This window comes from Cimex lectularius, unplaced genomic scaffold (assembly GCF_000648675.2).
Source record: "Cimex lectularius strain Harlan isolate CLEC.00 unplaced genomic scaffold, Clec_2.1 scaffold126, whole genome shotgun sequence".
Taxonomy (NCBI): Eukaryota; Metazoa; Arthropoda; class Insecta; order Hemiptera; family Cimicidae; genus Cimex; species Cimex lectularius.
Window position 1 is genome coordinate 482,273 of NW_019392705.1, and position 144,179 is coordinate 626,451.

The 144,179-nt window shown below is 35.0% G+C and overlaps 1 long non-coding RNA gene across 1 annotated transcript; it reads left to right on the forward strand.

Moving 5' to 3' along the window:
• Positions 1-44,595: 44,595 nt before the first annotated feature.
• LOC106674047 lies at positions 44,596-102,395 on the forward strand. Its single transcript, XR_001341452.2, has 5 exons — positions 44,596-44,675; positions 47,464-47,626; positions 53,125-53,308; positions 53,372-53,428; positions 102,324-102,395. It is a non-coding gene; the product is annotated as an uncharacterized LOC106674047 (long non-coding RNA).
• The last annotated feature ends 41,784 nt before the right edge of the window (positions 102,396-144,179 follow it).

A 144,179-nucleotide genomic window follows, 5' to 3' on the forward strand; every position in this document is an offset into this window, starting at 1 on the left:
AGTACTAAATATCCATGCGCTAATACATGAAGTAGCTTGGTCATTTCCGATCATTTTCATCTCCTTATTTGTGTGTCGGACGCGTTTCGTGTTCTCGCAATCTTCAGTCATAGGCTGATCAAAATCATTGGAAACGACAAAATCTGGGATTCATGACCCCGCAAATCTCAAATTACCCCACAATTTAATTTGTGGTTTACTTTCGAAGATTTCCTTCACACGGCGACTCACCGCCGTAATGGTCCCAGAGTAATTACAAATTGAATTTTTTTTTTTCAAAAAACACCGAAACCCCGGGGTTGGTATGACCTTTGTAGCAGCAAACCCCCACATAAAAACTTAAAAATTAATTGTAAAAGCGAAGCAACATCGAACATCCCAGAGGCTTTTCGGAATTTCACCTCCGAAACTCCTGGAGTTGACCTCTGTTGTTGAAACACCGGCATAAAATCTTAAAATTAATACTGAAAAAACATCGACTAAGCTGAATAAGCAGTATTGCTGAAGATGGGTGCTTCTTTGCTTGTAAAAGGATCTGTACGATTGTCTTTTAGCCATCCGTTTTGTATTACCGATATGACAAACATGTACGAGTTCCTCGCTGAAGATGGTGTAAAGTTGAAATGCATTTTAGTAAACTTAAAACCCGCGAGTTGAGTCGGACCCAAAAGGAATCCAGTGCCGGTTCAACATTGCATATGTTAAGACGATTTGCTGACATCTATTTTTGATTACGCACAAAAGACATATGATTAACCAGAAAACACAAATATCCACCAATTAAGATCACAAAATGACAAACGAACCTGACAGGCCAAAAGAGCGCGATATGGCGGACCAGGATGGTCGGACACGACCAACTTACAGGTTTATCACCCTACAGACCTCAAGAAAAAATCCCACATTATGAATATTTATTATCCCCGCTGAAGAAAGTATTGATGAACTAATCAATCTATCAATGCTTGTTTTCACAATTTGATTATAAAACATACAAAAAAAGAGCACAATAAATCGGCAGGAGGTACAGATCGCTGATTTAATATCTAAGGGCCATAAATATTTTTAATTTAATATCTTTTCATGTATGCGACATGTGTTATTTATTGATACGAATGTATTTATTTGCGTGAACGGAGGAACTTATCCCCAATTGAGAAGGTCAACATAGTCCACATAACATCTTATTATTTATCATTAACTAAAGTGCTTAAATATGATTGCTGACAATAGTTGAATAAAAATTTTTTTATATAAGGTTTTGGTTGAAATGAAAAAAATTTTCCTGACATAAAAACCTTGCATAAAAAGCTTAATTAATTGAAACAACAGCTCCCCCTGGCCACTTCATATGTAGCCGAGAATCGAATCCTGATTACACGACATTTGAAAAATGGCCCAAAGGAGAAAAATTTAGGAAGGTTGTAGATTGAGATGGGGAGTTGGTGTCCGAGTGGATCGAAGACACGATACGTGGTTAGAGCAGCGACGTATTAATCCGAAGGTCGTGGGTTCGAATCCCGCTCGTGACACTAACTTTTTCATTTCAACCAAAACCTTACATAAAAAGATTAATTAATTGAAAGAATAATTTGGTCAATAGACTACTAAATATAACTGATTTGTTAATAAAAAATTAAAAAATGAAGGATATAACACAAAATAAAGTTAATCAAATTAAAATAATCGCCCCGTCGAAATTATAACAAATTTCATTTAAATAAAATTTTTCTCAGTGTGTGGGAAATTTTTCTAACTGAACAAACAATGGAAAAATGTCTTTCATCTTTGTTTGCAACGAAAAACCGCTGTTATTTTATATATCTTATTAATACAAGTTACCCTATTGGGCCCTCCACAAATTATTTATGGGATAAATCTGATCAGTGTTAATCTTGTATTTATGACCTTTGTGATCTCGCTTTATGTCCGTTTCGCCTAGGCCTATGTGGACTATCGATCGTTTGGATATTTCATTACGGCGCGACTAGTTTTCCCTTCATTTTAAGTTGTTAATTTTAATATAAAATCACCTCTCTTCGGCACGAACCGTACTTATCTTAGGATAAAAGTCATGTATCTGATACATCTGAGATAAATAACTTACTGCTCAGGTGTGAACCCGCCCTTAGGCTGCGGTTACTATGGATGCGAATTCTGACGAGTTCGTCCGAACAAACAAATACTTGTTTCCCAATGAGCGTGTTTACTTTGGCAGCGAATTGCATGTCAGAACACGCACGATGTCGTCAGCACCATTCGAGTTTTCAAACCAGTTTCATTTTTTCGTGCGTTCTGACGTTCAATTTAGACTATTTTGGTATTTCACCATGGATATAGATGAACTGATTGGTCTGGTTTTTTTAAGAATCGGTGTTTGTGGGTTGTGAACGACAGAAAATATCACAACAGGCCTCTCTGTCAAAGTGGGAAAAAGTTTCTCAAGAAATCAACACTAGTTTAGTGGTTATAATTGACTATATTAATTATTCTAATGAATAATTCTTTTTATTTAACGTTTTTGGTTGAGGCGAAAAATTGGAGTCACGAGCAGGAATCGAACCCACGACCTTCGGCACAATACGCCGCTGCTATAACTACTTGAGCTATCGGTACTTCGATCCCCTCGGACACCAACTCATCTCAACAAGATTTCGAATTTTCTCTCCTGTTTGCCATTTTTTTAAATTTCCATTGAATTGTGACGGCTAAACGTACATGGAAAAATATGCTTTTTTTAAAAAGGGACTTGCAATATGTTTGAAACTTGCCCTTCAAGACTCTTGTGGAAAATAAGTGGTTAACATGCTCTGTTTTCCCACCACCTATCAATAATAACTTAATCAACGGACTGTCAAGAAAATAAAACTCATTAAGTTCGTTCATTTTGCTGGGAGGCAGAAACGTACTGACTATCGCGCACAATGCAACCATCTTGTTGTGAAGATGATTTCGGGCGTACTCGTCAGAACAAAATTTCGTCAGAATTCTCATCCTAGTAACTGTAGGCTTAGGCAATTTGGGCGCTTCCAGACAAGTTTATACCAAAAAGCATACGTATTTAGTGCCTTTATATCTGCCTGACTTTCGAAAGTATGTAAAACTTTCATATTCTTTATCAACTACTATGCGCAGGGCTGCATGGACCTCGGCTTGGAAGATGTTCGGACCAGTTCTAGAGATTTTGCTGGGGCGTAATTTGGTCCTTTTACGCCTAAAACTACTCTCTTACAACTTTGATCCATCAGTATACCATATTAGAGCCCCTTACTGAAAAAGTTACTTTTCTTCAAAAGAACTGTTATCTGGGACCACTAAGATGGGTCTGCTTTTGTTTGTTTACTTGCCAATGAAAATTAATGGCCGGTCAAGTTCTTTATACACCAGTTTGTACTATTGTATTACTTTCTTTTCTAGTGTTTGAAGAAAGTTGAAGTATTATTATTTAATGTGTGGTGTTTAGTGACCGTTAGTTAATGATTATTGGGAGATCGTCAGATGCGGTCTGGTATGACGTAGGTTTTAGCAAAAATAAACGTTTTTTTTATCGGGCCAACGTTTCGATCTTTATTGAGATCATCTTCAGGGCCTGGGATTTATAAACATTGTCTAAATTTCACAAATACATGTAGGATGTTTAAAAAAAAGAATTTGTACAATGCTAGAAAAAATTAGATTAAAAAAAATGAATTTATACATGCTAGAAAAATTTAGATGGTATTTTTTTTAATATAAATTCATTTTTTTTAATTTAAAGTTTTCTAGTATTGTATAAATACATTTTTTCGCATTTTAGATGGATTTGTAAAATTTAAACAATATTTATAAATCTCAGGCGCTGAAGATGATCTCAGTAAAGATAGAAACGTTAGCACGATAAAGAAAATGTTTTTTTTTAAACCTATGTCACACCAGACCGCACCTGTCGATCTCCGAACAATCATTATTATTTCAATACTTGGTCTTGATCTAAATTTATTATTACATTATTAGAATTACAAAAAAATAAAACAATAAAACGGTAAAACGTGATATGACGCTATTCAGCTGTAAACATAAATTGGGATCATTCGATCATCCCCCTGTGCAAAAATTTCATCTCGTGCGGTTCACCCCCTCGTCGGGGGAATATTCGCGGGTTATTTTTAATTTTTCCATTCGGCTCGTCCCGGGGTCGCGTAATGAAAAACATCAACAACCCTTGGTGTCCCGGGTTAAAAACGGCCATGTTGAAAGGGTACACTCGGGGCCGGCCGGTTGCATCCTATGCAGCTCGGAAGCAATATCGATCCCACGCGAGAGAATAAATCTCCTGTCACTGCACTCCAACTAATCCGGCTCTTTCTCACTTTCCATCGTTCCCCAATGACAGAAACAATACGATACTAACAGCTAACAATATTGCAGCTTACATCGTTTTACTAATAATTACTAAAAGACTTCTTGAAACAGTATTTGAGAAAAATAAAATAAAATGCATTAATTAATGTTAAATCATACTTTCAAAAACCTTTTCATGGTAAAAAATAATATACTATTGTACATATTTAAGGGTTCTCATAAATAAGTACGTTAAATTAAAGTCAATAAAATCACAAATCACGTCTATTTATCTACATCAGCTGTGCCTCAGGACTCTCACACAGGTCCATTTATCTTCATCCTCTATGTAAAATAATTGGAGATGGTTGTGAAGTATGGATGATCTAAAAATATTCTATCAAATCCCTTTCTTACCGTTTCTGTCTTCCGTCATCACCCAATACTCTATCTGATTGGTGTAGTAGCAACAATCCCTAAAACAAGTGTTATTCGATAAGTTGCCAAGAGGAGCCATCATTTTGAACTTTGGAGTTACCTTTACCTATATATCTTCCAGTAGAGGTTCAATTTAAAGGAGTCGGTCTCATTAAGACCAATATTGATCTGGTGTGCAATTATGTTGTTGTGTGTATTGTTAGTGTCTCCTTCAGTCTTAGGTTTATATTGTTCCAGGAATAGGAATCAGCCTGCCTTCGTATCAACAGGACATGCCCCATTGGTTCTCCTTCTTCCTGTCAATATTGCTCTTCCTCGTCTATAATAAGTCCACGGAGTCTGTAGTACCCAGTTAGCGGTCTTACTTTCATTTTAATCGTGACATGTCCTAGCCGTGGGTTTTTGCGATGGTCCTTTAATAAACTTGTCACGCCTCTGTCCTGCAATACGTGGTAATGGGTGTTCAAACCATTTGCGTTCCAAAAGAGTTTATCATGGGAAAGACATAACATGCTGTCAGGGTGTCACCAACGAATGTGATCAGAAAGTTGATTTATGTCAAACTATGGGTTATGAAGTAAGAAAGGAAGGTTTCTGAAAGTGATTACATTTAAGGATGGGGGAGTGGAATAAAATCCATGCAGTGGGCAGTGGTCGTCGAGTGACCTGTGCAGAACGCAAGGCCCTGTTCTTCTTTGATGTCTTGTTTGATGACATGTTCCATTTGTTCTTCTTCGTCCTTTCAATATCTGCACAGGTTTTATTCTACATTTCTGAATCAATACATATAATTCTAGTCCTAATACATCATTCTAAGCCCAAGGTTTTGTAGTTTATTGCGATGGTTCTTCGAGGATTTATTATTAATGCATTGCCGGAACTAGATTTGTGGTAATTTGGTATGCCGCAAGGGTCGATAGGTGTCTTTATCAAAATTTCGTTGTCTATTTTTCCATCCGACTCGTTCCTTTAAATGCCCTGGTACCCGAGCGCAGGTCATTTTATTGTTGTCCCCAATGTCTGGCAGGATCTCGACGCAATCCCAAACGTCTCTAGACTTTACTACCGATAATGTACATATTTGCTTAGCTTTCCGAGTAGACGGCCATGTTTCTTTGCCAATGCTCAGCCTTTTGATTTCTTTAGCACAGTGCTCAATTTCTTTAGCACAGACTCCGCCTGAAAGGCAGTGGCATTTTACCCAAGGGTTATACTACCCACACTACGTCTTAGAGCCGGTTGTATACTGGAATGGTCGGCATAAGCTGGGACCCTATTCTTCCGGTCTGCGCTATTGGACAGTTTAATTGGAAATTTTTAACAAATATGAATTTTAAGCTCATGGCATCAACAGATACCCCTAGAACTTTACGTACCCGAAGTTCCTCCCGGAATTCAACTGCTCCTTTTTATGTGAATCGGCTATTGGAGCTTGGTTTTGCGTTAGCCTGTGAATTGTGGATCTGGACTAACCCTGGATGGAAATATTAGTTGATGTCAGGTGGACGTCAGAGCAGGCGTTCTCAGTACCTTAAGAATTATCCAGACGATCCAGTCTACGAGCTTTCCTGACTCGACCAACCCAACTATCTTTACGCAATCACAGGTCTACCATTGTGCATAACCAAAAAGTCATTATTGGGCTTTCTCCCGAGCCCACAAATACATTTACACCTATCAACGTTAATTATTATTCTAAGTGTGATATCACTGTCCATTTACATCTTAAACACATTTGCAATAAGGCTTACCAATTAGTTTCACGAGCATGACCAGAGATGCCGGATCATTCCATAATGAAACAACTTGTTTTTTCAATGGAAAGAATTTTGTTGCTCACCTTATTACAATTTTACAGCCAAAGAGTAGAAAAATACAAAGTCAATGATAAAAATAATTGGCATCCCCTTTTGGGAATTGTATAAAGATCTATTTGACGTACAGAATCTTGCTTCTTTACACTCCCTACATTTTACCATAGATCTCATTTCCATTTTCCAACTCTTACACCTCTATTTATTTTAATATTTAATTTTTCATTTTCTATTACATTTCTTATCGATTTCTCTATAATTCTCTATTCTGTAATATTTTATTGGTTAATATACCTTTTTACGGCATAATCGTATTTTTATAATTTTGAATATATGTATGTATTTTGTTTAAGATTCTTATGATGGTAACATTTTGTATTATGTATTAAACATATATAGGCTCTTTACCTATATGTTAATAAATAAATAAAAAGTCAGTACTTACTTATAAAAGGTGCTTTATAAAGTAAGTACTTACTTATGAAACCTACAAAAGTTCATAAAACTTAACTTTTTTTAATGATAACTTTGTTTTTCCTTTTTTAAATTACCTCTTACATTGGTTCAAGCTTATTCCTCTAGGATAAAAGTGATAACCCCATAACTACCCCGTCTGTTTTTAAGGGTCGGAGCAACCGGGCAAAAAGTCTCTTTCCAACCCCCTTCCTCTGTTCCTAATGAGCACCGCTAATGACGCGAACAAAACTAATCCACCCCAGACCAGTTTTTAACCCTCGTGGAATCCATGGTAATAAACCTTTGAGTTTAATACGGTAACTGGAAAAATTCGGTAAATTTTTAATTCAAAAATGCAAAAAAAACCCTGAAAATTTTGTTTGTTTTTTAATTGATTCAACTGCTATTTTGGTTTGACTAAGTTTTTAGATAAATTATAGGTTTTGTGAAAAAATAATTACATTTTCTAATTTTGAAAGACGGATTTGAGAACCCCTAGCTCAGTAACTTGTGGCTAGCTTCTTGTGCTTCATTATGACCAATTTCCAGTATCCAGAAAACTCAAAATATCAGCAACACACTGTTTATTAAAGGTTGTAAACTAGACTCCTATTAAACCTAAATAAAATTGGAAATGGTTGAAGAGCGAATTGCATACTTTGATGGTACACGAAGTGCCATATTTGCCTTCTACTGAATTTAGCCTGTCCACTGGCAGATGTAATGTAACGTTTAATTTTATCGGATTCAACGTCGTAAAGCACCTCTCCGGAGGGCTTTCATCCCATAAAAATATAACACAAATGTTACGACTGTAACATTAAAACAGGCCGGCAAAATATCTCTGATGAGTTAATTCACTTCGCCTCAAATACACATGCCGTTCACTACTACTATAAATATCCTTGTTCGGTGAATTGCGTGGCATTTAGAGATCGAAGTACAAACACATTTTTCATAGAAATAAAGAAGCACGGGAAAGTATGTAAATATGTTTTAAATATGGCACAGCCTATAAAAAGTCTCCGGTGAGGTTGGGGGTGGTTACCGAAACGTCGCTAAGAATAAAACACCGCAAGCTTCTATTTTGACTTGATAAGAACAACCCACACTACAATTAATNATTCTTGGTTAAATCCATGAGAAGTAAAAGTAAAAAGAAAAATATAATAAAGATATAAAAAATTCTTTACTTTGTATTTCTATAAAATTGTTCGATAAATATAACTACATTTATTTGCTTGAGCACCGTAGACTTTACGTCGATCCCTTGATTCGATTCTTGGAGGAAAAAGGATTGTTTTATTGACTGATAAAACAATTATTGTTGTGTTCTTAATACGTGTTGGAGTGAATGTATTCATTAGCGAGAATGTGCCTCAGAGAAATATAATCGGCTTCTTCTGGTATGGTTTCACACCCGACCTTCCATATAATCTAACATTTGCACAGTTCCTGGTACGGTTTTACTGCACTACTAAAGAGGGTCACGCATGAAGTTAAAGAAGGTGTCGGGTCGGCAGAAGAGTAGTTCTCACTTATCAAGAGCACTGTTGATAGGTGGCCTCGGAGGAACTGACTCGTTGAAGGACAAAGACCCGCGTATGGGTCTGGAATGTAGGAAAGATTGCTCGATATTCCACCTAATTGAAGGGCGCGACTACTTGGCTCTATATAAAGAGCGTGTAGGAATGTCACCCTATATGAGAATCGTACTTGAGCACGTCAGTGAGTATCTGATTCCCAGGTTCCGTTTCTTGTAGGAAACAGAGTTGTTTTTATTGATTATAATATTTACATTTTATTAATATTTTTTCTATTGAAATACATTTTTTACAAAATAAACCTTGAAATAATAGACCATGGGAGTTTGACCCACGGACCCTTTTGGGCCCGAACAAGCGTATGTGAAAGGTTACTCGATGGCATATCGGACACCTATGTAGTTGAACGGGGTACTTTCTTGGCTCCACGTAGAGAGCGTGTAGGAAGCAATCTGATATGACAATCTTACTTGAGCACGGCAGAAAATATCTTGGACCCCTGCTCCGATTCTCGGTGGAAAAAATGTTGTTTTATTGTAAGTCTCTAGCCTGGGTTAGGAGTGAATGTACTTATTGACGTGAATGTGTAGTGTGAGAGGACAATGGCGGATTATTGAGTACCCATAGACCCGCAATTAGGTTAGTTATGTGTAGAGGTAATGGAGGCATTACCGGAGGAGTACTTCGCCACCCTAATTGAGTGAATGGAATGTAAATAGGAAAGAATGTATTTAAGAATGAATGAAAGCGATGTTGAACCTAGCTGTGGACAGGAATCGGAGTTCATGCTGAACTGGCAGAGCATCACTTGGGACCGTTTTCATCGAGGGTTCGTTGAATTACTCAAACGATTTTCGGCATTGCGACATCTTCAGTAAGGAGCTGAGAAAACGAACTTCACCACCGACCATTGAACGCTTTGACCCCTAGTGACATCCGACGGACTCCGACATATAAACCCTAGTCTGACAAAGTGACAGACAGTTCCTCTCTGAAGATGACGCAATTCTGAAACGCGTATGAATAATTCAACAAATGCCTATACCAGTTCTGAACGAGTTCACTGACTCGCAGACCAGGATTCATCAACTCTAAACTTTTATTTTTTCCTTTTCATTATTCTTGAAACATTTATCATAAGCTCAATATAAAAATTAAAACAGTTATCAGTGAGAAGGTTTTTTTGTAAATGATCGTGCTAATTTGTTTTGTTTACAAAACATTTTTCTGGCTATGACTTGTTCATCACACGTGAGTACTACGTGTCTGCCTTTTCTTCCTGTCCGTTTTCATTTGGATGAGCTTTATATAAAAAAAAGGGTCACGAGCGAGAGACTGAAGGATGCGCGGTGTTTGCGGTCCTGACCTTTTCCAGTTTGTTTTTGTTCATTCTGAACTTTGTTTGTATTGATTCGCGTAATTGGATCGTTTGTCGTGATCCTCGTACGGCTTAATGCGTCCTTTGAACTCGTTTGATTACTCTTGATATTATTCCACGATGTACAGAAGTGACGAAAACACACGAATTTTGAAGACTCAATAAGCCAGAACGAGTCTTACTAATTGTAAGAAGAAATAGTGTTTAATGTACTTAATACAACAAATTGCGGATTGTTTTGTTTGTTTCTGTTTTCACAAATTAACGAAAAGCAAAAATAAATTATAAAAGTATAAAGAAAGGAATTAAAGGACCGTGGTGGTCTCGAGGTTAGGGTGTATGAATCGTCTTAGCCACGCTAGCGGTCCTGGGTTCCAATCCCGGAAGGCCCAAGGTTTTTTTTAAATGAGAATAGTATAATAGAAGTATTGGAAAGTGGTTTGTTCTTATGCCTGAGACGCTTATTGGTTAGTTGGATGTTAAGCCCTCCTGAATGAAGGAATTATTAAAAAAAGGAAATACACTGACAGGAAAAAAATTCCACCCACTTGTAATATAACTTGATTTGTATATATTTTTATATATTAATCAAAGTTTCACGTTTTTTAACGTTTCAAAATTCGGTCGTTGTCTAAAAAAAGTTATAAAAATGTAAATTGCTAAGAAAAATGAAAGATAAAAAAAGGCAGACAGATAATTTGTTTTAGATTTTTAATTAAAATTTCGATATTGCATGTTTCCTCCTCTTCTCTTAATTAAATCTCGAGGACGCCTCGGCATATTTTCTACCAGCCTGAAATAATCTCTTTGCTGGAGGTTGTATTGGAGGAGCCGATTCTTCACGAAGAGTCCTTTCAAGATAGTGGAGTGTATCAGGAAGTGATGGACGCGGTCTTGTACTTCTTTTGAGGTTATCTCATAAATGTTCGATGGGGTTCAAGTCTGGAGAACGGGCTGGCCAGGGTAAGATCCTGATGTTATTCTGTTGAAGGTACGTTTGTACTATTCGAGCGACATGAGGACGTACATTATCGTGCATTGGAATAGGATTGTCGCTGATTTCATCAAGGATAGGCATTTCATTCTATGGCAGTGGCGGTTTGGTTTTTGGTAAAAAACGCAATGGGTCCGAGCAAACGGTTGTGAGCAAAACTAGTTGGGTTTGGGTTGGGCAAAAAACGCACTTGGTAGTTGTTACATATAACACTTGCGTCCTCTTCAAATCTGGGGCTGTATCGCTGGCTTACGTTTTCGAGGTATTTCAAAATGTCTTTATCTGATAAGGTAAATCTTCCCCATCTCATCCAGTCTTTCGAGCATGTCTCTACTGTTCTTTCTCAACGGATTTACGGCTACTGGAATTAAGCAATACGAATTAGACTAGTGGGTCTACAGACCAGGCAATTTCTAGTGGAGTGAAGAAGCCCAGAGGCGAGGTGGGAAACTACAGCCATCTTCGATGTAAGTGGTTCACACGTATAAGTGAATTCATTGGTAATTAAGGGCGCACCCATCATCAAACTCGTAAAGGCGTTTGTAAACTAGGGCCGGTGGGAGAAAGCATAACGCAAAAAAATGTTTCAACCATATGCCTACTGTATCTCGTTTACGGAAGTGGGTGCGCAGTTGTTTGTTTTCTTTTATCTTTCGATACCAGGCTTGACATAAATGTAATGTGCAGGCATAAATCTTGGCATCTGGGAAACATTTCATTATTGCAATACGAGCCGCTTTTCCGAAGTCCACGTGAAATTTTGAACACCTGAAGTGCAATTTGACAAGTCTCAAAGTCAAAGTCTTATCGTTCAACCAGAATGTAACGTACAAGTCTCGTTTTTCCAGGAAGAAAGGCGTAAACCACGGGAATGTGGAATCCATTCATATGAACATGTACAGTAAACATTTGGTAGAAAAGTTTGGGAGCATAAGAGAAGGTGCCATTACTTGCGTTACATTGTCGATGGTGACCATTGATGCTTTTGTTTTATCGATGCTCATCCCTATTTCCCAGCCCCTATTTGCTCATCCCTAACACATAGCCTTTCGTTGAAGATAAGTTGCCCAATAACATTGCTCATATTTGCTCGAACCCTTCGCGCTTTCGGCAACCTTCCACTTTCGATTTGCCCAATCCCATGACCCCCCTCTGGCAGAACACAGTTTCTCGAAAACGGCGTCTCGCAGTCTTTCGTAGAGAACTCCGATGGCAATAGCCGCAAACCTGATGGAACGTCTATCATCAAGTGCCACACCACGCCCAACATCCTCAGCACTATGTGACCTTTTTAAGTTTAAAAATTGAAATCAAGAAAACAAACATGAAAACTAAACAGTTTATTGCTTCAAATGAGACTGAATAAACATTTTAAATTCGGTGAAAAGTAAACATTGAAAAATCCTTTATCTTTGTTCTGGATTGAGGATTTAGAGTGTTTACCTCTAATTGATATTCCCAATTTAAAACATAGCATAAACAAATATTTATTGGTAAAAACAATGACACAAATTATGGGCAGAATCTTCTTTTATCGAGAAAATGAATAAAAACAATTGTGTGGAATTTCTTGCCAATCGGTGTATGTGGTCATCAACAAAAAAAAAAAACAATTAAAAACCATATTTACTCGATGTCAGTCCCGCTTTTGTTCTTGAGCAGTTCCATTTTTATCAATGGTAAAATGAATCAAAACATTGAAAGGAGTGCCTGCCGGAAGAGGCGATTCTGATACAAGCGTAGCTTTCCGGTCAAGAAAGCCATGATTAGCATAACTGTAGCCGGGTGGGGAAAGATAAGGAACGGAAGTCGCCGACAGATGTTGCCGACTTCCGCTGACCATCGGGGGTCAAAGGTGAGCCCCCGGCACTTCTTCCCCGGGTGAAGTGAAAAAGGGTTGCCACCCTTCCCCGCCGGGACCGGTTCGAGTTTTTAATTCCGCGTCTATTGTCCCGGGTCACACTTGGACAATGGTGGACAGGGGTCAGCACTATTGTAGTTGTGCCGGGGGAGAGGAAGCTAGTTAGGGGTAGTTGCTCTTGGAATTTACCTCCTTTTAAAATTTCAACTAGTTTTTGAACTAGGAGGCCTATTGTTGCCGGAGCACAGATGCATGGAGCCCGAACAACGGCCCGTTTTTACTTCAATTATGAAATCATCTGTACTATTCAAAATCCTTTCACGTCAAACTACTAGCGCGAAGCAGAGCCGGGAGAAATTTCAATATTATACCTCTTGTTCCAACTAGTACCCTTTATTATGTTAAAGTAAGTTTCTGAATATTTATAAACCTTTTTGATACTAGTACTAGTTCTGATGACAAAAAAATCCATTTACTATTTTCCTATAGTTTACGTTTAAAATCAAATTTCATTCTCCTATACCGCATATCCACACAAAGACATATGCATACACTCACCGTAAAAAATATTCCAATACCTATAAATCAAGATTTTTAAAGTTTTGGCTAACAACAACGTTTTGTTTACATTTATAGTAATTACAATTAATTAAGGTTTTTAGTTGAGATAAAAAAGTCATTGGCACGAGCGGGATTCGAACCCACGATCTTCGGCTAGATACGCCGATGCTCTACCACTTGAGCTATCGTAACCTCGATCCGCTCGGACACCAAAAATGGCAAAAAGGTTATTTACAGTTACAGTTATTTTAACTTTTACGTGTATTTATTTTTTAATTTTAAAAATGTCTGATGAAAAAGGTTGGCAGCTGAGACCTCCTCAATCAAGTGCCGGTTGGTGGCCCTCGGAGGTTCTGTCTCGGAGGGTTGTCCTCGATTAAGATTAGGTCATGCTAGGATGTCACAGACTCTTTTAGGCCAAAGCCCGTGTATGCAGCCAGTCAGAGAAAGGTTGCTCGAACTCCACTTAATTGAAGGTCTATGGCTCCAAATAGCCTCTGAAATGAGTTCTGGTGGTGCACGAGTATTATGGTCTCCTGCTTTCTTGAAGGAAATAGGGTTGTTTTATGGTATATATTGCTTATAGTTTTGTCTCAGTAGCGTAAGTAAAGAGTGTATGTATTTATTAGAGTGAATGTGCCGTGTGAGAGGGTCGATGGCAAAATGTGAAGTACCTAAGTTCTTGGAAGAAACAGGGTTGTTTTATGTTATATATTTCTTATAGTTTTGTCTCAGTAGCGTAAGTTGAGATTGAATGTATTTATCAGAGTGAATGTGCCGTGTGAGAGGGCCGATGGAAAAATGTCAAGGACATGCTTTCTTGGAAGAAACAGAGTAGTTTTATGGTATATATTGCTTATAGTTTTGTCTCAGTAGCGTAAGTTGAGAGTGTATGTATTTATTAGAGTGAATGTGCCGTGTGAGAGGGCCGATGGCAAAGGGTCAAATACCTCATCGACCTTCAATGAGGTTAGTTATAGGCTGGAAGAACAAGACCGAGGTCTGCCCAGGACTGCCAACAGTTGGCATCCCATGAACAATGTATTTGAAATTTTGAATTTAAAAAATCTGAAGCCATTTAAAAAAAACAATTCACTCAGTTCCTTCAACAAGCTATCGAGTAATCTACTTTTCTTCTTTCCTCTGTAGGGCTTTATACATTGCTAATAAAATAGGACGTAAAACTAATCCTTGGGGAAATCCAGGATGTACATTTCTTTAATTTTCTTTACTCTTTTAATTTTTTGTGTCATAATAAGTCACTTAAGGAGGAAATTCTAAAAATAAATAAATATATAAAATAATTGTAAGTGTTAGAACATATTTCAACCTACTACCCATTCTTATATATGTAATGTTTATATATCGTGGAACTGAGAATTCATCAGATTGCGGAAAGAAAGTATCTAACAATGGTTCCAGTCATACAATATCTTAGGCAAATTACATATTATATATAATTGTGGACATGGCTAAAAACCATCTCTGACTTATCAGAGGAAATACTAGACTTCGAAAAAACATTCACAATAATTATTAAAGAGCGAGCTGATTGGAAAAATACAACAAAGTAATAAACCTGGACCTCTTCTATGATATTGGGGTGGCTCAAAGATGGGAAATGGTGCCGGCTCACGCCAGACTGCTAGTCATGAAAACATGTGCAATGATATAAATAATAAACATCTGAAAAAGAGTAACAGTATTCATTTGGGCAGCTAGGTTCACCTAAAAACTTGTCTTTAACTGACTGTATACCCTGAAAAACGATCATTGTGAGGGTTGCTTTCTTCAATTAAAATTCGCACACACTAACTAATCACAAGCTTTGTGTAACCTTGTTGATACTATCGTATGAAAGCTCACGAAAACCAGCTCGGCTTGCTAGCTGGGAGTAACTATGGCGTTAGTCACAGTAATTTCGTAGTCACGATCACGTGTAAAGTCCAAACTCACACTTTCATGATAGAATGTTGTCAAAACACATTGATACCGGCTCGTTAGAACGTAGGTAGCTTCGTTCAAAATGTTCAATCCGTTGATCTTTTCGTATTTCTCGAAGGGTACAAATTATTTTTCTACATGTAAAAGAAAAAAATGTCATTTTGAAAACATAATTGAAAGGGATTCAGCTGGTGTTTCCATTCTTTTCTTTCGGGCCTTTTAACTATGAAATTTGGCAATTTCAACCCCCATAGCAGCAGACGATGAGATTTCGTAGACCATTTTAACTATTATCGGGAAAAACGTCAGTGAAAACAGCCTACTGTCACACTCTCATATTCTCTTATTATCGAGAGCAAGAACTTTCTTGAGAGCATACTATCTTCATGTAAACGAGGCTTAAATTACATTAAAAGCGATCCTGAAGAGGTTTAGCAGCTATGGATTTTTTTTCTTATTAGAATCAGGAAGCCAATTTTGAAGAAAATTTAAAAACTGTATAGGTCTTCTGCGCAACAAATAAGACAGTATATCGATATAATTTTTGTATTTGTCAGCTTGTATACAATTCTTGAAAGTATGTATTTCTTGGCCTGGTGAATTGCTAATAATAGTTTCAAAGTCGTGATGATGTGAATTTATTCCTCGAAAGCTCGAAGAAGGAACTGAGGGTTTTATTTATTTTATTTTTTTATTATTCGGAGGTCGTGAGATGCGGTCTGATGTGACGTAGGTTTTATAAAAACATTTTCTTTATAGTGTCAACGTTTCGATCATTATTGAGATCTTCTTCAGGCCTCAAAGTGTTTGTGTTGTTGAGCCCTGAAGATGATCTCAATAAAGATCGAAACGTAGGCACGACAAAGAAAATGTTTTTGTAAAACCTACGTCACACTAGACAGCATCTCACGATCTCCGAATAACCATTGACTAACGGTCACTAAACACCACTCATTTATTTTTTAAATTGGCCATAAACTCGAGTTTTAATACAAAATGGTATTATCAAGGGCTGAAATCATTTATATCATGACAGTACTAAACATATGTGCAAATAAGCCTAATAGTATATTAGAAGATGCCAGGAATTAGTTTTCAGCAAACCAGCTTTCTCCATTTGCTAATTTACTAATTTTCTTAAAGTTGATGACCGCAGTCTTTATTAGCTGATGGTTATCGCTTCTAGTCGTTTATAATATACATTATCGTGTAATCCCACAGTTACCAGAAGCTAACTAATCCCCAAATATTAATCTATCCTCTGGATAATAGGGAGGGATTAGCTACGCTTTCCCTCTTTTTCTTTACCCACACGCCTTCCATCTGCTCGAAGGATTTCTTTTGGTTTTTTCCCTTGAAAAATTAATCAAACGGACGCCTTGTTTGTATAAGTAAAAACATGAATCAACCCTTCATTAGACACCTGACTCCTTTGGGGATTTTTCTTATGCTCCACCCCCTCGATCACCTGTTTAAACCGAAGAAGTCCGTGTAAAAAGGTTTTTTACCCCTGACAAGGGGTGGCTTAGTCGTCGATGATACTCTTCCCCGTCCGTTAAACTCTTTGAGGGACGGGGGATAACGGACCCGGACCCTTGCGCAATAGTCTAGACTCATCCCCAACAGAAGCTCCCTCATTATTCCCATGCCCTCTTTCTTCTCGAAACCGGACGACGGGACTTTGTCAATTAATCATTTTTAACAGATTCAAATGTGACATCGACATGTAAAAATGGACATTGCACGAACATTAAATGTTAAATAAGAAACAAACGTTAAAACGTTAAAATTTTATCGAAAATATTTATTATCGTGCTGACATAAATTGGCAATTTGGCCTCTCGTCTACGTGACACTACATCACACTACACACTAGATCAAATTTTTCGGTCTCTAAACAATAGTAATCCCCTAAATAAAAGAATTCACGCTAATTGGTTAATGAAAATTTTTAAAAAATCTCTATTTTTGACTATTTTTTAACCCAATTCCATGTTCAGGCGTGTATACCCAAAAAGTAGGATTCACATATCCAAATTTTTTTCGCATAAAAATTAAATCCTAAAGAGAAATTTCAGGTTAAACTGAATAACACATGTATAAGCAGTATAATTGTAGAATGAACAACTTATAAACGAAAATCCCTATAGCAATGAGAGGGCAAATAAATTTTGGTTTCGATTTTACGACATGCTAGCGGATAATAGTGTACATTTACCCTTCTAGGGGTTCAAAAAATGAAAAACGCTCAATTCTTTCATTACTTTTCTTCGTCTTCTTCTTCTTGCCTCGGTGATGCAGTAAATATTAAGAATAAAGGAGGACTTAGAACTGCCCCTTGCGGTAATCCTGTATGTATTACTTGAGGGCCGTGTGTCTATCCACTCGAATAAATATAGTACCATTTTATAAAATATTTGTGAGATTTTATATTATTTGTGAATATTTTATAATTTTTTTGTGTAATTATTTTTGGAATTTTTTCAATTATGACATCGAACAACAGATAAAAATGAACAGAGGTGACCATTTTCGCAAAGTTAAATCTAAAAAATTAACATTTTACAGAAAATGTTTATCATCATTCTGATTCTATTTAAAAAAAATACTAAAGTATTGATTTCAATCCCTTGAGGGAATCGTTTGATTACCGGACCAAATTTGAGGAATTTCAATTTAAAAAGAAAGAAAAACCCTCAGTTCAACGCTCAAGCTTTTAAAGAAAAAAATTGAACAGCGGTGGGCAATATTATGTCTTACAAAAAGTGTTTATTACCATGCTGATTATATTTTTAAAAGTGCCAAAGTACTAATTTCAATCCCTTGGGGAAAAATTGGGCTCTTTTACATTACCATTATCTTGGTAATCCTTTGACTACCATGACCAAATTTAAAACATTTCAATTTAAAAAAGAAAGAAAAACACTCAGTTCCACCAAGCTTTTGAATAATATACATTTAAACTTGTATATATATTGAGAATAAAGTAGCACTTAGAACTGCCCCTTGGTTTAATCCCTTGTGCATTCTCGAGGGCCGAGAAAAAAATTGAACAGTGGTGATAATTTTTGCAATATTAAATTTTACGGAAATTGTTTATTATCATGCTGATTATATTTATAAAAGTACCAAAGTACTAATTTTAATCACTTATGGTGTTCAAATGGAAAATTGGTCTCCTTTACCGTTATCTTCCCCCCATGGCCATCGCAATTACCAAATTTAATGAAATCTGAACAAGAAAACGCTCAATTCCATCGTCAAGCTTTTGAGGAATATCCTCTTCATCCTTATTCACTGATGCTGTCATTTACGACATGCTAGCGGATAATAGTGTACATTTACCCTTCTAGGGGTTCAAAAAATGAAAAACACTCAATTCTTTCATTACTTTTCTTCGTCTTCTTCTTCTTGGTATAGTATTCAGAATAAAATAGGACTTAAAACATCCCTTGCCGTAATAGCTTAAGTATTTATCTAGGGCCGTTTTTCTTCTACTGGAAGACGTATAGTCTTATTTTCTTTAAGATTTGTTATAATTTGTCAAATTTTAATTTATTAATTAATAATTTAATGTTATCGCGTTATATTACCATGAGATGTCGGACAAGACAGTTTAGGCCAAATGTTTGTTCATGAATGATAAAAGACACACTTTTAGGGTCATAGTTGATATGCTGTCTTTAGCGTAAAGTCGCCCCCATTATGCTGGATTTGTAACCTCGGCTAGCCTAGATTGATTCAACATAAATAAGCCTATATTTTTTCTTGACAAAAGAATGACTAAAGACTTTAAAAATATGTAAAAGTGTACTATTTTCCAACACTTCTGGAAATACCTTAAGTCATAAACAACTGATGAGAATGTAAACTGTTGTTTTTTTAAGCATCGTCTCGCCAAATGCGAAGAAAGATCAAGTCAAAACGGTTCACACGTAATAAATGAAGCAGACGAGGCAGAAAGGGGGTCGGACAGTTGACCAGTCGCCAACCCTGAAAACCGTCACCCCTTTCAACCGGCCGGTCCCGGCCTCTGAAACAAGTTTACACAAAGAAAGAAGTACAATTTTTATCGCTCCCCCCCTTCGACGGTGGACGGGTACGAGTAGGGGTACGGGACCCGCACCTTGCCAGTACCGCGGTCAATCTCACCTGGGTAAGTACGTTTCTCCTTCTTTCCTCGGTTTCCCAAACTTGTCAGACATTCGGGGAGAAAAGAACGGCACAAACACGTAAACACTTGTTTCGATGGAAGACAATGGGGCCCTTTGTCTCCGGGCTACCTGTCCTATTAACCTCCCCTCGTGAAGAGACAATAGACGAGTCCCCCCCTTAATTAACTCACTCTCCCTTTTAATTTTATTTATTTGTTTTTCGCTACACCGTTTAATTTAACTAGAGGTATTTTTTATTGCAGGCATAAAAAAGTTTGACTTTCATTTGTGGGTAATTCATTCTGTTCAGTAATTAATGCTTCAACATTACGACATATTCGTCAATACAAATGTCCCTCCCTTTCTCCCTTAACTTTCATGTTAATTTTAATTAAAATTAATCAAATAATTTTTATTTTTAATTAGTAACTTGATAAAGAAACACAATCTCTTCAAAAAGGGTAAAAAACGTTCATGCTACCCATGCATTTGGTACAAACAACTTTTTATTTTATTTTTTCCAGCACAGTAACTTTAACTATCTTCATTAATTCTAATTGCGTTTTGTTTATAAATTTATTTCATTATAACTATTAATCAATTAACAACCATTCATTTTTTCTTCCTTTTGGAGTCGTAGATATTCCCTCCTTTAAACTTTCGTTTATAGTAAGATTCTGGAAAACTTTCTTTAATGAAGTTAAACTACAGAATGCTTCTCAGGTGTGGTATCAAAATATTGCTCAAATGTACTTTGTTACCAAAGCTTTTTCCTAGCTGCTGCAGGGCAGTTATATGTTGTTTTCTCTGTCTCCTAGTCGATATTGGTGATCTGTTAATAGTCCGTTTATTCATCATTTCCTCCAACTTTATTTATTTCAGATAACCAATTTCTTCATATCATTTAAATAAATTTAAGTTATGCTTACAATTTTGAATTTCGAAGCTGATATTAAAAGGTTAGCAAATATTAATCCATTTATGTTTTAGTGGTCAATTTACAAAGTTACTTCTTTCAGTTAATTATTCTTTTTATGTAAGGCATTGGTTGTGATAAAAAAGTAAGTGTCACGAGCGGGATTCGAACGCACGACCTTTGGCTCAAGTGGTAGAGCAGCGGCGTATTTAGCAGAAGGTCGTGGGTTCGAATCCCGCTCGTGACACTGACTTTTATATCCCAACCAAGACCTTACACAAAAAGAATAATTAATTGAAAAAGTTAACTTATATGTTCATACTTATGGTTTCAAAAATAGTGATTCTATATTCTAGAGTTTTTCTGCCGGATTGTCGATGTAGTTGGTGCAACTTGCAAAACCTTTTTACTCATTTTTCCCCGTTCTTGGAACTTGTGATTACGACGTGCTCCATCGTTAACTTTTTTTTAAAGCTTTTTTTAAGGTATACACCGTGTGTGAGGTGCAGAAGCGTATTATGTTGGAGCTTGATTTCTGTAGTGGCTTCATACCACTTTTCCGTACTATGGACGTGTGCTCACAGAATTTAACAAAACCTTTTTTTTGTAATATTAGGTCGAAAATATTAGATATCCGTGTATCTTGCAAATGGGTACTAAGAGCCAAGGAAAAACAAACCATAAATAATTTTTAAAAAAATTCTGGTGTTGTTGTACATGTATTTAAAAGTAATTATCGAAGAGCCGGTTCGGACCACTTGAAGTTTAATTTATTGTACATTCAGAGTTAGAGATTTCGATTGTGTATAAGCTTTTAAGAATTACCATTCCTGTTTTTTCCTCAAAAGTATTTAACTGAAGAAATTATCATCTTCTAAATTTGTAAAATAACCTAATTAATGTCACTTTACTGCAAATTGAAAAACAAAGTAAAAACAATATAATTCTGATGATGACCTTGAAGCCCGAAAAATCTGAAAGCTTGGCAAAGTTGGAATTTTGTCTTTATTCTACACCTTGACCATAATACTGATAATACATCAAATTAAGGTTGTTATGTAACAGTAAATAAGTTTTTTTTCTAGAATTACAAAATAATATGAATATCGTAGGATTTTGTGTTGGAAAACTGAAAAATTAATCTTACGATTAAAAGACAGATACACGCGTTGCTGTATTATTGCCATTGTGGCGTATGTTTTTTAATTATTACCTGATTTTTATCTAAATAATTTATAAGTAAGTTGATCATGTCAAATCATTTTGGTCTATGGGATGCGTTTCGGCTTCTCGCTAACTTAAGTGTCGGTTTGCCAGATAAAGGGAGTCTGCGAACCTGGGATCGATTGCAATCAAACTTTTTTTACTGATACTAGGTAAAATTTGAAACACGTGTCTGATTGTTTTAGCCGTCGAGGAAAAATTATGCGAAGTTGAAAAGTTAAAATGAGTTCAAATTCCTCACCCTCAGGTTGATTTTTTCAAATTAGAAATATTTTTTAGCAAAAACCCAATCCGATATTCTTTTTCTGTAATTGAAAAAACCCTCGAATACAAAATTTGGGTAAAACAAAAATAATTCTTGCCGATTTTTTTGTCTTAGAGGAAAGGATTGCCGCCTTTTCTTTCTTCATTTTTTTCTTTGATATAAAATAAAACGTTTAAGTATATTTTTGTTGACTTTCTCCCAGTTTTTCTTACTTTTATCGGTATAAAATCAAGACATGGTTGACGTAAGGTGAAAGAAAAAATATTTTCGTTTTTTTAAGCTTTTTACCGCATCTGATAGTGTGGAAAACGATGTGCAAAAATTTCCAAAAAATATATATTTTTTAAAAAATATTGGACAACAAGGAAGTTTGTTCTCTTAAGTTCGTTGTTCCAGTTTAAAAAAAATCCATAAATCCTTCCTTGTTTTCTATACATTATCCAAGCGTTTTTTTAACTGGAACGATGTGCAAAATTTTCCAAAAAATATATTTTTTTAGAAAGTGTTGGACTTCAAGGAAGTTTTTTCTCTGAAGTTCGTCGTTCCAGTTAAAAAAAATTCATAAATCCTTCCTTGTTTTGGTGTACTTTATCCAAGCGTGTTTTTTAACTGGAAGGATGTGCAAAATCTTCCAAAAAATATCATTTTTTAGAAAATGTTGGACATCAAGGAAGTTTTTTTCTCTGAAATTCGTCGTTCCAGTTAAAAGACAATCCATAAATCCTTCCTTGTTTTCGTGTACTTTATCCGAGGGTTTTTTAAACTGGAACGATGTGCAAGATTTTCCAAAAAATATCATTTTTTTAGAAAATGTTGGACATCAAGGAAGTTTTTTCTCTGAAGTTCGTCGTTCCATTTAACAAAAATCCATAAATTCTTCCTTGTTTTGGTGTACTTTATCCAAGCGTTTTCTTAACTGGAACGATGTGCAAAATTTTCCAAAAAATACGTTTTTTTAGAAAATGTTAAACATGAAGGAAGTCTTTTTCTTTGAAATTCGTCGTTTCAGTTTAAAAAAGTCCATAAATCCTTCCTTTTTTTCGTATACTTTATCCAAGCGATTTTTTTAAACTGGAACGATGTGCAAAATTTTCAAAAAATACATTTTTTTAGAAAATGTTGAACATGAAGGAAGTCTTTTTCTTTGAAATTCGTCGTTCCAGTTAAAAAAAATCCATAAATTCTTCCTTGTTTTGGTGTACTTTATCCAAGCGTTATGTTGTTTAATGTTTTCCTTTTTATAAAACTAACCTGATTTAATACAATCTTTTATATTATTAGATATGTAGATTTAATTTTTTTTCATAAAATGGTATATAATTAAATTGAACTACATCCACAACAAAGACAAAAACCAACAATATACCTTTCTTGGTTTATGGGTGTCTATGTGAATTCGACTTGTCTCATATTTTACGAATTTGTATCATCAAAACAAGTTTCATTTGGTGATACTACATCTTTAGCCTCATTTTAGAAGGATAGGGTTGATGGATTGATAAAATTTGTCTGGCCTGATGTCCTCCCAGTGCAAATTCCATTACAAGTAGATTTTTGGTTAAAAGTCGCGTCCTCTTTTACCAAGAAAAATTAAGCCATAACCTTGTTTTTTAACGCTTTTAAATGGTGCAGTCAATAAATTATCTGAATCAGGAGGTACTTTTTGGTTTTTCAGACATTGAAGTATAATATGCTTTGCATTTATGGAGTCTGAGAAAATCGTTGCATCGGTACCTTCGATCATTATTCAGTATATATGAAACTATATTAAATCTGATATGTAAATTCAGGGTTTGGTGAAATAACTCAAAAATTTATTTGGATAACGGTAGGTAAATAGGCAAACAGTGACCAAATGTATAAAAGTGTCTAGGTGTTTGGGTCCGGTGGGGTGGGTACAATGCCTGCCAACCGGTCTTTTATCACCTGGCCGGCCGAGGAGGGACAAGGGGGAAAAACGGCGATCCAACGACTGTCATTAAGTGGTATCATCACGTTTTTTCCTCGATAAAAAAACCCCGGCAGGTTGCCTTTTTTCAATACCTGTCGCCCACAATGGGGCTTCCGTATCGCCAATTGGCCGATCCGCCATCGCCCGACCTGCTAAATTTAATTTATCAGTTAGGAATTATGCGTCAACGACATTCCGGGACAAATAGGAATTTTTTTTTGTATATATATTATATCGCATTCTCATTAAAAAATAAGAAAAAAGCGATAACTCCGACCACAAGCGCGAAAAATTAAAATTCACGGTGGAAAAGCATATACCGTCAATTTATCCTTATCGACCGTTATGATATAATTTAAACAATATTTATATAATTTTATATTTTTTTGTTAAGTTGCCATGTGAAAAAAAAACTCATAAAAGATTTGCTACGTAAAATTAATGGCAGACTAAACCACCCTTTTCCACCAAGGACCCTCTTTATATTTGTGTTCATTTCACCAAAAGATTTGAGTCAGTGTGAATAAAATTTTATGTGCTTGCTTTTTATGTTCTTAAACAGTACTTTATTTATCCAATTCTTTTGTCATAAAAATTCTAAAAGGTCTATTTTGTAATTCTAATTATTCAATATGAAAACCGACCGATAACTTCCATAATAAAGTCCAGCTTTATGCTTGAAGACGCGATTTTTCAGTAGATACAAAAGAAATTAAACCACTCTTAATTTGCTAGTAAAATTTTCGAAAAAGTTGCACTTGCGGAGACTAAGATCGGTAAAATTCTTAGTTTAAAAAAACAACACTAAAATCCAACTCCAAAGGTAAAAAAAGAAGTTGAAGAATATGTATAAATCGGAAAGTATGCGTATGGCCCTACATTCCTTAAAAAAATAAATATCAATAAATAGTTTATAAATAAAAAAAGAAAATATTTAGAAGAAAATACGTTAAAAAATATACCCTGATCTTGATACTTCTTCCTAAGTTATAAAAGCTTACTTCAATAATTAAAATAAATCAGTATTTTTATTAGATGCAGAAAAGGCTGAAGAATTTTCAAATAAAATATTATTTTGTCTTGTCAATCTTTAAGTTACAAGTCTTGTTTCCTGACCGACCAACTAAAGATGGCGAAACGCGACTGACCAAAAGTGAATATGGACAAGACTTAAATCACAGTGACTGTAGCATTGTGTAGCTAATTATAGTCTTCAGTAATTACATTATAAAGTCGTAAAATATTTAAAAAAATGTTGAGAAATAAAAAATAAAATATGTTTCATGACATATCTTATTTTTCATGATATTTTTCTGCTATATGACTTTTTATTTTTTGTTGATATTCAGGCAAGAAATATAATTTATTGTTTATATTTATTTGAAATTGAATTGTTGAATAAATGTTATGAGTCTGCCGAGTAAGGCGGACGAGGCGGCGAATGCCGGTACGTCACAGCCTTCAGACTTAAATACCTCGATCTTCATCATCCATCGAGAACACTGTCCAAAATACCTCGGAGGAACTGATAGAAGAAGGGTCATTCTCACCCGATTAAGGATGAGGTTGACACACAGACTCTTATTTATGGTACAAAGCCCCCGGGTCGGCATGTGGAAAAAAGGTTGCTGGATGTGTTCGACATAATTGAAGGTCGTCTTGGCTCTATAAAAATTTATGGTGGTTAAAAAATTATGGTGTAAAAATTTCACGGTATTTCACTGCAGCGAGTATTTAGGTCTTCTGTTCCGATTTTTGGAGGAAACGTCTCTTTTATTGTTTATAGCACTGTAAATGTTTTGATAGTTGTCGCGTACTCCATCGGCCCTAAATTAGGTTAGTTATACAATATGTGTAGAGGTTTGTGGAGGAATATCGACTACTCAACACCCTAATTGAGTGAAAAGTATATAAATAACATATATTTAAGAGCGAATGTTTTTGGATTTTGGAGCTACATGCGTTGGGAGCTTAGTTGACTTAGCTGTCTCACCCAACCTCGGTTAGTTAATTGGTCTCACACCGGACACCCAAAATGTGCCGGTGGACCGCGAGAAGTGTACATGGATGTATGCGCATACATGTGCATATTTGAGTTATATAAATCCAAAATATTCTAATATTAATAGAAATAAATTGAACCTGTATGAGAAAACAAGGGAATCAAAGTCGCGAACCAGTAGAGAACTTAACTTTTTCAACTTGATATATTTTGTTATTTGACTTTATATATTATTTTTCTTTTGGATTTTCAGTATCTATACTTGTACGGTTTTATTATTGTATTACCATTACTTTATTTGTGTGTAGCTTATTTAAAATACTTATTAATATTTTAACCACTTACGAAAGCTTTTTTTCCGCACTTGTTCCATTACTATTGCCAATTTGTATTTATTTATTACACCTAGAATGTTCTTCTTCTTTCTTCTTGTTTTCTTTTTAATGTGCTTTACTAAATCATCAATTTTTTAAGTTCTTTAAATATATTTTACTTTAAAAAAATATGTAGTTTCATGATTAGTGCGAGTGTAGTGAATGATTTTCATATTTGTGCGTTGAAAACCACCAGAGACAAATCATTGCTTACAATAAAAATAAAGTTAACTGCAAAAACTTTTACAAAAAAGATTTTTTTACAACGGAGGTAATAATTTATTTTTACCTTGTAAATTCCGCATGCTTAAAGTATGCATCATGCATCTCTCAAGCAAAGTAATGCAAAAACATATTTAAAAATGGTTTTTGGGGTCCTCGGTGGGCGCAACGGTTTAGGTATACTCGGCCCTCATCACTAGGTAGAGGTCCCGGGTTCGAATCCAGCGGCCCTGCATTCGATCCCGACATACTTACAAATGGGCTTTTTTTTCAAAAACACCGGCACCCCGAGGGTTGATATAACCTTTGCTGTTGCGAACCCTCGTTAAAAAAAATGTTATTAACTGGGCAAATATTATTAGAAGACTACGCAATATTCCGAAAATTTTGGTCCGACTATCCTCGCTATATTGTCATGCAAGAGAAATTTCGATTTCATCATCAACAGTGTTTTGTATTAGTGTTATTTTCCCTTTTTTACGTTTGTCAACCGTAAATATTATCGGAAGACTAAGCAATATTTATTTTTTATAATTTGGTGTTTTCCATTAAATCAAAAATTAAATATATTTTGTGTTAAGCCAGAAGCATTTTGAATTTTCGTCACCATCAGGGGTTTTTATTTCTTTTCTTTTTTTGTAGCTTGGATTGGATAATTTTGGCCCGCATAACCTACCTGTTTTTCCTGTCAGAGGAATTTCGAGCCCTCGTTGCTTAAAAAAAGGTTTTTTAAGCAGTATATAATAAGTAATACTTCATGTATATTTGATATTAGATGTCTTGCAGATAATGAAAATTTTAATTTTCATAAAAAGGGCGAAGAAAGGGTGGTTTTAATTAAAAGAAAACGTTTCGAAGGTTCAATTTTCTATGGTACTGGCTTTAATTTCTAAGGTACTTTTTTAATATAGTAATTTGTCTATTATATTTCGTGGTCCGATTGGCCAAATAACTTCTATCAATTAATTAATCTTTAAGTAAGATATTGGTTGACTTCGTTACTTCGATCCATCGGACACCAACTGCCCATCTCATCTTACAACCTTTCGAATTTTCCCTCCTTTTTTTCCAATTTTCAAAATGGCACGATTTTCGCCGACATATGATGTGGCCACAAGGAACTGTTTAGTGAAGTGATACTTCATTTACTTATTAAATCCATTATATTTGGTGGTTTGATTGACCAAATTACTTCTTTCAATTAATTAATCTGTTTATGTAAGGTTTTTGTCGAAATAAGAAGTTAGTGTCACGAGCGGGATCGAAGTCACGATAGCTCAAGTGGTAGAGCAACGGCGTGTTTAACCGAAAGTCGTGGGTTCGAATCCCGCTCGTGACACTAGGTTTTTCATTTCGACCAATATCTTACATAAAGATTAATTAATTGAAATAATAATTTGTGTTAAAATCTCGGATTTTCCAGGCTCGGCATGTGGTTTTTTTCCGGCCGGTTAATTCTCCGATCGGGGGTAATTGAAATTTTGTTTATCACCGTTAGTAAACAGAATCGATCCACGATTCGTCGATGGCCCCTGGCGGTTTTCACTTTCTCCTCTTTTTTCTATCCTTCGCCCCTCGCTATCGGGGAAGGCATTAATCACTCGGATCCGACTCTTTTTCTACCGCCGCGGGCCATGAACGCTCTTAGGATATCGTGGGAGCGATACTCCCATCCAATGTTACAATTAAAAGCATCTAATGCCCTTGAGACCAAAATAATTATTGACCTATTGACATTCTACTTTTAAATGAAACCGGAATTATTATTACCTTAGTAGTGCAATAATTTGTAGCTTTCCACTTATGAGGATGAAATATCAGTCTAACGTACTTTCATTTTCTCGCTGCATTTATAGCTGATTTTCAGCTTTCATCCGGAAACATCTTTTTTTGTAATGTACCCTCTGTTTAAATCTTTCTGAAGATGTTTCTATGACCCGTCGATTAAGGCTTTTTTTACATATATATATTTTTTACACAAAATTTCCTTTTTTTTCTCGAGCTTTACAATAGGTTTATGTATTTTCAAATTCTTTGCTAGTTATCAGTCCGCCATTCCTCCTGGCGTGGCTGATCAGACCAGAGTCCCATTCAGCGAAAATTAAAAAAAGTAGATGTTATTATCTTCATTTCTAAGCTAGTATAAATATTTATTGCTTTCAAAATTACCAACTTTTTTATTATAGTTAATAAAATTTGTTGGCTAATATTAGAAAACATTCCTATGTTGTTATTTTTATTAATAAAAAAATAAATACATTACTTATTGACATATTCGCTTTATGTATTATTATTTTAATGGATTATAAAAAATTATTTATATTAGTTGTTTTTTTTTGGGGGGGGGCTTAGTTATTAAACATATCAATACAACACTCACCACTAGGGTATATGTGGAAGTTTTGAAAGTAAAACATACTTGGTTTTAATTTACTATCGGGTTGTCCGGAAAATAATGCAGGATTTTAAGTTTTCATTAAAAAAAATCTATATAAAATATTCTGTTTACGTTTACAGGATTACTCATTTGTATGAATGTCAACACTTATTAATCCTCTTCCAAATGATATTGTTTGTTTACCTCTGTAGCATTCCGCTACTTGGAAATAATTCAGTCATCCTTATAATGTCAAAGCGAGAATTTCGTACGATTTTCTTTTACGAGTTTAAACTCGGCCGAAGCGGAGCCCAAACGGCTAGAAACATTAACCAAGTCTGGGGCGAGGGTTGTGTTAATGAGTGCACTGTGCAAAGGTGGTTTAAAAAATTTCGGGAGGGAGATTTCAGCCTTGAAGATGAAGAAGGTCGTGGAAGGCCTTCCTCTCTTAATGATGATGTTCTGCGATCAGTGGTGGAAGAAAACCCCAAAACAACTGTTCGAGAACTTGCAGAGCAACTCAAAGTCAGTAAAACGACCGTCGCTGACCACCTCAAGGCGATTGGAAAAGTGAAAAAACTCGAAAATTGGGTTCCACACTCATTAAACGATCGCCAAAAAAATCAGCGCTTTGATGTTTGTGCATCACTTCTTTGTCGAAACAAAAATGACCCATTTCTGGCCAGAATTGTTACATGTGACGAAAAGTGGATTCTCTACGATAACACTAGACGTTCTGGACAGTGGCTCGACAAAGGAGAAGCTCCAAAGCCCCCAACTCATCAAAAAAAGGTAATGGTTACGGTATGGTGGGCTTCATTTGGTTTAATACACTACAGCTTCTTAAATCCTGGCGAAACCATCAATGCTGAATCATACTGTAACCAAATTAATACCATGCATCAGAAATTGGCAGTAATGAAGCCCTCTTTGGTCAATCGGAAAGGGCCCATTTTGTTGCATGACAACGCTCGACCACATGTGTCACGTGTAACGTCACAAAAATTATTGGAGCTTGGCTATGAAACTTTGCCTCACCCACCCTACTCTCCGGACCTCTCGCCTACTGACTACCATTTTTTTAGACACCTGGACCACTACTTACAACACATAATATTCAAAAATCAAACGGAACTGGAAAATGCATTTATTGACTTTATCAATTCTAAAAATTCTGAATTCTACTCAGACGGAATTAATAAGTTACCAACACGTTGGGAGAAATTATTTTGATTAAAGAACATTGCTTTAAAGTAACTAGTTTCTTTTTTTTTGTTTAATACCAAAATCCTGCATTATTTTCCGGACAACCCAATATAAGCTTGCTAAAACACAGATGATTTGATCAAGGAACGTAAGGTATTATAAATAAAAAAGTCAGGAATGATTTCATTACATGAGCAGAAACATAGTTCATAAGTAGTGTAGGTGATATTCGAAAATTCATGGCAAGCAAGAAGGAAAATGTATTGATACTAAAGTTGTGGTTGATGTATTTAGGCAAGATTTGGTACAAATTCAACATAGTTATGAATCTAAAGACTTTTACTAAGACTAAAAGGCAGCATCTCTACAGGAAACTGATATAAATGGACTTTTATATTATTATATATTCTGTTATATGTTTTCAGTTGGTTTAATTATAATGGAAAGTATGATAGAGTTGAAAAATAGTGTAACGAGCGGGACTCGAACCTACAGCATACGCGACACTAAAACTTCAACTCAGCCATACTTTGCATAATAGGTAAAATTATTGTTTTAGTTAGTTAATTAGCCTTTTTTGATAGATAGATTTGTTCATTATGTAATAGTTTGTCTGTTATGTCAGGTGTTCGTAATTGATTTTGAGAGGTGGGACAATTAGTTCGATTTTATTTTGTTTTGGTTGTAGTGTGCATATGTCTGTCTTCCTGTCTGTTCGATGTATTTCTCCTCGGCCATTTTGATCAAGTAGGTTTTGTGTTTATTTTTGTATATTGTTTGTCCTTTTTGTACGACGTTTATTCATGCTTGTCTGGTTGGTGTTTGATTGTTTTTTTTCTTTGAGGAGCTGGTGTAGTAACGTTTTCCGTCATTGCTCTAAACTATCTTATGTAATTTTTTATTCTTTATTTTATTTTTCGATTGTCTGGTGTATTTTTTCCGGATTCGAATGTTATAGCATGTATGACATTTTGATCAAGGAGGGTGGTTTTGTCAATGTTTTATATTATATTTTTGTTCATTTTTCGTCCTTTTTATACGACGTTCGTTCATGCTTGTGTGGTTGGTGTGTGATGGATTTTTCTGTGAGGCGAGTGGCGTAGTTATGTTTTCTATCACTGACCCTAAACGATCCTTTGTTATTCTGCCTTTTTTTTCGACTTCTGTCGCTATATATCTTCTCTGGATTTGCATGTTATGGCATTTATATAATTTTTTCTCAAATGGGTTCAAAATTCGATAGACCAACACAGCAAGACACGCTAAAAATAATCATTACTACTAACTACGCCTTTATACATTGTTACTATGTTGTCCGTTGACTTATCTTTTCAAAACGAATCCCATAAAAACATTTCTGGCAGAAAAAGCATACTCATAAAAAATTACTCAAAAAACCGCACCAAAAAGCTAATACGTTCTACATATGTATGCAGATTTGGCGACAGCCCGTGAAAAACGAAAATGCACACTCGCTCTGACCAAAAACTATTAAATTACGATTGGATTTTAGTTGTATCAAAACAATTCTATTGTACAAGAACTGGAAACATTGTCAATCAGCCTAGTTTTGCGACGCGTTTTTTGGCTTCGTCCGATTTGCATTTTACTATAAAAACTACAACACAAAGAAACTAGTTGGATTTTTTTTAAATTTATGTACAACGCGGTAATTTCTATTTGTTAGAGAAATTTTTGTTTTGATTTTTTTTTTAAATTCTAACACCTGATGTTTGAATGGAACCGGACCGAAGGGGAAAAAAACCCGTAGAAAACTGGTTTGGCAGGACCGGTTCAGCCAGAATTGGGGTGTTTTTTCCCCCTTATCTGCAGATTACCTCAAAATAACCCGTTAGAAAAAAAACACACACGAGAAAACAAATTAAACTAATAAAAATTGGTACTAAATCAGTCTTTCACTTTAATGTTAGGCGCCATTTTGATAATCCACCCCTGGGAGAAAAGAAAGGGTGGGTGGACAACCCCATTACTCCCAGATATGGCGGACACTTCTCATTTTTTCCTACCAAGGCTGATCGATAACTTAAAAACTACTCCATGAAATTACCGTTCTTACGACCCACTACATTATTACAATATTCTTCTGTTATTTTGCTTTATTCCTTTCTTCTTATTACTTTTAAAAAGGAAATAATTTTGAATAAATATTGAAACTTGGTTTAATCACTTATATTAAGTTCGAATAATCTATCTTTTTATAATATTATTAAGGGATTGTTTGATAAGGTGTTACAGTGAACCTGGAGTTAGGGTTCAGTTCGCCTATCCTCGCTGTTTTGATCCGTCAGACGCGTTTCGGCATTTCGCCATCTTCAGTGAAAACAAACCAGACTAAGCCAACTAGGACGATTAAAAACTACAGTACAGAAAAAAATTAGGCGTAAACTGTCAGTATTTATTAAATCCATTATGTTTAGAGGTCTGATTGGCCAAATTACTTCTTTCAATGAATTATGCTTTTTATGTAAGGTCTTGGTTGAATTGAAAAAAGTTAGTGTCACGAGTGGGAAGCGGCAGCTGAAGGTCTTGGGTTTGCAACCCGCTCGTCACACTAACTTTTTAATTTCAACCTTAAATAATAAAAATAATAATTAATTGTCAGTATTTATTTCAATGGAGGTCCCTATACTCCAGGATAAAAAGGGTTGCATAATTGTTGTATTTATTTGTTAAGACGATCATTAATGCTCACTTTTTCCTTCCATTTTCTATCATCGTAGAAAAAGGACAGAATTGACAAATAGATAACATACACACCTAACAAACCTGACAAACAAGCATAAATATCCGTAACGAAAAACATATTTGTACAATTGATTTAACAATTTTTTTTCATAATGTGAAATTAATATAGGCCCTGAAGAACTTTAAATATGTCGAAAGCTTGGTAGTAACAATTGAATTTGCTTTTTTCTTCAAGGCCTCGATCCAGTGTTCGTGAGTGAAAAATTGGTAAATATTTCTAACAGTTGAAACTGAAATATTTTTAAAATTAATAAATTCACTAATTTCGTGGTACGATTGCCAAATAAATATATTACGATTAATTAAGGTTTTTAGTTGAGATAGAAAAGTCAATGGCACGAGCGGGATTCGAACCCACGACCTTCGGTTTGATACGCCCCTACTCTACCACTTGAGCTATAGTGACTTAGATCCACTCGGACACTAAACTTTCCATCTCAACCCCACCTTTTGAATTTTCCCTTCTTTTTGCCATTTTTCAAATGTCGTGTAATCTATTTGATTTTCGGCGATAAATTTTTTGAATCGGCCGATTTGAAAGCGTTTAAACGTCTCCGACCCAATCCGTGGCTTGACCTATCACAATTTTCCTTATTATAATGGCTGAGCTAATTAAAAAGTTTAATTTTCTGATGTAACTAGTGATACTGTCCACTTATTTCGATGTCTGAGTGTCAAATCCTGTGGCCAACAATCCGCACCGTATTTTTTCTCCCAAATAGGGTTTATAACGCTGAACCAATTACAAATGAATTCCGTTTCGGTATGTCAAAGCGATCGGCTGCTAACAGCTCGGGCAAAACAGGAAAATGGATCCGGCCTGTTGAATTTTGGCCAATTTGTTATTCCGTTTTGAGCTGACCGCAGCAACAGGGCGGAAATCAAAGGCCGGTAAAGGCTAACTAATATTAACTAGGCCGATAAACGACCTCTCATATCAAAGAGTAAAAAATGTCCAGCCAATTTATTCTTAGATCAAATTCCTTTATTAAATAATTATTGTCTTTGTAATTACCATGGCGGTTTACATTTTCATGATATGGCAGTGTCGGTTTTATTGCGTACGAGAGGGTGGCCCAGAGCCTAATCAAGAATAGATAACCCCGGAAAAAGGGAAACATCTTCCGGAAGGATATCCGTGTAACTCCCCGGCCGCCCAACCACCCAACCCCTGCAATTTAAGAGAAATTGCGCGCGAGCTACGAGGGTGGGCGCTATCAATTCCAATGTTACTTCGTATTCCGAGGGGGAGGTTTAACAAGGAATAAGAGCAGGGACAAAGAAATATACACTCTTGCGCAGACAAATACCGTCTAATTGAAGTAAGAGGGGCAAGATTGTCAGAGCACCCTCTCACTCCATTCGACACCCCTTCCCGTCAATATATTCACCCCCTTTTGTAGAGGGTCGGCTTTCTTAATTCGCCGCCGAGATGTTACTCTGCCCTTTAAAGAACTATTTAAGATCCAGAGGCCTCTCTCTTTAATTAAATTATACAATATCTGGTTTTTATTAGTCCCACTTCCCATAAAAAACCTATCCGGTTCAGTTTATATTAAATATCAGCGGGTCATAAAATTGATTTTGTTCTTTTAATAAAAAGTTAGAAGTATTCCTAATGAATCCGCTTCGTTGAAAATTGTTAGAAAGCACAGTATAAAACCTCAATTTTTTAATAGACAATTAAATTTTTAAGAAAAATTAACACTGATAACAAAAATATGTTTTCAACCACTGCTGGAAATTTGAAAACAAAATTCTAAACTCTCACGAAACAAAAAACTGAATTAAGATTAACAAAATTTAATAATTATTTAATTAGGGGCATTGGTGACAACATAATTATAAATCGGCTTTTTTTTAATATGATATTTAATGGTTGGGATGAAGACACTTTTTTACAGGCAAATTGTTGTTCTTAATATTGTTTTTAAACAATTAAAAATAAATTAATTATACTGGACTTCCAAACGTTAGATTTGTCTTCACCCAGTTTGTTACTTTCAGAGAATGAAAACTAGGGTCAAGTTATAACATTTTTCTTTATTTTCCTCGTGGGTATTTGGCATCCTAATTTAAATTTGTCACGGTATTTACAAAATGAATAATTAATTAGTGTGGACTTTAAAACATTCGCATTGCCTTCACGTCATTTTTCCTTATAGATAATAGAAACCAGGGTCAAGTTGATAATATTTTTTCTATATTTTTTCATTGCAGTTATTTGGCCCAAATGCCTATTTGTTATTGTATTTCAACAATAATAATTAATTACTTAATGTGGACAAACGTTTGATTTGTTCTCGGCTGGATTTTACTTTCAAAGAATGAAAACCAGCGTCAAGATTATAACATTTTTATTTATTTTTCCTTGTGGGGTATTTGGCGCCCAAATTTAAATTGGTCTCGGCATTTAAATAAAATGAATAATTAATTATTTAATGTGGACGTTCAAACGTTTCATTTGTTCTCAGCTGGATTTTACTTTCAGAGAATGAAAATCACTGTCAAATTTATAACATTTTTCTTTATTTTTCCTTGTGGGTATTTGGTGCTCAAATTTAAATTTATCACGGTATTTTTTTTGCTTTTAGAGAATGAAAACCAGGATCAAGACTATAATCATCTTTTCCATATTTTTCCTTGTGGGTATTAGTCGTCCGCCCAAAGTCGATTCGCCATTATATGTAACTTAATAATTAATTACTGAGAATTTCATGGCGTTTGATTTTCTTCATTTAGATTTTTTTTACTTCCATAGGGAAAAAACTAGTATCACTTATACATCCTTTTTTCCTTCGTTTTTTCCTTGGACCTTGTGGGCATATGACGCTCCAATGTCAATTTGCCAAGGCATTTAAAAAAATGAATAATTAATTACTTAATATGGACATTCAAAAGTTTGACTTGTTCTCAGCTGTTTTTTAACTTTTAGAGAATGAAAACCAAGGTCAAGTTTATAATATTTTTTTTTCCTTGTGGGTATTTGGCGCCCAAATGTTAATTTGTCACGGTATTTAAACAATTAATACATAACTAATCATTTTGAAATGCGGAGGTTGATTTTCCTCATCTAGATTTTTTCTTCTAGAGAAAAAAAGACAATCATTTATATAACATTTTTCCTTCGTTTTTTCTTTGTGCCTTGTGCGCATTTGACGCCCCAATGTAATTTGTCACGGTATTTTAAACAATTTATATTTAATTACTTAATATTGACATTCAAATTGGTTTGTCCTCACCTAGTTTTTACTTTTAAAGAATAGCCTATTATATAACCTTTTTTAACTTCATTTTTTCCTTGTGGGTGTTTGACATCTCGACCGAGGTCGATTTGTCATTTAAAAAATTAATAATTAATTTCTTAGTGTGGACTTGAACTTCTAAACGCTTTCTTTTTCTGATTTTTTAAGATTTCACGACTTTGCTTTAAATAAACTAGCTATAAATACTTCAAAAGTAAAGGGCTTTCCACAAATCCGTTCAAACCATTGAAAACTACGTTAAATTTCCAATAAGATAAATACTAAACTTGTACACATTGATGAAATAAACGCTTTAGTAGCCAGAACATTTAAAAATATTTTTTTTCAAAAATTTTAACCAGTAAATTTCAGAAAGCGTCTCCATTTAATTTCCTTTTTAGAGATGTAATAATGAAAATAATAATAGAATAAGAATAAAAAAATATAAAAAACTCAAGGAAATTTGAATGAATGAAGTAAAAACGTTTTGAATCTTAAAACTCCTTTATTCCGGGGAATAATAATAGAATAATCCTTTAATCAAATTCACTAGTTTCGTGGTCCGCTTGACCAATTTATATCTTTCAATTAATTAAGGTTTTTAGTTGAGATAAAAAAGTCAGTGTCACAAGTGGGATTCGAACCCACGACCTTCGGCCTGATACGCCGCTACTGCACCACTTGAGCTATCGTAGCGTACCAAGCCGAAGGTCGTGGATTCGAATCCCGCTCTTGACACTGACTTTTTTATCTCAACTAAAAACCTTTAATCAAAGTTGCAGTCGTGTTGGTAAATAAGTAAACACTTGCACTATTTCGGTTTCGAACCAAAATTTAAAAAAAAATTCGTGAAATCTTAAAAAATCAGAAAAGGTGGAATAACTGCGAAACAAAAAAACAACAAAAAAAAACATTTGACTTTTTGGTTTCATTTTGAATGTAGAATTTACTGTCAAAGTTTGTAACACGAATAGCCGAACACCCTCCGTAAATAATAGTTATTATTCTTTGTAAAAACTATACTAGTATAAATAACTTTTTTAATTCATATGATCAATTTGTACTTGCAATCGGTTATGCCACTTGGCAAGCCTAACTTTCGAAGAGTTCAGGTATTGTAAAAGCTTTTGTTATGTTGTGTTAGGTCGGTACAATTTCACCGACGAGGTTTTCAGCTGTTCCCAGAGGGTCATAATAAAGTTATAACAATATGAAATTCCTTTTAAGCAAAACAATCCAATTTATCGCCGGCGAAACAGCCAAGATTTGCCGCCAGGGTAAGAATTTATTGGAAAGGGACACGCTAGGGGTGACGGAGTCGTAAATTGTCAACTTTTGTGTCCGGGGCGGTGCCAGGCACAGGCTTCACGGCGCGATTCTTCCGCCGTATTTCAAGTCGGCGATAAGGCGGCCGACACGAAAAAACCATTAGTTTATTAATCAGAAATTTATTTCAGCCCACTTCCCTCCCAACTGTTCTTCGGGGGACCGATATCTCTCGTTAATGCTCTCGGTAAATGAAATGATCTCCCATTGCGATAATTAATCTCGTGTCCTATACTTTCTGGCATGCAAAACGATCGCTAATTTAATTTTACAAAAATATCAAACGACAAAACAAACGTTCGGGTATTTTTAAATTAATACGTTACAAAATAGGTCGCATTATTCAATTGAATTGCCCCAGTTTACTACAAAGTCAATATTCATATGAAAAAATTAATAATTTCGCTAATGAAAATAAATAAATTATGAGATTCCGTCTAAAATTCAGGGGAGATGAAAATATTTTTGAACTAATACAATAGTTAAAAATTAACGAAATATCGTGATACAATCGATGCTTGCTTACCTCTGACTTTTTCATTTGTATATTTTTGCAATTTATGAACATAAAAGAAGCACAGGTGAACCACTGAAGATGACCGAATGCCGAAACGCGTCTGACCGACCATAATTTGGTTTTGTGTGCAAGTAATCTGATTTTTCATTTTTTTCCCTCTTTTATAAAAATTAAAAATTTTGTAAAATGTAGTAGTAAACCGATACTTGAATACCCCTAATTTCAGTGTTACGAATATCTGATGATTTAATACAGCCAAACACGTTTATATTAACCCTTTATGGCCTAATGTTATCTTAGTGCAAGACGACCTTTCCTAATTTCGTTAAAAGGTTAGCGGAAAATCCCGTGAGTTTCGTTATAGAGAATTTAGATTAGCGCCAAATAAATCAGTGTTGCCAATACACAGGCGGAAACAGAGTCGGAACAACACTGTGCCCACCCTACTCCTCCCGCTTTTCTTCTAACCTTAAACAAAATTACTAATATTGGCATTGCTCTGAAGCAATTTTGGGCAACAAAGGTTAAATTATAAACGGGACGTGAAAAATTTAGTGTTTGGCAAATTTAACAATTCAGTACAAGATGTAGTGGTTGAGTGAAGAGTATTGGGGATAGATACACAGAATAAACATTAAAGGGAAAACACCCCATCTGTCCTAAACTCATAGGTTTAGCTTTACCAAATGTGCTAAATATGGCGTTACTCTGAGTTGGGCAAGAATGAATTATGGTATAATGCACCTCACAAGAATAAAAGAGAACAACCTCACCCCTCATCACAGAAATATGGCAGAGAGGATGAAATTGTGTCTCTAAACGACCGATGATTTATTACGATCAAATAAACAAAATTATAGACAATACAATTTTTGAGTGAAGTCCCACGGTGTAGATGTTAAGGAAGAATATCCAATGACCATAATCCTATGGTTTGTATAGGATGTCCTCCTAATCCATGACCTGTACGGACATTATATAAAGATCTTTGTAAAACATAGGAGATACTTTAGAAATCGATCTATAGATTAGAATACTCTTGAACATCTTGAATATTAGTAACCACTACAGATAACAGATATCACACTTGCACCAAATTTGCATGGGTCACGACCAATAACTCCTCCATCAACTTTAAATCGATTCTTTACAGTTTTCAGTTATTAAAAAAATCGAAAGGTGATTCCATGCAAAGAGCACGCTAGCGTTAGTGGACATAGTGATTAGGAATCGGAGTATGCTTATGACATAGATATTACTTCATTACAGTTTCTTAGCTTTAGACGTTCCTTTCAAACTAAATCAGTACCCTCTCATTTAACAGATAGAACCTTCAAAAGTAAGGAAATAAATTTTCAGAGGCAAAACATATCCAAGCCGGGATCATTCTTGGTCATAATCTATATATTTATACAGATGACTATCCTGACAACCTAAGAGGATCATACAGCAATTTTATGTCTGAACTCCAGTCCTACCAAACCACTAATATCCTGGAGTCCTGGAGAATTCATGAATGAATGAGAAAAATTCACCTCATCCAAGAATGGTACCTATTGCAGAAAATGAAACCGAACGAGGACAGATCTGTTCAAATCACACGCCCACATCTTCTGTTGATCTGTTTAGGCAGTAGATTGACGTGGAACCCAGGCAAGAATTAAACAAACGACATAAGAAGTAAAGAGCAAACTAGAGATGTAGATCTCCACCAAGCATTATAACGAAAAGGCCTCCACTCCATACGTTACCGCATATTTTTCATTTCACATTCATGCCAAAACCGTGAAGGCCGGAGAGAGACGTCTAGTTCCTTTTCCGAACGTTTTGGTTTGTCAGACGCGTTAAAATTTAGAGACCGAAACGCATCCGACAAACCAAAACAGCGAGTGCAGTCCAAAAGTGATCAGAAATATCACAATTATCCTACGCATCTCGATGTTTTTCAAAAATCCGAATGTGTTGGTGTGCCAGACGCGTATCGTCTTGTTGGCATCTCGTAACTTGCGCACATTATTGAGAACTAGAGAGGGCGAGAAGACAAATCATGAAAACAACGAGGGCAGGCAGTCCAAAAGTGATCAAAAATATCATAATAATTCTTCTCCATATTTTTCAAAACTCGGAAGGTTTTTGGTATGTCAGACGCGTTTCATCTTGTTGGCATCTCATAACTTGAGGGCAGTAATAAAAACTGAACACTGCGAGGGGACGAAAGGAACCAGACAGACCAAAACAATAAGTATAGGCACTCCAAAATGACCAGAATCGACTTAATTACCCAATCAGGGTTGTCCTTATTTTTCAAAACGTCCAGCCTATGTACATAAATAGACCTGTTTTTCTGTACGATTTTGAATTATAGCTGTTGATCAATTTGGTACCACCAGGATTCAACATTCGGAAAGAAATAAGAAGAAGAGGAGCTCATAGAAACCATCGAACAGAGACAACCTAGAGAGCTTTGGAAAAGAGTATATTAGGTAAAAAAAGAAAACAGGGAGCATACTGCAAAAAAGCAAAGGGTAGTATAGGATGTGAGGTGAAAAAGTAAAATGCTGAAGAAAACATGAATGACATGACAAATTAAGGAGAAAAAATGGTTAACGCACAACCAAATAGCAAACGGAACAAAGAAGAGATGGGAAAACGTCATTGATGTGATAGTTTGGAAATGAAAAAACCTACCGAACCGTGATTTATGGAAAACTATGGTAGAGGCTTATGCCCATTTGGAGCCTTGTTTCAAAGGAAGAAGATGAAGAAGAAACTAAACTATTTCAAGCTATATTTATTTGTGTATTTCAAAGATTAGAATGGTTTAAACACGTAAGGAGGTAAATAAAAATGGCGAAAAAGGCTGGTTCGTGAATTGAGAAGCACTTTCCTTCAGGTGGCATCAACCCTCTTGTGTAAGAGAGAGCGTAGGGTGGTCGATTCAAAAAGTATCGACTGGCGGCTCGCTCCCCCGGTTAAAAAAGGGTCCGGTATGAGTGTACCTCCCTTTTATTGAAAGTAAACATATTCCCTTGACAAGAGGAAGGGAGCTGGGTTTACATTTAATTGAAATACTTGCCCCCCTCGTCGCTCCTTCCGCTGGAGAAAAATCCACCCCGGGAAGAAAATGGCGTCGACCCCTCCGATTAAAAAGTGCGTCATCTGCAGCTAACTGCCTGTCCCTTTTTACTCCTCTTTCTCCGATTCCTAGCAATAACAGTAAAATTTAAGCCCATTAGGGCCCCGGGCCCGTATTTCTTCCGTACCAGCATAAGCTCCATTAAATAATTGCTTTTTGTAACCGGCCGACGTTCAGTTTCGGGTATCGAATTACAGACCGCCATATTTATACGGCGTTGTGCCCCGACCCGGGTTATTCGTTGTTTCATTGCCGATCAATCTCCATCAATCAATCCCGATCCAGCGTCAACTATGATAATTGAAACAATTTCCTACTTATCTATTTCCCATTTCCAAAATAGTCGACTTGGACTGATATTTCTGGGCTATCTCCTTTAATATTAAACAAAGCGACACTCCAAAGAGTTCATTCTTAGTAATACACCGTTGCAAAGAAAAAAATCATAGTTGACTGAATCAAACAACTTTCAGAACAGATAGACAACTCTAGCGACGTTTTCGACTTACTTAAACGCGTTTCAACTTTGAACCATCTTAATGCCTAAACTTAAATAACTATAACTTATAACTATAACTAGGCCGATAGTCTGGTTTCGAACCCGCTCGTGGCACTAATTTTACTTAATTAATCTTTATGTAGGCATTGGTTAAGATAAAAAAAGTCAGTGCCACGAGCGGGATTCGAACCCACGACCTTCAACTATATACGCCGCGACTCTACCACTTGGGCTATCGTGAGTTTGATCCACTCGGACACCAACTTCCCATCTCAACCCAACCTTTCGAATTTTCCCTCTTTTTTTATCTCAACCAATGCCTTACATAAAGATTAATTAATTGAAAGATGTTATTTGGTCAATCGGACCACGAAATCTAAGGAGATAATTTTACTTCTCAACCGTCTTTACATAAAAAAGTAAATAATGTTTAATAATAAACCGATAACAAATTAAATAATTATAAACTGGTTTAAGCTAAAAAATAATGTTTCATAGTCAAAAAATTTAACTTTCGAGGTACTCAAATTTGAAAAGTGGCCCAAATGAGGATAGGGGTCATACAAAATAAAAAGTCTCGAATTTCATATTGATGCTAGGTATCTTGTTATTGTTATTTTTTATTCAGAACTTCCTCATTTTGAAATAGAACAGATGGTTTGTTTAATGTATTGGGTTGTCCGGAAAATAATGCAGGATTTTGGTATTAAACAAAAAAAAAGAAACTAGTTACTTTAAAGCAATGTTCTTTAATCAAAATANTAATCCTGTAAACGTAAACAGAATATTTTATATAGATTTTTTTTAATGAAAACTTAAAATCCTGCATTATTTTCCGGACAACCCGATAATTAAGCAACTATTAGCTTAAGCTCGAAATACGTCAATCTCGGTGTATTGGAAATAAGAACTTTAAGTTTCTTCGTCCAGTTTTCAAGGAATGTATCATAAAAAGATTAAAAATAATAAAACCTTAGTTCAAAGTTTGTCAAAGCAAAGCCAATACAATAAGTAAATAATAAATACAAAATTTTAATCCGGGGAGAAACTACAATAATTTTTAAGCATTTGGTTGATTAAACCATCAAACCATTAAATGAAACATAAGAGTTTAAAAACGACTTATCAATCTGATGTTAATCTTTTAACTGTTCAAACCCCGGAATTTTGTGGTCATAAATAGTCATAATTTTAGTCTTCAAAATTATGTAGTGTTGCATAATGAAAATAAAACGTATCTTAATCTTTTAACTGTTCAAACTCCGGAATTTTGTGGTCATAAATAGTCATATTTTTAGTCTTCAAAGTTACAAAGTGTTGCATCGTGAAAATAAAACGGATCTTAATATTTTAACAGTTCAAACTCCGGAATTTTTTGGTCATAAATAGTTATATATTTAGTCTTCAGAATTATGTGGTCTTGCATAGTGAAAATAAAACGGATCTTAGTCTTGTAACTATTCAAACCCAAACATTTGTGGTCATAAATAGTCATATTTTTCTCAGTATAATCATAATTAGTCATAAATCTTATATCATCATAATTAGTCTTCAAAATTATGTAGTGTTGCATAGTGAAAATAAAACGGATCTTAGTCTTGTAACTGTTCAAACCCCAACATTTTGTAGTCATAAATAGTCATATTTTTAGTCTTCAAAATTATGTAGTGTTGCATAGTGAAAATAAAACGGATGTTAATCTTTTAACTGTTCAAATTCCGGAATTTTGTGGTCATAAATAGTTATATATTTAGTCTTCAGAATTATGTGGTCTTGCATAGTGAAAATAAAACGGTTCTTAGTCTTGTAACTGTTCAAACCCAAACATTTGTGGTCATAAAATGTTTATATTTTTCTCAGTATAATCATAATTAATCATAAATCTTATATCATCATAATTAGTCTTCAAAATTATGTAGTTCCATAGTGAAAATAAACCGATGTTAACCTTTTAACTGTTCAAACCCCGGAATTTTGTCGGCATAAATAGTCATATTTTTAGTCTTCAAAGTTATGTAGTGTTGCATAGTGAAAATCAAAAGGATCTTAATATTTTAACAGTTCAAACTCCGGAATTTTGTGGTCATAAATAGTTATATATTTAGTCTTCAGAAGTATGTGGTCTTGCATAGTGAAAATAAAACGGATCTTAGTCTTGTAACTATTCAAACCCAAAAATGTGTGGTCATAAATAGTCATATTTTTCTCAGTGTAATCATAATTAGTCATAAATCTTATATCATCATAATTAGTTTTCAAAATTATGTAGTGTTGCATAGTGAAAATAAAACGGATCTTAGGCTTGTAACTGTTCAAACCCCAAAATTTTGTAGTCATAAATATTGGGTTGTCCGGAAAATAATGCAGGATTTTGGTATTAAACAAAAAAAAGAAACTAGTTACTTTAAAGCAATGTTCTTTAATCAAAATAATTTCCCANCATTTGGAAGAGGATTAATAAGTGTTGACATTCATACAAATGAGTAATCCTGTAAACGTAAACAGAATATTTTATATAGATTTTTTTAAATGAAAACTTAAAATCCTGCATTATTTTCCGGACAACCCAATAGTCATATTTTTAGTCTTCAAAATTATGTGGTCTTGCATAGTGAAAATAAAACGGATCTTAATCTTTCATCTGTTCAAACTCCGGAATTTTATGGTCATAAATAGTCATATTTTTAGTCTTCAAAATTATGTAGTGTTGCATAATGAACATAAAACGGATCATAACCTTTTAACTGTTCAAACCCCGGAATTTGGTGGTCATAAATAGTCATATTTTTAGTCATCAAAATTATGTAGTGTTGCAGTGAAAATAAAACGGACATTTTATTCGGAAACTCTTGGAAGGACCGATGTTTTCGAATTGGTCTTCGCCCTGATTTTTAATATGTCATCAACAGTTTATATTTCATTTATGTAGCTAATCAGATGATTTTTGGAACCTCAAATATATAGTTTTATTTCATCTTTATTTACTTTTTAGGTTTTACGATTTTGAAAACAATGTAATCCAGCGGAAGGATTTTTTGAAATTGGCTTAAATTTGCAATTTTAGGCTAAACTTCATGTTTAGTGATCTATTAATTTAATTTTTTAGGATTGGAGTTTGAAAAACAGTCCAGGATACTTGTCGTTCACAAGAATCAAATGAGGAATTTCCGACCGGAGAAAGTAAGGTATATTGTTTTCACATTTTTTAATATTATTATGAAAAATATTCTTTTTTCAATAGAAATTATATCATTATGTTTGTAAAAAGTTGGTTTGTTTAAAATAAGTACTTTTGAAACTATCGCTAGTTCATTATTAACATTTTAAATTATAATTATAATTAGTCTTTCTATGTAAGGTCTTGGTTGAGATAAAAAGTCAGTGTCACGAACGGGATTCGAACCCACGGCCTTCGGCTCAATACACCGCTGATCTAACCACTTGAGCTATCCTCGATCCTCTCGGCACCAACTCTCCTCTCTCAGCGTACAACCATTCGAATTTTCCATCTATTTGCCATTTTCAACCAAGACCTTAAAAACAGTAACGAAAAAAGTACGTAATACACCTGAAAATTTAGTCAGGAAAAGCTAGTTATTTTTGTACATTTGTAAATCCGCCAAAACCTTGAAAGCACACGTACATTGAAGAGAAATGTGATAAGCTTGATCTGTAATCAATAGACAACTAACTGTAGATAATCCGACAGGTCGTAATTACACAATCACTATATATTAGTTAAATTTATGTAATAATTCTATTAATTTTGGTTTATTTCATCATCCGAACACAGAAGTATGTGCGCGCGTGCGTTTTACATATGAAATAGTGTGTCTGTGAGTGGAGTGAGGAAACGAGAAAGAAATTAGAAAAAACGGGAAAATAAATATTCCTTTCGTTAACATCGCCTTTCTTCCTTTATGTAAATTGAGTTTGCTCAGTGGAATTTATTATTAAAAGGAAGAAAGCCCTAGTAGAAGTGGGGGCGAGATAAGAAGAGCAAAGAAGAGGAGTCCGATAAATAATGCACCGTGATAAAGAGAGTTCTTACAGTAAAATCGGTAGAAGAGTCGGAATTTGAGAAGGCCTTTTGCGGCTAGGGAGAGATAAGAGAGATTTACAACTCATACGTGCCCCGTCCCCGTCCGAGGGGCGGCTCCACCTGGAGGCCTGGAAAAATACTTGGAACGGGAAGAAAGCGGGCCAGTAAAACTTAAACCGGAGCCCGTTTGTCAAAAGGAGGGTGAACCTGCCATCTGGGTCAACGAGTTTAAACTCCGGAAAACCCAGTTTGTTTTCAATTCGGCTCGGGGTAGAAATTTTCGATCAACTCTCGCCCACTGACAAACCGGCTCCGGTATTTCTAATTACCCTTTTTTCTCCAATTTAAACTTTTAATCCTAAAAATATACATGTATTTTTATACCTTGTTAATCTTTGTAACAATTTAAGTTATTAATTCTGAAATTAATCAAGGGATGAATAGATATACAAAACCACCTTATAGATTAGTAAAAATAGTGTGAACATTAGGCCAATAAGGTTGATTTCAATGTGTTTTCAAAATAGTTGAGATTTTCAAGAAATAGGTGAAAATAGACAGTCATCGCTATTTTGTGTTATAGCGAGTAATATAAAAAATTACTCATTTTCAGAAAATTGATGTGACCTAAAGGGAACGTTTCTTGTATTTTTGCTTTTTTCATCACCAGAGCGCAAAAAGTTGAAATGAATACACGGTCGCCTGTTTAACATACGAAAGAAAGTTGAGAATGAATGAATGAAAGATGTGGTCACAAGGACTACTTTTATATCTCAAGGGAATGTCAAATTTACTATAAAATAAAGTGATCCGACTTTTTACAGATTTACATATTATTTTAAAATCTTAACGTATAACTAAAAATTAAATAAAAAGAAACTAAAGCAAAATAATACGTTTGCGATACAATACACGATAACATGGAGAAACTTAATGCGACAAAAAAATTATATATAATTAACGTTTTAGAAGATAGATAAACAACTAATACAAACATAGATAAACAGATAGGTACGGANAGAGAGAGAGAGAGAGAGAGAGAGAGAGAGAGAGAGAGAGAGAGAGAGAGAGAGAAATAGAATGAATGAATGTGGCTTTAAATAATGTCGCAAAAATTTGGTCAAGTATCGACCATTCTTACATTCAATTTACATTTAAGGGAAAGAGAGGGCGGGAGAGAGAGATAGTGCAAGAAAGGTAAATTGAAATGCTTTATTTATAATACTCGCAGATTTAGGTCATATTGACCTTTCTTACAATCAACGAGTTTGGTTTTACAAAAATAAATAAATACGACATAAATAACCAAACAAAATGTATATGAAACATAGTTTTAGCTTTAATCAGTTTTACTAAATTTAACATTTAGTGTGTAATATACAAATATACAATAAATTGGACCTAACTTAATTGTATGAATAAAATTATATAATATAAAAGTTATATGCGGAGTGATTTCTTTTAATTTATTTTTGAATAATTTTTGGTTTTTTAGATTTTTTTTTATTTCTGAAGGTATATTGTTCATTATCATAATCCTTTTTAGTAAAAAAGAATTGCTAAGTATTTTTTATTTTTTGTTTTTAATTAACAACTGATTTAAATGTCGAATATTAATATTATGTTCATTATAAAAATGTTTATGTTTTTCATATAAATATTGTTAGGTTTTAGTGTACTAGTGAGTGTCTGAGTGATTGTGTAATATAAGCATATACAATAGACGACAGGTAATAAATAAAGTAAAATAAATAGTTATGATTTTTATTATATAAAGGGAATTTGTAATATTGATATGGGGGCCTTTTTTATCTCTCACTCTCACTCTCCCTTTCTCTCTCCCATTCAATCATTCACAAAATAAACGTTTATTTCCACGTGGATATAGGTCGATTGGCTGGTTTCACAAATAACATATTTATTCTTTTCAGAGCGGTGAAAGATGGTGCCTTTCAAGCCCTTCAAGGAAGCCGAAAAATGATAAAATGGAACGTCAGGGTTAACAGAGCGAAGCGAAAACAAACGGACCCGAAAATTAGTTTGAGGTCAACAATCAAGAAAGAAATTGAAAAGTCTTTATATTGTAATGCTTAGGTAAGATAATGGTTAACCATTTAAAACGTTCAAACAGGAATTATCTATCAAATTTAAATTTAAAAAAATGAAATAATTAAGGTTGATAATTATAATGATCTGTTTTACAAGAAGAGATTTTTTTAAGAAGTCATGACATTTTTAGATTTAATTTACAACCATTTTATCATTATGCCAAATTAATCTTTATGTGAGGTGTTGGTTGAGATAAAAAGTCATTGTCACGAGCGGGATTCGAACCTACGACCTTCGGCTCAATATGCCGTTGCACTAACCATTGATCTATCGTGACTTCACCAGCCATCGTGAAATTCAAACCCAAAACCTTGAATGGAAGTTGGTGTCCGAGTGGATCACGATAGTTCAAGTGGTAGAGCAGCAGCGTATTTAGCCGAAGGTCGTGGGTTCGAATCCCGCTCGTGACACTGACTTTTTTATTTCAACCAATACCTTACATAAAGAATAATTAATTGAAAGGTGTTATTTGGTCAATCGGACCACGAAATCTAATGAATTATGTAAAATGTAACTGTATGTTTACTAATTACTCAAAGAAACTCCTAAGAATTTATTTTTATTTACATAATTTGGTTTTTCAAATTCAATTATTGTGTATAGCATATTACCACTTGCTAGTTGAATTTCGGGTGATTCTTTATTCCTGAAGTTAAAAATGTAAACTAATCTACAACAAAGAATGAATACAGTTTTTGAATCAATAATTAATTTTTTCTAGATTCCTGACAAATGATTTAAAAATGTAAACATAACAAAGAAAATCTCTTTTGGTTAAACTTGTAAACACGGCTAGGAAAATAAGTTTACCACTTCAATATTAAACTTATGAAAAGTGATTCTAATTCAAATAGGGGATGATGATACGACTTTGTTTATTATTTGTTGGGGGGAACAATTAAGAATTTTTGGTATGTTGTGTATAACTAAATATATATTTGAAATGAATTCTTCCGAATTATAATAAGGGTAATGGGCAAAGAGGGGGGTAGTTGGGTAGGAATGCCGGATTTAGGGTCGTGTTATGAATCCGTGCTTCCGAAGAATAAAGAAGGGTTGTACGGAGGTCCTTGAAGTAATGAACATCGATCTTATGTTATTCTGGGTTTATGCAGGGGCTCAGAAAGAGGGGGTCGGAGATTCTCCCGTAATAATAGGTTTTCAATGGAATCGTATAATTAGAAGGGGCAAGGAGATATCTACTGTTTTGTCAGAAATAAAGGGCGAAAGGGTTGCTCATTATATAAAACAAACCTTTCCTCCTTTTTCCCTCGACTTTAATTTAAACCTTCACATTGTTAGGCGTTCCTGCGTGAAAAAGTTTCGGTCCAACTTGGTTTCTCCCATTAGCCTTTGTTATCGGCCCCTCTTTCTTGCCCGTTCCACCATGTTTGAACCCCGTTTCCTATATCTCCACCTCGGAACCACCCCCGTTCCAGCAACGCCCTTATCTTGTTTTTCTCAGGGCGCCACATCGCCTTTTAATACCCCGGCCCCCGGCCCTTTGCCGTCTCATCTTCTTTCCTCATACTTCACTGCCTCGCTCCTTTAATTAACGCCTTCCGACGGGGGCGGCCGGGGGTTTGAAATTGGTTCTCGTCTTACTCAGCGACTGGGAAAAATCCGATGAAAGGGCACCGCCCGCCCTCATCCTTCATCAACTTTAACAATGTTTTCTAATAATCTTTCGATATTCCTACATCCATCCCCTTTTCCATGGATTATCCCTTTAAAATGACTTCTACTCTACCTGAAATTTCTCAACACATTTTATCTAATAAAAGAAACAACGAAATTAATTTGAACATTCAACCTTTTAACTTAATCATGCACTCATTTCAACTATTTAACTTGAATTGAAATATATTATCCAATTTTCTTCAAATTTTTCTTGTCTTTAGCTATCCAACTGCATTTTCTTCTATTCAAACTGTGACTTTTTAGTCTTCTGTGAAGTTTAAAGTATTTTCGATTTTCTTTGCTTCTTTTTTAAAAGGCAGAAAAACTTAAGCTTTTTTTTAGAAACAACAAGAAAAAAGACTCGATGAAAACCTTGTCTGATAAGTACTGTTTTACTTTTTCTTTACTGATTGTTTCATTGCTTTTCACTTTTGCTTGTCTTTTCTGTTAGTATTCCATATCAATTATGGGTTTTAAGGCATCTTCGACTTTCTATGTTTACTTTTAAAAACCAAAAATCTGTAATTTATTTTAAGAAAAAACAAACGAACTTAAGGACTTTATAAAATCCATGCCTGTTGAGAATTTTTTTTTCTTGGATTGTCTTGTTTTTATCAACATTGGTTTGTCTTTCTTCGACTCTCTATGTTTAACCGTTAAAAAATTGAATTATTTTTAGAAACAACAAGAAAAAATAACTTAAACATTCGATGAAAAAAACCATGCCTAATCAGATTTTATTTATTTTTTCCTGGATAGTCCTGTTTTTATCAACAATGGCTTGTCTTTCTTCGATTCTCTATGTTTATCCGTTAAAAAAAATTGAATTAATTTTAGAAACAACAAGAAAAAAAAACTTAGGTATTCGATGAAAAAAAGCATGTCTAATCAGATTTTCTTTATTTTTTCCTGGAGAGTCCTGTTTTTTCCTCTTTTGCTCGACTTTCTCGTTAGTCTTCCACGACACGAGTTTGTAGTTATCGACCAGTTTCTGTTTATTAAAAAAAAAAAGGTTTTAGAAACAACAAGAAAAAGGAATTAGGCACTCGAAAAAAACTTGTCTGATGAGAATTTTTTTTACTTTTTCTTGTTGGATTGTCCTCTCTCTATCCAATTTTGCTTCTCTTTCTTATTAGTCTTTGACGTCATCAGTCGTGAAATTTAAATCATTCGATGTTCTATGTTTATTTTAAAAAAAATTAAATTATTGTTAGAAATAACAAGAAAAACAGGAAAAAAGAACTTAACGGTACGATGGAAAACTTGCTTGTTGAGATTTTTTACATTTTTCTTCCTTAATTGCTCTGTTTTTTTCTTTCTTTTCCAACTTACGCTTGACTTTCTTGTTAGTCTTCCACGACATAATTATGAGTTTTTAGTTATAGTCGACTTTCTGTTTATTAAAAAAAAACTTTTAGAAACAACAAGAAAAAGGAATTAGGCACTCGAAGAAAACTTGTCCGATGAGAGTTTTTTACTTTTTCTTGAAGGATTGTCCTCTCTCTATCCAATTTTGCTTCTCTTTCTTATTAGTCTTCCAGGTCATCAGTCGTGAACTTTAAAGCATACGATGTTCTATGTTTATTTTAAAAAATTAAGTAATTTTTAGAAATAACAAGAAAAACTGAAAAAAGAACTTGAGGATATGAAGACAAACTTGCTTGTTGAGATTTTTTACCTTTTCCTTCCTGGATTGCCTCTTTTTTTTACAACTTCCACGACATAATTATAAGTTTTTAGTTATCTTCGGATTTCTGTTTATTAAAAAAAAATTAGGGACTCGATGAAACCTTGTCTGATGATTTTTTTTTACTTTTTCTTGTTGGATTGCCCTTTTTCTATCAAATTTTGTTTCTCTTTCTTATGACACTTTCACGTCATCAGTCGTGAAACTTTAAGTATTCCATGTTCTATGTCTATTAAACAATTAAATTATTTTTGGAAATAACAACAAAACAGGAAAAAAGAACTTAAGGACTCGTTGAAAACATGAGTTTTTCTTCCTGGATTGCCTTTTTCTTTTTTTCAGTTTTCCTTGTCCTTTTCGTTCGATTCCACTACGTAGTTTACGTTTTAAGGTATTTTCCACTTTCTACATTTATTATTTAAAAACTAAGAAAACTTTAAGTTATTTTTAGAAATAGCAAGAAAATGAACTTAAGGAGTCGATGGTTAGGTTGCCTGACTATCTTATTTTTAATTTTTTCACCCTTAATTCTGGGATTTCTCTATTTCCGTCCACTTTTGATTATCTTTGTCTATCCTTATCCTGGAACCAGCATTCTTTTCCATTTCATCTTTGATCCTTGTAAGTTTTGCACGATACCACTTATGAGTTTTAATTTATCTACGACTATTTAGAGATCATGAGATGAGGTCTGGTGTGCTGTTAGTTTAGAAAAACATTTTCTTTATCGTGCCAACGTTTCGATCTTTATTGAGATCATCTTCAGGGCCTGGGATTTACAAACATCGTTTAAAAATATAAAAATACTTTGTAAATTATACAAACGAGAGTGTTAGTGACTCAACATGACACACAGCAGTCACCCATCTACACAGAAAACACAATTAGAATGAACACAAATACTTTGATTAAACCTAAAATTTCTATATTGTGTATATCATTTATAAATTTATAGTCATATCTTATGTCAATTTGGATGAATGCTCACTGAAGATAGGAATGGTTTTGTAAATCGATGACATACCTGGTCAAGTACGATTTTATTTGTTCTATTGTTTACCTCCTCTTTTTGCCTAATTACCTAATTACTTGGGTTCTTGCGATCTGTGCCGATTTAAGCTGCCTGTTTGGTCTACACACATCAAATGCCTTTTTCTTATTCCTATAATTAACACTTCTTTTTGGAAAACTTGAACTCTTCTTTTCCAAAGGACGTTAATTATCGTACATTGAGCTAATGAGTCACGCTAGCTTTTTTCTCTTTTCATTTTTTCCTTCTCTTTTCTTGATGTTGCTTTGTTTATAATAAACTTATTAGATTTCGTGGTCCGATTGACCAAATAACCTCTTTCAATTAATTAATTTTTACATGAGATATTGGTTGAGATAGAAAAGTCAGTGTCACGAGCGCGATTCGAACCCACAACCTTCGGCTTTGTTTATAATTATTCAGATATCGTGAGATGCGGTCGGGTGTGATGTAGGTTTCAGAAAAACATTTGTTTATAATGCTTACAAAACTTGTTTTACATTTAGGGATATTCAATGCCCCTCAATTTTATGCAAAATCTTCTGCAGATAGCTGGTAGCTTTAAGTGGAGTCGTTCGCAAAGCTCAAGTTGTTAAAAGTTTCACCTATTTCTTGCTCTAAGAAACGCAATTAAATATATAAAACCTATTCGTGGAAAAAACTTTAATTTCCTCTTCTTCATTTGTTGAGGCAGTTGACTTGAAAAAATAAATGTTAACATCCATATCATAAATCATCTGACATTTTCCATTATCAAGGTATCATGTTTTCTGTTATTGTAAGTGATATTAATATTTAAATTTTTCCTTATGAGTGAAGAATCGATTTTTCAGCTTGATTATTATATCAATATGCTATAATATCTTAAAGCATATAATAATAGCTAAGCAAACAGCAATTTTTCATATTTAAGAATAATTTAATGATTTTATTAAAAATCAAACCTATGATCTAAATTTTCCCATATAAAGTTTAAATAACATGTCAATTGAAAAAGATATTATGTAATTTGTAATATTAATTCTTAAAAATAAATTACCGAATTAATTGAAGTATAATTTATTAAATCAAAATCTTTTTATTCAGGTATTAAGTGAGAAAGGTGAGATGTGCTTGATAGCCTGGAGTCTACGGAGTGAGGTGGAAGTTATAGGCGCTGTTTGCTCAAGCGCTCGTAATTACAACAATTGTAAACCGATGAAATTCAACTCTTGAGAGAAAAGCACGAAAGAGAAGAATTTGTTTTCTTACGAGGGACTTTGGAAGAAAAGTAAGACGAAGAAATTTCACATGCGATTCTAAAAAGATAAACGTTCATTTCAATTTTCTTTAGGCGAGTTAAAGGAACAAGTTTCATCGCCAATGATGACAAAGTATTCCAAACGTTTATGTAAGTATCAAAAAATATATCATCTTTTTTTGAGTTTCAAATAAATCATTGTTTGCGTAGATTTAACAACTTTGCGGTTAAATTATCAAAAAAAAAATAGTTTACAAGTTTTACAATAATCTTTTATAGTAAAAACTGTTCTTGCGTGAATCTGTAGTTCGGTCATTTCCCATCATTCTGGTTGGACTGTTCTCGCTGATTTTGTCTGCCGGACGGCTTTTTTGCATTGGGGGATCTTTTGTCGGTTTATTGTCAATATATGTCAATAGTGAGCCATTTTGTGAATAATGAACCACTGAAGATGGCGAAACGTCTGAAAGACAGTTGATTAATTCACACTATTTCTCTTGAACTAAGAGAAGGCAGTTTTTGCTCCCTCACTCACCAATCTTAGCTTCTTTCTATTTGAATTTGGTCCTCCGGGCCATATTCAAAAAAGGAAAACATATCTCTTCCAGATACTCCCACTCTCTCTCTTTTAATTATTCCCTCACTCTTTGATCTTTCTCCTTGTCTAACAATTGCTCTCGCTCAGTTAATTGATAATTACTCTTTATGTCATAATCACTCTCTTTCTCTCTCATCGATACAATTTCTCTTGAACTAAGAGAGGGCAGGTTTTTCTTCCCTTACTCACCAATCGTAGCTTCCACTTCTTTGATTTTGGTCCTCCCGGCCGTATTAAAAAAAGGAAAAATATATCACTTCCAGTTACTCCCACTCTCCCTCTCTCTCTCTCTCTCTCTCTCTCTCTCTCTCTCTCTCTCTTTTTTTTAAGTTATCTCCTCACTCTTCAATCTTTCTCCTTGTTTAACAATTACTCTCGCTCAGTTAATTAATAATTACTCTTTATCTCATAATCACTCTCTTTCTCTCTCATTCACACAATTTCTCTTTGACTAAGAGAGGGCAGTTTTTGCTCCCTTACTCAGCAATCTTAGCTTCCGGTTCTTTGATTTTGGTCCTCCGGGCCGTATTAAAAAAAGGAAAAATATATTACTCGCAGTTACTCCCACTCTCTCTCTCTCTCTCTCTCTCTCTCTCTCTCTCTCTCTCTTTCTCTTTTAATTATTCCCTCACTCTTTAATCTTTCTCCTTGTTTAACATTTCCTCTCGCTCAGTTAATTCATAATGACTCTTTATGTCATAATCACTCTCTTTCTCTCTCATCGATACAATTTCTCTTGAACTAAGAGAGGGCAGTTTCTTGCTCTTTAACTCACCAATCTTAGCTTCTTCCTCTTTTAGGTTGGTCCTCCGGGCCGTATTAAAAAAAGGAAAAATATATCACTTCAAGTTACTCTCTCTCTCTCTCACTCACTCTCTCTCTCTCTTTCTCTTTTTTTAATTATTCCATCACTCTTTAATCTTTCTCCTTGTTTAACAATTACTCTCGCTCAGTTAATTGATAATTACTCTTTATGCCATAACCACTCTCTTTCTCTTTCTCTCTCATTCACACAATTTCTCTTTAAATAAGAGAGGGCAGTTTTTTCCTCCCTCACTCACCAATCTTAGCTTCCACTTCTTTGATTTTGGTCCTCCGGGCCGTATTAAAAAAGGAAAAATATATCACTCCCAGTTACTCCAACTCACTCTCTCTCTTTCTCTTTCTCTCTTTCTCTTTTTCTCTCTTTAACTCCTTATCTACATATTGACCTATCTATATATCAATCTATCCATAATTTCTGTTTTACCAATGAGTGTCTGTACATGCGAAATACTAAGATCGAACATTACATGGTTTTTCTCATAAATAAGTAGGGGTAGTGTTGTTAATTGTGTTATAATCCATTAAATGCTTTAACTAACTTTCTAAATTAATAGAAATAATAAAGACGTCGATTCATTTTTTGTAACTATTTCCCTTTGATAATAAATTAAAAACTGATGCCATGGGCAACTTTTTAATCGCTTTTCAAAAGCATCTAGGGTTGATAGAGATACACAGATTTTTTGTCGACATAGTCAGGTGTATGTCGAAAGCATACAACAACCGATTAACCACTCGGGCGATTAGCAAAGGAGATACATCTCCGAATGGGGTGGCCGACTTGAAAAAAAGTTGGCAAAAAAAAACAAAAGCCAAATAATTGTTATTGTGCTATGTGGGCGGATCAAACCGGTTTGATAGAAACTCAAAAGCTAGGGTTAGTTTTTTTATTCCTTTTATGAATAGGTCGGCTTTCTCTGAAGTCAATGGGCTGAAAGGGTATCAGGCTACAGGTGATAGTTGAAAAAAAATTCTTTTTGAATGTTACAAAACTAATTGTCAGACATTCAAGTCTATTAAAAAGTCTGTAAAGGGTAGTTTTTTCAACCCTATACCTAGTTCATCTCCTTCCTAAATGGAATAGGAATCGCGGTTTGAATTTTGTGTTCCGGTACGAAAAGCGAGCGCTCTTTCCATGCGTGAGCGTGCACGTAATTGCGTTTTTTTCCTCTCTAGCTCACCCTTTTCCCTTGCTGGGTTTATTTTTCGAGGGTGCGATCGGCCATGTTGTCGGTGCAAGGCTGCAGTTGCATTGGGGTTGATGCATCCCCACCAGCCGGTGATTCATCGTAGCCATGGTAAAAATATACACAAGTATCGATCCTACACTGTGCACCCATCGTCAAACTATGCTTAAAAAAAGATTTATGTAAAATGTTCAATTAAAAAAAATTCCATGTAAAAACTTAGAAAAAAAAGTTGTTAGTAAAAATTGCAATTTGAGTAAAAAAGTGAGAATAAAACTAACAATTCGATATCAAGGCGTAAATGTATCATGTGAAAATATACTTTTGGACTTTGCATTTACAATTGTAAAAGAAACTTCCATTTTTGGATTTATTGAGTGATAAAGGTTGAATGAACCACAGTTCAGAACATGTTTAACACACGTACATTTGCATATACCATCAAACATGAACAATTTTAATTTGCGTTTGATGACAACTTGATGTCGAAATAAGTGGTGGTTGATCTGCTTTAAAATCTCATCGCTTATTCCATTATGAGTTACGAAGCGTCTTTCAAACATTTTAAAAACAAATTTTCTAAAAAATGCATTTAAAAAAAATTGACCGACAAAAGTCCTACAAACATAGATATGACTGAAGATTACTCGCTCCTTATAAAAACGGATAAGTAAACATCGCTCCTCCATACGACCAAGTTCTTGGGTTAAAAATTAGATATCAATTTGAAAGAAAACCCACAGTTCCTTCGTTCAGTTTTCGATTAATACATTTCATCAATTATTATTTATAATTTACAAGAGAGTACACCGCTAGAAAGCTTATTAAGCGACGAAGTATGAAATTGGACAAGCCCTTCCGTGAATTTTACCAACGTGGTTGCAAATTTAATTTTTTGACAACTTTGAAATTTAGCAGCTCATGAAACATATAGTTCTTTTAGTCTGCTACGATGATAAGTTATAACATTTTATAACAAAAGTTAGTGGGAAAAAACATGAAATATTAAATTTTCTGCGAAAGGGTAGAAACTGGGGCTAGGGTTTTTTGTTACATTTGAGGTGTATTTGAAGAAATTCGTCGTACGAGTAGCAAACCAGCTTTTATTGGGCGATAAGTACCGAAAATTTCAGAAGGTGTTTCTACTAACCATATGTAACAAAAACCTTTCTACGAATCTCAACGGTAAAGAAGTAATTTTGAGGTTTTGGTTTTTTAATTTTTCGACTTAGATTCACTAAATTGTTTATAAACTTCAGAAATACTGACTTTAGAAAAATCTGGTTTGTGCCATCTGAAAGAATGTTAAATTTGCTGTAAGGAAACCCATTTACATTGCAGAACTAATAAAAAAATTCGACACGAAAAATTCAGAAAAAACATAAATCTTGAAATTTGCTATTTTTTGAAAATGTTGGATCGGCTACGGTTTTTTTTATTTTATATATTTGACTCCAAAATTATTGTACAACTACTTTTTTTACATTATTGCATTATTATTATTATTATTGAGAACTAGATATTAGGATATTTTTATACACTTTTATACAATCACCCAGTAACATTACTATTTCTAAGGAAACCGTACAACTCACGGTATACAGCCAATCCGGTTGACGATAACAAAGTACTATACATAAGGCGGTTGTAGATTTATTTCTTTGGCATTAAAAATATTTCTGCGTTCATTCCCGTGTTTCCTGCAGTGCATGATTATATGTTCAAGATCCTCGTATGTTCTACAGTCTTCACAGTACGGTGACGGAATTAAATTCAGTCTGTTTAGGTATCCCTTGCAGAGTCTGTGATTGGACCGTAACCTTACCATCGTTTTGCAAAAGGTCTTGTTTATATTATTTTCTTTGCTGAACCAAGGCTTTTGTCCTACTAACGGAAACATATTTTTGTAGAATATACCTTTGTTGTTTGAAAGGTATTTGGTTTGCCAATCTATCTGCTGCTGCAACCTTAATATAGCATTCAGATCTTTTCTGGGTACAGCTACATTTAGAGTGTTGTCCGTTGTGGTGGCATCTTTGGCCGTGGCTAGCCGATCTACTACATCACTATGTTTGAACCCCGTATGGCCTTTGATTCAGGTGATTACTACTTTATGCCCTTTAGCCCTGATCATTGCTGAAAGTTCAAGGATCTCGATGATAATGTAGTCCGCTATAAACAACTTTTTGTAATTACGAAGTTTTTGAACATGAAAATCTATACATATGACGATGCATACTTCATAGCTTCCGTTATAGCAATCAATTCTGCACTATATATGGATAGGTACGGTGGGAGTGAGAACTTTTCGCTGTAATTCTTTACGGGATCGTAAAATGCACACCCTACTAGTTCATTTAGGAGTGACCCGTCGGTGTATATAAGATGGCCGTCTGGAAATCTCGCAAATCGGCAACGGTTAATAAGTACGAAGTCCCGGAGCTTTGCAAATTCCCTCAAAGGATCTCCATTCAATTAGCTTCCAGTGGTAACCCCACCTTTTTGGATTGCGCTTCTGAAGGCACAAAGATTTTTCATTTTTTCGCGTTCAATTTTTCCAGGAGATCCGTCTGTTTCTGGAGTTTCGTGTCAATCCTTTAATGTTCAATTCAATCAGTTTGCTTTATTAAATTGAAAAATGGCGAAAAGGAGGGAAAATTGGAAAGGTGGGGTTGGGATGGGAAGTTGGTGTCCGAGTGGGTCGAAGTCACGATGGCTCAAGTGGTAGAGCAGCGGCGTATCTAGCCGACGCCCACGATCGTAATATATTTCAATTAATTAAGGTTAACCCCAATGGATCAAGGTCACGGTAGCTGAGGGATCAAGGTGTAGAGCTGCGGCGTATTGAACCGAAGGTCGTGGGTTCGAATCCCGCTCGTGACCCTGACTTTTTTATCTCAACTAAAATCCTTAATTAATTGTAAGTTTGCTTTATTTTATCAGCTGACAACTTTCTTAGGTTGGTTATTAAAATTATGTTCTTGTTTCCTAATGCACATCTTGCTGATATGCATTCCATTTTCGGTTACTGCAACGGTAACGCTACTGCTGCAGGGAGGAATACCACGCTGGTTTTCTACATTGAAACGTTCCAGCACATCGCACCTTCCAACGACTTCATCAAAGGCTGAGGGAAACTGGTTCTTTCATTCGAAGAACGAGGGAAGACAATCAGTGAATCGATCTAGATGAGGAAATTTTGCATTCTGTTATCGGTGCGTGAATTGAATGGAGAACTTTTGAAGGAATTTGCAAAACTCCAGGAGTTTGTAGTCATTAACAGTTACCAATCCAACATTTAAAAAAATTCAAAATTTCAACATTTTTGTTGTATTTTTTCTGAATTTTTTGTGTAGAATTTTTTCATCGATTCTGCAATGTAAATAAGTTTCCCTACAGCAAATTTAACGTTCTTTCAGTTGGCGAAAACCAGATTTTTCTACAGTAAGTAATTCTGAAGTTTATAAGCAATTTAGTGTACCCCCTGAAATTTTCCACACGCCAGTCATCCTGTATACTGATATATTATATTTATCATATTATATTCATTAAGAAAACTATGAATGATATTTACTTGAAACGAATTAGCAATTAGTTTACACATCAACGATGCAAATTTGAATTTTTCAAATGAGGGGACGCGTTCGCTCAGGTTAAGTCAAGGAGAACGGAGGGCGAATGAATATTTATAACGGGTGTTCTTCCATTATGGAACGCGAGAATAAGGAAATTTATCGATCCTCATGGACTTGGGCTATCTAAGGGGATGGGAACGTTGTGGCCACCCTTATAAAGCCATATCGGAGGGTAGTAGATCTCCACTGTATAAATCGGCATGTCCTACGAAGAAACCTTTTTTTTTAGTTTTTAATATTTCGAGTGACCTAGGGAAAAACTACAACGGTTTCTCGGTTCGAAAATGTTTTCGCCCCGATGGGAATTGTGACAGGGGCGGTTTAATATATTCTAAACGGATCAGCGAAATTCGCAGGAGGAAGTGACGCCTCCCCCCGAAACAAATTGCGAATTGCAACTTTTATTGATTTGAAATGCAGCAGCAGATGCACTCAACTATTCCGATGAAACGTCCACCCCGCGCGGATAATCATTCTTCAAACAGGGCGCCCTTTCATTTTCGTTTTCAACCCCCCGCCACTCGAAACTCCATGTGCATTGTATTTGCTTTTCCTATCGCGGAAAAATTTAACTTTTTTTCTAAATATTTTCACACATATAATTACCGTTACAAGGAGTTTACAATGCGTAATTAATCTTATATATAAAAAATTGCATCAATATTTTATAATACTACTACTTACTATAAGCATATAAGGAACCTGGTATCTATCAACATTTTTTATTGGTATCAACCTTAGAAACATAGACGAAATATATTAACAGAAAAAGAGAGCTAGAAAAGACAAGGAGGGAGAAATACATAGAATAATGTGAGAAAACAGGAACTGGAATGACAAAAGAAAATTTTTTATTTGCCCGAATCGTTGTGTAAAATGCTGCGAAATGAGTAGGACGATGAAAGAGAGAGAGAGAGAGAGAGAGAGAGAGAGAGAGAGAGAGAGAGAGAGAGAGAGAGAGAGTGTGAGCGGGAGGGAGAGAGAGAGAGAGTGAGAAACCAACAAGATATTGAAAGACGGGATGAATAAATGAATAAATATATAGATAAACAGATACATAGATAGACAGATGGGTAGATGGACAAAGATAAGACAGGGAGAGAAGGACAGAAAGTCAGACAAGCGGACAAAACCGAGAGAGAGTGAAACACACACACACACAGAAAGAGAGAGAGAGAGAGAGAGAGAGTGAGTGAGAGAGAGAAAGGGAGAGAGAGAAAGTGAGTAAGAGAGAGAGAGAGAGAAGAGAGAGAGAGAGAGAGAGAGAGAGAGAATGAAGAAATGGGTAGAGATAGATGGATATGAATATAGATGGAGTGGGTGTAAGAGGGAAGAAGATAGAGAAAAAGGAGAAAAAAAGAGAGAGATAAAAAGGTAGAGAAAAAAGTGATAGGTAGATAGATAGACATAGAAAGAGAAAATGATTGATAGATGGATAGCTAGATAGATAAATAGATGGATAGATCGATAAATAGATCGATAGATAGATAGATGGATAGATATATAGATAGATGGATAGATGGATAGATCGATAGATAGATGGATAGATAGATAGATGGATGGATAGATAGATAGATCGATAGATGGATAGATGGATAGATAGATAAATGGATAGATAGATAGATAGATAGGGAAGGAGAGAGAGAGAGAGAGAGAGAGAGAGAGAGAGAGAGAGAGAGTGAGAGTGATAGAGATAAGAATTAGTAGCTAGAGAAATAAGAAATTCAACGGAGCAAAGTTCATTCATTTTGCAAAAACTACAAATCATGAAGGTTTTGCGTAATCGTTCAGACGTGAAACTGAAATTTTTCCTTTCACATTTTTAAATTGTTCTATATTTCCTTGTATTTTTATCGCATTCGGGGAGAGAGTCAGAAAGGAAGATCGAGAGACAAATAGACAGTCAATCCATTTAGAACTTAGAAAACCCTAGGTGGTCGAATATTTTCGAATTACCAAGTTTTGACTCTTGTCCTGCATAATTTAAGGAGAGAAAGATGGATAGACTGATAGATAAATAGATAGATTAATACATAGAGAGAGAGAGAGAGAGTGAGAGGGTGAGTGAGAGAGTGAGAGGTAAGAATTAATAGAGAATAAATAAAACGGCGCAAATTTAATTAATTTTGCAATAACTACAAATCATGTAGGTTTAGCCTAATCGTACAGCCGTGAAACTGGATCGCATCTTCCCGTGTTTTATTCATTTCTCTGTTCCATTTTCGGATCCGGAGAGAAAGTCGAAAAAGGAAGATCGATAGACAAAGAAACAGTCAGAGTATTTCGAAGTTAGAAAACTCTAGGTGGTTGAATATTTTCGAATTTCCAAGTTTTGACTCTTGTCATTAATTTGGTCGGTCTCTCTCACTCTCTCTCTCTCTCTCTCTCTCTCTCTCTTTCTTTCACTTTCTCTTTCTCTTTCACTTTCACACTCACTCAATTATCGTTTTTTTTAACTAGTGATCATTTCAGATTTAAAATTAAAAAAAGCCTATTAACCCTAGCAAGATGAACCTCACCTTTTGAATAGTTTAGCAATCCTCAACTGTGTCATACAGTCGACAGCAGTTAGATTGCCAATTTGTAATAAAATTACTGCTACAAAAATTCCCCCGGGATTTTTATGGAAACACAACCTTTCGTCGTTTAATGGCTCAATTCGTCCATGTCTCGTGTTTTCCTATCGAAATTCTTTACTTCGACGCGAAACATAGTAAATTATCACTAGGTCCAGCCCCATCAATTTGCGTTTGTAGTCGAACATTTAGTAATTAGTATTTTCCACTTAGGATTTAGAAATGGGTGGAGCCCGGGGCCTTGTTTGCCCAAATTAGTACATATGAGATAGATTGATAACTAGGCCCTGGACGAATGGCATTTTCCGCTCAGGAACCCCGCCCCCGCGTCCTGCCCAAATCTGCATCATCGTTTGGTTACAACTAGTAATTAGATTTTCAATGATTTCAACCGAAATACAAATCCCCCCTAATTGGGATTACCAATGTCACACTCTTCCTACCTCACAATCCGTGTTCGCTTCTTTCAATTATAACCAGAAAACGATATTTCAACTGAGCAATTGGCAACGTGAAACGACTATAAACTTACCAGTTTGGGACAGGGTGTAAAACTTTTAGCCGGAGTTCAATTTTTTCCTTTTATCAGAGCTACAATAACATAAAATTTTCACAGTGACTACCGACTACCGAAATATGAAAACTACAAAACTACTAGACCTACGCAACCTTCTCATAATAGATCATTCTTGATTCCATCCTTTGTTTATCTTGCTGATTTCCACAGCTACCTCACAAACCATAACATTGAGGACACCTCGGTTTCTCTTCTGATCCATATCGTATCCAGGGAACCTCCACTATCCAAGAACACTTTGACTTTGCCAAAAACTAGTGCAATAACAAAGGCTTTTCATATCTGTCTGTCTTGTTATATTCACACAGTCACAATTTGGTCAGGCTTTATTTGACAAATTTTTACCTCTTTCTCTCTCTGTCTGTCTGTCTGTCTGTCTCTCTCTCTCTCTCTCTCTCTCTCTCTCTCTCTCTCTCTTTCAAAAATGTTATGATAAGTGAAATTCCTGTACTTATTTTATTTACAATTATCCTTATTCATCACTTTATATAGCATAACCTTCATTTAATTTTAATTATCATTTTTCTGTCAAATATTTTTTTTTTATATTAATACTTTTAAAATTTCTTATGATGATTTAGTACACGTTCAGATTTTAAGTTATTGTATGATGACCGTTGATTGACCTTAAGTTGGCCTAGGGGTTATGTTTATTGTAATGTAAAGTGGATTATTTAATGTATTTTATAATTAAATTAATTAAGGTTTTTTAGTTGAGATAAAAAAGTCAGTGGCACGAGCAGGATTCGAACCCACGACCTTCGGCTCAATACGCCGCTGCTCTATCACTTGAGCAATCGTGACCTCGGACACTAACTTCCCACCTCAATCCCATCTTTTGAATTTTCCCTCCTTTTTGCCATTTTTCAATTCATGCCATTTTTTCGTATTTTATTATATAACGTTTATATTTAAATTTTAACCAACATTGGATGAAAGAGAGGATCAAGAGACCTTACTCTCCGTGGCTAAATAAAACGCTATCAATCAATCAATCTGTCTCTCCTTAAATTAAGTAGGATAAGTGGTAAAGCTTGGAAATTTTATATTCGACCAACTAGGGTGTTCTAAGTTCTAAATACTCCGACTGTCTCTTTGCTCTCGATCTTCCTTTTTCGACTCTCTCTACGAATCCGATAAAAGTAGTAGAAAACTTTAGACCAATTAAAAAATGGAAATGAGAAATGGGGAAAGACAGAGAGAAACGATCCAAATTCACGGCTGTACGATTAGGCTAAACCATCATGATTTGTCGTTATTGCAAAATTAATTAAATTTGCGCCGTTTTATTTATTCGCTACTAATTCTTACCTCTCACTCTCTCACTCACTCTCTCTCTCTCTCTCTCTTTCTTTCTTTCTTTTCCACTTTATCTCACCCTCTCTTTGTCCATCGTCCTAGTCATTGCGCAGCATTTAACACAAGGATTCTGCCAAGTAAAAAATATTCTTTTGTTATTCCATCAGTCAGCTCCTTTTTTCTCACTTTATTCTATGTATTTCTCCCTCCCTGTCTTTTTTCTCTCTCTTTTTCTGTTAATATATTACGTGAATGTTTCTAAGGTTGATACCAATAATAATTTTTGATAGATACCAGGTTCCGTATATGCTTATAGTAAGTAGCGGTATTACAAAAAATTGGTGCAATTATTTATATGTAAGATTAATTACGCATTGTAAACTCCTTGTAACGGTAATTATATCTGTGCAAAAGCAAAAGCTCTCTGTCTCTTTTATATTTCGTTCTCCATCTCTGTCTCACTCTATTTTTATCGTTTTTTTTCTCTTTCGCTCTCGTTCTTCTGTCCACTGTCGCTTTCGTTAGCTCATTCTCTCTCTCTCTCTCTCTCTCTCTCTCTCTCTCTCTTTCTTTGTTTTTTCTTTTCCACTTTATCTCACCCTCTCTTTGTCCATCGTTCTACTCATTTCGCAGCATTTTACACAACGATTCGGTCAAATAAAAAATTTTCTTTGGTCATTCCAGTTCCTGTTTTCTCACTTTATTCTATGTATTTCTCCCTCCCTGTCTTTTCTCTCTCTCTTTTTCTGTTAATATATTATGTGTATGTTTCTAAGGTTGATGCCAATAAAATTTTTTGATAGATACGAGGTTCCTTATATGCTTATAGTACTAGTAGTAGTAGTAGTAGTATTATAAAATATTAATGCAATTTTTATATGTAAGATTAATTATGCATTGTAAACTCCTTGTAACAATAATTATATCTGTGCAAAAGCAAAAGCTCTCTTTCCCTTTTATATTTCGTTCTCCATTTCTATCTCACTTTAGTTTTATCTATTTTTCTCTTTCGCTCTCGTTCTTCTGCCCACACTAGCTTTCGTTCGCTCTTCCTCTCTCTCTCACTCTCTCTCTCTCTCTTTCTCTCTCGCTCTCCTTCCCTTTTATATTTCGTTCTCTATCTCTATCTCGCTGTATTTTTAGCGTTTTCTCTCTCTCTCTATCTATCTATTTCTCTTATTACATTACATATATATGCATACATGTATGCATATATATATATATATGTGTGTGTGTGTGTATGTATATGTTATATATATAGANTATTATTATTATTAATTCATATTTGCTTATGAAATGCTATTATTCCAATTAATTATTCTTTTTATCTAAGCTTTTTGGTCTTAAGGTTCGACTTCGAATCTCGTTCGTGACTGAAATATTCATTGCAACCACAAACCTTAGATGTAAAGAATAATTAAATGAAATTATATTATTGGATTCTTAATATTACATTGTTATACCATGTGAGAGAGAGAGTGAGAGAGAAAGAGAGTGAGAGGGAGATTATTATTAACCTTTGTTATCTCGTGTTTGGCAGAGAAAGAAGGAAAAGAGGGAAAGGGAAAGACATAGAGAGGGAGAGAGGGATAGTGAGAGAGAGGTAATGTATGAAAGAGGCAGAAAGAAAGTGTGGTAGAAAAATAATGAGTTCAAGAGGAGGATAGAAAGATAAAGGAAGAAAGAAAGAAAAAATGTGAGTGGGAGGAAAAGGGAGAGTGTGACAGGGAGAGAACGAACGAAAACGAGATTGGGGAAGAGAACGAAAGCGAGAGAGAAAAACGTTAGAAATAGAGAGAGATAGTGTGATAGAACGATATATAACAGAAAAGAGGGAGGGTGATAGAGAGTGAGAACTAAGCTTCAGTAACTTTAATGTATTAATACGACCTGAGATATAATATATTAACAATGTCACATTAATGGTTGAACAAGCTAATTTCTAGTATATTTTAGATAAATAAATCGATTAATAAATTAAAATAAAATTATTCACAAAAACCAGTGAGATTCCAATGAGCGTACGATATTTTTGCAAAAACATTCCTCAAATTATCACGAATAGACTCAAAAGACAATATGAAAACGCAAAAAAATATATATACCATTTGAATTTAAAATAAAAATATTTAAAACAAGTTCTGTTTTTGACAACAGGTGTCCCTGTTGGGTTTTTGTGAGTAATTCGACAGGATTTCCATGCATTAAAACGCTTGAAGTTTTATATTGTATGAAAAGATCCTTGAGGGAGATTTAATTTAGGGTAGTAACATAAGGGGTTGATATTTGAATATACTGCTCACCCTTTTAAACCCAGGGGTAGAAATTTGTGCAAAAACCAGACTCGGCAAAAATATGTAAATATATGTAAGGTTATAATTGAAGATACGGTTAAAAATCTCTCGTCTGTTGCACAGAGGGAGAGAGGGCTAATTAAAAACGGAAGTGGGCGCGGCAGGGTGGAGGGCACTTTCATTAAAAGGCTAGGTGTGTTTGTGAAAGTGCCGAGTCAGGGGAGAGCACAATTAAAAAACAGAAGCTCTTGTAAAAGAGAAGATCCGAGGGGCATGGAATTATAAATGCATGGTGACACTTTTTCCGTGAGGGATGAAGGGCCTCGCCGAGGGGGTGAGAGAGCAATTTCACGAGGGAGCTGGAAAACAAGAAAACCTCCTCCCTACTCTCATTTTCTTCTTTGTGACGTCATTACCAAGGAAACACTCTTCCACTCTTCTACCCTCCCTCGCGTACACTTCTCTTTCTTTCTTTGCCACCCCCGCCGACGGGTTTCCCTTCTTCCATTAAAAGACCCTATCGCACAACTGAGACTCTAAATTAAAGTGCCAGAGGGCTGACACATCTCAGGGCTTACTTTTCCAATTATATTTTATCAAGGAGGACGTAATTATAATTCCCGTTCTGAATTTTATACATAATTCAGTTCTGAGACAATTCCCAGGCTTATCGAGTTACTCTTATTACAAATACGAAGAGTTACAAGAAAAGTAAATAATCTATATAAAAAATATTAAAAAAAAAAAAAAAAATAGAAGCTTTATGAAATTTATACAATATTTTGCACCTTTTCACCTATGTCGCTCCGTCAAATATCTCCCCATATTTACAGTTTGCATGTTTGTACCATCAGTTGATGAAGATTTGAAAAAACATATTTTCATGGAAAATGTGTAGAAATGAAAATTGTTTTTTTTTTTGGTGGGAAAAGTCCGTTTTCTAAAAAATCTTCTCAACGGTGTGAGTTAGAAAACTCATTTTTTGCTAAATTCTACACTATTTATTTTTTACTATCACCCGTTACTTTTTTTTTAACCCCATTGTAAATAAACCTGTATTGATTTCTTCATGAGGTTTGTGAATGTTGAGAGAATAACTCATTTCGGATCATCCTGGTCCACAAAGTTTCGCTGTTTTGGTCCGTAAAACGGCCCTTATTTTTGGATTTCGCATCGCAGAGAAATTTTCAAATTTCTGCAAGATCTTTCAAGGTTTAAATTTTTAGGTTTGTGCCGGGGTAATAGTTAATATTTGAACTGAAAGGTTCAATAGATCACTCATTCATTTTTTTTACAATTTAATGAAGATTTTGAAAAGGCATCGATTTTGATGAAAAATGTTTATCTAATGGAAATATTTTTTTATTTTTGGTGAGAAAAGTCCGTTATCTAAAAAACCATCTCAAGTGAGTTTGATATCTAATTTTTACCACATTCTATTCCATTAAATTTTTTAAAGCTCATAATAAGCCACCCTATATTATGAGATTTTTTTCTTGAGGTCTGTGGGATGAAGAACGAATAACTCAGTCATTTCGGATCATCCTGGTTCACGCATTTTCGCTGTTTTGGGCTGTAAAACGTGCCTATTTTAGGAATTCACATCGCAGTGGATTTTTCAAATTTCTGCAAAGATCTTTCAAGGTTTAAATTTTTAGGCTTCTGCGGGCGTAACAGTTAATAGTTGGACTGAAAGGGTCAATACATCACTCATTCATTCTTTTGACAATTTAATGAAAATTTTGAAAAGGCATCGATTTTGATGAAAAATTAATAGCTAATGGAAATCTGTATTTTTGTTGGTGTGTGAGAGAAGTCCGTTTTCTAAAAAATCATCTTCTCAATAGATTGAGTTAGAAAACTCAATTTTGCTACATTCTACACCATTTATTTGTTACTGTCATTTTAAACTTTTGAACCTCATCCTGGTCCCCACAAGTTCGCTGTTTTAGTATGTAAAACGTGCCTTATTTTTGGATTTCGCATCGCAGTGAAATTTTGAAATTTCTGCAAAGGTCTTTCAAGGTTTAAATTTTTAGGTTTGTGCCGGCGGAACAGACGTTGGACTGAAAGTGTCATTAGAGATCTCATTCATTCTTTTGACAATTTAAGAAAAATTGTAAAAAAGCATCGATTTTGATGAAAAATGAGTAACTAATGGAATTTTTTTTGGTGGGAGAGTCCAGTATCTAAAAAATCTTCTCAACGGAGTGAGTTATAAAAGTCAGTTTTGCTACGTTCTACACCATTTATTTTTTCCTATCATTCGTTACATTTTTTAACCTAATCCTGGTTCACACAGTTTCGCTGCTTTGGCCGAAAAAAATGTGCATATTGTAGGATTTCGCAGAACAGTGAATTTTTGAAATTTCTACAAAGATTTTTCAAGGTATAAATTTTAAGTTTGTGCCGGCGGAACACTTATCACATAGACTGAAAGTGAATAGACCTAAAGAACCTCAGACCTAAAGAAAAAAATTCCACGATATAGGGTGGCTTATTATGTGCTTTAAAAAATGTAATGGAGTAGAATGCCGTCAAACTTAGATATCTTACTCACTCCGTTGAGTAGATTTTTTTTTTTAGAAAACGTACTTTTCCTCACCAAAAAAAAAAATTAAAAAAGATTTTAAATTAGCTAAACATTTTTCATCAAATTGATGCCGTTTTTAAAATCCACTTGACCATTTTAGTCCTACTGATGACCGTTTTGCTGGCACGAACTTATCGAATTTAAAATTTAGGAGATCTTTTGAGAAATTACAAAAATGCACCACGCTGTGAGGACATCCTAAAACAAAACATGTTTTAAAGACCAAAATATCTAGACTATGTGGACCAGAATAATAAGTGACAGAATCCTTTCACATTCCTCAGACTTAAAAAAAATCTCACAACACAGGATATTTTACTATGAGCTCTGAAACTGTAATGCAGTAAAAATGAGTTTGCTCCGTTGACAAGATAGGATTAGAAAATGCAGATTAGATCATCTTCAGGGCCTGGGATTTACAAACATTGTTTACATTTAGGATGTGGAAAAGTGAATTTATACAATGCAAAATATATTTTTTATATTCAATCAAAGTACTTCTACTCACTCAAAGTGTTTGTCTTCTGTGTAATTGTGCCATTCTTGCGTGTCGTGTTGAACACGTGACACGCAAGAATGGCACAATTACACAGAAGACAAACACTTTGAGTGAGTCGAAATACTTTGATGTATTTGTTAAATGTAAACAATGTTCTCACGATTTCTGAATAATTATCGATTAACGGTCACTAATCACCACACAAATCTTCGTTAAATTGTCAGAAGACTATCTATTGGAAGGAATAAGCATAAGGTCGTTTCGAATTATCCTGGTCCATACATTTTTGCTTTTTAAAAATACAATATACACAAAATACAAAATACACTTTTGTTCAGACTCTCAGTCTCTCCGTTGGGTCCTGGCGGATCGAAGGTTCACTGCACAGACGAAAAAGTAGGAAAACTGCCCTCTAAACTCGACAAGAAGATGAAAGATGTCATCACATACCTGGGTCATGCAGGACCCACGAAAGACTTAGATTAAAAATAAAAAATTGAGTATGCGTTAGAAGACTGGCTGGATGGGTAATAGAGTCCTTCTAGATTCAGAATTCACACGGGCGAGTAGGTACCGAAATAGGGATTTTCCTACGACCCGGTGGCTTCTGACAAGGGTTGATCAACCATAATTTGTAAAAATTTCTTCATATACAAGGCAAACGCGAAAAATAATAATAAGTTGAAATTATAGACAGGAAACAAATTATAGTAGGATTATAGATTTATTCCATCTATCATTTGAAGAGTGTTGGACCTGTGTTCGGAAGGGAACAATTTATACAGGTGGAATAGAATTTATGCCATCCATTAAAAAAAGCGAGAAAAAATATTTGTGAAGGGTAGCGAAGTCATAAAACCGGCTCGATTTCTCGTCCTGGTAATCGGCAACAAATTAAAACGAAACCAGGCCAAAAAAATCCTCGGATGGATAAAAACGACGACCGTTAATCAGGTAGCCGCGGGGTGGAAAAAGGACTTTGATAAATTGCAACGGGGAAAATCCGGCGTTTTTACACCCGCGGCTTTTCAAAAATAATAGGATTGCGTCGTTTTCCGGCAGAACGGGGATTCAACGCCGCGCCACCCGCGGCTCGCCCAGGCCCAGTGAGTGTCACCCTCCGCTCAATCAATCTCACATAATTAATTACGGCGATATGAGTGACGCCGAGCCCTGCTCTTGGATCAACTCGTATTCGACATCGTTCTGAAAAAACACTGTCGCCTGAAATCCGGGATTTTGTTTTCAATAGTCCGCACTCTAATGGCATATCTCTCTCTCAATAAATTGCTTTCCAGATCGATTCCGTCCCTATTGATTTCGGTCGCAAAGCAACACTTTTAATCCTCGGGTTAACCTCTCGGAAATTAAATTTCAACGGAATGACATGAATGAATGACAGGGCGAAAACCTGTTTGCAGAGATTTTTGTTTGATCATATTTTGCTACATGACTTCAGACTGCATGCAATCTACCCAGAATAAATACGGCCCAATTCTACCCCAGAAAACATTTTTATAAACAAACCAAAGCTCATAAACAATATTTCAATTAGAATTGTGATACACGCATATTTAATTAACAATTTTATGTAGAGGTCCAGTACAGTTCTTTTAATGGATCATCCTAACACCATGATTACTAGTTGACTTCTTCAAGGACGAGTTTAAGTCGATCAATGATCTATTTTTATAGTCGATAGCTGTCAAAAATATTAACTGTTTTTAAGGGATTAATAAAGCCACTTGTGTTCTGTTCATTAAGATTTTACTTGCTTAAATATTTCCAGCGTTCGAGCCAAATATAAAAACCCATATGTGACAACTGATAATTTAGCAATATTATCAAACTGCTTCACGTCCAGTTAAAAAAATTAATAAAAAATTGAAGAATGAAATTTACATTCCGATTCTTGCCTTTATTTAGATTTTGCTATGTTTTTTCATAATACTAGATTTTTTAAAACTGTATAAACACGGTTGAATTCTACCGCCGAAAACATATTTAGAAACATAACCAAGCTCATAAAACATATTTCAATAAGAAGAGTGATACACGCATAATTAATTCAAAAAATTTATTTTGAGTCCATTACAGATGACCAAAAACCTTAGACAAAAGAATAATTAGTTGGAATAATTAATATTGTCAGTTATGATCACTAAGGAAATATGAATTAATAATAACAATNAAAAAAGACAGGGAGGGAGAAATACATAGAATAAAGTGAGAAAAAAGGAGCTGACTGATGGAATGACAAAAGAATATTTTTTATTTGACCGAATCGTTGTGTAAAATGCTGCGAAATGAGTAGGACGATGGACAAAGAGAGGGTGAGATAAAGTGGAAAAGAAAGAAACAAAGAGAGAGAGAGAGAGAATGAGCTAACGAAAGCAACAGTGGACAGAAGAACGAGAGCGAAAGAGAAAAAAAACGATAAAAATAGAGTGAGACAGAGCTGGAGAACGAAATATAAAAGAGAAAGAGAGCTTTTGCTTTTGCACAGATATAATTACCGTTACAAGGAGTTTACAATGCGTAATTAATCTTACATATAAAAAATTGCACCAATATTTTGTAATACCGCTACTTACTATAAGCATATAAGGAACCTGATATCTATCAAAAATTATTATTGGTATCAACCTTAGAAACATTCACGTAATATATTAACAGAAAAAGAGAGAGAAAAAAGATAGGGAGGGAGAAATACATAGAATAAAGTGAGAAAAAAGGAGCTGACTGATGGAATGACAAAAGAATATTTTTTACTTGGCAGAATCGTTCTGTTAAATGCTGCGCAATGACTAGGACGATGGACAAAGAGAGGGTGAGATAAAGTGGAAAAGAAAGAAAGAAAGAGAGAGAGTGAGTGAGAGAGTGAGAGGTAAGAAGTAGTAGCGAATAAATAAAACGGCGCAAATTTAATTAATTTTGCAATAACGACAAATCATGATGGTTTAGCCTAATCATACAACCGTGAATTTGGATCGTTTCTCTCTGTCTTTCCCCATTTCTCATTTCCATTTTTTAATTGGTCTAAAGTTTTCTACTACTTTTATCGGATTCGTAGAGAGAGTCGAAAAAGGAAGATCGAGAGCAAAGAGACAGTCGGAGTATTTAGGACTTAGAACACCCTAGTTGGTCGAATATAAAATTTCAAAGCTTTGCCTCTTATCCTACTTAATTTAAGGAGAGATAGATTGATTGATTGATAGCGTTTTATTTAGCCACGGAGAGTAAGGTCTCTTGATCCTCTCTTTCATCCAATGAGGGTTATAATTTAAATATAAACGTTATGTCATAAAATACGATAAAAATGGCATGAAATCAAAAATGTCAAAAAGGAGGGAAAATTAAAAGGAGGGATTGAGGTGGGAAGTTAGTGCACGAGTGGATCGAGCTCACGATAGCTCAAGTGGTAGAGTACACCGGCGTATCAAGCCGAAGGTCGTGAGTTCGAATCCCGTCAGTGTCACAACTTTTTTATCTCAACTTAAAACCTTAATTAATGGAATGTTATTAATTGGTCAAGCGGACCACGAAAAATAGTGAATGTATGAATACGGTTGACTTCTACCCCAGAAAACATTTTTCCAAACATAAAACATATTTCTATTAGAAGTATGATACAAGCATAATTAATTAAAACATTTATTTCGAGATCTTGTACAGTTCTTGTAATTGATCATTCTAGCATGATTACTAGTTGACTTCTTGCAGGTCGAGGCTAAGTCAATCAAAAATGATCGATTTTTATAGTCGATAGCTGTCAAAAATATTAACTGTTTTAATGAATTAATAAAGCCTCTCGAGTTTTGTTCGTTAAGATTTAATTTGCTTAAATATTTCCAGCGAAGCAGCTAAATATTAAAACCCATATGTGAAAACTGATAATTTAGCCATATTATCAAACTGCTTCCTGTCCAGTTTAAAAAAATCATAAAAAATTGAAAAATGATATTTACAATCGGATCCTTCACTTTATTTAGGTTTCGGTATATGTTTTTTCAAAATGCTCGATTTTTTTGTAAACTGTATAAATACGGTTGAATTCTACCGCCGATAACATATTTAGAAACATAACCAAGCTCATAAAACATATTTTAATAAGAAGTGTGATACACGCATAATTAATTCAAAAAATTTATTTTGAGATCCATTACAGTTGACTACAGTTGACTTTCAGTACAGTTCCGGGTCGAGGTTAAGTCGATCAAAAATGATCGATTGTTCTAGTCGATAGCTGTCAAAAATATTAACTGATTTTAAGGAATTAATAAAACCACTTAAGTTCTGTTCATTAAGATTTAACTTGTATAACTATTTCCAGCTAATAAAACCGATATCTGATAAGTAATTATTCAGCTGTATTATCAAACTACTTCATTTCCAAATATAACAAAAATACGAAAATAATAATAAAATGAGACACACAATTTACATTCAAATTCTTGCATACATTTAGGTTTTACTGAAAAAATCGAGTGTTGCATAACACTACATTTTTTTAAACTCTATAAATACGGTTGAATTCTTCCCTTGAAAACATTTTTATAAACATAACAGAGCTCATAACACATATTTCGATTAGACGTATGATGCAAGCATAATTAATTTTAAAAAATATTTCCAGATTTAGTACAGTTCTTGTAATTGGTCATCCTAGTACTATGAATAGTGGTTGACTTCTTCCTGGTTGAGTTAAGTCGATTAAAAATGATCGATTGTTCTAGTCGATAGCTGTCAAAAATGTTAACTGTTTCAATGAAGTAATAAAGCCTCTCAAGTTTTGTTCGTTAAGATTTAACTTACTTAAATATTTCGAGCGTTTGAGCCAATTATTAAAACCCATATGTGATAACTAATTATTGAGCTTTATTTTCAAACTGTTTCATGTCCAAATAAAGGACAAAAGACAAAAATAATAATAAATTGAGATACACAAGTTATATTCAAATTGTTGCCTAAACTTTGGTTTTACTGTAAAAATCGAGAGATTTTGCATAACACTAGATTTTTTTTGAAAACTGCATAAATACCGTTCGTTAAGAATTCTACCCCACAACACATTTTTTATAAACATAGCAGAGCTCATAAAACATATTTCGCTTAGAAGTATGATACAAGCATAATTAATTAAAAAATTTATTTCAAAATCTAGTACAGTTCTTGCAATTGATCATCCTAGTACTATGATTAGTAGTTGACTTCTTCCTGGTTAAGTCGATTAAAAATGATCGATTGTTCTAGGCGATAGCTGTCAAAAATGTTAACTGTTTCAATGAAGTAATAAAGCCTCTCAAGTTTTGTTCGTTAAGATTTAACTTACTTAAATATTTCGAGCGTTTGAGCCAAATATTAAAACCCATATGTGATAACTAATTATTGAGCTTTATTTTCAAACTGGTTCATGTCCAGTTAAAAAAAATTTCATAAAAAATTGAAAAATGAAATTTATATTCGGATTCTTGCCTTTATTTAGGTTTCGCTATATGTTTTTTCATTATGCTCGATTTTTTTTTAAACCGCCGAAAACATATTTAGAAACATAACCAAGCTCATAAAACATGTTTTAATAAGAAGTGTGATACACGCATAATTAATTCAAAAAATTTATTTTGAGATCCATTGCAGTTGACTTCAGTTGACTTCCAGTACAGTTCCGGGTCGAGGTTAAGTCGATAAAAAATTCAGCAGTATTATTAAACTGCTTTTTGTCCAAATAAATAAAACAAAAACAAAATTCATAAGAAATTGAAACATGAAATTTACATTCGAATTTTTGCCTATATTTAGGTTTTATTATAAAAATCGAGTGTTTTTGCATAACACTAGATTTTTTTAAACTGTGTAAATACGGTTGAATTCCCCAGAAAACATTTTTATTAACATAACTGAGCACATAGAACATATTTCTATTAGAAGTATGATAAAAGCATAATTAATTAAAAAAATTATTTCGAGATCTAGTAAAGTTCTTGTAATTGATCATCCTAGTACTATGATTACTAGTTGACTTCTTCCTGGTCGAGGTTATGTCGATCAAAAATGATCGATAGTTATAGTCGATAGCTGTCAAAAATATTAACTGTTTTAATCAATAAAAAAGCATCTTGAGTTTTGTTCGCTGATTTAACCAAATAAAGAAAAAAAAGACAAAATTGAGACATAAAATTTACATTCAAATTCTTGCCTTTATTTAGGTTTTTCTGTATGTTTTTACAATAGATTTTTTAAATTTTATTAATCGTATATTAGCCGGAGGACACATCCGATGATTGATGTTCTCCCTGCAGTCTTTCTATTTCAGTAGGAAACAAAATAATTTCTAATAATTTTAATGCAATTTATAATAAAAGTAAAATACAAATGCTATGGAAAGTAAGTACTACAAAATTGGCAATATCTCTATTCATTTTTGAGCAGTTTATTTTTGTATGCAGCTTTAAAACTTTTCTATCGTCAAAATAATTACTTGCCAGTCATTATTTTTTTAACGTAAAATTGAAAAATCAATCGTTGGAAAACTGGTTGTAATTTGATTAAAAAATAGTTTTGTATGTTATGAACAGCCAATGGTAATGGTTGTGTTGTAATTGAAAGAGAATATACGATAATTAATTTTTTTTAAAACGTCTTGTGCATGGAGCCCTTTTTAATTCGAGTTGTAAAATGAAAGACTGGGATTTAGCAGAAAGACAATATGGAGTCGGCCTAATCCACCCTCGCCATAATCAAACATACCAAGAGGGCATATTTGAATTTAAGGAGGGTCGGCTGGGTAAAAACCTGCTTATTTCGTTAAACGTCGGGGGCTTATTCGAGGTGGGCCGGGGTTGCGGATGGGCGATAAGGCGGTGCGTGCCCCCGGCTGATAGTACGGCCCAGTTTCACCTACACGGCGCGCTATCCGCCTCAAAATCGGCAATCATTCCCACTCGTACATGGGCACGCCTCCCTTATCAAGCAAACAACTAGGCCTCTATCTTCCCCGATACTCCTCTCACGGGAAAACGGCAGTAAAAATAACAATTAACTTTATCTTACACCCGGCCACGGTCGTAATCGGCTTCTCCTAAGGAAGAGTGTCCTTCCGGCGAAGACTGCAGAAACGCACTTTTACTCATCATTTCCTTCTTCTTTAACTTGGGGGAGGAGGAATAAATTTGAAAAATTCGTTATTTATTTTATTGCAAATGACTCAAAACTGAACAGTCAAAAGTACAAAAAACACACGTAGAATTTCATAATTTTAAAGGGTAACATCAAATAAAAAGAATACAGCTAGATAATAACTGCAATACGTAACAATAAAACGTAGCCAAGAAAAATAATCCGACAAAAACAAAAAAATAAATAAACAAATATAAAAATTAACAAGGCTCAGTGAATCATTTAATGTTCGTAAAATCTTTTTTTCGAAAACTGTCATGAATCAGAGAAAGGGTTCTCGAATTCTACATATCGATTAATATGATGAACTATGCGAGAAAGACTAGATTCCGACCCATAATTTGTCCTATGTCCGGGACTAGCTCAGGGGGGCGGAGTCGGCCATGGAGGACCCTAAAACCAATGCAGGACAAAATCTGCAGAAAATCTCGTCTAGGCTTCTCCTGAGGAAAAGTGTCCTTCCGCGGAATACTGCAGACCCAAAACTGAACAGTCAAAAGTACAACAAACACACGTAAAATTTCAAAATTTAAAAGCTTAACATCAGATAAAAAGAATTCGTGTAGGTAATAACTACAATACCTATCAGTAAAACGTGGTCAAGAAAAAAGAAACCAACAAAAAAAGTACAAAATACAAAACAAGAAAATAAATAAACAAATATAAAAATAAACAAGGCTCAATGAATCATTTAATGTTCGCAACTAAAACTTGATTTTTTGCTAAAATTTGATGCAGAAACCTAGGAAATTGATGTATTTATATGAGGTTTTATTTGTCAACTAATTACATATTTATAGGAATGAATATATATTGGAAAAATTGATAAACTCCAAATTTAACCCCTTTTATCGAAAAATCTAGCTCTTTGTATAAATGAGAAAACTATTTACGGTTATATTTGACTAAAAAAAATTAAATTGTCCAATTTACAAAATCCATTTATATAAAGACGTACAATGATGCCTGTACAAATTTAGACAAACTTGCTTTTTTGCTCAAATTTGATGCAGAAAACTAGGAAATTGATGTGTTTAATTTTACTTATGAAGCACTAAAATTGAGGCTTTATTTGTCAACTAATTATATATTTTTATGAATGAAATACATATTGGAAAAAATGCTAAACTCAAAATTTAACCCTTTTTAACGAAAATAAATGAGAAAACCATTTATGGTTATATTTGTCTTTGAATAAGCACAGGCAATAAAACTAAGGCCGTCTATTACGAAAGAAATAAAATTGTTTGTAAATGAGCAAGAAATATGTTCTGTTTGTACTCTGTTCGAAGAGAACTGGGAACATGTTTAAAAAAAAAATTAAATTGTCCAATTTACAAATCTCAAAGATCAAGATTTATTCAAAGAAATACAACGGTACTTTTGTAAATTTAGACAAACTTGATTTTTTGCTAAAATTTGAAGCAGAAAACTAGGCAATTGATAAGTTTAATTTTTTTTATGAAGCACTAAAATTGAGGCTTTTTTTTCCAACTAATTATATATTTACAAGAAAGAATATATATTGGAAAAAGTGCTAAACTCAAAATTAACCCCCATTTATTCAAAAATCTACCCCTTTGTATAAATGAGACAACTGTTTACGGTTATATTTGTCTATGAATAAGCACAGGCAATAAAACTAAGGCCGTCTATTACGAAAAAAATAAAATTGTTTTTTAATGAGATCAACTACGTAATTGATTGGCAATAAATATGTTCTGTTTGTAATCTGTTCGAAGAGAACTGGGAACATGTTTTTTATAATTAAATTGTCCAATTTATAAAACTCAAAGATCCGTTTATATAAAGAAGCCCAATGACGCCTGATAAATTTTGACAAACTTGATTTTTGGCTAAAATTTGATACAGAAAACTAGGAAATTGATGTGTTTAATTTTATTTATGAAGCACTAAAATTGAGACTTTATTTGTCAACTAATTATATATTCACATGAATGAATATAGGTTGGAAAAAGTAATAAACTCCAAATTTAACCCCTTTTATCGATAATCTAGCTCTTTGTATAAATGAGAAAATTATTTACGGTTAGATTTGTCTGTAAATAAGCAAACGAATGAAACTAAGGATGTCTGGTACTAAAGCAAAAAAAAGTTTTTAAATGAGCTCAGATACGTAATTGACACCTAGTCAATATGCTATTTTTGTAATCTGTTCGAGGAGAACTTGGAACATGTTTTTTTTTTTTTTTTACATTAAACTGTCCAATTTACAAAGATCCGTTTATATGAAGGAGTACAATGACGCATGATAAATTTAGACAAAATTGATTTTTTGCTAAAATTTGATGCAGAAAACTCGTAAATTGATGTGTTTAATTTTATTTATGAAGCACTAAAATTGAGGTTATATTTTTCAACTAATTATATATTTATATGAATGAATATATATTGGAAAAAGTAATAATTAAAAGCTTAACATCAGATAAAAAGAATTCGTGTAGGTAATAACTACAATACCTATCAGTAAAACGTGGTCAAGAAAAAAGAAGCCAACAAAAAAAGTACAAAATACAAAACAAGAAAATAAATAAACAAATATAAAAATAAACAAGGCTCAATGAATCATTTAATGCTCGTAACTAAAACTTGATTTTTTGCTAAAATTTGGTGCCGAAAACTAAGAAATTGATGTGTTTAATTTTATTTATGAAGCACTAAAATTGAGGCTATATTTATAAATAAAACTAAAGAAAAAAATGTTTGTAAATGAGCTTAAATACGTAATTGACACATAGTCAATATCTATGTTTGTAATCTGTTCGAAGAGAACTTGGAAAATGTTTTTCTAATTAAACTGTCCAATTTACAAAGATCTTAGATCCGTTTATTTAAATAAATACAATGATACTTGTGTAAATTTAGACAATCTTGATTTCTTGCTAAAATTTGAAGCCTTAAACAAGGCAATTCTTGTGTTTTATTTAATTTATGAAGAACTAAAATTGAGGCCTTCTTTGTCAATGAATGATATTTTTATATGAACGAATATATTTTTACATCATGAATTTATTTTAAGTTTAGCAGGATGTATTTAGGTTTTTTTATATTTAGCATGTATTCCAACTTTCTTGGCATAAGTTAATCTTTATTATTTAAGAAGAGTGAATATTTATTTTTAGTTAGTTGGAATATGCTGTGTTAAAATGCTATGTTAATTTAAGTTGGATTATATCCTTAAGAACGTATATCCTTATTAAATTCGCTAGGTTTAATGGTCCACTTGACAAATTAATATATTTGAATTAATTAAGGTTAAGATAGATCAACCTCAATGGATCAAGGTCACGGTAGCTCAACTTGTAGAGCAGCGGCGTATCGAGCCGAAGCTCGTCGGTTCGAATCCCGTTCGTGACACTGACTTTTTTATCTCAACTAAAAACCTTAATTAATTGAAGTATATCCTTATTTTGCAATTTGGTTTCCCCCCGTGATAGCTATTGCTGACTTACAGTATGATTCTATTATCTATCTATAAATGACTATTGTTCTTACCTTTAAAGTTTGCCTGACTAGTTTGAAAACGTCAAATCGCTGATGTATCCTCAGGGTTGACGTATCGGATCGGTGGAAATTGGATCTGAGGGTGATCGGGAACGATCATGCGTGACGCCTTCTAAACAAACGGGCTGTCTCAGGAAAAATGACTAGCTCCGTCTCAAAGGAATTTCCAGATGGCGAGCATAGGGTGCCGGGGGGGCACGCCCGATTTGTTCCTTCTCAGCCCGCTTCAAGGGCAAAAATAAAGGGCTGAGCTCCGCCCCGGCCCCTCGCCCTTTTCTTCTTCCTCATTAAGCCCTTCAGATCTCGAGTGTGAGCCTTTCTCACCTAAGGGCATTCTTGGCGGATCTTGGGGCTCGGGGATTCTTTGCTTTATTTACGCACCCCGAGCCGTTTCCTTCCACGCCTACCAAACTCCCTTATGAAGATAATAAGCAAATTAACCATCTTCCACAACGTTTATTACCAAGAAAGTATTGAACGACGTCTCTAAAAAGCGAGAGGAAGTTGAATTTTCTGGTATGATTTCAAGAGCCGCGCTCAAGCTGAAAAAGTTAAGAACATAAAAAACAATTATTTCCTTACAATACACAAATAAATTAAATAAAATAGGCTGAAAATTAAACTAATTTGATGATAATGTCTCGTATAACTAATAATTCCACTATTTCATATCACTTCGTTAGTTTATCTCGATTGCTAAGACAGGAAGCTAGGTCAAGAACATTTGGATAATGGGAAAAATCCAGATGGACTACCTAAGGGGTCAATTTTGGGTCCTATCCTTGTTTGGATGAGTTTAACATAATTTCCCTTCTATTTTTTGATTGGGTTTTTTTTTATAAAACCGCTCGACACATAAATTTGTATCTTTCGTCTAGTTTTCCATAAGATAATAAATTTTGATCTAACCCGCCAGGATTGCCGGTTACGATAGTTTTCAGAATTTTCTAACATATGTTCTGAGATTGAGTGTATTTATTGCCTTAAATTCATTAAATTTCGTGGTCCGATTGGCCGAATAACTTTTTTAAATTAATTAATCTTTATGTAAGGTATTGGTTGAGATAAAAAAGTCAGTGTCACGAACGGGATTCGAACCCAAGACCATCGGCTGAATACGCCGCTGATCTACCACCTGAGCTATCGTGAGTATTTTTGGAAGTCTAGAGAAGATCAAAGTCACGATAGCTCAAGTGGTAGAGCAGCGGCATATTTAGCAAAAGGTCGTGGGTTCAAATCCCGCTCGCGACACTGACTTTTTATCTCAACCAAAACTTCACTTAAAGATTAATTAATTGAAAATAAATGACAAAATTTACAATTTCAAACTTAATTGTGTGTGGACGTGGTGATGTAATGTAAAAAAATAATACCTAATGACTACACTCAATAAAAAAACACAAAAGGAAATAAAAATTCAACGTTTTGGTTGTATGCCAATTGGTTGTTCGCTATGTTTATTGTCTCTTTTTTATGTTATTTGTTTGACTTTTATGTTGGGATTTAAAAGTTTTTTCTTTTGTCTTTGTTTAGTGTAGATATTATTTCTATTGTTTTCTTCTTTGGTTGTTCCCTGTGTTTATTAACTCTTTTTTGTTCGTTTTGTTCCTTTTTGTGTTTTTTTATTAAGTTGAACTTCTGTATTGTTGTTCTTTTCTTTGTTTTGTCTGTGTTTAGTGTACATATTTCGTCCAATTCAACAATTGCGTCAATTCCAACAAATTCAACGTTTTAGTTGTATGTCAACTGGTTGTTCGCTATGTTTATTGTCTCTTTTTTATGTGTTCTGTTTGACGTTTTTGTTAGGTTTTACTTCTTTTCTTTAGTCTCTATTTAGTGTAGATATTATTTCTACTGTTTTCTTCTTTTGTTGTTTGCTATGTTTATTAACATTTATCGTTTGTTCTTTTCTTTGTTTTGTCTCTGTTTAGTGTACATATTTCGTCCACTTATTCTGCTATTTATCGTTGCTTTTTTATGTGTTTTCTATCGTGACCTTGGAAAATTCAAAAGGTGGGGTTGAAATTAGTATCCGAGAGTATCGAAGTCACGATAGCTCAAGTGGTAGAGCAGCGGTGTATTTAGCCGAAGGTCGTGGGTTCGAATCCCGCTCGTGACACCGACTTTTTATGTCAACCAATGTCTTACATAAAAATTAATTAATTGAAAAAATTTATTGAATTATTTAAGTTACATACTGGTGTAGTGGGAAAGGGACGATGCTGGCCTAAAAAAATTGGAGGATGTATAAATGAGGTACGTTGGATGGCATTGAAAATTTGGTCAACTAGATATCAACATCTTATCAATAAATGTCTAATTAGAGAATTAAATAAAGAGTTGATTTATAAGCAAAAGCGAACCGTCTGTTAAACACTTTTCCCATGCAAACCGTTATTTTTCCCGGTGAAATAACGAGAGATACTTTTTACGATTACAACGGCCTGTGTTTAGCACTTTGCGCTTAACCGCAAGTTTTTCACGTTCCGCTTGTGAAATAATGGGCTGAGATAAAACACGTTCGCCCCTCCCCCACCCAATCCGGCGTGTTTATAAAACAGTTTTGGGAAGAAAATTGCGGTTTGATTTATTTTTCGAAACTTTTCCTACGGGCACGTTTATCAAAAAAGGGGTTAAACGCATTTACCTCCCCGGTTGCAGACGCGATGGAAGAATTTATGAAGCGGAATTCGATCTGAGGAGAACGAGCGGAGAAAAGTAGGAACAAAAAATTTGCTTAATTGATGTATGGCGTTTCACTGTTTTAAATGGATGGTTAGAAAAACCGGTCCCTCATCCCTGTTCATATTCCATAGGGTTTCCCCTTTCATCACTCAACACAAAAACTGTAAGAGTGTATGATCATTTTTATTTATTTATTTATATAGACGTGGAAGAAGCCCATTTACAATGATACAACATCCTTAACAAATCTATAGTTTTAAAAGAACGCATATGTACGCATATATATAGTTTATATATAAGTATCTTTTTTAGGCAAACACTCAATTATTAAACGTTAAAAAAGTGAAACTTATTAATATATAAAAATATATGTACAAATCAAGTTGTATTACAAGTATGTAGAATTTTTTGCCTGGCAATGAAAAAAATATATATATATATATATATATATTTATTTTATATATATTTTTTTTTCTTTTCTTTTTTTTCACTGCCAGGCAAAAAATTCTACACACTTGTAATATGACTTGATTTGTACATATATTTTTATATATTAATAAGTTTCACTTATTTTAACGTTTAATAATTGAGTGTTTGCCTAAAAAAAGTTTAAAAAATGTAAAAGGAAAAGGAAAACTACATTTTTTTAAATAAATAAAAAGTGCGTGGTGATTAGTGACCGTTAGTCGATGATTATTCGGAAATCGTGAGATGCGGTCTGGTGTGATGTAGATTTTAGAAAAACATTTTCTTTATCGTGCCAACGTTTCGATCTTTATTGAGATCATCTTCAGGGCCTGGGATTTACAAACTTTGTTTAAATCTAACTAATACATGTAGGATGTGGAATTTGATTGAATATAAACAATATATTTTTTTGCATTGTATAAATTCACTTTTTTCCACAAGAAGGCGAAATATATCGTCGCAAGCTCGGCGTTGTTGTTAAAATAAGGAATTTTTTCTTACGACAACCCTAATCCTAAGTAACTAAAAAACACGTGAAAATGTTTTCAAACAAAAACCAAAAAAATTAAATTAGACATATTAATCTTAAAAATTCCAATGTTAAATAAAACACCATTATCTCAACAAATAAATAGATTTGTATTTATTTTTTTATGTTTACAAATAACAATTACATTTTGGATGTGGAAAAGTGAATTTATACAATGCAAAATATATNATATATATTGCATTGTATAAATTCACTTTTCCACATTAAAAATGTAATTGTTATATGTAAACAATGTTTATAAATCCCAGGCCTGAAGATGATCTCAATAACGATCGAAACGGTATCACGATAAAGAAAATGTTTTTCTGAAACCTACATCACACCAGACCGCATCTCACGATTTCTAAATAAATATCGATTAGCGGTCACTAATCACCACACATATTTTTCATATCCAATCAATTCTACGCAAAAAACAAACACTTTGAGTGAGTTATCAGACACTCAGTTACATTGATTGAATATAAAAAATATTTTTTTGCATTGTATAAATTCACTTTTTTTCACATTCTACATGTATTTATTGAATAATCGTAAATAAAAAGACGGACAGGTAAAATTTGTTTTAGATTTTTAATTAATATTTCAATATGGCGTATTTCCTACACTGGCTTTAATTACATCTCGAAGACGCCTCGGCATCTTTCTACCAGTCTGGGAATGACTCTTGTCTAGAGTTCCCATTCTTCATGATGAGTCCTTTCAAAAGATTGTGGAGTGTATCAGGAAGTGATGGACGTCCTGTTATTCGTCTTTTGAGGTTATTCCATAACTGTTCGATACGGGACAAGTCTGGAGAACGGGCTGGCCAGGATAAGACCCTGATGTTCTACTGTTGAAGGTTTGCACTATGTGAGCGACATGTGGACGGGCATTATCGTGCATTAGAATAGTCACTGATTTCGTTGAGGCAAGTCATGATATTCCAAAATTTCAACCACAAATTACAACCAATTCTGTGCGATTCTCTAGTGAATTTCCCGCCTACACCATCACTGACCTACGTTGAAAAGGTTGGCTTTGGGAAAAATGACAGGTTTCTACCTTTCATGTCACCTTCTCCACACTCTTTCACGTCCATCTGGAGATCATCGAGCAAATCTACACTCATCTGTAAAAAGTACAGCAGATCAATCGTCCAAACGCCAATGGCTGTTTTCTCGAGCAAATGCGAGCCCTGCAACTATGGGTGTTCTGTGTTGTTAGTGACCGTTAATCGATAATTATTCAGAAATCAATTAATAAACAATTAATATTTGGAGATCGTGAGGTGCGGTCTGGTGTGATATAGGTTTCAGAAAAACATTTTCTTTATCGGGCCAACGTTTCGATCTTTATTGAGATCATCTTCAGGGCTAAAAGTGTTTGTCTTCTGTGTAATTGTGGGGAGAGGGGCCCTCTCAACACGACACGCAAGAAAGGCACAATTACACAGAAGTGTGTGTGCCTTTCTTGCGTGTCGTGTTGAGAGGGCCCCTCTCCCCACAATTACACAGAAGACAAACACTTTGAACCCTGAAGATGATCTCAATAAAGATCGAAAAGTTGGCACGATAAAGAAAATGTTTTTCTGAAACATCACACCAGACCGCATCTCACGATTTCTGAATAATTATGTTATACTACAGCTGGCCTGTGTTGTGGATATGATTCTCCATAATTTTAATATAAAAAAGCATGAGGTGATGGTACTTATCGTCGTGAAGAAATCATTTGTCTGTGTTTGGCTCACAAGTCTCATATTTAAACTCATATCATATCAATTTCTTAACTAACTAACAAATTTAATTAGTAATTACTTAATCAACATGAAATTTTATCCAGTCTTTAACAACCAAGACCTATAAAAACATAATTAATTGAAAGTAGTAACTTGGTCAATTGACCACTAAAACGTAAAAGCATGTTGTGCAAAAGTATGTTAAGTCCTGATCTGTTAGTTGATTTGTTGTGTACAGCATGTACTTGCATATTCCTATTTACTTACTTATTGAATTCATGTCTGTAGTGTTTAATAATTTTGTTATTTTGTATAATGCTTGGAGTTTTTTAAATATATTATCCCCCTAAAGTGTTTTAAGCGTAATATATATTTTAAGATAAAATGCTTCTTAAATTTGGAGCAGACAGGGTAAAAAAAGCGCAAAATTTCCAACTGAATACCAATATGGAAACAAATACTGTAAATCAAATTTTTATGCAAAAAATGTATACATACATACACATCTCCGCAGCGTAAAACATGTATTTTTCGATTGTTCCGTCTTCCCTGAAATCGTGAAATTTGTAAAAGATGCGGCCTCGGGGTACTGTGAAAATTCACATAAATACTCCACCTCGAGCGAGTACGTTTGATAATCGTCAAAATATAAGGAATTCCGCGTGCGTAGTCAGATGTTTAGCGGAGTTGGGAACGGGACGTGGGCAGTGTGATAAGCAGTGCGGCTAAGCATTCGGTCGGCGAAGCCCCTCCTTGTACAACTTGGGCAACTTAGGAAGAATTAAAACTTGCTTCTGCGTTACACACCCCTCGGATTAATCTACGGTCAGGCGAACCTCTGTTTATTCATGCCCTTCTGAAAAGGGGGCAAAAAAATCAATTTCCTTAGACGGCCTCACCTTTGAAAAAAGCCGAGCAAAAAGTGAGAAGTTATAATTAATTTGTCCAGTACCTGGTGAGCACATGTGCAGTTTCGCCCCAGGACCGGTTGTGATTCGGAGGGAACTTTTTTCCAGCCACAAGTTGTAACACGTTACACATCACGCCGTCCACGGTATAACAAGTTGTTGTGACAAAAAGTCAGCCCGGCCGAGGTTCGTTATAAGTTTTTCTTCCGGTCCCCGGCCTGGGTTTTCTCGTTTCAATTAACCAACTTAATACCGGGAGGGGGTTGTTTTTGCGTCTGATAGGGGCACCGTCGGGTTTTTACCCTCGTTTTAACTTCGTCCACCTGTTCTCGTATAATTTCTGACCGACCGAAGGAAAACACTTTCCCCGCAGGTCCTAACAACTAACGAATCCTGTTGAAAGCGTATTTTGTTACTTACCTAAATAAAGAGTTGCGTTCTCTTTAATTTATTTTTTCTTATTGAGTTGCATATGCTATTTCTCTGGACATTGGGACAAAGTAAGTCCAAAAAAGCTTTATTCCAGGGCAACGAGTTCAAAGTTTGCACCACAATTGTAATTCCCCTTTTTACAATAATCAATTTTTTACCTTATCTTTCTTCTAATACCTTCTTGTAATTTGAGTGAAATTCAATTTTAAAAAGCTTTTTTTTAATTTCCATTAGTTGGTAGATATGATGAAGGTGGGGTGAGATTCACTTTTTGTAAATGATGGTTCTACTCACAGATTTATTATTTATTTTTTGTATTTTATTTACTTATTATTTTATTTATTGTAACTTATCTTTTATTTCATAATAAATCTGTGAGTAGAACCATTATTTCCATTATTTAGCCAATCATTCACCATCATTTACCTAATTATTCACCCCACTTACGTTATTACGCCAATTTTGCCTAATCATGTCAATTCTTTATTATGTGAAAATTATTATTATTTTATTTATTTATTTTTTTGATTGGGGCTTCCGAGGTCTAGGTCATTTCAGCCCCCAACTATTCTATTTAACCTTTCAAACAGTACATGCATACAAATAAATACAATAAAAAAACCCAATTTCCTCTAAAAAGCGAAACAGGGGGCCCAGAAACTCACTGCAGTGCATTTTCAGATTTGATGGCATGCCGACACGCTCCCTGTAGGGAGCCAAGGCATGACATGTTTCCAGTATGTGGGACACATCGACCAACCTTTCTCTGCATAAGGGGACCTGCGCGAGCTTTGGCCCAAGAACAGTTGCCCGTGTGTCAACCGCGTATGGCCTATTCTTAATCGTGTAAGGACGATTCCTTGTTTCCGGCTCAGGTTCTCGGGGGGCCATCTACGAATCGTGCTCTTGACGCGCAAAAGCCTCTCGGACGACCCGGCCCACTGACGCTGCCATCTTTCTGTTATCATGTTCTTTACTGTTAGCGTAGCGTCAGAGGGCCTGGTCGCGATGGTTCTGTGAAAATTATTATTAAAGTTATTACAATAGGTAGGTTATAAAACAAACCAGGTGATATACAGCAAAAATAAAATAAAAACTGGAGAAACTTAATAAAAACTAAACTTTAAATTACAAAGTTAAACTTTACCTAACTCATTTATTTAAGTTAAATAATTAACAGATAATAACGCAGTTGAAAATGATATCATAAATTATAAATAGCACTCATTTGCATCTGGGTCAACTTACTCTAAATCTGGATCAATTTCACATTCATTGTACGTTATGAAATTTCTGTAGAAGTCGTGAAAAATGTGGTAATTGACTAATTTAATTAAGGTAAATAATTATCAGATATTAATCCAGTTGAAAATGAATGTCATTAATTATTAATGACCTCATTTACATTTATTGGTCTAATTGACCATATTAATCATTTCAATTAATTATTATTTTTATGTAACGTCTTGGTAGAGATGAAAAAGTCAATGACTTCTTCATCTCAACCAAGACCTTGCATAAAAAGAATAATTAATTGAAATTAATGTTGACATTCATTGTCATCTGTGTTATCTTGCTCTAAATCTGAATCAAGTGCATATTCATTGTTCGTTTTTAAATTTCTCCGGAAGTCGTAAAAAATGGGGTCATTAACTAATTTAATTAAGTTAAGTAATTATCAGATAATAATCCAGATGAAAATGAATGTCATTAATTATTAACGACATTCTTTTTCATCTTGATCAATTTACTCTAAATCAGGATCGAGTACACATTCATTGTTCGTTTTTAAATTTCTGCAGAAGTCGTGAAAAATGGGGTCATTAACAAATTTAATTAAGTTATGTAATTATCAGATAATAATCCAGATGAAAATGAATGTCATTAATTATTAACGACATTCTTTTTCATCTTGATCAATTTACTCTAAATTAGGATCGAGTGCACATTCATTGTTCGTTTTTAAATTTCTCCGTTTTTGATTTTTCTCTTATCAAAGCTGATAGGAAGTGCACAATATTGGAAACAATCGTATTTGGTTTGGAATTAAGGAATTTCCCTTTCTACGATTATTAATTTCTCTAAAATGCATATTTTTTGCAAGAGAATTTAAAAAAAATACATTTGCGACTTTTTGGAATATTGTAACCATTATATCCATTATATTTAGTGGTCTATTGACCATATTACCACTTTCTAAGTAAAAAGTTAGTGTCACGAGCGGGATTCGAACCCACAACCTTCGGCTCAATACACCGCTGCACATGAGCTATCGTTTTTTCACGATGGCTGGTGAAGACACGATAGCTCAAGTGGTTAGAGCAGCGGCGTATTGAGCCGAACGTTCATTTCAACCAAACCCTTACATAAAAAAATTAATTAATTGAAATTGTAACCATTGTCTAGGTTTCCATAAAATTTTTCCCCTTCGTTAACCTGTTTTTTTAATAATAAATGAACCTCCTGTTGTGTGAGAAAACTAAAGTCATAGAACTTTTTTAAAATTTATTTTATTTATTTATTTTTTTTTTGACTGGGGCTTCCGACATCTAGGTCATTTCAGCCCCCAACTAAGTCTATATCCTATTTACACTTTCAAACACTACGTTCATGCAAATAAATACATTCATACATATAAATATATCCATACAGTACACTCATTCCATTTGGTCGGTGGAATACATGATGTTCCTCCTATGGTTTGAGTATACCAATCTAGATTGGAGTACTTTTATAAATAATCCGCCATCGACCCCGAACACACACTCATACGCTCTCAACGTTCGTGGGGCGATGATGGTGTTATATTTCACCTTCACCGCTCGCCATTCACGCTAATAAATACATGCATTCAGAAAAAACATTGACCCACATCACATAAGACATATTACATACAATAAAAAACCCAATTTCTCCTAAAAAGCGGAACAGGGGACCCAGAAACCCGCTTCAGAGCTCGAGTACCATTTTCAGATTGGATGGCATGCCTACACGCTCCCTGTAGGGAATCAAGGCAGTTTCCAGTATGTGGGACACATTAAGCAACCTTTCTCTGCATAAGGGGTCCTGCGCGAGTTTTGGCCCAAGAGCAGGTGCCCGTGTGTCAACCGCGTATGGCCTATTCTTAATCGCGTAAGAACGATTCCTTGTTTCCTGTTTATTTCGTAAATATTTTAATAAAAAGGCCCAGATATAACAAAATTTAAACAATCCGTAAAAAGGAAAAAATAATTATAAAACATAGAAAAAGTTTTTAGAATGTTTAAATCTTCGTTAATATGAAGATCATTTATTATATTATTAATGATGAACATAAATTAAAGGAAATATTTACTTTTAAAACGTGCTTCATGGCCTCCTCCTCAATAAAGAAAAGACATTTAGGTGAAATAAACAAGGAAATGAATTTAATTAAAAGAAAATAGTCTTTAAATTTGCATTTTGTGTAAATGTAAATATAGCAGGGTTTGTCGGAAAACATCCTTACTCTTCCACTTGAATGAGGAGGGGCTCTAATACAGTCTGTGATAAATTCCTAGATTTCGTTTCGAATTATCATAAAATGTCTTTAATTTAGCTTAACAATAAATCGTAATAAAATTGAAATAAAATGTTGTTTAGTGTGGTTCGAACGGATAGTTATCAACTAGGGGAAAATTAAATATTTCAAAGAGGGAACTGGTATTTGTTTTCCTTCCGGACGCCCCTTGGCGCATTCCTCGCCATCTCTTCTATATATCTTTAATTAACTTCAAGAAACTTTATGTAGGAAAGTCGTCGCAAAGAGAGTCTAGAAAAGTTGGAGCTGTGGTGCTTAGGATAGTGGGCGGGAGGGATGGAAATACTTTAAATAATTCCTCAGAATCCAGACTTAAGGAGGGGGGTCGAAGCCGTGGGGGGAACGGAACTTCTGAAAAGTTTGGGCTGGGAGGAAGAGCCATTTCCCTTTCAAAATATAGAACTGGCAGCAAGAGAGAAAATGGAAAATCAGAAATCCCAAAGTCTCCCTCGCCGTGGGCGCGCGGGGGCTAATTACTTTTCATTATTTTCAACTGGATGGTGACAAGAGCCAATGGAAGCTGTCACTGACTCGGGATATTACCTCAAAGCCAACGGGAATTTCATTCCTTAGGTGAGGGGGCTCACTGTATCCCATATTCCGTGGAATAACCCTTCGATTAATATTTCTCGTTGATTGTCCAGTTCAATAACTATGTTACGTAGTAAGGGTGAGAGGTAAGGGTCCCACCCTGACAAGTACGAAACATGGCTTTTGAGAGTGTCAACAGACTCCTAAGAAAGGAAGTAAAACGATATCTATGGAGCAGCCACCTCAAAATTCTAAAAAAAAAGACTGTGCCAAAATGAGGGAAAAGCTCAACTTTGATTCCAAGGGACATAGACAATAGAGTCATTTGGAAGAAAGGTAGTCCAAGTTTCAAGTTACTAGGTTATAGTATACAGATGGATCAAAGATTGAACAGGGAGAAGGCATAGGGGTAAAATGGCCAAATTGCACCCTAGCGAAGCCCCTTAGACCAACCACAACGATTTTCCAAGCTGAAGTTAATGCAATACTACTATGAGCTAATACAGAAAAATATGAAAGGAGGGTATAGACTCTCAGAGAGCCAGGTAACTATAAAGGCACTAAAGTGCATATACTTTCAACTGCAAACCTGATAGTGCAAGTTGCATAATAGATCTAGGAAAATGCAACAAGGTTTCTTTAAAGTTCATGCATGAAGGTACAGAAGAAAATGAACAGGCTGACCAACTAGCCAAAAAAGGGACAACCCTGTCACCAATAGGACTAAAACCACTTCTAAGTAATCCAGAGTGTGTGCTTAAGTGGAACTGGAAAAATAACAACGAATAACAAAGAAAAACTCGAACACTGGACAAATACTCCAAAGGCTACTTTAATGTTGGTGCATGAAGGTACACAAGAAAGTGAACAGGCTGACAAACTAGCAAACAAAGGGGGCAACCCTCTCACCCATAGGAGTAGAACTACTACTGAGTAATCCAGAGAGTGTGCTTAAGTGGATTTGGAAATATAACAACGAATAACAAAGAAAAACTTCAATAATGGACAAATACTCCAAGGCAACAAGGTTACTTTAAAGTTGGTGCATGAAGGTACAGAAAAAATTAACAGGCTGACCAACTAGCCAAAACAGGGGCAACCCTCTCACCCATAGGACTAGAATCACTACTGAGTAATCCAGAGTATGTGCTTAAGTGGAACTGAAAAAGTGGTTTAATAAAGAAAAACTCGAACACTGTACTCAAAATACTACAGGTAAGCGGCAAGCTAAGAGATAAACATCTCGAAACAGAAAGCGAAAGATCTTCTCTAACTCCTCTCTCTCATCAGGCAGGATTTAAGACAAATTGTAAGCCTCTATACTGGCCACTGCCCTCTTAACTATCACCTCAAGAAGACAGGCAAAGAGGAAACATATGGGGTGGAGTGACCAGAGACATCGGAACATATCCTTTGCGAATGTTCGCACGTTTACATCCACTTCGATAGGACGTTTCTTACACCCCAGGAGATCCTCAAATAGGCACCAAGGAAAGTGCTCTCTTTTATAAGAAATAAAGGTGATTTCCAAGGTTTAGCTGTAGGTTCCACAGTAGACCTATTTAGCTCGCAATCAACCCTAAAAAAATAAAAAATATCAAGCAGTATAAATTACAAGCGAATAAATTGCTATAAATGTGCACTAACTTCCCATCTCAACCCCACCTTTTGAATTGTCCCTCCTTTTTGCCATTTTTCAAATGTCGTGTAATCGGATTGGTTTTTTGGTTGAGATATGGGAAGTTAGTGTCCGAGTGGATCGAGGTCACGATAGCTCAAGTGGTAGAGCAGCGGCGTATTAAGCCGAAGATCGTGGGTTCGAATCCAGCTCGTGCCATTGACTTTTTTATCTCAACCCAAAAACCTTAATTACTTATAAATATCGATTATTTGGTGTTTATCAGTTGCTCGTAACTGTGTATCTATCCACTCGTAGCCAAAAACCTGACCCTCATATTTTGTTGTTTATTTTAAATTATAAGAATTTTTATTGACATATTAATTCCTACATACAAGAGCTTGTCTCCTATAAATGGAGCGGATGGGGTCATAGTGTCCAGAAGGACTTCCTCATGTACCTTACTGTACAAGATCAAGAAGAAGGAGGGTCATCCCACAAGCTATTCGCGGTTGACCCACGACTTGGGCCAAAACCCATATGACACACATTCATTTTTGCTTTTCATTTTTTAAGGAATGTTTAATTTTTGCTATATCTAGGCCTTTTTTTAATGTGTGTTCAACAAGTACCTATTTGAAATGTTACAACAGTTATAATGTGGTATAATAAAGTGGTAAACCTGAGGTTTGATTACGTCTGAATTTCTAACTTGCTGGATTACGAACATAACACGGCTGGCGTAATGATACACCGAGAAACTACTGAAGAAGACCGAATGACGAGACTCGTCTGACAGACCGAACCCACCACTAAATTTTCCTATGAAAATTATATTTCAAAGTTGGTATTTTGAAAAGTTAGGCACTTAATTTTGCCAAGGGAAAAAGATGAATTACTACGTTAGCCTCGTTTCTAATTTTTTACACTGTCACCATTTTTCCCGCATTTAGCATAAAAATTTTGCGTTTTGATTCGATGTCAATAAAGAAAAGTGTAAGACACTAAAAATCGTATTAAATGAAGACGTTTTTAGGAAATTTTCCATGCACTACCGTGAGTTTTACCAAGGAGGTTGCAAATTTAGTTTGGTATTTTTTCAATTTTTTATTTTTTAACCAAAAACTGAATACTTCAAGAGCTAGATAGATTTATGACGAATAGGATAGATAGTTTAAAAAAAACATAAAATTTTGAAGGGGATAAATTATTTCAAATATTTAATTGATTTACAAATTTTTTAATTTAATTTATATAATTTATATATATTATACTTAAATTATTTCAAATATTTTTGTTTAAAAACCTTCAAAAAGTGGCTTGTAAATAAGGCAAGTACCTATTTCAAAGAAATTTGAAACCTCGTTGGTAAAATTCACGGTAGTACATGGCAAATTTCATAAAAACGTCTTCGCTTAATAAGCTTTTTAGCTCTTTAACTTTATTGAGGAACCAAAATGCAGAATTTTTATGCTAAATTGGGGAATAAACGGTGACGGTGTAAAACGGGAACAGGGTTAATGTAGTAATTCAACTTTTTGCCCTTGGCAAAATTTATTGCCTAACTTTATCATAATAAAAAAACACATAAAAAATAGAAAAATGAAACAAAACACATAAAAAAGAGACGATAAATAGCGGAATAAGTGGACGAAATATGTACACTAAACACAGACAAAACAAAGAAAAGAACAACAATACAGAAGTTCAACTTAATAAAAAACACAAAAAAAAGAAAAAGGAACAAAATGCACAAAAAAGCGTTTATAAACACAGGGAACAACCAAAGAAGAAAACAATAGAAATAGTATCTACACTAAACAAAGACAAAAGAAAAAACTTCTAAAACCCAACATAAAAGTCAAACAAAACACATAAAAAAGAGACAATAAACATAGCGAACAACCAATTGACATACAACCAAAACGTTGAATTTTTATTTCCTTTTGTGTTTTTTTTAATGAGTGTAGTCATTAGTTATTATTTTTTTACATTACATCACCACGTCCACACACAATTAAGTTTGAAATTGTAAATTTTGTCATTTATTTTCAATTAATTAATCTTTAAGTAAGGTATTGGTCGAGATAAAAAGTCAGTGTCACGAGCGGGATTTGAACCCACGACCTCCTGCTAAATATGCCGCTGCTCTACCACTTGAGCTATCGTGACTTTGATCTTCTCTGGACTTCCAAAAATACTCACGATAGCTCAGGTGGTAGAGCAGCGGCGTATTTAGCCAAAGGTCGTGGGTTCGAATCCCGCTCGTGACACTGACTTTTTTATCTCAACCAATACCTTACTTACAGATTAATTAATTGAAAAGAATTTATTTGGTCAATCGGACCACGAAACCTAATCGATTTTGTCATTTAGTAGAGTTTACCGACATTGTGACTTGATTTCAAGCCTCAAAACTGAGCCTAAATGGAAAAAAAATAATTCGTCCTTAATTTAGCATTGTGTAGATTTTTTTTACCCATATAGTACAAAACAACCGAGAACATACAAATTCCAAATGGTTTTCCGCCTCAGTTGGCAGGAGAAGAAGGCCCGACTTTCATTCGTTTGCCTTCCCGCCTACTGGGGAATGTAGCTTTTGAGAACATACTTAAACCCGGAATACGTGACGTTTGTTGGGGGTTGCAAGTCCCTCCATTAGGAATTCTTATCTTGTACATAAAACCGTGCGCGTTGCCGGCATATTTCACGCCGGCCGCCTCCCCATGAGGAACCCTCAAAGCGATACAAGGTTACGAATTCTAATTTATTTTTCTACTCGGACCCTTTTTACCGGAGGGGAAGGAATCAGATTTCTATACCGACATTTTGTAAATTACTTCATCAGGAAATACTCTTATGCATTGTTTAATATCTAAAATATCTTAATACTAAGTCGTTTATGATGTAAAATTATCCGGTCACAATCTTATCAAAGAATAGGATACTTTTCCCTTCGAAGATGCTTAAAATGGATATCACCATTTTCATCCAAACAAATCCAATATACATAAAATCTTGTTTTATAATTTGTAAAAGAAGTTAATTTTTGTATAATACACTGACAGGCTGAAAATTGTACCCAGTTGTAATATAATTTGATTTGTTGTTTTTTATATATTTACGAAAGTTTCTCATATTTTAATGTTTAATAATTGGGTCTTTGTCAAAGAACAAAAAAATTTAAATTGCTAAGGAAAATGAAAAAAAGCAAAGAAGCAGATAAAATTTGGTTTATTTTGTTTTAGAGTTTTACCTAACATTTTAAAATCGCGTATTTCCTCCTCTTGCCTTAATTACATCTCGAAGACGCCTCGGCATACTTTCTACCAGTCTGGAAATGTCTCTTTGCTGGAGATTAGCCTTCACAAAGTCCTTTCAAGATCGTGGAGTGTATGAGGAAGTGATGGACGTTCTCTTATTCCTCTTTTGAGGTTATCTCATAAATGTTCGATGCGGGTCATGTCTGGAGAACTGGCTGGCCAGGCTAAGACCCTGGTGTTATGCTGTTGAAGGTTTGTACTATGCGAGCGACATGCGGAGCATAAAATATCTCTACACATCTAAAAGACGGACGTAATCTTGCATTAGAATAGGATTGTCGCTGATTTCATCGAGGATAGGCAACACACTATATTCCAAAATTTCATCCACATAGCGAGTGGCGGTCAAAGAGCCTCCAGGAACAAAAACCAACCCTGTGCGACTGACTCTCTATTGACACCATCACTCATAGCTCTGGGAAAAATTACAAGCTTCGTACCTTTCATTTCGCATTCTCCGCACTCTTTCACGCCTATCTGGAGATCGTAGAGCAAATCTACACTTATCTGTAAAAATTACAGCAGACCAATCGTCCAAAGACCAATGGCTGTATTCTCGAGCAAATGCGAATCACCAAAAGCACATTAACCTGATATTTTAGGTACAAGATCACAAGGGAATTTCGGGTAACGAAGATGCAGAAACACTGGCCGGCGGAGGATCTCCAAGACCAAACCTTTAGATATTCTTGGGATAACAAAAAAACGTAGTATCCTCCATCACAGAATGGATCCAAAAAAGTCAAAAGAGGAGTGGATAAAATCTATAAGATACTAGACACAGTACGCCTATGTTAAAAGAACCTTCACCAAGACTGGTAAACTCACTGCTGCAATTAATAAATAGGGATAACTCAGAGGAATGATTTGGCTATATACCATGGCAACTGAGAAAGCATGTCGGTACATCACATGGTTACATTCATTAACAAACCCATTTTTAGGTTATGTGTCTTCAAATGCGAAATAATCGCTCAAGAAAGAGCCTGGGAAAGAAAACTCAGGGAAAAGAATTGTAGCAGCGAGAGTACTACAAGACCTAGTACTTCTTAGGGGAAGAGTCGACTGAAGAAAAGAACTTACAAACAGTAAGCCAGTTGAAGTTCTTGAGGAATAAAAAACTCTTCAAAAAACAAAAACTTACTGGTTTATAATTACTCAGCTTAATACTCAGCTCAATCGTCACTAAATCAGCCAATCTATTTACCCAGATACCAAAACTCTCTACACCGTAATATAAATTTTACATTGGAAATTAACAAAGATGGTTGTTTGAACTTTTCAGACATAAAATTGTCCATAATGAACAACCTAATAGAAATAGATGTATATAGAAAACCCACAACTACAGACACTATGATACCAGTGGATTCTTCCCACCCATGGTCCCAAAAGGCTGGTGGTCTCATTTGGCTCATAAACCGTATGTTAAAACTTCCATTAACACCTGCTAACTACAAAAAAGAATTAGAAACTATTAAAACATTAGCAAAAAAACAACGGGCATAAAGAAATATTTATTGATATGTTGCTAGTTAAATAGGACAAAGCGGTAGAGAAATAAAAACGAGAGTAAAAGAACACTTGTCTAAATCGAGCAAATTTTCGGAATTTAAGGACTATCTAAAAGAAACAAAATATAATTTCAATTCAAATTTAAGTACAAGAGTGTTACATAGTTTCGACAAAGGAAAAGAACTAGATTGGTTTGAGAAATTTGAAATTAAAAAAATTATAATTGAACATGGTGATAAATGCATTAATAATATAACATATTTTGATCTACCTCCCATTTTGAATATTTACATAAATAATATCAAACGTCCAAATAATTAAACTAATTATTTTAATTGTTATTATTTTTATAATAATTTAATAATATTAAGTATTTACTATTATAATATTTATTCGTGTTTTAATTTCCACGTTTCGCACGTTCAAATCGAGCGCCATTAAAAAAAATCAGCTGCTAATTGGGATGTCGCGTTGGCGGAGGTATCAGCGGGTTCACTCTGGCAATTCATGTCGAGACACGTCTTTGTAGAAATCCTTCAACCTGATGATGAGCTAAAGGGCTCGAAATCAGGAGCGTTGCAGTACAACTTACTGTGAGTAGGAACTATCTTTTTAAAAAGGATTAGATACCAGAACTGGTCCGTCGCTTGTTTCGTCTATCCGGCCAGCTTTCGACATTTACCTTTTTTTGCAGTGGGGCTTCGGCTAAATGATGGAGTGATAAGTTCGAGAAATATCGCAGGACTTGGCGTGCTTTGATTTTGTAGATCCATCTCAAATTACACATTATCTTTTTCTCAGGGAGTTAAGTAAAAAAAAAAAATGTTTTGTTACATTAATCTTTTTTTTGTTGATTAAACAGCGCTAGCTTATAAATTAGTAAGTCGATTTTAAAATATAGTGACTTCAATAATAATGATGTTCAGGCTGTGGTTAGGGGCATTATCCCTTGGCTCCATTACAAAGTATACTTGGTTAAAACTTGATGTGTCTCCCTGCGAGGACCAAGGTGTTCTTGGAAGTATCAACGAAAGTGGGTGGCGAAACTCGTGGGGGGCTAAGTACCCCCTGGCCATAATCCTCAATGGTCCTCTATCTTACCGAAATGAATACTTAAAAAGATGTCGCCCTCCCAACTTCGCCCGGGGATGGGGCGACATTAGTTTTTATCCCCCTTATCGGGGAAGCCAGCAACCCCAAGCCCCCACCCGGCGGGCTAATTCCAACTCAAATTGAAATATGAATTTTAAAATGGTCTCAAAAGTACAGTTCGGGGCTGTAGAGGCGACCCGGCAACTTCATCCGGACTTTTCAATAATAAACAGCACACCTCGCGCACTCAAGGGGCTTTAAATATGCAAAAAGGACATTTTATATTTACTTTCATAACATTGGACTTTATCGAGGAGGCTCAAAAACCATGGAAATGGACAGGATAACTGGAAATTTACAGAATAAAACGCGAAGCCTTGCTTGAACTTATTTTTGAAAACTTCTTATAGACACCTTCATTACTGAAGGCAAACTTATTAAACAGAAAGCGTAAATTTTATATCGCATCTCACTTCACGCGGCAAATTAAGAAACTGCCTTTGGCATCTTTGTCAAAGGAAGGTAAAATTAAATCTAACATCAAACGCATATCATCATTAACGTGAAAATTTAAAATATAATTTTGACAAAATGTTAGACTTTCGATCTAGCTAATGTAAAAAACATTAACTTTTAAACAATTGGTCGTCTATCTTTCTCAATAATAAAGTTTGAGACTTAAAAACCTATGATTTTATTTAATTTTGACTAGGCATGGACACTATACAAAACTTAATTCACTACTTTCGTGGTCCGCTTGACCAATTAATACATGACAATTAATTAAGGTTATTTAGTTGAGATGAAAAAAAGTTAATGGCACGAGAGGGATTCGAACCCACGACCTTCGGCTAGATACGCCGCTGCTCTACCACCTGAGCTATCGTGACCTCGATCCACTCGGACATCAATTCCCCATCTCAACCCCACCTTACGAGTTTTCCCTCCTTTTGCCATTTTTCAAATGTCGTGTAATCGGATTGGATTCTCATTGCGTGCCAGTAACTATCCAAAACATTCCGACAAAAAAAAAATTATCACGAAAATCTGTAGAAATCATCAAATGTCTCACACTAGGTTTCTTTCCCCCCTCCTGTTTGGAAAATTTCTAAAGTTATTCTCATTCTGAAGCTTGCCAAATTATACACTCAAACAGCTACAGTCATATTCGACTGTTTACCACTTTAAGTTTCGAAAGTATACTGTTAGCTAGTGGTCAACAGTCATTTGGCAGTCCATCAGATCATCCAATATTAGCAGCTGTAACCTGGGCCGATAAACAAGTAACTAAAAGAAAAGAACTCACAAAAATACAGAGAGTTGCATGCATTTGCATAACGGGAGCAATGAGAACATGTCCCCCCCAAAAAAAAGTATTGGGATAAATCCCTTTATACCACATGGTAACGAGGACAACACAGAAAACCATAATTATTATTATCACAGAGAAACCTCCAACAGGAATAAAACTAAAATGCAACAAAATAATGAAAGACCATCCGATCCTCATGGCTCCAAGATATGACATGAATAGTATGTTTGAATTTAATCAAAACTTCCAAATAAATCTAGGTACCAAAAAAGAACGAGAGGGAAACACCTTCTTTAAGAATGGCACCAACCTTTGGTACACAGATCTAGAACACAAGATGGTACAGGGGCAGGAGTTCGGTCCTGGAACCAAATGCTCAGAACCCATGGGAAAATACACCATCTTCCAAGCTGAGATTCACGCAATCGAGAGATGTACCCAACTCAATTTGAAAAAGGGTACAAAAACAAGAACACATGTCAGATAGTCAAGCAGCCATCAATGCACTAACCTCAAATATCATTAGTTCAAAGATGGTGCTGAACTGCAAAACAAAATTAAACATATTAGGTTCGCAGAACAAAGTCAGCCTCTGCTGGGTCCCATGACACATGGGAGTAGAAGGCAATGAGAAAGTGGACACCCTTGCAAGGAGCTGCTACACCGCTGACAGGACCTGAACCCTTCTCTGACATAGGAACCCACTCTATCAATGAGTATCTAAGACAGAAGGACAAAAAAGAACATGAAGGAACAATGGAATTCACTTATTGGGCACAGGCAATCCAAGAATCTCCTAAAAAATTTCGGAAGAAAAGAAATTACAGAATGTGTCAAAGGAAGCAGGAACAAACTGCGAATCCTAATAGGATTTTTAAGAGGACACTGCAAGCTAAATGGACACTTAAAGAAGATTTGAATAATCCAAGACGGCAGATGCAGATTCTGCAAAGAAGTAGAGGAGACACCAACACACCTATTAAGAAACTGCGCTGCTACACTTGCCCGCAGGAGGAACTGTTTTGGGATGTACAATGTGAACATAGAAGTGTTTCAAGCTATTAATCAAGTTTCTTGATGATATAGGACATACCGATGTGCTTTAGACAGAGGGGCAGGGTAGTTCTTAAATGGCGCAGTATATTTCACCCCGAATATTACATCTACATCTACATTAGCAGTTCAGGTTCTAACATAAGCACACTGCTTTAGTTTTGATGGGCATCCAAGTTTAGCCTGCTAGAGTCATCAACACTTCAGCTTTCCCTCATTAAAATAATCCACTTATATTTATATAATACTAAATTTCGAGTCTAACTTGATTTAAAATTGCCTCGAAGTTTCTGCTGGTGTCCAACAAGGATTTATAATAAGACCTGTTCTTTCTTTATCATTTTTAATAATAAATTTTAATGACAAGACTTAAATATTGCAGACAGGCTTGTAAGCCGATGACCAGAAAGATGACATCTACACTGTAGACTAGATAGTCAGCAGACTTATAAAGTATATGTAAGTGGTGCCATGTGGACTTCGGGGGTCGAGTCTTCGGTCTGCTACTGTTAACTACCTTGGGGTAATTAACAAACGTTCGCCCCCCCCCATGTAAGGGATAGAGTGAAAAAAGCAAAACTATAATTCTTGACTTGTTACGATTACGCATGGATTTTAAACTGCCCCCAGAACACGAACTCCTCCTCAGTATAAAGTACTGGTCAGACCGATTGTATGCTTGCCCCTCATGGGGGTTGACGTCTCGATCGAACATCGCCAAGCTACAAATTACTCAAAATAGGTTTTTACTGTTAGTACCGGAGTTCAAATTGGAGACTATGACTTAAACTGGGACGTTACGACGTTCATGGGAGAGTGAAGAACTTTTAGAAGAAGAATTTTAAACCTCGGGGAGCTTCTGGATTTTCCGTGTTTTTCCTCTTAAATTTCTTCTGTTTGTTTAAATACACTCTTTTTAAAATAATAAATTCGAAGTAGGCGTTTACAGTGCAAACTGGCATGGTGTACTGATCCCGAGGTTCTAGGTTCGATTCCCATTCGGAAACATAAATATATTTATTTTATTTTTCATCGCTTTATTTATACGTGTAGACATGTTGAACATGTATCGAGATTTAATTTTATGGAATGGATCGTTTAATTGGTCTCAAAATTACGAATAAATTGCCAATTGTGTATCCGTTACGACGTTCATTTCCAAAGTTGTGTCTCAAAATATGCCAAGATCGCTTTTCCGGTGTTGTTCTACGGCCGGATCGTGCCTTGCGTCTGATTATATCTGATTAATGTCCGGGCTGGTGGGCGCGAATTTGCTAAATTGGATCGCCGGAGCGAAATCGTGCCATTTGCTTAACTAATGATCCGATGTGGGTCCGTCTTGTGATGTTTATTTGGCCGGCGCACTTCGCACTAACTGGGCCCCCTCTTAGGCGGCGTATACTCGATTAGATCCTTCCACTACTTATTAACGTCCTGTTTATACATATATGTATTAAAAGTTTAAAAATTCTTAATATAATTTTTTCTGTTACAGAAAACTCTGGCGGCCGACGAAAACACTCTTCCTCCAAAGTCTACCAATCCAATTTTAATGCCCAAAAACAAGGAAATTCCAATTGGTATAAATAAAAAAAAAAAAAAATTTTTTGGCGAATTTCTCAATGTTGAAAAACCCACTTATTTGAAAAGAAAAATTCTAAATCCACAAATAATTCACCTATTCTTTTAGTTTTGCAACTATTTCTTCCCACCAAATCCTCCACTCCATCAATCAAATTCAACATCAGCCACCTCTAAATAAAAAACGTTGATTTTGATCTTATCATAACAACCATCAACCAAAATCTTCCTTAAAAAAAGCTATAATCTTCTATTCCGTCAAATTAACACTTTTTCACAAAATTAACCCTGTTTAACTTCAAATTAACCATTTTTAAAATGAAATTATCCCATTTTAATTATAAAATTAGCAAGTTTTAAATTCAAATGAACTCTTAGTACTTTCCAAATAACCCTATTTTTTGAAACATTAAATAAACATAAGGAACCATCTTTTAAAAAGGATTGAACTCCACACTCACCCCATCATTTATAATTTCTAACATAAGAAATTGTAGCTTAAGTTTCTCCCCATCACCCAGGTAGGCGACTTGATTGGCCTTGGTCTTAATGATTTTTTGTAGCAAGTACTTTTCATCATTTGGTCAATTTTTATGTTAGTTTTAAGTATAGCATTTTTCCGTCACATTGACTATTTTTACCTTCAAATTAACCCTTTTTAAAATCAAATTATCAAATTATAACTATAAAATTAATACGTTTTAATTTCAAATGAAACTCTTTTTCCTTCGAAAATAACCCTTTTTTAAAGCATTAAAAAACGTAGGAATTTAGCTTAACTTTTTTCCAATTACCCAGGTAGGCGACCTTCTTGGCCTTGGTCTTGATGCTTTTTTTTTCTAGCAGGCACTTTTCATCATTTGGTCGGTTTTTATGTTAGTTTTTACATATACCTTTTTTTCGTCAAATTAACCTTTTTAAATTCAAAATTTACACTTTATCATCATATTAACACTTTTTAACATGAAATTACTTTTTTAAAATCAAAGTAATCTATTTTAACTATAAAATTAACTCGAAATAAATCCAAATTAACTCTTTTTAATTTCAAAATAACCCTTTTTTTAAGCATTAAATGAACGTAGGAATTGTAGCTTAACTATTTCCCCATCACCGAGGTAGGCGACCTTATTGGCCTTGGTCTTGTTTTATTTTTTTTTTTATTTTTTAATTTTTTTTTTCTAGCAGGCACTTTTCGTCATTTGGTCGGTTTTTATGTTAGATTTTACATATCGCTTTTTTCCTCAAATTAACCTTTTTAATTGAAAATTGACTTTTCACTAATTTAACATATTTTTACCTTCAAATTAACCCTTTTTAAAATCAAATTATCCAATTTTAACTATAAAATTAACACGTTTTAAAGTCAAATGATTTTTTTTAACTTTCCAAATAACCCTTTTTTAAAGCATTAAATAAACGTAAGAATTGTAGCACTTCAGCCCACTATCTAAGTACCCTAGTCTTTCTGATTTTTTTTTCTATAACCCTTTCGTCATTTGGTCGTTATTTTTAGTCATATTTTGCAAACCTTTTGGATGTAGCTTTTCTAAATAAAATTAAACATTTTCTTCAAGAAATGCATTCTTATTAATTTCGAATAACATTTTTTAAGTTAAAATTAACATATATTAAATTCAAAATAACTCTTTTTAATTTCCAAATAACCCTTTTTTAAGAATTAAAACACAATAGTAATTGTAGCTTAACTTTTCCTCAATCACCCAGATAAGCGACTTTCTTGGCCTTGGTCTTGTTGATTTTTTTCTAGTAGGCAGTCGTTTGGTCGGTTTTAATGTTAGTTTTTATATATAGCTTTTCCGTCAAATTAACCTTTTTAAATTCAAAATTGACAATTTTTCACCATATTAACCTATTTTATACTTTTTTTAATCAAACCCATTTTAACTATAAAATTATCACTTCATATTCGTGTTAACCATTTTCCCTATCAAATAAACTCTTTCTGATTTCTAGACAACTATTTTTAAGTCCAAAATAACCATTTTTAACTACCAATTAACCAATAACACGTTTTAAATTCGAATTAACTCTTTATAATTTTAAAATAACCATTTTTTACATCAAATTAATCTTTTTTAGCTATAAAATTAACACGTTTAAATTTGAAATAAACTCTTTTTGATTCACAAATAATCTGTTTTTTAAAGCATTAAATAAATTTAGGGATTGTATATGGTTTAACTTTTCTGAATGCCGCATGTCCGCCTAGCCTTGCTGATTTTGCCGTTCGTCATTCCGTTGGGTTTTATGTTGTTAAACGTTTCCTTCAAATTAACTCTTTCTAATTTCCAAATAACCATTTGTAATTTCAAATGAACCCTTTTTACCTCCAAAAGGGACACGTTTTAAATTCAACACAATTTATTATTCAATTAATTAAGGTTTTTAAATATAGCAAAAAGGAGGGAAAATTCAAAAGGTGGGGTTGAGATGGGAAGTTGGTGTCCGAGTGGATCGAGGTCACGATAGCTCAAGTGGTAGAGCAGCGGCGTATCTAGCCATAGGTCGTGGGTTCGAATCTCACTCGTGACACAGTCTTTTTTATCTCAACTAAAAACCTTAATTAATTTAAGATTGTATTGGTCAAGCAGATCACGAAACTAGTGAATTTAACAATTTATTATCTAAAGCCATGCTGATTTTTTCTATCGGGCACCTTTCACCATTTGGTTGGTTTGTATGTGAGTTTTCCAAACTTTTTTTTGTCAAATTAACCTTTTTCAATTCAAAATTAACCCTTGTTTACACCAAATTAACTTTTGAAACTTACTTAAATTTAGAATTAACCCTTATTGAGTTTATGTTAATTTCTTTTAATTTAAAATGAATACTTTAACTTAAAATTAATTCTATTTGAGAGTTTACCACTTATAACATCACATTAACTATTTTTAATTTTAAGTAAGCCTTGAAAAAGGCATAGGAATTATAGCCTATCGTTCCCTAGAACACTTAGGTCGGCCTAGTCTTCCTGATTCGAATAATCCAGTTTCTCCAGTCCTAAATCTCTGGAACCAATGACTAAGCCCCCACTTCTTTTCGAACTTTACTATCCACATAGACCTCCAAATACCATTTGTGCCCCCGAACCCTTTTAAAGTTGAAACAGACGCCTCCTTAAATATCATAACCCTCATCCGAACACCTTTTATCTTTTATGCGAATCATTCTGTCAATTCTAGCTTTTTTTTTTATCGCGTATTGCAATTTGCCATTTTTTCAAAAAGTTTGTCACAATATCTACACAAAATACGCCTTTTTTTAGAAAGTTTAAATTCCAATTTCGTTCGTTGATATTATATTAATTAAATATATTCACATATGTAATTCAGTATAGTTTTAAATTTTATTACGAAATTCTTTTGTTATTAATAAATTACATAAAGCAATTCCAAGACAAAGAAATCATGCAGGCACAAAATTTTAGTTTCTGTTATTCAAAGAATTTAATTAACTATATTTAAAACGTATTTAGAGCGAGTACGAGTATACACGAATCTTTCATTGTATATAATAAAATAAGAAAAACAATGGTTCGAATTAATTGAAATTTCAATTGAAATGTGAAAATATAATAGTTTTCACCAAATTACAGGTTTTGGCTAGTTTCAATTGTACAATTCTGTCGTACAAAATGTACAAAGTTCATAAAAAGCCTGTTTAAAAGGGGTTTTTATATATTTTATCTTAATTTTTTAGATGTTTGGTTTAAGTAAGTTCCTCAGCCTGACCTTCAAGTCAATCACGATGATCGCAGCAAGAAGCACGGCCGCTTGGTAGGACGGTACTTCTTTTGATGATTTTTAGTGCCATTTGACGCTGGACACTTCTAAATTTATTAATTGTAATAATATCTTATCATAACTTTGGGATAATTGAATTATGACTTAAAAGTCCGGCAAGATGTTAGGAGCTGTTATAACTTCTCCCGGTCGTAGGCCTGTTTTTAGGCAAATAAATTTTATACGGAGTAAAAAGTTGTGCGACATTCTTGAAACCCGTTTCGGAGGGTGGAGGAGAGTTCATCAGAAAATTTAATGAGAATTAAGGGTTGAGACCACCCCTCGGCGGGGAAGACAATGGCAGCGTTGCGCGGCGGGGGATGGCGAAGAAAGAAAAGGAGGGGGTGCCATTATCTTGCCGATTCTTCCCCTTACAGTAAAACTTTAGGGGAGCATGACGAAGAAAAGTGAAGGGGCGCGAGGGTGGTTCCATTAAAAAGTTTCCTCCGGGGAAAGAGAAAGAGGGTGGCCTCGCTCAGAGAGGGGGAGTAATGAAAGTTGCGAGCAAAGAGAGCCGCCCCTATTCTTTACCCCCTGCCTCCAAGGAAAACTTTAATTTTCTCTCCTTCGCCTCCTTCACCCTCTCTTTTTAATTTTCCATAACTCACACTCGGGACGGCCATTTTGCAATTTCTTACCTCGCAATAAACTCACCCTCTATTTCTCTGCCTCTTACTTTTGCTCCGAGGAGGCTGTAAAAGTAAAATGAGATACATTAATTATTCCTGGGAAGGAGCTCCCCTTCACTTCTGTTCCTCGCCCTCTTTCCAAGGCCCAAAGAATGAATAAACGTCTCCACTCCATCCACTCCCCAAACGAAAGAGCCTGTAATTAGATGGAGCTCGGCCACCCCTTTCACATCGATTTCTCCCACGCCACTCTCTTATATAATTCTTCATCCTCGGCACCCGAATTCCCTCTCGATATCGATAACACAGGCCAGGTGAATGTTTCCAATACAATCAAAAATGACAAACACAAAAGAAAAACGCGTGTGAGAGACTGATTGTTCATTTTCACCTTATTTTGGCTATTGATCAGGGAATATAATTATTAACTTTCTTTCACGGTATAAAACTTGATATATTCGAAAATATTTTTTATACATTGCACAATGAGTACATCTTGCACTCTACAACATCAAAATAACACAGACCTGTAGATAATATTGAAGATAAAAGACTATTCGAATCAATACAATAATCAAGCGTTTCATACAATTTCAAAAACAACGGGTATTTTCTTTGTACCAAGATTTCACAATAATAATAATAATAATAATAAATTATCTTTATGCCAATTAATATGGTCAATTATGACCACTAAGCAAAAACTTGAGAACGGCAGCGAGTATTTGGGTCTCCTGGTTCTGATTCTTGGGGAAGAAACGGGGTTGATCTATTGTATATAGTAATAGTTGTGTATACCAAGCTTGTATTGAGAGTGAATGTATTTATTAGAGTGAATAGGTGATGTGATAGGGTTGATGGCGGAATATCGAATACCCCATCGATCCTCAATAAGGTTAGGCTTGTAATATGTGTAAAGTTGTGTTGAGAGTGAATGTATTTATTAGCGCGAATGTGTGATGTGTGAAGATCGATGGCGGAATATGGAATACTCCATCACTCTAATTGAATGAATGGTAAATAAATATAAGTGAATGTATTTAAGAATGAAAATTTGGAACGGCATGCGTTGGGTGCTGAATTGACCTAGCTGTTGACAGCACCTGAGAAAATCGGTACGGATAATCCAGGGTAAAAGGGGGAAGTAAGCAACTAAGTTTCGTAATGAATTAAAGAAAGGGTTAATTTGTTGTTAAACGGTTAATTTGGAATTGAAAAAAAAAATATTTTGACGTAAAAAGCTACACGAACGCTAACATAAAACCGACCAAATGACGAAAGGTGCCAGATAGACAAAATCAGCATGAATAAACTGGCCAGGGTGATTGGTGAAAAGTAAGCGACTAAATTTTTATTATTATTAACAAGAGTTAATTTGAAATTAAAAAATTAACATGAAATTGAAAAAAAGTTAATTTGACATTAAAAAGTGCTAATTTGGAATTAATAAAGATTAATTTGGTTCAAAACATGGTCAATTTGGAATTTAAAAAGGTTACTTTGACGGAAAAAAGCTATATACAGGGTGTCGGCAACTATAAACTTTGCCATTAGATTCTACATTCAAAATAGAGCGAAAAAGTCCTGATTATCTATGGTCCGAATCTCAACAGTATCGGAGTTATTCCACTTTTTTTGATTTTTTAAGATTTCACGACCTTGCTTCAGATAACAATGATAACTCCAAAACTAAAAGGTTTTGGACAAATCCATTGATACCATTGAAAACTACGTTAAATTTTCAATAAGATATTATCAGTAGTAAACTTGTAAACCTTGGTGAAATAAGCGTTTTAGTAACCAGAATATTGAAAAATATATAGTTTTTCAAGTTGAAAAACTTACTATGGTGATTCTAAACTAAACTAATTAAGAAAAAAAAACATTTAAGCAATTCATTCAAAATTTCCTTAAGTTTTTATTTATTTTTTATTATTATTAACCTTTTCACCTTACCAATCCGTCAACCACGGTTTTTCCTTTCATTCATCAATTTATTCATCTGTGAAAAAGTAGTTAAAATAGCAATTAAACTAAAATTTCAACTAAAAAGAATATCAACTGATGTACGTTTTTTGAAATTTATATATATATATANTATAACACCCTGTACTCTAAAAAGCTACACGAATGAACTAACAAAATCCGACCAAATGAAGAAATGAGCCTGCTTGAAAAAAAATCATCAAGACCAAGGCCAAAACGTTTGCCAACCTGTGTGATTGGGAGAAAGCTAAGCTACAATTACTGCTTAAAAAAGGGTTATTTGGAAATTAAAAAGAGTTGATTTGAATTTAAAACGAGTTAATTGTATAGTTAAAATGGGTTTGATTTAATAAAAGTAATTTGATGTTAAAAAAGATTAATAAGGTGGAAAAGTGTCAATTTTGAATTTAATAAGGTTAATTGGACGGATAATAGCTATGCATACATAAAAACTAACATAAAAACCGACCAAATCACGAAAACTTCCTGCTAGAAAAAAATCCAAGGCCAAGAAATTCGCCGATCTGGGTGATTGGAGAAAAGTTAAGCCTCAATTACTATTGTTTTTTAATTCATAACAAAAAAGTATTTGGGAATTAAAAAGAGTTAATTTGAATTTAAAACGTGTTAATTTTATTGTTAAAATGGGTTTGTTTTTAAAAAAGTAATTTGATGTTAAAAAAGGTTAATATGGTGAAAACGTGTCAATTTTGAATTTAATAAGGTTAATTTGACGGAAAAAAATCTACATTTAAAAACTAATATAAAAACCGAATACATGACGAGCTACAATACCTAATTTTTTATGCTTTCAAAAGTGGTTATTTGGAAATTAAAAAAGTTACTTTGAATTTAAAAAATGTAAATTTTAAATTAAAAGTGTTAATTTAAAATTAAAAAATAACAATTTCAAGTTAAAATAGGTTAATTTTAAATGAAAAAATGGTAATTTGTAGTTTAGAAAGTTAATCTGGTGTCAGAAAGAGTTAATTTGGCAGAAAAAATCTATATTGAAAAACTAACATACAAACCGACCAAATGACGAAAGGGTGAATGACCAACCAAATGACCAAAGGACGAATCACCAGAGTATTTGGAGGAAACTGGACCTATTTTTCCACAAACTAAAGAAATAGAGAGCTGAACTTCGTACTGAACAGTTCTTTCTCAAATAATTAGACAAATGAAAGTATTTTGGAGTACAAAAATCTGCAAAGAAAGCCTTTCCCCGTATTAGAAACGAGAGTTTATAAGAAAGGTTTAGTCTGCAGTTCTATGCTTTTTGGTGGTATTTAACCTATTTTAAAGTATAAAAAAAAAACTTTGCTAAACGACGATCTCAAAGAACCGCAAATCTGTTCCTATCTGTTGCTGGATCCGTGTTGACTGTTCAACCGTCGTTCCGTTTACATAGGACAAACAAAACAAACAAGTAGTGTACGCACCCCCCCCCCTAACTCAGAAAACAACAATAAATAGACCGTGTGTAGTTCTCAAATCCGGACAACTTCAATATTTTGTCTAGAGTCAGGTAAAAAAAGGGGAAAATTTTTCTTCACCGTTTTATCGTTTGGTTCAGTCATAACTACGTGTCAATAACAGGTTGAGGTTGAATGAGGCGCAAAGTCTAACACTCAATAGAAGAATAAATAAGAAAACAGAAATGTGCTTTTGATGATGATTAGCGTGGTTAAAGAGTCATTGAGTTGGGAAAACTGCAGGGCTTGGGAATTGAAGCCGTTAATTCTGCGGTGAAAGCGGCCACAGCACGACCGTCACATTGACCGCTACACAGTTGTTCCACCGATAACCCAACTGTTCCATGAGAATATGCGCCCATGCTGGTTAGTGGATTATGATTGACCATGGCCGAATAAGAACGATTTTTTTGTTTGCAAAAAAATTAGCTTGATAAGAAATATCAGAGATTTTAATCATGTCCTGCTCGTTCTTCTGCAGATGTTTCTCCTATATTGTGATTGCTTGCCACATGTATCAAAAAGTAATAAAACGTTCACTTATTATATACGTAATAAAAATTCTTCTTCTTTATTACCTTTTTACTCTTCGTCAACGTCAGTGGTTTGTTTGTGTTCTAATCCTTTTTGTATCTTTTTCGGACTGGGAAAATTCAATTAGTACACCACAGAAAATTTACTTTTGATGCTTAATCATTCCTGATCATTTTAGCTTGCTGATTATCACGGATTTAGAATATCGGAAGCATCTTGAATTTTTGTCGCCTCCATAGGTTTGTATGTGTGCTTTTTTAAAATTGTTCGTGGGGGGGGGCGTCGGTGGCCGCAACGATTTGGACGTTGACACAGGGCTCATCAATGTAAGGTAAAGAACCCGGGTTCGAATCCAACGGCCCGACATAAAAATGGGCTTCAAAAACACCGGCACCCTAAGGGTTGATATAACCTCTGCTGTTGCGAACCCTCGTAAAAAAATGTTAGTCATTGGGCAAATATAGAAGACTACGCAATATTCCGAAAATTTTGGTCCGCCTATCCTCGCTATATTGTCACGCAAGAGAAATTTCGATTTCATCATCACCAATGTTTTGTATTTGTGTTATTTTCCCTTTTTTACGTTTGTCAACTGGTAAATATCGGAAGACTAAGCAATATTTACTTTTATAATTTGGTGTTTTCCATTAAACTAAAACAGTAAAAATCAAAAATTTAATATATTGTAAGTGTTAAGCCAGGAGCATTTTGAAGTTTGGTCACCATCAGTGGTTTTTATTTCTTTTCTTTTTTTGTAGCTTGGATTGGATAATTTTGATCCGCATAACCTACTGTTTTTCCAATCGTAAGAATTTTGATTTCCTCATCGCCAGTGGTTTGTTTGTATTTGTGTTATTTTCCCTTTTTTACGGTTGTCAATTGGTAAATATTATCGGAAGACTACGCAATCTATTTGCTTTTATTATTTGGTATTTGCCAAACATTTTCGTCTGCCCATCATCGCTGTTTTGGCCCATCAGGCGCGTTTCCACTTCTTGTCATCATCAGTGGTTTGTCTTTGTGTTGTTTTATCGCGTTGTTTACATTTGTGACTGCTCGTAAATACTGTCAGAAAGCTTCAAAATATTCGCTTTTCTTCGTGGCCCTTTTTAATAATTTTGACTTTTCGTCATCATCAGTGATTTGTCTGTGTGTTATTTTGTTATTTCTTTAAGTTCGTGTGTGGGGAGATACTATTAGAATGATTCAAAATATTTGCCTTTGTTCTTGATCGTTTTCGATCATTTCCGATTATAATATGTCATATTTGATTTGGTCAGTCCGGCGGATTTCGACTTTTCATCATTATCATCATCATTAGTGGTAGATCTGCGTGTTATTATGTTATTTCTTTAAGTTCTTGGCTGGGTAGATACTGTCAGAAGGCTTCAAAATTTTAGCTTTTGACTGCTAAGCGCCTTTCGACTTTTCGTCATCATCAGTGGCTGGATTGTATGTTATTATTTCTTTACGTTCATGGCCGGGTACATACTGTCAGAAAACTTCAACATATTTGTTTTGGTTTTAGGCCCTTTTTGATCATTTCCGATTATAATATGTCATATTTGTTTTGGGCAGTCAGGCGGGTTTCGACTTTTCATAATCATCAACATCATCAGTGATAGATCAGTGTGTTATTATTTTATTTCTTTAAGTTCATGGCTAGGTGAATACTGTCAGAAAATTTCATGATATTTATTTTGGTTTTTGGCCCTTTTCGATCATTTTCGTTTGTATGTCCTATTTGTTTCGGGCATTTAGGCGCGTTTCGATTTTTCATCATCATCATCAGTGGTACATCTGTGTGCTATTATGTTATTTCTTTACGTTCGTGGCTAGGTAGATACTGTCAGAAGGCTTCAAAATGTTCGATTTTCTTCGTGGTCCTTTTCAATCATTTTGACTGTCAAGCGCTTTTCGACTTTTCGTCATCATCAGTGGCTCGTTTGTGCGTTATTATTTCTTTATGTTCTTGGCCGGGTACATACTGTCAGAAATTCTCAACATATTTGTTTTGGTTTTTGGCCCTTTTCGATCATTTTCGTTTGTATATAATATTTGATTTGGACAGTCAGGCGCGTTTCGGCATTTCATAATCATCGTCAGTGGTAGGTCTGTATGTTATTTTGTTGTTTCTTTACTTTCATGGCTGGATAGATACTAACCGAAACCTTCAAAATATTTTCTTTTGTTTTTTTTTCCTTTTGATGTCTGATTTGGGCTGTCAGAGGCGTTATGACTTATCGTCATCATCAGTTGTTTGTCTTTGTGCTATGTAGTCTTTTTTCCTTTTTGATTAAAGGTTATATGAACTGATTTTCGCTGTTTTAGCTTGATTCTCATATTTTTGAATGTCATATTTGTTTTAGGCAGTCAGACGCGGTTCGACTTTTCGTCATCATCATTAGTGGTTGTATGTATTTTATTTTGTTGATTCTTTAATTTCGTGGCCGGGTAGATACTAACAGAAAGCTTCAAAATATTTTCTTTTGTTTTTGTTCCTTTTCGATGTCGGATTTGAGCTGTCAGATGCGTTTCGACTTTTCGTGATCATCACTTGTTTGTCTTTGTGCTATGTAGTCTTTTTTCCTTTTTGACTAAAGGTTATATGAACTGATTTACGCTGTTTTAGCTTGATTCCCCAATTTTTTGCCCATTCGTTTATCTTATGCTTTTTGATGGATTTTGGTTGAATGGTTGATGGTCGGTCTAAGTGATATCATGATTGTGTCATCTGCAAACGTTGCAATTTTTACTCCATCTACTTTCGGAAAATCGCTTGTGTATAACAAGTAAAGCAGAGGACCTAATATGCTACCTTGGGGCACTACTGCATTTATTGTTTTTAATTTTTACAATTGATCTTCTTGTTTGACTCTGTAATGTCTGTCAGGTAGGAACATATCTACGTACTGCTTTGGTTGCATCCCTTTTATTTTATAGATGAGTCCTTCATGCCAGACCTTGTCAAAAGCTTCTTCCGACATTCGAAGTAGAAAAATTGAAACGTAAAATAGATTTAATTTTAATTTCGACTGTTTTAATTTAATTTAATGTTCTGAAGCTGTTGAAAATGTGGGTTTTCCTGTAGTGCCGGTCGAGCGTGCATGGGGTGATGTAGAGTGTGTATTAAGGGATGGTCTCAGTTTTTAAGGGCGCAATATAAACCTGTAAGAGTCTTCAAGTTTGTAAAGTCGTGAAAAGAGACGGTGGGGGGGACTTGTAATTCTAAGTTATGACCCAGGGCACAAGATTGCCTCTAACACCTTCAACCTTTCCGTGGGGGGGCTCAACATTAAACTCAGTAAACTTATTTAAATCTCGGGGCGGGTGGAAACTTTTATGAAATATTGCCCCACGGCTGGATTTACACCACGAGCAGGGCTCACCTTTATGACTTTACTTCCAGTGTCGGCTTTCAGCCTGCTTTCCAATTCAAACCCTTCTCCTTTAAACGGTAATTACTGTGTGTGCTGTAGGAGACTCTCCTAAGACCTACATGCCGGCCATTCTAACAAATACCCGACTTAAAATTGGGATAACTTGCGTAAATCGATGTTAACATCTGATGTATCAACTAAAACCAATATACCGAGGAAGAAATTTTTTGAAAAATTAATATCAGATTCACTTATGACACATACCTCCAGATGTGATACCTAAACCAAAAAACAAAAAAATCACCTCGTCTTGATTTGATAAAAGCTGAAGTTCCCAAGAAAAGCCTTCTTATTTCTGACTTCTTTACTTCACGATATATTAAGAACTACACATTTTTCCATACAATAGAAATATGCTATCTCTTGATCATCTGTAACAACACTTTTACTGTTATCAATAATGTTTTATCTCAACCAATACCTTTCTTAAAGATTAATTAATTGTAATATATTAATTGGTCAAGCGGACCACGAAATTAGTGAATTTAATGAATTTAAATGAAGTATACTTCACTAAACCTCTCAGTGGCCATTTCAATTGTCGCCGAGAATCCAATCCGATTACACGACATTTGAAAAATGGCAAAAAGGAGGGAAATTTCAAAAGGTAGGGTTGAGATGGTAAGTTAGTGTCCGAGTGGATCGAGGTCAGGATAGCTGAAGTGGTAGAACAGCGGCGTATTAGCCGAAGGTCATGGGTTCGAATCCCGTTCGTGACACTGATTTTTTTATCTCAACCAATACCTTAAAAAAGATTAATTAAATGAAAGATTTGGTCAATCACGAAATCTAATGGGTTATCAATAATATTAATTTAATCCGTATTTGCTTAGTGGTCATAATTGATAAAAAAAAATTCCGATTGATTATTCTTTTTATCTAAGGTTTTTGTTTGAGATGAGAAATTAGCGTCACGAGCAAGATTCGAACCCACGACCTTCGGCTCAATACGCCGCTGCTCTAACCACTTGAGCTATCGCGACTTCGATCGGACACAAACTCATCTCAACCTACAACCAAAAAGTGGGAAAATTCCTCTTTTTCCCATTTTTCAAATGTCATAACATAAATACTGTTGAAATACAAAAAAAAAAAGCATTTACTTTTTCTGCTTATCTGCGTTAGAAAATCGACTTAAAAAGAGAAATCTGTTATCTTGACCAATATTATATTATTATACGATGTATAATTTAGAAAATTGATCATTTTTGTTATTGTACTTTCATTTATTGTACTAAATTCTGTTCTACATGTTATTTCTATAAGAACAAATAATAATTCAAAAAATCCATTTTATGTTTAGTGATTATTCGGAAATAGTGAGATGCGGTCTGGTGTGACGTAGGTTTCAGAAAAACATTTTCTTTATCGTGCTAACGTTTCGATCTTTATTGAGATCATCTTCAGGGCCTGGGATTTACAAACATTGTTTAAATTTAACAAATACATTTAGGATGTGGAAAAGTGAATTTATACAATGCAAAAAAATATTTTTTTATATTCAACCAAACGGTCACTGATCACCACACATTTATGTTTAGTGGTCTAATTGACCAAATTACTTATTTTAATTAATTCTTCTTTTTATATAAGGTCTTGGTTCAGGTGAATGTTTGAAAAATGGCAAAACGAGGGGAAAAGTCGAAAGGTTGTAGGTTGAGATGAGGTGTTGGTATCCGAGAGCAGCGGCGTATTGAGCCGAAGGTCTTGGGTTCGAATCCCACTCGTGCCACTAATTTTTCGTCTCAACCAAAAACCTTGGATAAAAAGAATAATTATTGTGAATAAGTAATATGGTCAATTATGACCACTAAATAAATATGTATTAATTTTATAATTAAAGAAATAATTACTTCACTAATAGCTCCCCATGGCCAATTCATAAGTCGCTGATAATTTAATCATGATTACAGGACATTTGGAAATATGGCAAAAGAGGGAAAATTTGGAAGGATTTAGGTTTAGATGAGGAGTTGGTGTCCGAGTGGATCGAAGTCACGATAGCTCAAGTGGTAGGGCAGAGGCGTATTGAGCGGAAGGTCTTGGGTTCGAATCGCACTCGTGCCACTAATTTTTCGTCTCAACCAAAAACCTTAGTTAAAAAAAATAATTATTGGGAATAAGTAAAATGGTCAATTATGACCACTAAATAAATATGTATAAATTTTATAATTAAAAAAGTAATTACTTTACTAATAGCTCCCCATGGCCAATTCATAAGTCGCTGTTAATTGAATCATGATTACAGGACATTTGAAAATATGGCAAAAGAGGGAAAATTTGGAAGGGTTTAGGTTTAGATGAGGAGTTGGTGTCCGAGAGGATCGAAATCACGATAGCTCAAGTCGCAGAGCAGAGGCGTATTTAGCCGAAGGTCGTATGTTCGAATCCAGTTCGTGACGCCAACATTTTCATCTCGACCAAAAACCTTAGATAAAAAGAATCACTAATTGTAATAATAATGTGAATCGTAAAATTTAATTTGTCATCGTTCAATAAACCTAAGCTTCTTCTCAAAGAATAGAAAAAATAAGATATTTCTCGAGAAAACGCCACAATCAAGACACCAACCGTTTAAATTTAAATAAGCCGAATTGGAACCTAAAATTGTGCTTGAAATGCGCATATGGTAAATGATTCTTCTTGCGCTTGTAAATGACTGTCTTGTTCTAAGGGGGGTCCGTTTTTGCCCCTTTGTCTGTCACTTTTGTAAATTATTTATATCACAATTAAAGTTGTCCATGCGTGGCTGGGATTGAACATCAAATATGGATGGGAAGGTCTAACATCTTCCCTTTCATTATTCACTTGTTTTCTCTCGTTTTCATCTCCATGCTGTATTCATAATCCTTTTTTCTTTTTTCAGAATTTCCCGGGGTTCTTTTAACCTCGACGGGAAGGTGTTTCTTTTTGCGTTTAACGCGCAAAACCGGATTGAGAAGTACTGTTGTTTTTATATTATTCACAGGAAACCAAAACAATGCCTCATTTGGAAACGTTCCTCATTTAAAATGGTTCTGTTTTCTGCACAATAGCCCTTCAACACCCTCAGGTGAAACGAGTGACAATGGAAAACGCCCGGAAGAAAAGGCACGGCGTTTCCATTTGAGACGGTTCGTGAACCTTCTGCTGAATAAACGTTTTTAAACGGTTAAGGAAAAAGTTTACCAACGGGCTATTTCGAGGCGCGCTAGTTGTATGCAAATGGGCCGAGTTTGGGACCAGGAAAGTCAGAAAGATAGTCTATTAGAATGCAAAGGAAAGCCAAAGCTTATAGACCTTCCACATTCTCGGGTACACCTCACGAAACTTAGCTCATTTTCAAACTTTTCCCCATCGAAGTGGCGCCCATTTTCTTTCCAACCCGGCCAACTTTCACCTAATACAATGTCTAAAAGAATAGAGTCTGCTCTTTTAGAAGAGGCATTTAATCCAACTTTTTAAAATCAGGTAAGAATATGAGGTTTCTTCGCATCGAGTGGAAGTTGATATGTGAAGTATTTTTTTATGTTTTTCGCATGAGGACCGACCAGACTTCCTAAAAAAACATGCCCAGGCATAGATGAGTTGGAAACGCGTTGAGGAAGAGGAAAGCCAGGTCAGACCTCTTCTTCAGTGACTTCCGATTGTTGGAAAAAGTCGAATGACCGGTTTTTTTCCGTATCGCTACGTTGAATGGGGCTCAGGATGAATGGCGGGGGTGAGTTGAATGAAGTGGGATGTGTGTAACCCAGATAGTAAGTGATGCCAGGAAGGGCGCCGGGGGGTGGAACCGCAAGCCCGGCTTTGCAGAGGTGGGGTCGTGATCCAAGATGTTTAAACAGCGCCACCCACTACCGCCACAAACACACTACACACCCCTAACATACATATATTTCACACTCAAGTGATAACAAGTCAAACACGTGTCTGGAACAGGCTACGTCCGACACCTCGCTAATACCCCTCGACGAGTTTACACCTTAAACATATATTGTATATTCAGTCCATTTCCTCCAAATAGATCACAACTCAACAGAGTTTATGCCTTGCCTTGTATGGCAGCTCTCTGACCACTCGAATTTAACAGAGGACCTCGATATTCCATGTACAAGAAATCGACTTGTAGAAAAGGCAAATACACAATCAAACTGGATTAGAGATAGGTCTTAAAATTATTTATTTGTAATAAAGTTGATGATTATTCGGAAATCGTGAGATGCGGTCTGGTGTGACGTAGGTTAAAAAAAAACATTTTCTTCACCAAGGCAACGTTTGAGCCCAGAAGATGATCTCAATAAAGATCGAAACGTGTAGTGATTAGTGACCGTTAATCGATAATTATTAGGAAATCGTGAGATGCGGTCTGGTATGACGAAGGTTTTAGAAAAACATTTTCTTTATCATGCCAACGTTTGAGCCCAGAAGATGATCTCAATAAAGATCAAAACGTGTAGTGATTAGTGACCGTTAGTCGATGATTATTAGGAAATCGTGAGATGCGGTCTGGTGTGATGTAGGTTTTAGAAAAACATTTTCTTTATCGTGCCATCGTTTCGGTCTTTATTGAGATCATCTTCAGGGCTCAAAGTATTTGTTTTCTTCTTAATTTGCGTAATTTGTTTTCTGTGTGTCATGTTGAGAGTGCCGACACACAATGGCACAATTACGCAGAAAACAAACACTTTGAGCCCTGAAGATGATCACAGTAAAGTTCGAAACATTGGCACGATAAAGAAAATATTTTTCTAAAACGTACGTCACACCAGACCGCACCTCACGATCTCCAAATAATAATAAAGTAGGTGTCAAGTAACTATAAACTCAACCATTTATAAACCAAAAATGCCATCACTCAAAACTGATATCATATTTGTTCAGTAGTTGCATGGTAAAAAACTTCTCTTTTTTTATCAACCATCGTTTTAATTCGTCCCATTGGTGCTCATGTCAAGAGAATTTTTTCTATTTGTCTTGATGATGATGATGAAGATCAGAGAGGTTTATTCTCCCCAGGCATTGCAGCTCTCTGGTTTTCTCTAGGTATAACTTTTTGCAGCAGTGATTCCTGAAAAAGACTTGTCAATATTCTGATCAACAAGATCCTCAGTTACCATATTTTCAGCCGTTTCTGTAAACAATTTCCAGTTGGTTTTTTGAAATTTCATTTAAACTGAGGAGTTACTTTGTGGGTTTTAATATGTTCACTGACATTACCTTACGTCCGAAACCACTTCCTGGGTACAGAGAATGTCTTATAGTTGAAGAAATGGCAGTATGACCCGGAGCCACAACAGGGTGAGCCCCGCCGTAGGCCATTAAAGTTGAGCTTATGGAATTATTTTCAATAAATTGCACTGGGTTGTTAGACATAAAATCTTCTACAGTTTTCCCTGTGGCGCAGGCATCCCTACAACCCCCAAGGGTAGGGCATTTAAATCGCCCATAAGGACGCAGTGATACCATACATCTTTGAGTCAACTGTGATTAGGTCGATTTTTTGTTGGGTTGTATGTTACTCCATGTTCCATACTTTCACTCCTACCATCTCCATCTTATCCACAAATGTTCATTACTTTCATTTCTTTGAAACGAACAGTTATTGAGTTTTTGGCAGCTATAATATTCTTGACGCCAACACTCTAGCCCTCTTTACAAAATCCATTCAATTGAAAAAATTGCTGATTATAGGTTGAAGCGCCAGCTTCGACTATGGCATAAAATCTATGTCTTTACATAACATACCTAAATTCTGAGAACTTATCACTAGTAAGACCATCCCCATTTTAAAACAGAGTTCGCAGTAGGATGTCGTCAAGCTCTGAGAAAGACCATTTGTATGGTCATTTGAGTGCATTGACCTATTCATGTAGTCGCGTTTAAAGTTTGGGCTGTACCTCTTAGGCGACTAGAGCCAGTTGTTTAGCGTTATCCAGGGGGCACCACGAGGAGGTAATCGACATCACCGCCCCATTACGTTATCAACCTGTGGTATCATCATTATATTTGCCCATGATAGTAAATATTTTCACAGATGCCAGTGACAGGTGTCATATCACTCCTCTGAGTCTGGCCCTTTCCAATTGCAGCAGTGAGTTTTTCAGTCTTGGTGAGGGTTGTTTTTTCTAGCGCCACTAGAGTTTATCCACTTCTCTTTTTGTTTTATTTGGATTCATTCTGAGTAGTTGTCTCTCGGCAACTTTTCGTTTAATTATTTTCTATAGTCACTGCAGTATTACCGATTAATTTTTAGAAGATGTGAGATGTTATCAAGATATGTAATACACTGCGCACTTTGGGAACTATTTCATCCCCGTTATCTTCATGTAACACCGGTGAGACCATACTCTTGCCAAAACGCTTCCTCCTGCAGGCAAATGTGCAGCACTGAGTTAGAGTACGTGTGTTGGTGCCTCATCCGCTTCTTTGAAGTCTGCACGTCATGGGGTTATAGGCATCTCTAACCTTCTTCAGATACCCATTAAGTCCGCGGTATCCTGCCATGATTCGCAATTTTTTCATGCTTCCATTGGTGCATTCTTTCTTTCCTTTTAACATTTGCTAGAAGGTTCTGGGATTGTTTATATACAATGAGTGACTTTATCCTCAATTTCATTTTTTCTTTTTATCAGAGATCTATGATTCCTTATGCCACAGAATGGTTCAGGGATCATCAGCGGCATAGCAGCGCCTTCGCTTACCGGGGCGTACCCCACATGTCCTAGGACCCAGCAATGTGTGATATCACATTGCATACTCAATATATTTAGTTTAGTTGTGCCATTCTTCTAAACTTGATGCTTTGATGGCAGCTTGGTATCTGAAATGATAGCAATATTCTAGGTTTAGTTCTCTTTGTTCAAATTGAACAGTGTATATATCTCACATGCAAGGACATCAGGTTGGAAGCTACTGGTGTATTTTTCCATGAGGTCTGAGTATTTGGCTCCAATATCGATCACTCCTGACCCCGTACCTTTCTGCCTTCTAGGTTCGACAGAGTACCAGCAGATTATTTTTTAGTAAATCTTTTTAGCCTTCGATAATTTTAGGTTTTCCCACACTAGATGAACTCATGCGAGCCCACTGTATACTTTTTCCTTTATAATTTTTCAGGAGAAATTGCATTGCCTATCATTTTGGTCTACCTATCCGAATTGGGGTTAGGTCATTTACGATCATTTTGATTCCCATAAATATTGTTTAAATTATACAATTGCATGTACAATATTTATAAATCCCAGGCCGTCAAGATGATATCAATAAAGATCGAAACGTTGTGCACGATAAAGAAAATGTTTTTCTAAACCTACGTTACACCAGACCGCATCTCACGATTTCCGAATTATCATTTTGTTTAATATTTAATTGACTTGATTGTATTTTCATACAAAATCTTTTTACACTTTTATATTTTACAGCTCCAAATCATCTCTAATCTTCTCGAATCATATGTAACCTCATCTAACCATTGTAGATCAACTTTTACTGCTCCAGACCATCCATAACCTTCTCGAATCATATATAACCTCATCTAACCATTGTAGATCAACTTTTACAGCTCCAGATCATCCATAACCTTCTCGAATCATATATAACCTCATCTAACCATTGTAAATCAACTTTTACTGCTCCAGACCATCCATAACCTTCTAGAATCATGTATAACCTCATCTAACCATTATAGATCAACTTTTACAGCTCCAGACCATCCATAACCTTCTCGAATCATGTATAACCTCATCTAACCATTGTAGATCAACTTTTACAGCTCCAGACCATCCAAAACCTTCTCGAATCATATGTAACCTCATCCAACCATTGTACTCCAACTTTTACAGATCCAAACCATCCTTAATCTTCTCGAATCATCAAAAATCTCCTCTAAGCTAACAACATATTTGTAATTTGGTCAATTCTGATCATTTTCGACCGTCTAACTTGCTGTTTTGTACCGACACATAAAAATGATGTGACAGAATCAGACGAACACACCGAAGTGGCGAAATGCCAAAACGTGACTGACAGACCTACCGAGCGAGTGTTGTCAGATCAAAATGATCAGGAATGATCGAATTACACATTCTACTTTTTTTAAATAACATTAACCGCATATTCATTTTATTGAATACAGTGACTTTTGAGGATTCGTGAATATTCTCATAAATTTTTCGTTTCTCAAGAAAGACACATCAACACAGAAAACAAACACTTTGATCTCTGAAGATGATCTCAATAAAGTTCGAAACATTGGCACGACAAAGAAAATCTTTTTCTAAAACCTACGTCACACCAGACCGCACCTCACGATCTCCAAATAATAATAAAGTAGGTGTCAAGTAACTATAAACTCAACCATTTATAAACCAAAAATGCTATCACTCAAAACTGATCTCCAAATAATCATTGGCTAACGGTCAATAAACACCACACATTTTGTTTAATGTCTAAATCGTCCGATAGTGTTTTAATATAAAATCTTTTTAAAGCAAAAATTAGGCAAAAGGTAAAAAAACATGTCCATACGTCACAATCTTACAAAAACAGCAGAATACAATTTCACGCTTCATCACAATTTCATACAAAATACATATATGACACCACAAGAATAGCACCACAGTTTATGTGAATATGAAATACATGGTTCAAACTTTATATTTACATCTGTATTTTTTCCAATCAATATGCGTTTTGTAATTTTCCCAGGCACTGAAGAGGACCCGAATAAAGATCGAAACGTCGGAAAAATATGAAAAAGGTGTTTTTCTAAACTACCTCATTCTTGACAATTCCTCTCGATTCCAACAAATTATATATATATAAAGTGCATCCAATTGGTTTTTTTCCGCGGCTTAATCAATAATTGACTCTACGGATGTATCCATTCTCCAGTAGAACATCACAATTTCTTCCTCATCATTTGAACTACTCATTACACCCCTCTTTAACCCTACTGGCAAAACACAGGAAGACTGAAAAAAAATCGACCCGTGAATGGATATCCTCAGGTTTATTTCGAGCCGAATTTGCGTTGCGGTCGCATAGCGTTCAAGTTGCGTGGACCGCAAGTCTCTCCGTTTATGGAGGGCCTTAGAGTGTAAAGGCTGGATACGTCTTGAGCGCAGTAAATCCGAAAGTAACGTTGAAACGGTTGTAAAAGGCTAAGGAGAAACGAGGGGTCGGTAATTTCTCTTATTTAACGCCCCCGCACCCTTCGGCCCTTTCCTTTTGCTTTTCGCTCTCTCGGCGAGAAAATATTTCACAATAACGTCGACTCGCCGGGGGCGGGGGCTCAGGAGAAACTCACTCAACTGTGAGATGGCGAGAAAGGAGAGGGGGACTTCAAATTACGCCTTAATACAAAACTTTATGAAAGCAAATTTCTTGAAAGGAGGGGTCTCTTCTATAAATAATGATTACCAGATGTTAAACCCCGGCCCCCGCCGTCGCCACCCCCGGCCCGACCGCCGAGTTCGGCGAGGGCTGAGAGTTTAAATTGCGGAGTTTCGCCCAGAGAGGGAAATATAATATTTTCCCCGGTCTGTTTTCTTTCTCTCCTCAGCCCACCCCTCGCACTTCACCGAGATAGAGAGAAAGGGAGGAAAGAACGAGCGCCATAATTCTCTGTCAAAACTCTCTCTCGCTCTCCTTCTCACTCTCTCACTCACGCCCTTTCCTTCCTCGCTCGCTCTTTCTCTCTCTTTCTCCTGGAAAAGGGGGCGCTCTCTTCTAGAACGAATCGGTTCAATACTTGGCCCCACCCCCCGCGCACCCTATTCCTTCTTAATAACGCCGTCGCTTAAAAACAAAGATGGACGCTAGAGAGTCGTCTCGCCCTCACTCGATATTCACCCCCGACCACCCCGGCCTACGCCGCCTCCGAGGCCCGCTACCCTCCATCTTCCTCCTCGGCCCATTAATCCCATCACCTTCCGCAGTCCTCGACTTACATCCTTTTCTCACCAAAACCCTACGTTTTTCTTTAATCCTATATAATCGTAAATCGAAGTATATGAAGAAAATCAGGTGACGTCGCTCAGTGGAGCAAAAACGGAAACAAATCGATTTCCTAAAAATTTTTATAATGCAATTCACTTTTCTTACAGTACTTGACCCAAAGAATAAAACTGTTATAATGGTTTGAAGTGTGTGGTGATTAGTGACCGTTAATCGATATTTATTTAGAAATCGTGAGAAGCGGTCTGGTGTGATGTAGGTTTCAGAAAAATATTTTCTTTATCGTGCCAACGTTTCGATCTATATTGAGGTCATCTTCAGGGCCAGGGATTTACAAACATTGTTTACATATTAAAATTACATTTTGGATGTGGAAAAGTGATTGTATAAATTCACTTTTCCACATCCAAATTGTAATTGTAATATGTAAATAATGTTTGTAAATCCCAGGCCCTGAAGATGATCTCAATAAAGATCGAAACGTTGGCACGATAAAGAAAATGTTTTTCTGAAACCTACATCACACCAGACCGCATCTCACGATTTCTAAATAAATGGTTTGAAGGTTAAAAAATGTATCAAAACCAGTAACCACTGCTGAAACCTGAAAATAATAAATTTTGCAAGATGTTCGTTGTGTGGTTCGTTGTAATAACTTATTCACCCTAATTTCCTTTGATGTACACAGCCAAGTACATGATAAAGACAAATTAATCTTTACATAAAGTATTGGTTGAAATAAAAAAGTCCGTGTCACGAGCGGGATTCGAACCCACGACTTGAAAAAAGGCAAAAAGGAGGGAAAATTCGAAAGGTGGGTTTATATGAACGACAACCAGCAGATATGGTTGATATTAGGACGTAAACTACTGTCGAAATGAAAAACCAGCTCGACAATTTTGAAATTTGAAATAAAACAAGAAATATATATAATTATGTAACATGATAAAATAGAATAAAAGTTAAACGTCTTTGCATTTTGGCTATCAATTTTCTAGGTGGGAAAAAGAAGAAAGAAGTCAACAGGCGCAAAAGTACAAGGTAATTTGTTACAATGGCCAAATTCGAAGGGTCAGAATCTGCCTAATGTTATAAAGAAATATATATTAAAAAAGTCTGTAAAAACCATATTCATCAAAATCACAAATTGAACATTTAAAAAAAAAGTGGAAAACCTGTATGAGTTCTTGAACCCATAATTTGTCGAAACTCCTAAAAAATTAAAAACAAATTCACTAGTTTTCGTGGTCCGCTTGCCCAATTAACATCTTTCAATTAATTAAGGGTTTTAGTTGAGATAAAAAAGTCAGTGTCACGAGTGGGATTCGAACCCACGGCGAATTCCACTCGTGACATTAACTTTTCCATTTCAACGAAAACCTTACATAAAAAGATGAATTAATTGAAAGAAGTAATTTGGTCAATAGACCATTAAATATAATGGGGTTGTTATTAAAAATATAAGATTAAACTTGCACATAAAAATTTTAGGTTGGTGCTATAAGCGTGAAAATTTGGTCGTATTTTTTAATCAGAATGCGTGCGATTCGGCAAAAAATACCTTACGAAAATACCAATTTCGGCGACAAATGAAATGGCGACTGAGACACTCTCTTGAAGTCGGACATTTGTCGCCGAGAATCAAATAGATTACACGACATTCGAAAAATGGCAAAAAGGAGGGAAAATTCAAAGGTGGGTTGAGATGGGAAGTTATTGTCCGAGTGGATCGAGATCACGATAGTTCAACTGGTAGAGCAGCGGCGTATCTAGCCGAAGGTCATGGGTTCGAATCCCGCTCGTGACATTGACTTTTTTATCTTAACAAATACCTAAAGATTATTTAAATAAAAGAGGTTATTTGGTCAATCTGACTACGAAATGTAATGAGTTTAATAAAGACAAATATTCAAAGATTGGATGTAGTCAGGTGGATAGTTGAGGGAAAACCAGCAATATTTATTAGAATTTTTTTAGACGAAAAAGCTTCGTTTTTCTTTGCCTTGCCACCAGTATTTTTCTCTTTTATACACGCTATCGCAGCGGTTTTCAGCTTATCTGATTGCAGCACTGTTTTAAATAGAGCTATTTAGCTTAAAATAGAATAAATTTAGCCACTTTCTGTTTAATTGAAGGATCGTGCCTTAACTCGTATTGTTTTCTTTCTGTAGAATCCGAATCAGATATAAAATATATTCTATTATGAAACATTTTCTTTATTAAAAAGTTAAGTGATCATAAACTTTCGATTTATTGAGGACGAAGTGCAAAAAGTTGTTGACTCGTGTGGACCTACTACAGTTATTCAAACTCGAATCACTTTTTACTCAATGGAGCCTCTCAATTCTAGATAATTTAAATTTAAAATAATATAATGATAATTTAAAATAAATTAATTTTAATGGACACACAAAATTTTAATAATTTCATTTAAAAAAGCCAGTTGCCTGCTTTAACAGAAATAGTAAAAACAATAAAAAAGAAGACCGTTGGGAAGCTCTTCAGTTCAGCTTTTATTTTAAAAGCTATTTCATTATTTTTAGTGAGAAATTTATTGAGAAAAACGGGCGCAGGTTTCATTTTGTTTATCTCAAAACCAAATTTTTGATGATTTACTTGTAAAAAAAACAAATTAATGCCTTTTTTCATTATTATATTTGTAATCAGCGTCAAATTTAATAATAATAATAATCGTACTTGCTTCATTATTAAATAACATTATTTAAACAAAATGAAAACTTTTCGTTATTAAGGTTTTTAGTTGAGATAAAAAAGTCAGTGTCACGAGCAGGATTCGAACCCACGATCTTCGGCCAGATACGCCGCTGCTCTAACACTTGAGCTATCGTGACCTCGATTAATTGGTCAAGCGGACCAGGAAACTAGTGAACTTTTCGTTATATTAACGAACAAAAGCATTGTGAACATGGATCGTCCGATCCGCTTCGTTAAATTTTCTATAATGATAGAAGTTTTCAGAATTTGTTCTTATCTTCTTTACTCTTCGTATCTCGATAGTCAGTGATTAATTGTGAAAGAGTCCATCTCAGACGATATGCCCGAATATTACACTTCCACAATTTTGGACGGTTTGCTATTATCCAATCGATTCGAGAACAATTTCGTTGAATTCAGCGTATAAAAAAATCATAAAACAATACCCATGATGATTGTCGGTCATATTAGTTCCATTTTGGACGATTTGCTGTGATCGATCGATTCTAAAAAAAGTTTCATTGGATTCAGCGAACCAAAAACCTAAACGTGCAAAATCTTTGGTGTTAAATAAATTTTTTCCACTTTTTTTGTGTTTTGGCCCCACTGTTAGTCGTTGCATTTGACAAATAATTGCCATGTTAAAATATTTTTTTAATTGAATGTCTTAATACTTTATATAAGTTTAGACGAAAATATTTCCAAACCTGGGACCATCGAGACGAAAATGTTTTTGTGCTTACATCATGACCTAAATTTTCTATTTTTTGATTTTTTTTCAGTTTATGTATCAACATTGGACTTTAAATCTGTTTTCAATCAATGCCCCTTTGAAATTCACAATTAATTGCCATGTTAAAGTATTTTTTTAATTGATTGTCTTAGTACTTTATATAAGTTTGGTCCAAAATATTTCCAAACCTGTGAAGGTTTGGGAATTTTCAAAAGGTAGGGTTGAGATGGGAAGTTAGTGTCCGAGTGGATCGAGGTCACGATAGCTCAAGTGGTAGAGCAGCGGCGTATCTAGCCGAAGATCGTGGGTTCGAATCCCGCTCTTGACACTGACTTTTTTATCTCAACTAAAAACCTTAATTAATTGAAATATATTAATTGCTCAAGCGGACCACGAAACTAGTGAATTTGTGGATAAAGCGGAAGCAAAACTTCTGTTTTATGTGCATGCACTTTATAAGGTGAGTGAAAACAAGAGTTGAAACTTCAATGTATGATGAAAATAACAAAGCGTATTCTTCCATCTGTCTAAATATTTTTTGACGAATCCAATAATCTTGACAATTTCCCCTGAACGACCCTTACTCGCGGGGTCAGCTCCTTCTAATGAAAGCAATTGTACCGGGACGACTGATTGTCAGTTTATTGTACTTGAAAAAAAATGACATCACGCTGATATGTATTTTAAGTTTTAAGGAAAATATAAACAATAAAGGTATAAAAAATACCATAATTATATAGATCGGAGGTAGCGCTTTGGTCCGCTTATGCTTCGGTCATCATGATGAATATCATCAAGGCTTGAAGGCAAATAATTGTAGTCATTTAAAAGGCAAATGCAGAGATATCGGAGCCGAGGGCGGCCGCAAGTTCGGAAAGGGAACAATAATTTTCCAAGTTTGAGCCCTTGACAACAAGAAACAGTAAAAAGAGAGAGATAGTGTCTGCTGCGTTCTAAAGAAACGTCATCCTGACGTGTGTGACCGACGTGTCAGGTTCATTCCGTGGACCCTTTTGAATCGGCCTCCGTGTTAAAACATCTTTCAATTTCGAGCTATCAGTTTTATTAAAACGGACTTACGCACTCGGATGAGGCGGAGCGTGGAAACGGGCTGCCCTTTGTCGCCGGTGAGGAACAATTCCTTTTTAGAAACGACTGATAATATTGTAAGTAAATAAATGGAAAACTTGACGTTTCCTCCCCACCCGTAGAAGGGTAGAAGTTTCCCAATCCTCAATTAACTTGGACTTAAATACAAAGTGTCCCTTTTGAATACATTTATTTTATAAGAATTTACTTTGACAGAATGATAACCTAACAGAAATGATAAATGGTGGAGTGAATGTGTTGCTCAATCTTTTTAAAAAGATAGTTCCTACTCATAGCAAGTTGTATTTAACGACTGGATTTCGAGCCTACGGCTCTTCATCAGGTTAAAGGAGCTCGACAACCACGTCTCTTGACATGATTGCAACACTGCTAGTCATAACCTAACACATCATAAATTGAATAATTAACCAGCATCATTGGATTGACCAATTTCTAAGATTTGACTAAGGCCAAAACAGCTTCAAATGATTTCGGGAGATTTCAGAAATACTGGATTGAAATTTGGTCTGCCTATCTTCGTAGTGTTGGCCTATCATTTTCGGCGTTATCTTAGTTCATGTCTTTCGTAGAAAAGTCTTAGATTTTTGATTTTTTATCGTTCCCGTCGGTCCTTGACAAATGATAGATTTAGAAGAATATATAATTTTTGAGTATTATTTCGGAATTTAACGTGATCCAGTTAAAAAAGCTTGAGGTCATCGATCGGTTTAGAAGAAGCATTTTTAGGAAGAGAGAAAAGTCGACGAGGTTTGGATGAAATTGTGGGTCACGACTGACAAGGTAAGTACGACGATGATACGAACTATAGTTCATATAATATTATTATAGAAGGAATGTCCGCAGAGTTCGTATAAATAGAATCGTCCCTAGGCTGCAACCCTGGGAAACACCCACATCGTTGGAATTTACTGAAGATCGCAGCAACATGTCCGGCCCTGGAGATGTTATTAAACCTAACTACTATTAGACAGAAAAAAATAATATACCTAAACAGAACAAAAATCTAGACTGTTTATGTATAACTAAAGTTTGTGATGGACTAGTTATTAAGGAAACATAATATAAAACCAAATGCACTATTTTTCGTGGTCCGCTTGACAAATTAATATCATTCAATTAATTAAGGTTTTTAGTTGAGATAAAAAAGTCGGTGTCATGAGCGGGATTCGAACCCACGTCGTTCGGTTCAATACGCCGCTGCTCTAACCACTTGAGCTATTGTGACTTCGATCCACTCGGACACAAACCCCCCATATCAACCTACAACTTTTCGAATTTTCCCTCCTTTTTGCCATTTTTCAAATATCGTGTAATCAGGATTCGATTCTCGGCGACGAATGAAATGGCCACTTCGTTTTACCTATAAAATATTAATATTAAGTGGTCTATTGACCAAATTACTTATTTAATTCTCGCTAACACATTTTTGTTTTCAAAATGATAGAAAATAAATTACGGAAATGTTACTGACGTTTATTTTTATGATAGCATTCTGGAAAAGTCAAAAACACAAACCAAGAACAATTCAAGTAAAGTCACAGAAGGAATCAATTGTTTATTAGAAAGCACGGATTAAGTTGAAAATTACGAATTTAATTTGCCCAATATAAAGCTCGAAAAACAAGAAGCTTTGCATAATTCGGCAAGCAACCGACAAACTAACATTAAAACAGTTAAACGAAAACAACGACCTTTTAATTCCAAAAATAACTCTCTCTCATTTGAAACGGTCAAATTGACAAACGGACTGAATTTGTTTCCCTTTTTTGATTGCCGGTTCATCAAAATCGATTGGTACCAAGTCAAATTTAATTATTTAAATAAATAATATTAATAATAAAATAAATTATTTGGACTTTATACATTTTTGTTTTTTACAATTAAACTTACAGTAGACAATGGTCAATAATCCGAATCTTAAGATCTCTATGTATGTCCTTATTCCTTATGTACCCAGGTGCATTGAACACGTTACGTAAGATTTTATTTTGGAGTGTTTGTATAATTTTGATAATGCTGTGTTTGGTACAACCCCATAGTTGAATACCATATGTCCACTTTATGGTTTGTTTATATAATAATACTTCATTTTGTATAGCAATGTTGGAGCCACATCCTATCAATTAATAGTTTTCTATACCTTAAACCTATTTCTGCTCTTTTTTTCTTTACGTGTTCTTACCATTTCAGCTTGGCATCTAAGGTCATTCTCAGATATTTAGCTGTATCTCTATATGGTATAGTAGTTCCATCGATTGTAAGCGACGGAACATGGTCCACTTTTTCGTTTGTAAAGATTACATGAACTGATTTATGCTGATTTAGTTTGATTTTCCATTTTTTTCTCCATTCGTTTATCATATTACATGCATTTTGGAGGATTTTGGTTGAATGGGTGATATTCGGTCCTAGTTATATCACCGCTGTCATCTACAAACATTGCAATGTTTACTCCATTTATTTTCGGAAAATCACTGGTGTATAACAAGAAAAGCAGTAGACCTAATACGCAACCTTGTGGCACTCCTGCATTTATTGTTTTTACTTTTTACAAATGATCTTTTTGTTTAACTCTAAACAGTCTGTCAGGTAGGAACTGATAATATGGACATACTGCTTTGGTAGCATACCGTTTAGTTAATTGACGAGTCCTTCGTGCCAGACCATGTCAAAAGCTTGTGAGACATCAAGGAAGATAGCAGAACAAATTTGATTTGATTCAAGAGATTTTTCTATTACGTTACTCGGTGAATTTGGTCTATTGTTGAATGTCTTGTTCGGAATCAAAATTGGTGGTGTTGGGGGGAAGGGCTTTCGTTAATTTGAAGTGCCGATTTCCTTACCCAATATCCCACTGGTTCAATGTGGGGATTAATTTTCCAGATCTCAATTAATTTCAGAGAAGATGAATAAATTAAATATATATTGTTATTAAATTGAAGATAGTTATGCAGAATATTTAATTCTCCTTTCCCCTTTTATCTTTTGAATCAATGAAAAATACCTAAAATTTGAATAGATAACATGCACACATGTATACGAGTAAAACTATAAATAATATGGTTTTATACATATATAAAGAATATATTGTTATAATAAAATATAAAATAAATGTATTCTTACTTGATTTAAAATCATAAAACAAGATCAAATAAAATTAAAATAAACCTTTTTTCTATTGATTTGAATTGAATTTTCTATTGATCTATATATAAATTAAAATTAAACAACTTCTTGAATTACGATCATTTGACCAGATCGTGGTATTCGATTGACCAGATTGAACAAAATGAAAATTATTAAATTTTAATGAAAAGAAATGAACGAAAATTGACTTTAATAATATTACTCATGGAAAGACGTGCACGTTAACTATGAATTAATTAACTTAACGAATAAATTTGCATGCAATAAAATAATAATAATAAAATAAAGAAAACTTAAGGATGAAGTGAAATGGCGAACTAGGTATGAAAATTGATGATGTGAAGTCGCAAATGATGAAGAAGTCACAGATGATGAAGTCACAGATGCAGAAAACCAGACAACGGCGACGAAGAAAAAAATAAAGATGAGATGAAGAAGATCAAAAGAAAATACAGCCTGGTGACGTCACGGTATAAACCGTAGATTCCTCGATCTTTTCGGCGGTGGTCCCTGATGGTATAGGGATCGACGATGGGACGTAACGAAATCGATATAACAATCGATAGGCCGATATACGGAGATAGCTGTTTTGTCTTTCAAAGTTGCGCAAAGACTGCCTCTCTAAGTCTCATTCTGGATCAAGGGTCCGCGAAAACGGCTAATCCTCTCTTGTTTTTTCCGCTTAATCCGTTATGAATCGCGTAATCAACAATTATTTGAACAAAATTAAAGATTTATCCCCGATACATGTGTAAAAGAATAATGAACTTAATCCATACATACATAAATCAAACATTAAAATATATAATTAAGAGAGTGAAAACAAGGGGGAAGGAGACTAGACTTTGTAATTTACGATAAAATATAAAAGAAAAAATGCGCCTAAACAGGTGGTCAGGAATGATTTTCTGTTTTTCTACAATGGGTTTTATTCGTTTTAATAATAACTTGTCGAAGAGTTTAGACACTGTCGGTAGTAACGATGATTTGACTCGTTCGCCGGGTTTCCTGTTTTTTTATTATAATGACTTCTGCGCATTTCCAGACGCTGGGAACATATTTCCGTCTGATTGCAGTATTAAATAAGTATGTTAGTTTAACTATACTCTTTTTTGGCAATTACTTTAGTATTTCTCCAGGGATAAGGTCATATCCTGGAGTCTTTTTAGCGGGTAAATTTTTAATTTCTTGTGCTACTTCTTTAGAAGAAACTAGCTTTATATATTTGTGTTATAATTCCAGCTTTTCGCTCGTTCAAATTGAGCGCCATTAAAAGACCAGCTTCTCATTGGAAAGTCGCGTTGGCGGGGGTATCAGAGGGTTCACTTTTGCAATGTCGAGAGACGTGGTTGTAGAAATCCTTCAACCTGATGATGAGCTAAGGGCTCGAAATCCGGTTCGTCGCAAAACAACTTGTGAGTAGGAACTATCTTTTTAAAAAGGATTAAATTATGTTCTTCCAAATTTAATTTACAAACCTGGACAATTACACTGTGTGTGGTTGGTCCTAGGTTGTTTTTGTTTGGCATTGTTTTTCGTTTAGATCCCGGGCGGCTGCAAAGGTAAAATGTTTAATTATGAAGTATATTTTGCGTTTAGACGTTCTTTTTATAATTTTGTATTTGTATTTTTGTTCAATATTCGAAATTTTCTAAATTATCTGTTTTTAATAATTTCTACTTATTCGTTTATTTATCAAATGATAAAAATTTACGTGTGTGGTGATTAGTGACCGTTAGTCGATGATTATTTGGAGATAGTGAGATGCCGTCTGGTGTGACGTAGATTTCAGAAAAACATTTCTTTATCGTTCCAATGTTTCGATCTTTAGAGAATATCTTCAGAGTCTGGGATTTATAAACATTGTTTACATTTTATAAATACATGTAAGATGTAGAAAAAAGTGTTAAAGGGTGGGTTAAATTTAAACAATGTTTGTAAATCCCAGTCCTGAAGATGATCTCAATAAAGGTCGAAACGTTGGCACGATAAAGAAAATGTTTTTCTGAAACCTACATCACACCAGACCGCATGTCATGATTTCCGAATAATCATAAAAATTTACGTTCATCTTTTTGGATTTTTTAGAAAATACCACTATTGTTTTACAAATCTGAGGCTATTTTGTCGATTTGACACAGTAAAACAAACACCTTGAAACCCCCATAAAAAAAAAAAACATTTGTCATTTTAAAAACCAATAAAGCATCAAAGCAATGTTATTATAATACCCGGCATGGATCAACAGGCGTAGATGGAATGCAGGGGCTGGTCGTATAAAAAAAAATCCCCGGTCGGTTTTATTAACTCAATTAATCTCCGCTCTTTATCCCATCTGGATTAGCGAGGAAAAAATAGGATGTCGATTATAAAAAAAAAGTAGAGATTCACAAAGGGTGGTTATCCAATCGGATGAAACGGACTGTTTGCATTTTAAAAAGTAGGGGGCTTTTTTCCACCGGCGTAGGTACTTAAGCGCCGTTTAACTCCCACACTTCATCACCGCTAAACTCCCTCTCCTGTAAAACCACTTTTTTTTTCATTTACGACTTCCAAAAGGGTAATTTCATTTCCTTCTCTTTTGACATTTTAACAAGGAGTTTTTAATTACGAGCATGATATACGTTATTCAGTACGAAAACGGCAAAGCATTTCTTACCCTGGCACAATTTCGAAAAGAAACACAATGTAAAAGCGTAATTTTCTAAAAAGGTAAAAAACCCTCAGGGAAATAGAGTTAATTAACGTATATAAATTCGAATATGTTACGTTTAAACACTTTGATATTTGTGAAGCCTTGTTGGTTTGGTTAGAAAGTTACTTCGAGGGGATTTTCTCGTTTTCTCGGTCAAAATTTTCCAACAAATTTTAATTATCAAATTAATTTGTTATAGCACTGACCAATTTATTACGTTGTTTCAGTTCAATTTATCTATTTGTGTTACATTTCGAAGGAATTGATCTTTTTTAATATAATCTCTCCACAAACAAAAAAATAAACGGACCATGTGATTTTTGCACACAAAAAAATGGCCAAATTTGGAAATGCATATTTTCTCAGCCTTTCAAGTCACAGATCTGCGGTAGGTGTAATTTTTTTAGAAAATATTACGCTGAACAAGACGGGTTTTTAAATGTTTTCCTAGCTTCAGGCATTCATCAAATTTAAAAATTCGGGACCATGTTAATTTTTGCTCTTTTTAAAAAAACTTCAAATTTCCACCTTTCATTTTGCTCATTTTCTCAACACTTTTCGAATTATTCGCGATTTTTAGGCAAAAACGTGGTTTTTTACATGGTCATGGAAAAATCACTCTCGATCAAGCATACATTTTGAACCAATACATACATTTTCGCAAATTTTACGCTGTACTTCTTTCGTTCCGAGGACTTTTTCAAAAATAGTAAACAGGAAAGCGTCGATTGTTAGTTTTTCTTACTTTGACCTTTTGGGATGCGAAATGTTTCTGCTGTCGATCACCGCTTTTTTACCTCGTCAGGGAAAATTCAACTTTTCCTTCCCATTTCACAGGTGTTGTGCTGGTTTGGCTTCGAATAACGTATCGAAACATTAGTTTTATGTATGGTAGAATTGGGAGAGAGGGTGATCGCTTTTCGAGTTATTCGCGATTTTTTGCAAAAACGTGATTTTGTAGCACTCATGGAAAAACCATTCAATTTCTCTAAAATTTTCAAGAATGCATGAATTTCGAATCGTCATTTTTTCGCGAATTTTACGCTCTGCAGCCCTCATTCCGAGGAATTTTTCAAAAAAGTGAACAGGGAAGCGACAATTCTTACTTTGACCTTTCGGGATGCGAAATGCTTCTGCTGTCGATCACCGTCATTTCCCGCACAGGGACATCTTCCCTTTGGGCTCAGGCAAAGTCCGACCATCAACCCTGGTGCCTCGGGGTAATCAATGATGGAGGGAATATCCCTATTACCTTCCTTATCCTTCCTACCCTTTTCCTTTTCCCTCCCTCTCCTGCTTTGGCAGGGGATTCCTGGGTTACTTAACCCGCACCCCTCAGGCAACGGGCGCATCAGTAGGGAGTTCGTATGACCCGGGTGGACGATCAGTCCCACCTTAAAAATAATACTGAACCACGGGAGTGAAGTATCCAAGCGGCTCCACTAATTGAGGTTGGACTCGTCGTGGTTTGTAAACAAATTGTACTTTAGCTGGAGGGTACCGGCCAACCGGAGCTGGAGATGGTGCCTTCTCTATCTCTCCGGAGGTGGTGAAAGACATGGCTAAAAGGCTGTCCTGGAAACCACAAAACTGTCTTTTTCAAGGCACATGTATGGATCAACCATTTTCAGGGCACTTCTGAACTTGGTTAGCATTGCAGCACCTAGCTAGCCAAAGGTTAAGTCCATCCAAGTAAAATCTTCCTGGTGTTCTTGCGAGAACACTAGGCGTCTGAGAATTCCTCTTGGGGATAAGTCCGGACGTTGAAGATCCGCATGGGTCTCAACACCCATGAGTAAAGAAGGGAATATCTGATCAAGAACCACAATCGGAAGGTTCGGATTGCCTAGAGCATATAGCCATCGAGGAACTATGACTACGCTGACGGCGTCCCTCGAATGCGTGAGGAATGGTGGACAGGGGCGGATCCTTGTCGGTGGTCGTCTGGGCAGCCTTTACCTCACAGTCTACTGGAGGGGGTGGTTAGAGATACCACTAAAATCGAAACCGGTGCCGGAGGGCACCCGGAGGTTTCGACGCTAGCCGAGCCCATACACCCAGGGAGATAAAGTTGTCGAGTGCTTGGAGATTGGAAAGGAGACTTGACCGATGCATTTTGACCACTTTTGGGTATCCCTTTTCGCGTGGCACAATGTTAACCTACCCACTCGTAAGGGGCATGCGGGAGAAGTAAGCATGTCTTTCGACTAGTCTGTGGATTTGCGGGCTTCTACACCGAGCCTGACCGAAAAAGCAGATTTTGCGTGCGCGAAAGTGAGTCGCTAACTTGAGCTCGCTAAAGAACCTCAATGTTAAATGACATTGCGACCACAGTGGGAAACATGATCAAGAACCACATCTTAAATTTAACTTTTACCAATTTTGCCCAACACATTTTCTGCCTCTTTGGCTATCTCGATTTTATTATGTTAAGAAGTATTTTTTTTAATATACTAAGGAAAAATTGTTGTTTTTTGAGTAGAACGGCAGTGAAAGATAGTCGTCACGATGTGTTTGGCATTAATGTGCTTAGAGTTTGCAAGGCGTCGGAGGTCTAAAGTGCCGATTTAATTGAAAGGGTTGAGAACGTTGAGAGGCCGTGAGGAAGACGTTAGTTCAAGATAAACTGTATCACTCCATAAAACTACCCCCTGTTCGCCCTCTATTGAAATTGATAAATTAAATTTTCCCCAGGCGTCGTTTTAGGATAAAACCCCGAAGGTCTCCGGGTTGTTTAAAGCTTTAAAGGCGTTTCTCCTCTCTTTAACTGCAATATCAAGTTTATCTTTTCCGCGAGACAAGCGGCGTGTAGGGCCCCAAGTCGGCGATAAATCTGGTGCAGGGAGGGAGCCGCCCCGACAACGCACCCGGGGAGATACTAAAGAATATTAACTGCAATGCTAATTTAGTTTATAGTTCATTAGGCGGCATCAAAGAAGGTGGAAAGGGTGCCGGGTATCGGGTTGCAGGTTTATAAACCGTCTAAGACGCCGGGGTGGGAGACCCTTAGCTGGCGGTTGCGGGTAATGAGCACCACCCACTAATTGGTCCCTCCGACCGCAAATTACAGCCCGCGAAGCAAATTTCCATAAGGGTATACGAACGGCCCCAAAACGCGCCCTATCAGCAAAAAATCGTTTTCATTAGACAAAAACTGAAAATAACACCCCTCTTAAACACAATTGACGATTCGTCGGAGGCAAGCGTACCTCCAGCCCCAACGTCACACCCCTTCTTGAAACGACAGTTACCAAATTAAATAAAACAACCAGATTAATGGCAGCAATATAAAGTAAATTAATTATATCCCTAAAAACAGAGTTAAATTGTAAGCCATAAATTATTTAAGTAGGTTTTCAAAACTTTATGTTGCCGTTTCACTAACAGTCAGATCATGATGGCATTTCCTCTTCTATTTCTACTCTCGGTATAATATATATCTGCAACTTCAGAGCAAAACTTCCATACGTCGAATTATGCCAAAATTAAATAACTACATATTCAGTAACTATTTAAGTCCCACAGAATGTGTATGGTTTCTTAAGTCGAAACCACTTTCTTTTTATACGCAATGTGCCTTTATTGACGCATAATGGAAATCCAATAAATTGGGATGTTTTGCCCCGAGCTGCAATTGTACAATGGTTGTTGTGAAATGCGAATGTAGACAGATAGGGATGTAGAAAGAAAGAGAGTGAGAGGAGTGCGGTGGGAGAATTAAAGAAATAAATGGAGATAGATTGAAAGGGAAAAATGCAGAGAAGAAAAAGATGGATATATTGAGAAATATATAGATAGAAAGAGAGATAGATAGATAGATAGACAGATAGATAGATAGATAGATAGAGAGAGAGAGAGAGAGATAAAGTCAGAGAGACAGAGAAAGAGAGAGAGAGAAATATATAAAGAAAAAGATTAATAGAAAATTGAATGGGAGGTAAATAGAGAGATAGAGAGGGAGATAAATAGGTAGATAGAAATAAATTGCTTAATAGATAGATAGCAAAAAAAAGAAAGAAAGAGAGAGAGACTGAGAGAGAGGAATATAGCTATATAGATAACGTTTTCTTATATTCGATCTCAACAGTTAATGAAGGTGGGATAATAGGTCATAACTCACCTGAGGATGGATTAAAATAAATCCAAAACGTTGTGGATAAAAACTGGTTGTGGTTTCTTTGAGATGACCTAGCATCCCACCTTCAAGAAAGAAAAATCATAAGGCTATATAGATAGACAGATTAACTGATTGATTACAAAAATAAAGAGATAAAAGTAGAGAAAAAGAGATAAATAGACAGGTAGATTGGAGATAAGAAGCTGTATAGATAGATAGAAATAGATTGATAGATATGTAAATAGAGAGAAAAATAAAAAATATAGAGATAGGGAAAAAGATAAATAGAGAAATGCATAGAGAGAAAGGAAGGTAAATCGATAAATAGATAGAGAAATATAAGAGACGCAGGTAGAGAAAAAGATAAATAGAAAGAGGAAAAAAAGAGAGATAGAGAGGGAGATAAAGAGGTAGATAGAATTCAAATAGAATTACCTTGCTTGATAGATAGGGAAAAAGACAAAGTAGGGAAAGTAAGAGATATAGAGAGGAAGATAATTATATAGATAGATAGAGATAGATGGTTAGAAATAAAAGAGACCAATGTAGAGAGAGGGAGAAAGAGAGAGAGAGAAAGAGAGAGAGAGAAAGAGAGAGAGAGAGACAGAGATAAATAGATAGGTCGATAGGAGATAAGAAGATATATATANTATATATATATATATATATAGAGAGAGAGAGAGAGAGAGAGAGAGAGAGAGAGATAGATAGAAATAGATTGATAAATATGTTAATAGAGAGAGAGAGAAATTAAGATATAGAGGTAAAGATAAAGATAAATAGAGGAATGCATAGAGAGAAAGGGAGGTAAATAGATACATAAATAGATAGAGAAAAATAAGAGACTTAGTTAGAGAAACAGATAAATAGATAAATGGAAAGATATAGAGAGAGGAAAAAAGAGAGGTAGAGAGGTAGATAAATAGGTAGATAGAATTCAAATAGAATCAACTTGCTTGATAGAGATTAGATAGAGAGAAAGAGAAAGAGAAAGATAATGAGAGAAAGAGAAAGAGAAAGATAATGAGAGAAAGATAATTGTATAGATAGATAGAGATAGATGGTTAGAAATAAAAGAGATCAAAGTAGAGGAAGGGAGAAAGAGAGAAAAATAGATAGAAAAATATGTAGATAAGTAGATACATAGAAATAGGTATATAGATAAAATGATTGAAGATAGATGAATGGATAGATAGATAGATAGAAAGATAGATAAATTAATTGAAAGTTAGATAGATATATAGATAAATTGATTGAAATATAGATGGATAGATAGATAAATTTATATGTATAGAGAGAGAGAGAGAGAGAGAGAGAGAGAGAGAGAGAGAGAGAGAGAGAGAGAGAGAGAGAGAGAGAGTGAGAGAAAGAGATACATTAAATACAAATTATTGACGTAATAGAAATACAGATAGCATCATTTAATAATTTATATACTAATGTTTATAACACTCTATTAAAAACTAACCAAAACATATTCCTTTTTGTATATAATTAATAATAAAATTCTGAAACTAGTTCTAATTTCATGTTCATCTTCTTCCATTTATATATTCAATAAACTTGTTTTATTAAATCAAACAAGGCAAATTATGTAAGATTTGATATACTGTGTATTGGGTAAACTGCGCCCTTAGAGAACTATTGTATACTCCTTTACAATAATATAATGCCTTATAAATACTACTGTCTTATTTTAATGTCGCTTAAATTTTATATTAATAGATGGTGAGGTAAATTATCCAATTAGGAAGAAATCATTCAAAGCAAGTTAACTAAGTAAAAAAGAATATACTTCGAAATAAAAAACGAAGTCCAACAAGGAGGACCCTCATAATCTTCAACTGCATTAGGTTTTCATGAAATTTAAAATGTAGACAAAGAATTGAATTTTCCACAACCCAAGAGATGGAAAATACGATAAAAGATCAATATGATGTAGACAGAAAATAAGCAAGGAAAAACCAAACTCATGATAAATTGCAGAAGAGCAGTCATAAGACGGAATGGAAGAAAATTAATCTGGAATATGATGAGGTAATAAGGCATATGGTAAAAAAGAAGTAGACAGGAATAATAATTTGCTCATCAGGCATAGAGATGAGTATAAAAATCAGCAGGAAGGAAACAAGGAAAATACTAAATACATTCACTTGTAATGCGTCAGCTCATAAAAAAAAAGTATCTTGAGCAATTTACTTTCTTTATTTTTTTAAGTTTATTTTCTTTCTCATGGATTCAAAACCTAACCGAATATGAATTTATTCTCGGTTCTAGGGCGGCCAAGGTAGTTCGTACAGTTCAACAGCGTTCGGTGAAGAAAAAATAAATGGTCGTGAATCAAAAGTGATTTAAAAAGTTTGCATCTCGAATGAGAAATCATGATTGAAGATGATCCAAGGTCTTGTAAACCTTCTGTCTTGAATGTGGATGAATTGAAGGAAATTATGGAACATGATTTTGCATTACTTTTACTGTACATAGAAATGACGTTTTTTGACCAGATAGGACAAAAATTTATTACGGCTGTACTGTCCGAAAGGACCAGGTCTTGTTGGCGCGAAAACCGAATGCTCACCAACAAAAGGTGATGCTTTATGTTTGGTGGATTGCTTTCTTAGAATTTTCGAACTACTTTTAAGCATTATTCACGGTTGGACATAAAGTTATTTAAGACTAACGAACTTTGTGCATTTAATAAATTCAGGTTTGCATGTAGAAGTTGGCTCTATGTTGGAGGTTCGTTCAAAAGACGTAATTTGGCAACGAATTTATTCGTATTATGATTTGATATAAAATTTCTTTAATTCTCCATCATTCCATGGGCAATATTTTTTTAATTTAAGCCACACCGTCCTGTTTAGCAGTCAGTGAATCCGCCGGTTTGTAGATGGTATTGGACGATTTTGCAACCCGGTGCCGGTCTGCTTCTGAAACGGCGGCCGGACAATGGTCTGAACACTATTTGTCGACATAGTTGTCCCCTTAATGGCCGAGATAAATCAGAGATATGACGGCGGCAGCCGGACATCGGCCCAATCGGGGGATCCGTAGAAGTGGGAACCTCGAGGGGATGGCCCTCTCCCGCATCGCGTCTTCTATAAACTCATCGCACCCCCGATTACTAGCATAACACGCTTTAATCACGGATTCCCTTCCCACTATCAATTCAAACTACCCTTACAATAGTTGTAAACTGTAAATCATTAAACAATTTTTATTAAATAAAACACTGGCAGGCAAAAAATTCCAACCAATCAAATTTTTTATCATTTTCTCGATAAAAGAAAATTCTCCCCTTAATTTGTCTCATTGTTTTTACCAATAAATATTTGTTTATGCTATTTTTTAAATTAGTGGTAAACACGCTTAATCCTTAATCCAAAACAAGGATAAAGGATTTTTCAATGTTTACTTTTTACGGAATTTAAAATTTGTTCAGTCTCATTGGAATTCTGAAGCAATGAACTGTTTAGTTTTCATCTTTGTTTTCTTAATTTCAATTTTTAAACTTAAAAATGCCACTTAGTGCTGAGGATGTTGCGCGTGGTGTGGCGCTTATTGATGATGGAAGTTCCGTCAGGTATGCTATTGCCATCGGAGCTCACTGCGAAACTCTGCGAGACGCAGTTAGACGTTTTCCAACCAGCAAAATCGAAATGGCTATTCTCTATCTCAAGGAAGGGAATTAGGAGACTGATAGGTATTCTGATGGGCCACTGCCCACTGAGAAGACACCTCTCCGTAATGGGTATTCTACCAGATCCCTTTTGCCGTTTTTACGAAATAAAAGAAGAAACGGCAGGGCACTACCTCGCACAGTGGTATAGGTATGCTAGGTCCACATTTGAAATCTTTGAAGGAGCGGACATCACCAAATCACTCCCTGAGATAAAATGGTCCAAAATCTTGGGGTTTGAGAACAGGTCCAAAAGATTTATGCAGGACACGTGAGCCGACCAAGTCCCGAACCTTTCAGGGATCGTCGCCCACCCTTCATACTATACATATATATATATATATATATATATATATACGTTTTCCAGAAACTGGATCTTACCGTAGAAGGCACTGTTCTGGACGCCGTAGGGTAACAGAAACACAGGGCACAGGGTAACCGTTGTTTGACTCCTAGAATTTTTCCATACCAGCGCCTTACTGTAGTTCAAGCGATTCATCACCTCAAGGAAGTTCAAGGTATCCAAATTTCTGAACGCACTGCTTGCAGAAGATTAAGTCAGTATGGACTGATGGCTTTTCGCCCCGTAAGAGGACCAGAATTGACCAGAATAAACAGAGTTGAACGGCTCCCATTTGCTGGAGGACACAGCCATTGGTCTTTAGACTTTTGGTTTGCTGTGCTGTTTACAGATGAGGGTAGATTTGCTCGACCATCTCCAGCCTGGCGTGAAAGAGTGCGGAAAAGGCGAAATGAACGGTACGAATCTTGTAATTTTTCACCAGAGCTATGAGTGATGGTGTCAATGGAGAGTCGCACAGGGTTGGTTGTAGTTCCTGGAGGCTCTTTGACCGCCGCTCGCTATGTGGTTGAAATTTTGAAATATCATGCGTTGCCTATCCTCGATGAAATCAGCGACAATCCTATTTTAATGCACAACAAGAGGCCACATGTCGCGCGCATAGTACAACCTTCAACAGCATAACATCAGGGTCTTAGCCTAGCCCGTTCTCCAGAATTGAACCATCGAACATTCACCGGATAACCTCAAAAGACGAATAAGAGGACGTCCATCACTTCCACACTCTACGATCTTGTAAGGACTCTTCGTGAAGAATGGGCTAACCTCCAGGCTAACCATTTTGAAATGCCTCGATAACGTAAGCCGGCGATACAAGAAGAGGACGATGAATGACTCTTGCCAGTGTTACATATAACGAGTAAATACTATAACACAATACTAAGTGTGTTTTTTTGCCCAAACCCACTAGTTTTGCTCAGACGCGTTTGCCCAAACCCATTGAATTTTCTAGTGATTTGCCCAAAACCAAACCGCCGCTGCCATAGAATGAAAAGGGTGACTGTTGCCTATGCTCGATTAAATCAGCGACAATCCGATTCCAATGCACGATAATGTCCGTCCTCATTTCGGTCGCATAGTACAAATACACCTTCAATAGCATGCATCAATGGTCTTATTCCGGCCAGCCCGTTCTCCAGACTTGAACCCCATCGACCATTTATGGGATAACCTCAAAAGACGTACAAGAGCACGTCCATCGCTTCCTGATACACTCCACGATCTTGAAAGGAATCTTAGTGAAGAATGAGCTCCTTCAAGACAACCTCCAGCATTTCCAGATTGGAAGAAAGTATACCGTGGATTCTTCGAGATGGAATTAAGACAAGAGGAGGAAATACGCGATATTGAAATGTTAATTAAAAATTAATTAATCTTTTTATGTAAGGTTTTGGTTGCAATGAA